Source organism: Hyla sarda, unplaced genomic scaffold (genome assembly GCF_029499605.1).
Source record: "Hyla sarda isolate aHylSar1 unplaced genomic scaffold, aHylSar1.hap1 scaffold_1065, whole genome shotgun sequence".
Lineage (NCBI taxonomy): Eukaryota > Metazoa > Chordata > Amphibia > Anura > Hylidae > Hyla > Hyla sarda.
This window is the reverse complement of record NW_026607684.1, coordinates 1-126219: the sequence shown is the minus strand read 5'-3', so window position 1 is coordinate 126219 and position 126219 is coordinate 1. Positions and strand designations below refer to the sequence as shown.

The 126219-nt window shown below is 46.5% G+C and overlaps 45 non-coding genes and 3 pseudogenes across 45 annotated transcripts; all 48 read right to left on the bottom strand.

The window, feature by feature from the left end:
* Positions 1-1615: 1615 nt before the first annotated feature.
* On the bottom strand, positions 1616-1806 carry LOC130299913 (U2 spliceosomal RNA). Its single transcript, XR_008850941.1, has one exon. It is a non-coding gene; the product is annotated as a U2 spliceosomal RNA (small nuclear RNA).
* Positions 1807-3892: 2086 nt separating this feature from the next.
* Positions 3893-4083, bottom strand: LOC130299912 (U2 spliceosomal RNA). Its single transcript, XR_008850940.1, has one exon. It is a non-coding gene; the product is annotated as a U2 spliceosomal RNA (small nuclear RNA).
* Positions 4084-6173: 2090 nt separating this feature from the next.
* On the bottom strand, positions 6174-6364 carry LOC130299911 (U2 spliceosomal RNA). Its single transcript, XR_008850939.1, has one exon. It is a non-coding gene; the product is annotated as a U2 spliceosomal RNA (small nuclear RNA).
* A 2069-nt stretch (positions 6365-8433) lies between these two features.
* Positions 8434-8619, bottom strand: LOC130299917 (U2 spliceosomal RNA). Its single transcript, XR_008850945.1, has one exon. It is a non-coding gene; the product is annotated as a U2 spliceosomal RNA (small nuclear RNA).
* Positions 8620-14010: 5391 nt separating this feature from the next.
* Positions 14011-14228, bottom strand: LOC130299922 (U2 spliceosomal RNA; annotated as a pseudogene).
* Positions 14229-16328: 2100 nt separating this feature from the next.
* Positions 16329-16519, bottom strand: LOC130299909 (U2 spliceosomal RNA). Its single transcript, XR_008850937.1, has one exon. It is a non-coding gene; the product is annotated as a U2 spliceosomal RNA (small nuclear RNA).
* A 2083-nt stretch (positions 16520-18602) lies between these two features.
* On the bottom strand, positions 18603-18793 carry LOC130299907 (U2 spliceosomal RNA). Its single transcript, XR_008850936.1, has one exon. It is a non-coding gene; the product is annotated as a U2 spliceosomal RNA (small nuclear RNA).
* Positions 18794-20887: 2094 nt separating this feature from the next.
* LOC130299906 (U2 spliceosomal RNA) lies at positions 20888-21078 on the bottom strand. Its single transcript, XR_008850935.1, has one exon. It is a non-coding gene; the product is annotated as a U2 spliceosomal RNA (small nuclear RNA).
* A 2088-nt stretch (positions 21079-23166) lies between these two features.
* Positions 23167-23357, bottom strand: LOC130299905 (U2 spliceosomal RNA). The gene has a single exon (XR_008850934.1). It is a non-coding gene; the product is annotated as a U2 spliceosomal RNA (small nuclear RNA).
* A 2083-nt stretch (positions 23358-25440) lies between these two features.
* Positions 25441-25631, bottom strand: LOC130299904 (U2 spliceosomal RNA). Its single transcript, XR_008850933.1, has one exon. It is a non-coding gene; the product is annotated as a U2 spliceosomal RNA (small nuclear RNA).
* Positions 25632-27723: 2092 nt separating this feature from the next.
* LOC130299903 (U2 spliceosomal RNA) lies at positions 27724-27914 on the bottom strand. Its single transcript, XR_008850932.1, has one exon. It is a non-coding gene; the product is annotated as a U2 spliceosomal RNA (small nuclear RNA).
* Positions 27915-30013: 2099 nt separating this feature from the next.
* LOC130299902 (U2 spliceosomal RNA) lies at positions 30014-30204 on the bottom strand. The gene has a single exon (XR_008850931.1). It is a non-coding gene; the product is annotated as a U2 spliceosomal RNA (small nuclear RNA).
* A 2096-nt stretch (positions 30205-32300) lies between these two features.
* Positions 32301-32490, bottom strand: LOC130299918 (U2 spliceosomal RNA). The gene has a single exon (XR_008850946.1). It is a non-coding gene; the product is annotated as a U2 spliceosomal RNA (small nuclear RNA).
* A 2787-nt stretch (positions 32491-35277) lies between these two features.
* Positions 35278-35495, bottom strand: LOC130299923 (U2 spliceosomal RNA; annotated as a pseudogene).
* Positions 35496-37591: 2096 nt separating this feature from the next.
* On the bottom strand, positions 37592-37782 carry LOC130299901 (U2 spliceosomal RNA). Its single transcript, XR_008850930.1, has one exon. It is a non-coding gene; the product is annotated as a U2 spliceosomal RNA (small nuclear RNA).
* Positions 37783-39865: 2083 nt separating this feature from the next.
* On the bottom strand, positions 39866-40056 carry LOC130299900 (U2 spliceosomal RNA). Its single transcript, XR_008850929.1, has one exon. It is a non-coding gene; the product is annotated as a U2 spliceosomal RNA (small nuclear RNA).
* Positions 40057-42143: 2087 nt separating this feature from the next.
* Positions 42144-42334, bottom strand: LOC130299899 (U2 spliceosomal RNA). Its single transcript, XR_008850928.1, has one exon. It is a non-coding gene; the product is annotated as a U2 spliceosomal RNA (small nuclear RNA).
* A 2088-nt stretch (positions 42335-44422) lies between these two features.
* On the bottom strand, positions 44423-44613 carry LOC130299897 (U2 spliceosomal RNA). The gene has a single exon (XR_008850926.1). It is a non-coding gene; the product is annotated as a U2 spliceosomal RNA (small nuclear RNA).
* Positions 44614-46699: 2086 nt separating this feature from the next.
* On the bottom strand, positions 46700-46890 carry LOC130299896 (U2 spliceosomal RNA). The gene has a single exon (XR_008850925.1). It is a non-coding gene; the product is annotated as a U2 spliceosomal RNA (small nuclear RNA).
* Positions 46891-48984: 2094 nt separating this feature from the next.
* On the bottom strand, positions 48985-49175 carry LOC130299895 (U2 spliceosomal RNA). The gene has a single exon (XR_008850924.1). It is a non-coding gene; the product is annotated as a U2 spliceosomal RNA (small nuclear RNA).
* Positions 49176-51282: 2107 nt separating this feature from the next.
* On the bottom strand, positions 51283-51473 carry LOC130299894 (U2 spliceosomal RNA). The gene has a single exon (XR_008850923.1). It is a non-coding gene; the product is annotated as a U2 spliceosomal RNA (small nuclear RNA).
* Positions 51474-53568: 2095 nt separating this feature from the next.
* Positions 53569-53759, bottom strand: LOC130299893 (U2 spliceosomal RNA). Its single transcript, XR_008850922.1, has one exon. It is a non-coding gene; the product is annotated as a U2 spliceosomal RNA (small nuclear RNA).
* A 2093-nt stretch (positions 53760-55852) lies between these two features.
* LOC130299916 (U2 spliceosomal RNA) lies at positions 55853-56043 on the bottom strand. Its single transcript, XR_008850944.1, has one exon. It is a non-coding gene; the product is annotated as a U2 spliceosomal RNA (small nuclear RNA).
* A 2090-nt stretch (positions 56044-58133) lies between these two features.
* On the bottom strand, positions 58134-58324 carry LOC130299891 (U2 spliceosomal RNA). Its single transcript, XR_008850921.1, has one exon. It is a non-coding gene; the product is annotated as a U2 spliceosomal RNA (small nuclear RNA).
* A 2081-nt stretch (positions 58325-60405) lies between these two features.
* Positions 60406-60596, bottom strand: LOC130299890 (U2 spliceosomal RNA). Its single transcript, XR_008850920.1, has one exon. It is a non-coding gene; the product is annotated as a U2 spliceosomal RNA (small nuclear RNA).
* Positions 60597-62688: 2092 nt separating this feature from the next.
* Positions 62689-62879, bottom strand: LOC130299889 (U2 spliceosomal RNA). Its single transcript, XR_008850919.1, has one exon. It is a non-coding gene; the product is annotated as a U2 spliceosomal RNA (small nuclear RNA).
* Positions 62880-64974: 2095 nt separating this feature from the next.
* On the bottom strand, positions 64975-65165 carry LOC130299888 (U2 spliceosomal RNA). The gene has a single exon (XR_008850918.1). It is a non-coding gene; the product is annotated as a U2 spliceosomal RNA (small nuclear RNA).
* Positions 65166-70128: 4963 nt separating this feature from the next.
* LOC130299887 (U2 spliceosomal RNA) lies at positions 70129-70319 on the bottom strand. Its single transcript, XR_008850917.1, has one exon. It is a non-coding gene; the product is annotated as a U2 spliceosomal RNA (small nuclear RNA).
* Positions 70320-72402: 2083 nt separating this feature from the next.
* On the bottom strand, positions 72403-72593 carry LOC130299885 (U2 spliceosomal RNA). The gene has a single exon (XR_008850915.1). It is a non-coding gene; the product is annotated as a U2 spliceosomal RNA (small nuclear RNA).
* A 2098-nt stretch (positions 72594-74691) lies between these two features.
* On the bottom strand, positions 74692-74882 carry LOC130299884 (U2 spliceosomal RNA). The gene has a single exon (XR_008850914.1). It is a non-coding gene; the product is annotated as a U2 spliceosomal RNA (small nuclear RNA).
* Positions 74883-76983: 2101 nt separating this feature from the next.
* On the bottom strand, positions 76984-77174 carry LOC130299914 (U2 spliceosomal RNA). The gene has a single exon (XR_008850942.1). It is a non-coding gene; the product is annotated as a U2 spliceosomal RNA (small nuclear RNA).
* A 2092-nt stretch (positions 77175-79266) lies between these two features.
* On the bottom strand, positions 79267-79454 carry LOC130299919 (U2 spliceosomal RNA). Its single transcript, XR_008850947.1, has one exon. It is a non-coding gene; the product is annotated as a U2 spliceosomal RNA (small nuclear RNA).
* A 3644-nt stretch (positions 79455-83098) lies between these two features.
* On the bottom strand, positions 83099-83286 carry LOC130299920 (U2 spliceosomal RNA). Its single transcript, XR_008850948.1, has one exon. It is a non-coding gene; the product is annotated as a U2 spliceosomal RNA (small nuclear RNA).
* Positions 83287-85984: 2698 nt separating this feature from the next.
* On the bottom strand, positions 85985-86144 carry LOC130299924 (U2 spliceosomal RNA; annotated as a pseudogene).
* Positions 86145-88241: 2097 nt separating this feature from the next.
* LOC130299883 (U2 spliceosomal RNA) lies at positions 88242-88432 on the bottom strand. The gene has a single exon (XR_008850913.1). It is a non-coding gene; the product is annotated as a U2 spliceosomal RNA (small nuclear RNA).
* A 2083-nt stretch (positions 88433-90515) lies between these two features.
* Positions 90516-90706, bottom strand: LOC130299882 (U2 spliceosomal RNA). Its single transcript, XR_008850912.1, has one exon. It is a non-coding gene; the product is annotated as a U2 spliceosomal RNA (small nuclear RNA).
* A 2102-nt stretch (positions 90707-92808) lies between these two features.
* LOC130299881 (U2 spliceosomal RNA) lies at positions 92809-92999 on the bottom strand. Its single transcript, XR_008850911.1, has one exon. It is a non-coding gene; the product is annotated as a U2 spliceosomal RNA (small nuclear RNA).
* A 2091-nt stretch (positions 93000-95090) lies between these two features.
* On the bottom strand, positions 95091-95281 carry LOC130299915 (U2 spliceosomal RNA). The gene has a single exon (XR_008850943.1). It is a non-coding gene; the product is annotated as a U2 spliceosomal RNA (small nuclear RNA).
* Positions 95282-97901: 2620 nt separating this feature from the next.
* On the bottom strand, positions 97902-98092 carry LOC130299880 (U2 spliceosomal RNA). Its single transcript, XR_008850910.1, has one exon. It is a non-coding gene; the product is annotated as a U2 spliceosomal RNA (small nuclear RNA).
* A 2104-nt stretch (positions 98093-100196) lies between these two features.
* LOC130299879 (U2 spliceosomal RNA) lies at positions 100197-100387 on the bottom strand. The gene has a single exon (XR_008850909.1). It is a non-coding gene; the product is annotated as a U2 spliceosomal RNA (small nuclear RNA).
* A 2100-nt stretch (positions 100388-102487) lies between these two features.
* Positions 102488-102678, bottom strand: LOC130299878 (U2 spliceosomal RNA). Its single transcript, XR_008850908.1, has one exon. It is a non-coding gene; the product is annotated as a U2 spliceosomal RNA (small nuclear RNA).
* A 2095-nt stretch (positions 102679-104773) lies between these two features.
* LOC130299877 (U2 spliceosomal RNA) lies at positions 104774-104964 on the bottom strand. Its single transcript, XR_008850907.1, has one exon. It is a non-coding gene; the product is annotated as a U2 spliceosomal RNA (small nuclear RNA).
* A 2061-nt stretch (positions 104965-107025) lies between these two features.
* Positions 107026-107216, bottom strand: LOC130299875 (U2 spliceosomal RNA). The gene has a single exon (XR_008850906.1). It is a non-coding gene; the product is annotated as a U2 spliceosomal RNA (small nuclear RNA).
* Positions 107217-115121: 7905 nt separating this feature from the next.
* Positions 115122-115312, bottom strand: LOC130299921 (U2 spliceosomal RNA). The gene has a single exon (XR_008850949.1). It is a non-coding gene; the product is annotated as a U2 spliceosomal RNA (small nuclear RNA).
* Positions 115313-117388: 2076 nt separating this feature from the next.
* LOC130299910 (U2 spliceosomal RNA) lies at positions 117389-117579 on the bottom strand. The gene has a single exon (XR_008850938.1). It is a non-coding gene; the product is annotated as a U2 spliceosomal RNA (small nuclear RNA).
* A 2086-nt stretch (positions 117580-119665) lies between these two features.
* LOC130299898 (U2 spliceosomal RNA) lies at positions 119666-119856 on the bottom strand. Its single transcript, XR_008850927.1, has one exon. It is a non-coding gene; the product is annotated as a U2 spliceosomal RNA (small nuclear RNA).
* A 2092-nt stretch (positions 119857-121948) lies between these two features.
* LOC130299886 (U2 spliceosomal RNA) lies at positions 121949-122139 on the bottom strand. Its single transcript, XR_008850916.1, has one exon. It is a non-coding gene; the product is annotated as a U2 spliceosomal RNA (small nuclear RNA).
* A 2094-nt stretch (positions 122140-124233) lies between these two features.
* On the bottom strand, positions 124234-124424 carry LOC130299874 (U2 spliceosomal RNA). The gene has a single exon (XR_008850905.1). It is a non-coding gene; the product is annotated as a U2 spliceosomal RNA (small nuclear RNA).
* Positions 124425-126219: the final 1795 nt, after the last annotated feature.

Genomic DNA, 126219 nt, shown 5'->3' with positions numbered 1-126219 from the left:
TCTGCTCAGGCAGAGCAGTGCTGATGCTCCTCATAAAGCTGTCGCTGCTGTGAAGGTTCTAGGTGACATCACAAATCCCTATGGTTACATACACAACAAAGCTGGGTTGTTGTTGTTTACACTCTGCAAGGCCTGTGGAAGTGAGTGACATCATAGCACTGTAGTTCTGAGGGTTCTAGATGGATGCAACAATCTCCTGTTGCTTCTATGAAGGCCATAATAGACGACATCACCAAACAGCTCCATAGTCACATACACAGCAAAGGAGAGATGTTGTTTACACCTAGTGATGTCAGTGGTATTGAGTGACATCACAGCACAGTGCTAAGGCTCCTGGGCCTGGACACAGCAGCGGCTGCAATATCTCAACGGAGAATACGTTTATATATATGTGTGTGTGTGCGCGTATATATATATATATATATATATATATATATATATATATATATATATTCTCCGCCGAAATCACTTTTAAACCCATTTCCACCTTTTTTTCCCTTCTCTTCCTCTTACTTTTTTTTCACGTTTTTTTACGTTTTTCTCCTTTTCGCCTCTTTTCTGGGCGTATTATTCTTCTTTTTCTTCTTTTTTTTCGTCTAATGCATACCCCATCAGTGCAGCAATGCTTATTCAATACCGCCAGCAGATGGAGACACTGGGGGATAATTTTCTAAGGATTTATACTGATTTTTCCTGTCTGAATTTGTCGCACAGAAAGTTGCAGGCCAAATATGTGTGACATTTCTGCGACTTTAGCTTCTAGAGCATTTTTACAACATTATACATAGGTGCTGAATACATAAAAAGCGACTGTTCAGCGACAGACAAGTCGCATCGGCTGAAAGTAGGCCAGAATGTCAGTCCATGTTGGAGCAGGTTTAGATACAGTCTAAAGTATAGATCTCAAAGTCTGTGCACAGAATTTAGCAAGGGCCTCGCACCTTCTGATGCATCAGGTAGGTGCACAATAGCATAGCCTAACCCTCTGTACTTTGGTCTATATTGATGCGGGACATAGACAGCCAGCTGATGACCAATCCATTAGTGCAATGGATGGCTGGAAGCATTTGTCTTTGCCTTTGCAATACCACAGAAGCAATGCATGGTCAATGTACAGCAATGACACACCTGTGTGAACAGCCAGGAGACCCCCCCCCCCCCATGTTATGTTACATAGTTATATAGTTAGTACGGTCGAAAAAAGACATATGTCCATCAAGTTCAACCAGGGAATTAAGGGGTAGGGGTGTGGCGCGATATTGGGGAAGGGATGAGATTTTATATTTCTTCATAAGCATTAATCTTATTTTGTCAATTAGGAACATTCAGCACCCACCCGCTATCAAGGCAGCTGCCTATCATGTAATGCCCTACCTGCACAGGTGTGCTGGCTACTCAAATGATCCAATTAAGGAGGCCATTTAGTCAGCAGCAGCAGAAGTCCTGTGCCTGGACGCTCCAACAGCAGCCAGACACAAGCAGAAGCAGAAGCAGCAGAAGCACCACCTTTTGTTTCTTGGCTGCAGCAGCAGCAAGGCCCACAGGGCTGGCTAGCTGGCTAGCCAGCAAGCAGGTATCAATGAAAGTAGGAATCTTTCTTTTTAACCCTGTAAGGGGGTGGTGCACTGTACCCGAAGATACTGCCATATCGGGTCAATGCATAGGGCGACGGAAGCAAGCTTCGAAATCGGCCCCCGTTCTCAAAAATCCATTTAATATATGGTCCCCAGATAGGGGACGTATCAGATATTAAACTGATAAGAACAGATACTACACTTGATCTTAGCCAAAAGGCCGAGAAGCGATAACCGTGAAAGGGGCGGGCCCAACAAGGTGCCCTTCATGGGCACTATCACTGCTTGCTGTCAGGGAGGCTGCCAGACAATTTTCCATGCACACTCTGGGCTGGGGGGCAGTCAACCACCAGTACACACAGCAGAACCTAAACCCATACCATTATTGCTAAGCAGCAAGACAGGGGCCCATTGCACTCCCACGGGGCCTTTTTAAATGCAATCCATAACCCGGATTTGCCAGGAACCCTTCTTACTCCTCCTACTTGCATGTGACACTGGGCTTAGGATCTGCATAGGAAACACACACACAAGCACACACCTACCTTTGTTGCCTGCAGATGCCTCCTTGGCTGTCCCCAAACGGTATCAAACCAACACCCACGGGAAGCTGTAAGCATAGAGGACATGCCTGCACCCCATTGGACTTACCTGTGTGGGTTAAACCCGGGTTATTTGACAACCTATGGCGGTGATGGTTCTGCTCAGGCAGAGCAGTGCTGATGCTCCTCATAAAGCTGTCGCTGCTGTGAAGGTTCTAGGTGACATCACAAATCCCTATGGTTACATACACAACAAAGCTGGGTTGTTGTTGTTTACACTCTGCAAGGCCTGTGGAAGTGAGTGACATCATAGCACTGTAGTTCTGAGGGTTCTAGATGGATGCAACAATCTCCTGTTGCTTCTATGAAGGCCATAATAGACGACATCACCAAACAGCTCCATAGTCACATACACAGCAAAGGAGAGATGTTGTTTACACCTAGTGATGTCAGTGGTATTGAGTGACATCACAGCACAGTGCTAAGGCTCCTGGGCCTGGACACAGCAGCGGCTGCAATATCTCAACGGAGAATACGTTTATATATATGTGTGTGTGTGCGCATATATATATATATATATATATATATATATATATATATATATATATTTCTCCGCCGAAATCACTTTTAAACCCATTTCCACCTTTTTTTCCCTTCTCTTCCTCTTACTTTTTTTTCACGTTTTTTTACGTTTTTCTCCTTTTCGCCTCTTTTCTGGGCGTATTATTCTTCTTTTTCTTCTTTTTTTTCGTCTAATGCATACCCCATCAGTGCAGCAATGCTTATTCAATACCGCCAGCAGATGGAGACACTGGGGGATAATTTTCTAAGGATTTATACTGATTTTTCCTGTCTGAATTTGTCGCACAGAAAGTTGCAGGCCAAATATGTGTGACATTTCTGCGACTTTAGCTTCTAGAGCATTTTTACAACATTATACATAGGTGCTGAATACATAAAAAGCGACTGTTCAGCGACAGACAAGTCGCATCGGCTGAAAGTAGGCCAGAATGTCAGTCCATGTTGGAGCAGGTTTAGATACAGTCTAAAGTATAGATCTCAAAGTCTGTGCACAGAATTTAGCAAGGGCCTCGCACCTTCTGATGCATCAGGTAGGTGCACAATAGCATAGCCTAACCCTCTGTACTTTGGTCTATATTGATGCGGGACATAGACAGCCAGCTGATGACCAATCCATTAGTGCAATGGATGGCTGGAAGCATTTGTCTTTGCCTTTGCAATACCACAGAAGCAATGCATGGTCAATGTACAGCAATGACACACCTGTGTGAACAGCCAGGAGACCCCCCCCCATGTTATGTTACATAGTTACATAGTTAGTACGGTCGAAAAAAGACATATGTCCATCAAGTTCAACCAGGGAATTAAGGGGTAGGGGTGTGGCGCGATATTGGGGAAGGGATGAGATTTTATATTTCTTCATAAGCATTAATCTTATTTTGTCAATTAGGAACATTCAGCACCCACCCGCTATCAAGGCAGCTGCCTATCATGTCATGCCCTACCTGCACAGGTGTGCTGGCTACTCAAATGATCCAATTAAGGAGGCCATTTAGTCAGCAGCAGCAGAAGTCCTGTGCCTGGACGCTCCAACAGCGGCCAGACACAAGCAGAAGCAGAAGCAGCAGAAGCAGCAGCAGCACCACCTTTTGTTTTTTGGCTGCAGCAGCAGCAAGGCCCACAGGGCTGGCTAGCTGGCTAGCCAGCAAGCAGGTAGCAATGAAAGTAGGAATCTTTCTTTTTAACCCTGTAAGGGGGTGGTGCACTGTACCCGAAGATACTGCCATATCGGGTCAATGCATAGGGCGACGGAAGCAAGCTTCGAAATCGGCCCCCGTTCTCAAAAATCCATTTAATATATGGTCCCCAGATAGGGGACGTATCAGATATTAAACTGATAAGAACAGATACTACACTTGATCTTAGCCAAAAGGCCGAGAAGCGATAACCGTGAAAGGGGCGGGCCCAACAAGGTGCCCTTCATGGGCACTATCACTGCTTGCTGTCAGGGAGGCTGCCAGACAATTTTCCATGCACACTCTGGGCTGGGGGGCAGTCAACCACCAGTACACACAGCAGAACCTAAACCCATACCATTATTGCTAAGCAGCAAGACAGGGGCCCATTGCACTCCCACGGGGCCTTTTTAAATGCAATCCATAACCCGGATTTGCCAGGAACCCTTCTTACTCCTCCTACTTGCATGTGACACTGGGCTTAGGATCTGCATAGGAAACACACACACAAGCACACACCTACCTTTGTTGCCTGCAGATGCCTCCTTGGCTGTCCCCAAACGGTATCAAACCAACACCCACGGGAAGCTGTAAGCATAGAGGACATGCCTGCACCCCATTGGACTTACCTGTGTGGGTTAAACCCGGGTTATTTGACAACCTATGGCGGTGATGGTTCTGCTCAGGCAGAGCAGTGCTGATGCTCCTCATAAAGCTGTCGCTGCTGTGAAGGTTCTAGGTGACATCACAAATCCCTATGGTTACATACACAACAAAGCTGGGTTGTTGTTGTTTACACTCTGCAAGGCCTGTGGAAGTGAGTGACATCATAGCACTGTAGTTCTGAGGGTTCTAGATGGATGCAACAATCTCCTGTTGCTTCTATGAAGGCCATAATAGACGACATCACCAAACAGCTCCATAGTCACATACACAGCAAAGGAGAGATGTTGTTTACACCTAGTGATGTCAGTGGTATTGAGTGACATCACAGCACAGTGCTAAGGCTCCTGGGCCTGGACACAGCAGCGGCTGCAATATCTCAACGGAGAATACGTTTATATATATGTGTGTGTGTGCGCGTATATATATATATATATATATATATATATATATATATATATATATATTTCTCCGCCGAAATCACTTTTAAACCCATTTCCACCTTTTTTTCCCTTCTCTTCCTCTTACTTTTTTTTCACGTTTTTTTTACGTTTTTCTCCTTTTCGCCTCTTTTCTGGGCGTATTATTCTTCTTTTTCTTCTTTTTTTTCGTCTAATGCATACCCCATCAGTGCAGCAATGCTTATTCAATACCGCCAGCAGATGGAGACACTGGGGGATAATTTTCTAAGGATTTATACTGATTTTTCCTGTCTGAATTTGTCGCACAGAAAGTTGCAGGCCAAATATGTGTGACATTTCTGCGACTTTAGCTTCTAGAGCATTTTTACATTATACATAGGTGCTGAATACATAAAAAGCGACTGTTCAGCGACAGACAAGTCGCATCGGCTGAAAGTAGGCCAGAATGTCAGTCCATGTTGGAGCAGGTTTAGATACAGTCTAAAGTATAGATCTCAAAGTCTGTGCACAGAATTTAGCAAGGGCCTCGCACCTTCTGATGCATCAGGTAGGTGCACAATAGCATAGCCTAACCCTCTGTACTTTGGTCTATATTGATGCGGGACATAGACAGCCAGCTGATGACCAATCCATTAGTGCAATGGATGGCTGGAAGCATTTGTCTTTGCCTTTGCAATACCACAGAAGCAATGCATGGTCAATGTACAGCAATGACACACCTGTGTGAACAGCCAGGAGACCCCCCCCCCCCCATGTTATGTTACATAGTTACATAGTTAGTACGGTCGAAAAAAGACATATGTCCATCAAGTTCAACCAGGGAATTAAGGGGTAGGGGTGTGGCGCGATATTGGGGAAGGGATGAGATTTTATATTTCTTCATAAGCATTAATCTTATTTTGTCAATTAGGAACATTCAGCACCCACCCGCTATCAAGGCAGCTGCCTATCATGTCATGCCCTACCTGCACAGGTGTGCTGGCTACTCAAATGATCCAATTAAGGAGGCCATTTAGTCAGCAGCAGCAGAAGTCCTGTGCCTGGACGCTCCAACAGCGGCCAGACACAAGCAGAAGCAGAAGCAGCAGAAGCAGCAGCAGCACCACCTTTTGTTTTTTGGCTGCAGCAGCAGCAAGGCCCACAGGGCTGGCTAGCTGGCTAGCCAGCAAGCAGGTAGCAATGAAAGTAGGAATCTTTCTTTTTAACCCTGTAAGGGGGTGGTGCACTGTACCCGAAGATACTGCCATATCGGGTCAATGCATAGGGCGACGGAAGCAAGCTTCGAAATCGGCCCCCGTTCTCAAAAATCCATTTAATATATGGTCCCCAGATAGGGGACGTATCAGATATTAAACTGATAAGAACAGATACTACACTTGATCTTAGCCAAAAGGCCGAGAAGCGATAACCGTGAAAGGGGCGGGCCCAACAAGGTGCCCTTCATGGGCACTATCACTGCTTGCTGTCAGGGAGGCTGCCAGACAATTTTCCATGCACACTCTGGGCTGGGGGGCAGTCAACCACCAGTACACACAGCAGAACCTAAACCCATACCATTATTGCTAAGCAGCAAGACAGGGGCCCATTGCACTCCCACGGGGCCTTTTTAAATGCAATCCATAACCCGGATTTGCCAGGAACCCTTCTTACTCCTCCTACTTGCATGTGACACTGGGCTTAGGATCTGCATAGGAAACACACACACAAGCACACACCTACCTTTGTTGCCTGCAGATGCCTCCTTGGCTGTCCCCAAACGGTATCAAACCAACACCCACGGGAAGCTGTAAGCATAGAGGACATGCCTGCACCCCATTGGACTTACCTGTGTGGGTTAAACCCGGGTTATTTGACAACCTATGGCGGTGATGGTTCTGCTCAGGCAGAGCAGTGCTGATGCTCCTCATAAAGCTGTCGCTGCTGTGAAGGTTCTAGGTGACATCACAAATCCCTATGGTTACATACACAACAAAGCTGGGTTGTTGTTGTTTACACTCTGCAAGGCCTGTGGAAGTGAGTGACATCATAGCACTGTAGTTCTGAGGGTTCTAGATGGATGCAACAATCTCCTGTTGCTTCTATGAAGGCCATAATAGACGACATCACCAAACAGCTCCATAGTCACATACACAGCAAAGGAGAGATGTTGTTTACACCTAGTGATGTCAGTGGTATTGAGTGACATCACAGCACAGTGCTAAGGCTCCTGGGCCTGGACACAGCAGCGGCTGCAATATCTCAACGGAGAATACGTTTATATATATGTGTGTGTGTGCGCGTATATATATATATATATATATATATATATATATTTCTCCGCCGAAATCACTTTTAAACCCATTTCCACCTTTTTTTCCCTTCTCTTCCTCTTACTTTTTTTTCACGTTTTTTTTACGTTTTTCTCCTTTTCGCCTCTTTTCTGGGCGTATTATTCTTCTTTTTCTTCTTTTTTTTCGTCTAATGCATACCCCATCAGTGCAGCAATGCTTATTCAATACCGCCAGCAGATGGAGACACTGGGGGATAATTTTCTAAGGATTTATACTGATTTTTCCTGTCTGAATTTGTCGCACAGAAAGTTGCAGGCCAAATATGTGTGACATTTCTGCGACTTTAGCTTCTAGAGCATTTTTACAACATTATACATAGGTGCTGAATACATAAAAAGCGACTGTTCAGCGACAGACAAGTCGCATCGGCTGAAAGTAGGCCAGAATGTCAGTCCATGTTGGAGCAGGTTTAGATACAGTCTAAAGTATAGATCTCAAAGTCTGTGCACAGAATTTAGCAAGGGCCTCGCACCTTCTGATGCATCAGGTAGGTGCACAATAGCATAGCCTAACCCTCTGTACTTTGGTCTATATTGATGCGGGACATAGACAGCCAGCTGATGACCAATCCATTAGTGCAATGGATGGCTGGAAGCATTTGTCTTTGCCTTTGCAATACCACAGAAGCAATGCATGGTCAATGTACAGCAATGACACACCTGTGTGAACAGCCAGGAGACCCCCCCCCATGTTATGTTACATAGTTACATAGTTAGTACGGTCGAAAAAAGACATATGTCCATCAAGTTCAACCAGGGAATTAAGGGGTAGGGGTGTGGCGCGATATTGGGGAAGGGATGAGATTTTATATTTCTTCATAAGCATTAATCTTATTTTGTCAATTAGGAACATTCAGCACCCACCCGCTATCAAGGCAGCTGCCTATCATGTCATGCCCTACCTGCACAGGTGTGCTGGCTACTCAAATGATCCAATTAAGGAGGCCATTTAGTCAGCAGCAGCAGAAGTCCTGTGCCTGGACGCTCCAACAGCGGCCAGACACAAGCAGAAGCAGAAGCAGCAGAAGCAGCACCACCTTTTGTTTTTTGGCTGCAGCAGCAGCAAGGCCCACAGGGCTGGCTAGCTGGCTAGCCAGCAAGCAGGTAGCAATGAAAGTAGGAATCTTTCTTTTTAACCCTGTAAGGGGGTGGTGCACTGTACCCGAAGATACTGCCATATCGGGTCAATGCATAGGGCGACGGAAGCAAGCTTCGAAATCGGCCCCCGTTCTCAAAAATCCATTTAATATATGGTCCCCAGATAGGGGACGTATCAGATATTAAACTGATAAGAACAGATAAGGTTTCAACAAAATTTTATTGAATAAATAAGAAACCATACAAAATTTAAAATGCAAAATAATAAAAGGTTCACAAAAGTTTTAAAATACAAATAATAAAACCAGTAATAAAAGGAGAAAAAATAAAAATGGCAGGATAAAACATTATACAAATATCATATAAAAACTGATTATACTGTTATTTCGTTCCATAGAGGCAGACACCACATGGATGCTGCCTCGCTGGCCCCCAACTGTTTCTTGTCTCTTAGGTAATAGATGTACATCTCACTCAGTGCCAGCTTTATACAGTTTTTAACATCAATAAAATCATGTTTAAAAAGTAAGATGTTCCTAACTTTCCAGATGGCATTTTTAAAACAATTAATAATCATCCAGCAGATCATCTGCTGTTTAAAATTGGGGCAGTTAAAAAGACCGTAAAAGACACATTCGTGATTAAAATCTTTTAGGCCGCAGGCCCACTTCAAAAGTGGGCCTACCTTCCTCCAAAGCTCCCGTGCAAAAGGGCAGTTCCAAAATATGTGCAGCACCGTTTCGTCCACTCCGCAGCCATCTCTCGGGCACTTGGCTCTCGCCACCAGTCCTCGCCTGTGCTGGAACTCACGAGTAGGGAGGCACTGGTGGACGATTGCCCAGGCAAGATCCCTGTGTACATTCGCCAGAAACTTCCCGTACACGTTCCGCCATACCTTTTTGGATCTTGCCTGTGTGAAATTGGACACTGCCAGGGTAACCTCACTCCGCCTGAGGACCTTTGATACCTTTCTCTGGTCCCCCAGTATGTCAGGCTCCAAATCTTGGAGACCTAGGAGCCTGACTGTCTTTTCCAACACCACATAATGTTTTGGGGGACACAGAAGCACCGGAGCGTTCAGAGGGATGCGCAACCATCTTTTAAAAACCATGCCCGCAGCGTACCTTAAAAAGCAGCTAAAAATGCCATCGGATTTAATAATTTTAAAACAGAAACAGAAATACTTTATGTAAAAGAAAGTAAAAAGGTTAGGAACATCTTTCCCGCCATTATCTTTACTTTTGTACATAAAATCACGCTTTAATTTCTCCATTTTTGAACCCCATAAAAAGGTAAAAACAATTCTAGTTACTTTTTTAATGTATAAAATAGATGGAGGAAATACCATGGCAATGTATAGCATAATAGGGAGTAAAACCATCTTTATTATTAAAATCTTCCCCTCCATGGTAAGGTTTCTAAGATTCCACATTAAAATCTTCTTCTCCATCTTAGCTATAGCTGAATCCCAGTTAGGGCTCCCATCATTGACCTGGTTAAAAACAATACCTAAAACTTTAATTTGATCCTGTTGCATTGTGACTCCTGGGGTGATGGATGAATCCCAGGAGCCAATATAAAAACAGTCACATTTATCTGTGTTTAGCTTAAAACCAGAGACCTCGCAGAAATAGCTGGTGTTCCTCAATGCCCCCCTCATGGATGGAGAGTCCGGGCACAGTATGGTGACATCATCCATGTACCCCAACACCTTTAGATGGGTCCCTCCTCCACCAGGTATCGGTACGCCTCTTACTACCCAGTCTTTTCTGAGGAGGGCCATCAGTGGTTCGATTGCGCAAATAAAAAGGAGTGGGGACAGGGGGCAGCCCTGTTTGACACCTGATAAAAGAGGAACACCGCTGGTTAAAAAGCCATTAACAGAGACTTGACTAAAACAGGATCGGTATAAAAGCATGATTCGGCTTAAAATCGTTTCAGGCACTGCCATCTTTTTAAGAACTAAAAACAGGTATTCATGGGAGACCCTATCAAAGGCTTTTTCAAAGTCTAAGGATAAAATTGCTACAGTTTGATTTCTATCCTTAAAATACCATAAAACATCTCTTAAAATATTTAGGGATTCAGCTATAGACCTTCCAGGTACCCCACAAACCTGATTTGGGTGAATTAATTTATGAATAAAAGGTTTAAAACGGACAGCTAATAACTTGGCTAAAACTTTATAATCGACATTTAAAAGTGTGATGGGGCGCCAATTTTTTAGCATATCCTTTTCACCTTTTTTAAAAAGTAATGATACAATCCCCCTCCTCCAGGAAGGGGGAAGTTCATTAACAATAAAAGTTTCTTTATACAATAAAACCATATCATCCTTTAAAATATCCCAAAAAGCTAAATAAAATTCGATGGGTAAACCATCTTCCCCAGGGGCCTTCCCACTAGAAAAACTTTTAAAAACAAATAAAAGTTCAACTAAGTTAAGATCACGGGATAAAACCTCCTGGTCTAAAACATCTAGCTTAAAATCAAGGGAATTAAGAACATGTTCTAAAAAGGATGGATTAAGATCTTTCTTATTAAAAAGAAGCTGGTAGAAGTTAAAAACTGCATCTAACATGCCTTTTGGAGTGGATTCACCCTCAAGGTTTTGGATGATATCCCTCCTATTCATCACTTTTTTAAAAAAGAAACGGGAACATTTCTCGCCCTCCTCCAGGTGCTGCACATGTGAGTTAAAAATGATTTGTTTCCCTTTCTTTTCTATGGCATGTTTTATTTCAGTTTTAAGGTTTAAAATATCATTTTCTACATCCATACCAGCTTCTTTCAATTTAAAAAGTACATTTAAACGCATGTTAAGAACATAAAACCACTGTTTTTCCATTTTTGCCTTCTTCTTACCTGCTTTGATAAAAAAAAATCTGATTTTAGATTTGGTGCCCTCCCACCAGTGCAGCATAGGCTCGTGGGGTTTTCTTTGTGATTGCCAGCACTGGTAGGTCCGCACAAACTCCTCTTTTATCTCAGGGTCCTCTAGGAGTGTGGTGTTTAATCTCCAGAGGCCCCTTTTTGCTTTTTGCTCCCCCTCTAGCTCCAGGCCCACCAAGAGGAGCTTATGATCAGAGAAGATATTCTGCTCGAGCGTGCATTTCAGGGGTTTAAAAGCTCTAGAGGAAAAAATAAAATCGATTCTGGAGCTCACTCTTCCATTGGACCATGTGGCGCCCGGGTCCTCCGGCAAGAGATCCTTCCAGCAATCTTTCAAATTAAAATCATCAATAAAATTTTTAAGCAGGTAAGAAGTGCGGTCTTTACGATTAATATCCCCACCCTGCCGGTGTTCCCCATCACGTATGCAGTTAAAATCACCTCCCACCAGCAGGGGAGAAGACCCAACACAAAACAGTGGTAAAATTTCAAATAGTTCTGCCCGATCCTGTTTATCAGGAGGGGCATACACATTTAAAACACGAATTAAAAGTCCATTAAAATATAGATGAATTAAAAGAGCTCTGCCAGGCACAATCTCAGTTACTGTATGAATAGAAAAGGACTGGCCTCGGCAGAGCAGCCCAACACCCACAGAACGACAGTCATTTGCACCGGACCATATGGATGGGCCCAGCTTCCAGTCTTCTTTTAAGTCTTTATAGTCCATTTTACTAGGGATTCCACATTCTTGTAGCAGGCAAAGGTCAAAGTCACATGTCTCTAGATAAGAAAATAAAGCAGCCCTGCGATCAGGGCTCTTTAAGGACCTCACATTGAGTGAGGCAATTTTTACAGGGATAGGCATAGTTTATGGAGAGTCAGTGCTTGGAGAATCAAAGTCAATAATAAGCTGCGTACCGTCATCCCCCGCCTGCGGGGTCATCAGCTCCTTGATGTTCTGAGGGTCGGAGCTTGAGATCGATGATGCCCCGACCCTGAGCTCGCTCTCGTCCGAACTACGGCACGCCGCTTTCCTTTGAATGTCTTCCTCTTCTTCTTCTCTTTGTCTTTTAAATGTCACACTGCTGTCCATATCCTCTGTGTTGCTCTCACTCGATGTAATCTCTGGCCCCCGGCTGATGGATCTGCGTCTTCTTTCATCATTTGACGACTGGAACTGCTGCACAGGGGCCTGTGAGGCCTCTTTTCCGGAACCTTTGCCGCTACCTTGGGAAGTTTTCATCGCTTGTTCCCCAGCAAGCGTTGCTGAGGACTGTTGCTCCAACTTCCCCATCGATCGACGATGGCCAGTTTTACCCACCGGGTCCACTGCTGGCGGGGCAGCAAACCCTGGTTTGGCGCCACTTGTCTTCTTGGCCCTGTCCTGTATAGGCGGAGTAACAGGACCGGGCTCAGACCTGGCCACCTGGCTCCCCTTCCGGCGGGCTTTCACCGGGGCCTCTTCGTCCGGAGCAGGGCGACCCTGGGCCAAGCCAGTACCTGGCTTATGCTGCAATTTTGGGTCCACCTTTGCCCCCACCGAGGCCCGTCGGCTGCCACCCGCCACAGGTGAGCCCCCTTCAGAAGTTTCGGCGGGCTCTTGAGCCAGGTAGGAAGTCGATCGACGTCTTTCAATTTCCCGGGCAGTAAACTCGATTACCCGCCCGGGCTTCGTGGAATCCCCATGGCCTCCCCCTAGCACTACCACCGGTGGGCCCCCCGATGGAGCACCAGAGGTCTTGGGCCTGGACCCATCAGTACCTGCCATCTGGGGTTTGGGCATCTTAAAAAAGGACGTCTTTTGTCCTGTCCCCTCTTTGGGTGGGCCCAGCCTTGACCCACCCATCGTAGTTTTTGCTTTATGGGGACAGGAATTAAAATCGTGATTATCCTCTCCGCAGAGGTTGCACCTTATCGTATGGCTACATCTTGAGGCTATGTGACCTTCTTGGCCACACCTATTGCAGCGAATCACACGCTCCGCGCCGCAGGTCTCCTGGGTGTGGCCAAACCTCAAGCAATTTCGGCAATACATAGGCATTTGAGGATAGAACAGGAAGCCCCGAACTCTCCCGATGGCAAAATTTGGGGGCGGATGGCAAAGACCCCCAATACCACCGGGATCCTTACGGAGCTTGACCCAGAACTTCCTCTTGCCGTTCCAGAACCGCACGGAGTTCAAGATTTTGTTTGCGAATCGCACCTCTTCGCAGTATCGCCGAAGAAAAGTGGCTATATCCTCCGTGGTCACATAAGGGCTGTGCATAGCCACCACCAACGGTATATGTTCCTCACCATAGAGGAACTGGAACGAAAGACCGTCGAGTCGATCGTCCCTCTGGTCCGCACCAGACAAGGTTGCATAGATGTTATCGCAACACGCCGTGGCCGTGAAGGTGACGGTATACAGGCCACGGCTTTCCTGGTCATTTAGACACAGGATGTCCTCCCTATTGAGGCGGAAGTAGTCAAGAAGAATCACCTCCGCAATGAAGCGGAGGTTCTTCAACTGACGATGGCTCTCCGACACCTCTATGCGGATGGTATTTCGCATCGACATTTCCCCAGAGGGGAAAGCCCAGGAGAACGGCATCTTCCACACCCAGGGACTAAGCCCCTTCCCCAATAGCAGCAGGGGCTCGGAATCCCGCTATAAAAGCGGAACCCTTACCCAAGGCAGAGGTCGGGGGTACCCTAGGTGCTTCCGAAGCTACAGGTAACGCTCAACGTACCGAAAATGCCTTCTGAGACACAAGGTCCCAGAGACAGGGGGATCGCAACCCGTTGTCCGTGGACTAAGCCCGCTCCCCAATAGCAGCAAGGGGGTGAAGTCCCTCCATAAGGAGAGACAATCCCCCAAGGCCGAGAAGCGGGGTACCACAGACACCTTCCGACCAGACCAAATGCAGATACTACACTTGATCTTAGCCAAAAGGCCGAGAAGCGATAACCGTGAAAGGGGCGGGCCCAACAAGGTGCCCTTCATGGGCACTATCACTGCTTGCTGTCAGGGAGGCTGCCAGACAATTTTCCATGCACACTCTGGGCTGGGGGGCAGTCAACCACCAGTACACACAGCAGAACCTAAACCCATACCATTATTGCTAAGCAGCAAGACAGGGGCCCATTGCACTCCCACGGGGCCTTTTTAAATGCAATCCATAACCCGGATTTGCCAGGAACCCTTCTTACTCCTCCTACTTGCATGTGACACTGGGCTTAGGATCTGCATAGGAAACACACACACAAGCACACACCTACCTTTGTTGCCTGCAGATGCCTCCTTGGCTGTCCCCAAACGGTATCAAACCAACACCCACGGGAAGCTGTAAGCATAGAGGACATGCCTGCACCCCATTGGACTTACCTGTGTGGGTTAAACCCGGGTTATTTGACAACCTATGGCGGTGATGGTTCTGCTCAGGCAGAGCAGTGCTGATGCTCCTCATAAAGCTGTCGCTGCTGTGAAGGTTCTAGGTGACATCACAAATCCCTATGGTTACATACACAACAAAGCTGGGTTGTTGTTGTTTACACTCTGCAAGGCCTGTGGAAGTGAGTGACATCATAGCACTGTAGTTCTGAGGGTTCTAGATGGATGCAACAATCTCCTGTTGCTTCTATGAAGGCCATAATAGACGACATCACCAAACAGCTCCATAGTCACATACACAGCAAAGGAGAGATGTTGTTTACACCTAGTGATGTCAGTGGTATTGAGTGACATCACAGCACAGTGCTAAGGCTCCTGGGCCTGGACACAGCAGCGGCTGCAATATCTCAACGGAGAATACGTTTATATATATGTGTGTGTGTGCGCGTATATATATATATATATATATATATATATATATATATATATATATATATATTTTTTTTTTTCCGCCGAAATCACTTTTAAACCCATTTCCACCTTTTTTTCCCTTCTCTTCCTCTTACTTTTTTTTCACGTTTTTTTACGTTTTTCTCCTTTTCGCCTCTTTTCTGGGCGTATTATTCTTCTTTTTCTTCTTTTTTTTCGTCTAATGCATACCCCATCAGTGCAGCAATGCTTATTCAATACCGCCAGCAGATGGAGACACTGGGGGATAATTTTCTAAGGATTTATACTGATTTTTCCTGTCTGAATTTGTCGCACAGAAAGTTGCAGGCCAAATATGTGTGACATTTCTGCGACTTTAGCTTCTAGAGCATTTTTACAACATTATACATAGGTGCTGAATACATAAAAAGCGACTGTTCAGCGACAGACAAGTCGCATCGGCTGAAAGTAGGCCAGAATGTCAGTCCATGTTGGAGCAGGTTTAGATACAGTCTAAAGTATAGATCTCAAAGTCTGTGCACAGAATTTAGCAAGGGCCTCGCACCTTCTGATGCATCAGGTAGGTGCACAATAGCATAGCCTAACCCTCTGTACTTTGGTCTATATTGATGCGGGACATAGACAGCCAGCTGATGACCAATCCATTAGTGCAATGGATGGCTGGAAGAATTTGTCTTTGCCTTTGCAATACCACAGAAGCAATGCATGGTCAATGTACAGCAATGACACACCTGTGTGAACAGCCAGGAGACCCCCCCCCCCATGTTATGTTACATAGTTACATAGTTAGTACGGTCGAAAAAAGACATATGTCCATCAAGTTCAACCAGGGAATTAAGGGGTAGGGGTGTGGCGCGATATTGGGGAAGGGATGAGATTTTATATTTCTTCATAAGCATTAATCTTATTTTGTCAATTAGGAACATTCAGCACCCACCCGCTATCAAGGCAGCTGCCTATCATGTCATGCCCTACCTGCACAGGTGTGCTGGCTACTCAAATGATCCAATTAAGGAGGCCATTTAGTCAGCAGCAGCAGAAGTCCTGTGCCTGGACGCTCCAACAGCGGCCAGACACAAGCAGAAGCAGAAGCAGCAGAAGCAGCAGCAGCACCACCTTTTGTTTTTTGGCTGCAGCAGCAGCAAGGCCCACAGGGCTGGCTAGCTGGCTAGCCAGCAAGCAGGTAGCAATGAAAGTAGGAATCTTTCTTTTTAACCCTGTAAGGGGGTGGTGCACTGTACCCGAAGATACTGCCATATCGGGTCAATGCATAGGGCGACGGAAGCAAGCTTCGAAATCGGCCCCCGTTCTCAAAAATCCATTTAATATATGGTCCCCAGATAGGGGACGTATCAGATATTAAACTGATAAGAACAGATACTACACTTGATCTTAGCCAAAAGGCCGAGAAGCGATAACCGTGAAAGGGGCGGGCCCAACAAGGTGCCCTTCATGGGCACTATCACTGCTTGCTGTCAGGGAGGCTGCCAGACAATTTTCCATGCACACTCTGGGCTGGGGGGCAGTCAACCACCAGTACACACAGCAGAACCTAAACCCATACCATTATTGCTAAGCAGCAAGACAGGGGCCCATTGCACTCCCACGGGGCCTTTTTAAATGCAATCCATAACCCGGATTTGCCAGGAACCCTTCTTACTCCTCCTACTTGCATGTGACACTGGGCTTAGGATCTGCATAGGAAACACACACACAAGCACACACCTACCTTTGTTGCCTGCAGATGCCTCCTTGGCTGTCCCCAAACGGTATCAAACCAACACCCACGGGAAGCTGTAAGCATAGAGGACATGCCTGCACCCCATTGGACTTACCTGTGTGGGTTAAACCCGGGTTATTTGACAACCTATGGCGGTGATGGTTCTGCTCAGGCAGAGCAGTGCTGATGCTCCTCATAAAGCTGTCGCTGCTGTGAAGGTTCTAGGTGACATCACAAATCCCTATGGTTACATACACAACAAAGCTGGGTTGTTGTTGTTTACACTCTGCAAGGCCTGTGGAAGTGAGTGACATCATAGCACTGTAGTTCTGAGGGTTCTAGATGGATGCAACAATCTCCTGTTGCTTCTATGAAGGCCATAATAGACGACATCACCAAACAGCTCCATAGTCACATACACAGCAAAGGAGAGATGTTGTTTACACCTAGTGATGTCAGTGGTATTGAGTGACATCACAGCACAGTGCTAAGGCTCCTGGGCCTGGACACAGCAGCGGCTGCAATATCTCAACGGAGAATACGTTTATATATATGTGTGTGTGTGCGCGTATATATATATATATATATATATATATATATATATATATATATATTTCTCCGCCGAAATCACTTTTAAACCCATTTCCACCTTTTTTTCCCTTCTCTTCCTCTTACTTTTTTTTCACGTTTTTTTACGTTTTTCTCCTTTTCGCCTCTTTTCTGGGCGTATTATTCTTCTTTTTCTTCTTTTTTTTCGTCTAATGCATACCCCATCAGTGCAGCAATGCTTATTCAATACCGCCAGCAGATGGAGACACTGGGGGATAATTTTCTAAGGATTTATACTGATTTTTCCTGTCTGAATTTGTCGCACAGAAAGTTGCAGGCCAAATATGTGTGACATTTCTGCGACTTTAGCTTCTAGAGCATTTTTACAACATTATACATAGGTGCTGAATACATAAAAAGCGACTGTTCAGCGACAGACAAGTCGCATCGGCTGAAAGTAGGCCAGAATGTCAGTCCATGTTGGAGCAGGTTTAGATACAGTCTAAAGTATAGATCTCAAAGTCTGTGCACAGAATTTAGCAAGGGCCTCGCACCTTCTGATGCATCAGGTAGGTGCACAATAGCATAGCCTAACCCTCTGTACTTTGGTCTATATTGATGCGGGACATAGACAGCCAGCTGATGACCAATCCATTAGTGCAATGGATGGCTGGAAGCATTTGTCTTTGCCTTTGCAATACCACAGAAGCAATGCATGGTCAATGTACAGCAATGACACACCTGTGTGAACAGCCAGGAGACCCCCCCCCCCCCCCATGTTATGTTACATAGTTATATAGTTAGTACGGTCGAAAAAAGACATATGTCCATCAAGTTCAACCAGGGAATTAAGGGGTAGGGGTGTGGCGCGATATTGGGGAAGGGATGAGATTTTATATTTCTTCATAAGCATTAATCTTATTTTGTCAATTAGGAACATTCAGCACCCACCCGCTATCAAGGCAGCTGCCTATCATGTCATGCCCTACCTGCAGAGGTGTGCTGGCTACTCAAATGATCCAATTAAGGAGGCCATTTAGTCAGCAGCAGCAGAAGTCCTGTGCCTGGACGCTAAAACAGCAGCCAGACACAAGCAGAAGCAGAAGCAGCAGAAGCACCACCTTTTGTTTCTTGGCTGCAGCAGCAGCAAGGCCCACAGGGCTGGCTAGCTGGCTAGCCAGCAAGCAGGTAGCAATGAAAGTAGGAATCTTTCTTTTTAACCCTGTAAGGGGGTGGTGCACTGTACCCGAAGATACTGCCATATCGGGTCAATGCATAGGGCGACGGAAGCAAGCTTCGAAATCGGCCCCCGTTCTCAAAAATCCATTTAATATATGGTCCCCAGATAGGGGACGTATCAGATATTAAACTGATAAGAACAGATACTACACTTGATCTTAGCCAAAAGGCCGAGAAGCGATAACCGTGAAAGGGGCGGGCCCAACAAGGTGCCCTTCATGGGCACTATCACTGCTTGCTGTCAGGGAGGCTGCCAGACAATTTTCCATGCACACTCTGGGCTGGGGGGCAGTCAACCACCAGTACACACAGCAGAACCTAAACCCATACCATTATTGCTAAGCAGCAAGACAGGGGCCCATTGCACTCCCACGGGGCCTTTTTAAATGCAATCCATAACCCGGATTTGCCAGGAACCCTTCTTACTCCTCCTACTTGCATGTGACACTGGGCTTAGGATCTGCATAGGAAACACACACACAAGCACACACCTACCTTTGTTGCCTGCAGATGCCTCCTTGGCTGTCCCCAAACGGTATCAAACCAACACCCACGGGAAGCTGTAAGCATAGAGGACATGCCTGCACCCCATTGGACTTACCTGTGTGGGTTAAACCCGGGTTATTTGACAACCTATGGCGGTGATGGTTCTGCTCAGGCAGAGCAGTGCTGATGCTCCTCATAAAGCTGTCGCTGCTGTGAAGGTTCTAGGTGACATCACAAATCCCTATGGTTACATACACAACAAAGCTGGGTTGTTGTTGTTTACACTCTGCAAGGCCTGTGGAAGTGAGTGACATCATAGCACTGTAGTTCTGAGGGTTCTAGATGGATGCAACAATCTCCTGTTGCTTCTATGAAGGCCATAATAGACGACATCACCAAACAGCTCCATAGTCACATACACAGCAAAGGAGAGATGTTGTTTACACCTAGTGATGTCAGTGGTATTGAGTGACATCACAGCACAGTGCTAAGGCTCCTGGGCCTGGACACAGCAGCGGCTGCAATATCTCAACGGAGAATACGTTTATATATATGTGTGTGTGTGCGCGTATATATATATATATATATGTATATATATATATATATATATATTTCTCCGCCGAAATCACTTTTAAACCCATTTCCACCTTTTTTTCCCTTCTCTTCCTCTTACTTTTTTTTCACGTTTTTTTACGTTTTTCTCCTTTTCGCCTCTTTTCTGGGCGTATTATTCTTCTTTTTCTTCTTTTTTTTCGTCTAATGCATACCCCATCAGTGCAGCAATGCTTATTCAATACCGCCAGCAGATGGAGACACTGGGGGATAATTTTCTAAGGATTTATACTGATTTTTCCTGTCTGAATTTGTCGCACAGAAAGTTGCAGGCCAAATATGTGTGACATTTCTGCGACTTTAGCTTCTAGAGCATTTTTACAACATTATACATAGGTGCTGAATACATAAAAAGCGACTGTTCAGCGACAGACAAGTCGCATCGGCTGAAAGTAGGCCAGAATGTCAGTCCATGTTGGAGCAGGTTTAGATACAGTCTAAAGTATAGATCTCAAAGTCTGTGCACAGAATTTAGCAAGGGCCTCGCACCTTCTGATGCATCAGGTAGGTGCACAATAGCATAGCCTAACCCTCTGTACTTTGGTCTATATTGATGCGGGACATAGACAGCCAGCTGATGACCAATCCATTAGTGCAATGGATGGCTGGAAGCATTTGTCTTTGCCTTTGCAATACCACAGAAGCAATGCATGGTCAATGTACAGCAATGACACACCTGTGTGAACAGCCAGGAGACCCCCCCCCCCCCCCCCCCATGTTATGTTACATAGTTACATAGTTAGTACGGTCGAAAAAAGACATATGTCCATCAAGTTCAACCAGGGAATTAAGGGGTAGGGGTGTGGCGCGATATTGGGGAAGGGATGAGATTTTATATTTCTTCATAAGCATTAATCTTATTTTGTCAATTAGGAACATTCAGCACCCACCCGCTATCAAGGCAGCTGCCTATCATGTCATGCCCTACCTGCACAGGTGTGCTGGCTACTCAAATGATCCAATTATGGAGGCCATTTAGTCAGCAGCAGCAGAAGTCCTGTGCCTGGACGCTCCAACAGCGGCCAGACACAAGCAGAAGCAGAAGCAGCAGAAGCAGCAGCAGCACCACCTTTTGTTTTTTGGCTGCAGCAGCAGCAAGGCCCACAGGGCTGGCTAGCTGGCTAGCCAGCAAGCAGGTAGCAATGAAAGTAGGAATCTTTCTTTTTAACCCTGTAAGGGGGTGGTGCACTGTACCCGAAGATACTGCCATATCGGGTCAATGCATAGGGCGACGGAAGCAAGCTTCGAAATCGGCCCCCGTTCTCAAAAATCCATTTAATATATGGTCCCCAGATAGGGGACGTATCAGATATTAAACTGATAAGAACAGATACTACACTTGATCTTAGCCAAAAGGCCGAGAAGCGATAACCGTGAAAGGGGCGGGCCCAACAAGGTGCCCTTCATGGGCACTATCACTGCTTGCTGTCAGGGAGGCTGCCAGACAATTTTCCATGCACACTCTGGGCTGGGGGGCAGTCAACCACCAGTACACACAGCAGAACCTAAACCCATACCATTATTGCTAAGCAGCAAGACAGGGGCCCATTGCACTCCCACGGGGCCTTTTTAAATGCAATCCATAACCCGGATTTGCCAGGAACCCTTCTTACTCCTCCTACTTGCATGTGACACTGGGCTTAGGATCTGCATAGGAAACACACACACAAGCACACACCTACCTTTGTTGCCTGCAGATGCCTCCTTGGCTGTCCCCAAACGGTATCAAACCAACACCCACGGGAAGCTGTAAGCATAGAGGACATGCCTGCACCCCATTGGACTTACCTGTGTGGGTTAAACCCGGGTTATTTGACAACCTATGGCGGTGATGGTTCTGCTCAGGCAGAGCAGTGCTGATGCTCCTCATAAAGCTGTCGCTGCTGTGAAGGTTCTAGGTGACATCACAAATCCCTATGGTTACATACACAACAAAGCTGGGTTGTTGTTGTTTACACTCTGCAAGGCCTGTGGAAGTGAGTGACATCATAGCACTGTAGTTCTGAGGGTTCTAGATGGATGCAACAATCTCCTGTTGCTTCTATGAAGGCCATAATAGACGACATCACCAAACAGCTCCATAGTCACATACACAGCAAAGGAGAGATGTTGTTTACACCTAGTGATGTCAGTGGTATTGAGTGACATCACAGCACAGTGCTAAGGCTCCTGGGCCTGGACACAGCAGCGGCTGCAATATCTCAACGGAGAATACGTTTATATATATGTGTGTGTGTGCGCGTATATATATATATATATATATATATATATATATATATATATATATTTCTCCGCCGAAATCACTTTTAAACCCATTTCCACCTTTTTTTCCCTTCTCTTCCTCTTACTTTTTTTTCACGTTTTTTTTACGTTTTTCTCCTTTTCGCCTCTTTTCTGGGCGTATTATTCTTCTTTTTCTTCTTTTTTTTCGTCTAATGCATACCCCATCAGTGCAGCAATGCTTATTCAATACCGCCAGCAGATGGAGACACTGGGGGATAATTTTCTAAGGATTTATACTGATTTTTCCTGTCTGAATTTGTCGCACAGAAAGTTGCAGGCCAAATATGTGTGACATTTCTGCGACTTTAGCTTCTAGAGCATTTTTACATTATACATAGGTGCTGAATACATAAAAAGCGACTGTTCAGCGACAGACAAGTCGCATCGGCTGAAAGTAGGCCAGAATGTCAGTCCATGTTGGAGCAGGTTTAGATACAGTCTAAAGTATAGATCTCAAAGTCTGTGCACAGAATTTAGCAAGGGCCTCGCACCTTCTGATGCATCAGGTAGGTGCACAATAGCATAGCCTAACCCTCTGTACTTTGGTCTATATTGATGCGGGACATAGACAGCCAGCTGATGACCAATCCATTAGTGCAATGGATGGCTGGAAGCATTTGTCTTTGCCTTTGCAATACCACAGAAGCAATGCATGGTCAATGTACAGCAATGACACACCTGTGTGAACAGCCAGGAGACCCCCCCCCCCCCATGTTATGTTACATAGTTACATAGTTAGTACGGTCGAAAAAAGACATATGTCCATCAAGTTCAACCAGGGAATTAAGGGGTAGGGGTGTGGCGCGATATTGGGGAAGGGATGAGATTTTATATTTCTTCATAAGCATTAATCTTATTTTGTCAATTAGGAACATTCAGCACCCACCCGCTATCAAGGCAGCTGCCTATCATGTCATGCCCTACCTGCACAGGTGTGCTGGCTACTCAAATGATCCAATTAAGGAGGCCATTTAGTCAGCAGCAGCAGAAGTCCTGTGCCTGGACGCTCCAACAGCGGCCAGACACAAGCAGAAGCAGAAGCAGCAGAAGCAGCAGCAGCACCACCTTTTGTTTTTTGGCTGCAGCAGCAGCAAGGCCCACAGGGCTGGCTAGCTGGCTAGCCAGCAAGCAGGTAGCAATGAAAGTAGGAATCTTTCTTTTTAACCCTGTAAGGGGGTGGTGCACTGTACCCGAAGATACTGCCATATCGGGTCAATGCATAGGGCGACGGAAGCAAGCTTCGAAATCGGCCCCCGTTCTCAAAAATCCATTTAATATATGGTCCCCAGATAGGGGACGTATCAGATATTAAACTGATAAGAACAGATACTACACTTGATCTTAGCCAAAAGGCCGAGAAGCGATAACCGTGAAAGGGGCGGGCCCAACAAGGTGCCCTTCATGGGCACTATCACTGCTTGCTGTCAGGGAGGCTGCCAGACAATTTTCCATGCACACTCTGGGCTGGGGGGCAGTCAACCACCAGTACACACAGCAGAACCTAAACCCATACCATTATTGCTAAGCAGCAAGACAGGGGCCCATTGCACTCCCACGGGGCCTTTTTAAATGCAATCCATAACCCGGATTTGCCAGGAACCCTTCTTACTCCTCCTACTTGCATGTGACACTGGGCTTAGGATCTGCATAGGAAACACACACACAAGCACACACCTACCTTTGTTGCCTGCAGATGCCTCCTTGGCTGTCCCCAAACGGTATCAAACCAACACCCACGGGAAGCTGTAAGCATAGAGGACATGCCTGCACCCCATTGGACTTACCTGTGTGGGTTAAACCCGGGTTATTTGACAACCTATGGCGGTGATGGTTCTTGCTCAGGCAGAGCAGTGCTGATGCTCCTCATAAAGCTGTCGCTGCTGTGAAGGTTCTAGGTGACATCACAAATCCCTATGGTTACATACACAACAAAGCTGGGTTGTTGTTGTTTACACTCTGCAAGGCCTGTGGAAGTGAGTGACATCATAGCACTGTAGTTCTGAGGGTTCTAGATGGATGCAACAATCTCCTGTTGCTTCTATGAAGGCCATAATAGACGACATCACCAAACAGCTCCATAGTCACATACACAGCAAAGGAGAGATGTTGTTTACACCTAGTGATGTCAGTGGTATTGAGTGACATCACAGCACAGTGCTAAGGCTCCTGGGCCTGGACACAGCAGCGGCTGCAATATCTCAACGGAGAATACGTTTATATATATGTGTGTGTGTGCGCGTATATATATATATATATATATATATATATATATATATATATATATATTCTCCGCCGAAATCACTTTTAAACCCATTTCCACCTTTTTTTCCCTTCTCTTCCTCTTACTTTTTTTTCACGTTTTTTTTACGTTTTTCTCCTTTTCGCCTCTTTTCTGGGCGTATTATTCTTCTTTTTCTTCTTTTTTTTCGTCTAATGCATACCCCATCAGTGCAGCAATGCTTATTCAATACCGCCAGCAGATGGAGACACTGGGGGATAATTTTCTAAGGATTTATACTGATTTTTCCTGTCTGAATTTGTCGCACAGAAAGTTGCAGGCCAAATATGTGTGACATTTCTGCGACTTTAGCTTCTAGAGCATTTTTACAACATTATACATAGGTGCTGAATACATAAAAAGCGACTGTTCAGCGACAGACAAGTCGCATCGGCTGAAAGTAGGCCAGAATGTCAGTCCATGTTGGAGCAGGTTTAGATACAGTCTAAAGTATAGATCTCAAAGTCTGTGCACAGAATTTAGCAAGGGCCTCGCACCTTCTGATGCATCAGGTAGGTGCACAATAGCATAGCCTAACCCTCTGTACTTTGGTCTATATTGATGCGGGACATAGACAGCCAGCTGATGACCAATCCATTAGTGCAATGGATGGCTGGAAGCATTTGTCTTTGCCTTTGCAATACCACAGAAGCAATGCATGGTCAATGTACAGCAATGACACACCTGTGTGAACAGCCAGGAGACCCCCCCCCATGTTATGTTACATAGTTACATAGTTAGTACGGTCGAAAAAAGACATATGTCCATCAAGTTCAACCAGGGAATTAAGGGGTAGGGGTGTGGCGCGATATTGGGGAAGGGATGAGATTTTATATTTCTTCATAAGCATTAATCTTATTTTGTCAATTAGGAACATTCAGCACCCACCCGCTATCAAGGCAGCTGCCTATCATGTCATGCCCTACCTGCACAGGTGTGCTGGCTACTCAAATGATCCAATTAAGGAGGCCATTTAGTCAGCAGCAGCAGAAGTCCTGTGCCTGGACGCTCCAACAGCGGCCAGACACAAGCAGAAGCAGAAGCAGCAGAAGCAGCACCACCTTTTGTTTTTTGGCTGCAGCAGCAGCAAGGCCCACAGGGCTGGCTAGCTGGCTAGCCAGCAAGCAGGTAGCAATGAAAGTAGGAATCTTTCTTTTTAACCCTGTAAGGGGGTGGTGCACTGTACCCGAAGATACTGCCATATCGGGTCAATGCATAGGGCGACGGAAGCAAGCTTCGAAATCGGCCCCCGTTCTCAAAAATCCATTTAATATATGGTCCCCAGATAGGGGACGTATCAGATATTAAACTGATAAGAACAGATACTACACTTGATCTTAGCCAAAAGGCCGAGAAGCGATAACCGTGAAAGGGGCGGGCCCAACAAGGTGCCCTTCATGGGCACTATCACTGCTTGCTGTCAGGGAGGCTGCCAGACAATTTTCCATGCACACTCTGGGCTGGGGGGCAGTCAACCACCAGTACACACAGCAGAACCTAAACCCATACCATTATTGCTAAGCAGCAAGACAGGGGCCCATTGCACTCCCACGGGGCCTTTTTAAATGCAATCCATAACCCGGATTTGCCAGGAACCCTTCTTACTCCTCCTACTTGCATGTGACACTGGGCTTAGGATCTGCATAGGAAACACACACACAAGCACACACCTACCTTTGTTGCCTGCAGATGCCTCCTTGGCTGTCCCCAAACGGTATCAAACCAACACCCACGGGAAGCTGTAAGCATAGAGGACATGCCTGCACCCCATTGGACTTACCTGTGTGGGTTAAACCCGGGTTATTTGACAACCTATGGCGGTGATGGTTCTGCTCAGGCAGAGCAGTGCTGATGCTCCTCATAAAGCTGTCGCTGCTGTGAAGGTTCTAGGTGACATCACAAATCCCTATGGTTACATACACAACAAAGCTGGGTTGTTGTTGTTTACACTCTGCAAGGCCTGTGGAAGTGAGTGACATCATAGCACTGTAGTTCTGAGGGTTCTAGATGGATGCAACAATCTCCTGTTGCTTCTATGAAGGCCATAATAGACGACATCACCAAACAGCTCCATAGTCACATACACAGCAAAGGAGAGATGTTGTTTACACCTAGTGATGTCAGTGGTATTGAGTGACATCACAGCACAGTGCTAAGGCTCCTGGGCCTGGACACAGCAGCGGCTGCAATATCTCAACGGAGAATACGTTTATATATATGTGTGTGTGTGTGCGCGTATATATATATATATATATATATATATATATATATATATATATATATTTCTCCGCCGAAATCACTTTTAAACCCATTTCCACCTTTTTTTCCCTTCTCTTCCTCTTACTTTTTTTTCACGTTTTTTTACGTTTTTCTCCTTTTCGCCTCTTTTCTGGGCGTATTATTCTTCTTTTTCTTCTTTTTTTTCGTCTAATGCATACCCCATCAGTGCAGCAATGCTTATTCAATACCGCCAGCAGATGGAGACACTGGGGGATAATTTTCTAAGGATTTATACTGATTTTTCCTGTCTGAATTTGTCGCACAGAAAGTTGCAGGCCAAATATGTGTGACATTTCTGCGACTTTAGCTTCTAGAGCATTTTTACAACATTATACATAGGTGCTGAATACATAAAAAGCGACTGTTCAGCGACAGACAAGTCGCATCGGCTGAAAGTAGGCCAGAATGTCAGTCCATGTTGGAGCAGGTTTAGATACAGTCTAAAGTATAGATCTCAAAGTCTGTGCACAGAATTTAGCAAGGGCCTCGCACCTTCTGATGCATCAGGTAGGTGCACAATAGCATAGCCTAACCCTCTGTACTTTGGTCTATATTGATGCGGGACATAGACAGCCAGCTGATGACCAATCCATTAGTGCAATGGATGGCTGGAAGAATTTGTCTTTGCCTTTGCAATACCACAGAAGCAATGCATGGTCAATGTACAGCAATGACACACCTGTGTGAACAGCCAGGAGACCCCCCCCCCCATGTTATGTTACATAGTTACATAGTTAGTACGGTCGAAAAAAGACATATGTCCATCAAGTTCAACCAGGGAATTAAGGGGTAGGGGTGTGGCGCGATATTGGGGAAGGGATGAGATTTTATATTTCTTCATAAGCATTAATCTTATTTTGTCAATTAGGAACATTCAGCACCCACCCGCTATCAAGGCAGCTGCCTATCATGTCATGCCCTACCTGCACAGGTGTGCTGGCTACTCAAATGATCCAATTAAGGAGGCCATTTAGTCAGCAGCAGCAGAAGTCCTGTGCCTGGACGCTCCAACAGCGGCCAGACACAAGCAGAAGCAGAAGCAGCAGAAGCAGCAGCAGCACCACCTTTTGTTTTTTGGCTGCAGCAGCAGCAAGGCCCACAGGGCTGGCTAGCTGGCTAGCCAGCAAGCAGGTAGCAATGAAAGTAGGAATCTTTCTTTTTAACCCTGTAAGGGGGTGGTGCACTGTACCCGAAGATACTGCCATATCGGGTCAATGCATAGGGCGACGGAAGCAAGCTTCGAAATCGGCCCCCGTTCTCAAAAATCCATTTAATATATGGTCCCCAGATAGGGGACGTATCAGATATTAAACTGATAAGAACAGATACTACACTTGATCTTAGCCAAAAGGCCGAGAAGCGATAACCGTGAAAGGGGCGGGCCCAACAAGGTGCCCTTCATGGGCACTATCACTGCTTGCTGTCAGGGAGGCTGCCAGACAATTTTCCATGCACACTCTGGGCTGGGGGGCAGTCAACCACCAGTACACACAGCAGAACCTAAACCCATACCATTATTGCTAAGCAGCAAGACAGGGGCCCATTGCACTCCCACGGGGCCTTTTTAAATGCAATCCATAACCCGGATTTGCCAGGAACCCTTCTTACTCCTCCTACTTGCATGTGACACTGGGCTTAGGATCTGCATAGGAAACACACACACAAGCACACACCTACCTTTGTTGCCTGCAGATGCCTCCTTGGCTGTCCCCAAACGGTATCAAACCAACACCCACGGGAAGCTGTAAGCATAGAGGACATGCCTGCACCCCATTGGACTTACCTGTGTGGGTTAAACCCGGGTTATTTGACAACCTATGGCGGTGATGGTTCTGCTCAGGCAGAGCAGTGCTGATGCTCCTCATAAAGCTGTCGCTGCTGTGAAGGTTCTAGGTGACATCACAAATCCCTATGGTTACATACACAACAAAGCTGGGTTGTTGTTGTTTACACTCTGCAAGGCCTGTGGAAGTGAGTGACATCATAGCACTGTAGTTCTGAGGGTTCTAGATGGATGCAACAATCTCCTGTTGCTTCTATGAAGGCCATAATAGACGACATCACCAAACAGCTCCATAGTCACATACACAGCAAAGGAGAGATGTTGTTTACACCTAGTGATGTCAGTGGTATTGAGTGACATCACAGCACAGTGCTAAGGCTCCTGGGCCTGGACACAGCAGCGGCTGCAATATCTCAACGGAGAATACGTTTATATATATGTGTGTGTGTGCGCGTATATATATATATATATATGTATATATATATATATATATATATATATATATATATATATATTTCTCCGCCGAAATCACTTTTAAACCCATTTCCACCTTTTTTTCCCTTCTCTTCCTCTTACTTTTTTTTCACGTTTTTTTACGTTTTTCTCCTTTTCGCCTCTTTTCTGGGCGTATTATTCTTCTTTTTCTTCTTTTTTTTCGTCTAATGCATACCCCATCAGTGCAGCAATGCTTATTCAATACCGCCAGCAGATGGAGACACTGGGGGATAATTTTCTAAGGATTTATACTGATTTTTCCTGTCTGAATTTGTCGCACAGAAAGTTGCAGGCCAAATATGTGTGACATTTCTGCGACTTTAGCTTCTAGAGCATTTTTACAACATTATACATAGGTGCTGAATACATAAAAAGCGACTGTTCAGCGACAGACAAGTCGCATCGGCTGAAAGTAGGCCAGAATGTCAGTCCATGTTGGAGCAGGTTTAGATACAGTCTAAAGTATAGATCTCAAAGTCTGTGCACAGAATTTAGCAAGGGCCTCGCACCTTCTGATGCATCAGGTAGGTGCACAATAGCATAGCCTAACCCTCTGTACTTTGGTCTATATTGATGCGGGACATAGACAGCCAGCTGATGACCAATCCATTAGTGCAATGGATGGCTGGAAGCATTTGTCTTTGCCTTTGCAATACCACAGAAGCAATGCATGGTCAATGTACAGCAATGACACACCTGTGTGAACAGCCAGGAGACCCCCCCCCCCCCCCATGTTATGTTACATAGTTATATAGTTAGTACGGTCGAAAAAAGACATATGTCCATCAAGTTCAACCAGGGAATTAAGGGGTAGGGGTGTGGCGCGATATTGGGGAAGGGATGAGATTTTATATTTCTTCATAAGCATTAATCTTATTTTGTCAATTAGGAACATTCAGCACCCACCCGCTATCAAGGCAGCTGCCTATCATGTCATGCCCTACCTGCACAGGTGTGCTGGCTACTCAAATGATCCAATTAAGGAGGCCATTTAGTCAGCAGCAGCAGAAGTCCTGTGCCTGGACGATCCAACAGCAGCCAGACACAAGCAGAAGCAGAAGCAGCAGAAGCACCACCTTTTGTTTCTTGGCTGCAGCAGCAGCAAGGCCCACAGGGCTGGCTAGCTGGCTAGCCAGCAAGCAGGTAGCAATGAAAGTAGGAATCTTTCTTTTTAACCCTGTAAGGGGGTGGTGCACTGTACCCGAAGATACTGCCATATCGGGTCAATGCATAGGGCGACGGAAGCAAGCTTCGAAATCGGCCCCCGTTCTCAAAAATCCATTTAATATATGGTCCCCAGATAGGGGACGTATCAGATATTAAACTGATAAGAACAGATACTACACTTGATCTTAGCCAAAAGGCCGAGAAGCGATAACCGTGAAAGGGGCGGGCCCAACAAGGTGCCCTTCATGGGCACTATCACTGCTTGCTGTCAGGGAGGCTGCCAGACAATTTTCCATGCACACTCTGGGCTGGGGGGCAGTCAACCACCAGTACACACAGCAGAACCTAAACCCATACCATTATTGCTAAGCAGCAAGACAGGGGCCCATTGCACTCCCACGGGGCCTTTTTAAATGCAATCCATAACCCGGATTTGCCAGGAACCCTTCTTACTCCTCCTACTTGCATGTGACACTGGGCTTAGGATCTGCATAGGAAACACACACACAAGCACACACCTACCTTTGTTGCCTGCAGATGCCTCCTTGGCTGTCCCCAAACGGTATCAAACCAACACCCACGGGAAGCTGTAAGCATAGAGGACATGCCTGCACCCCATTGGACTTACCTGTGTGGGTTAAACCCGGGTTATTTGACAACCTATGGCGGTGATGGTTCTGCTCAGGCAGAGCAGTGCTGATGCTCCTCATAAAGCTGTCGCTGCTGTGAAGGTTCTAGGTGACATCACAAATCCCTATGGTTACATACACAACAAAGCTGGGTTGTTGTTGTTTACACTCTGCAAGGCCTGTGGAAGTGAGTGACATCATAGCACTGTAGTTCTGAGGGTTCTAGATGGATGCAACAATCTCCTGTTGCTTCTATGAAGGCCATAATAGACGACATCACCAAACAGCTCCATAGTCACATACACAGCAAAGGAGAGATGTTGTTTACACCTAGTGATGTCAGTGGCATTGAGTGACATCACAGCACAGTGCTAAGGCTCCTGGGCCTGGACACAGCAGCGGCTGCAATATCTCAACGGAGAATACGTTTATATATATGTGTGTGTGTGCGCGTATATATATATATATATATATATATATATATATATATATATTTCTCCGCCGAAATCACTTTTAAACCCATTTCCACCTTTTTTTCCCTTCTCTTCCTCTTACTTTTTTTTCAAGTTTTTTTACGTTTTTCTCCTTTTCGCCTCTTTTCTGGGCGTATTATTCTTCTTTTTCTTCTTTTTTTTCGTCTAATGCATACCCCATCAGTGCAGCAATGCTTATTCAATACCGCCAGCAGATGGAGACACTGGGGGATAATTTTCTAAGGATTTATACTGATTTTTCCTGTCTGAATTTGTCGCACAGAAAGTTGCAGGCCAAATATGTGTGACATTTCTGCGACTTTAGCTTCTAGAGCATTTTTACAACATTATACATAGGTGCTGAATACATAAAAAGCGACTGTTCAGCGACAGACAAGTCGCATCGGCTGAAAGTAGGCCAGAATGTCAGTCCATGTTGGAGCAGGTTTAGATACAGTCTAAAGTATAGATCTCAAAGTCTGTGCACAGAATTTAGCAAGGGCCTCGCACCTTCTGATGCATCAGGTAGGTGCACAATAGCATAGCCTAACCCTCTGTACTTTGGTCTATATTGATGCGGGACATAGACAGCCAGCTGATGACCAATCCATTAGTGCAATGGATGGCTGGAAGCATTTGTCTTTGCCTTTGCAATACCACAGAAGCAATGCATGGTCAATGTACAGCAATGACACACCTGTGTGAACAGCCAGGAGACCCCCCCCCCCCCCCCCCCCCCCATGTTATGTTACATAGTTACATAGTTAGTACGGTCGAAAAAAGACATATGTCCATCAAGTTCAACCAGGGAATTAAGGGGTAGGGGTGTGGCGCGATATTGGGGAAGGGATGAGATTTTATATTTCTTCATAAGCATTAATCTTATTTTGTCAATTAGGAACATTCAGCACCCACCCGCTATCAAGGCAGCTGCCTATCATGTCATGCCCTACCTGCACAGGTGTGCTGGCTACTCAAATGATCCAATTAAGGAGGCCATTTAGTCAGCAGCAGCAGAAGTCCTGTGCCTGGACGCTCCAACAGCGGCCAGACACAAGCAGAAGCAGAAGCAGCAGAAGCAGCAGCAGCACCACCTTTTGTTTTTTGGCTGCAGCAGCAGCAAGGCCCACAGGGCTGGCTAGCTGGCTAGCCAGCAAGCAGGTAGCAATGAAAGTAGGAATCTTTCTTTTTAACCCTGTAAGGGGGTGGTGCACTGTACCCGAAGATACTGCCATATCGGGTCAATGCATAGGGCGACGGAAGCAAGCTTCGAAATCGGCCCCCGTTCTCAAAAATCCATTTAATATATGGTCCCCAGATAGGGGACGTATCAGATATTAAACTGATAAGAACAGATTTAAAAAGTACATTTAAACGCATGTTAAGAACATAAAACCACTGTTTTTCCATTTTTGCCTTCTTCTTACCTGCTTTGATAAAAAAAAATCTGATTTTAGATTTGGTGCCCTCCACCAGTGCAGCATAGGCTCGTGGGGTTTTCTTTGTGATTGCCAGCATTGGTAGGTCCGCACAAACTCCTCTTTTATCTCAGGGTCCTCTAGGAGTGTGGTGTTTAATCTCCAGAGGCCCCTTTTTGCTTTTTGCTCCCCCTCTAGCTCCAGGCCCACCAAGAGGAGCTTATGATCAGAGAAGATATTTTGCTCGAGCGTGCATTTCAGGGGTTTAAAAGCTCTAGAGGAAAAAATAAAATCGATTCTGGAGCTCACTCTTCCATTGGACCATGTGGCGCCCGGGTCCTCCGGCAAGAGATCCTTCCAGCAATCTTTCAAATTAAAATCATCAATAAAATTTTTAAGCAGGTAAGAAGTGCGGTCTTTACGATTAATATCCCCACCCTGCGGTGTTCCCCATCACGTATGCAGTTAAAATCACCTCCCACCAGCAGGGGGGAAGACCCAACACAAAACAGTGGTAAAATTTCAAATAGTTCTGCCCGCTCCTGTTTATCAGGAGGGGCATACACATTTAAAACACAAATTAAAAGTCCATTAAAATATAGATGAATTAAAAGAGCTCTGCCAGGCACAATCTCAGTTACTGTATGAATAGAAAAGGACTGGCCTCGGCAGAGCAGCCCAACACCCACAGAACGACAGTCATTTGCACCGGACCATATGGATGGGCCCAGCTTCCAGTCTTCTTTTAAGTCTTTATAGTCCATTTTACTAGAGATTCCACATTCTTGTAGCAGGCAAAGGTCAAAGTCACATGTCTCTAGATAAGAAAATAAAGCAGCCCTGCGATCAGGGCTCTTTAAGGACCTCACATTGAGTGAGGCAATTTTTACAGGGATAGGCATAGTTTATGGAGAGTCCGTGCTTGGAGAATCAAAGTCAATAATAAGCTGCGTACCGTCATCCCCCGCCTGCGGGGTCATCAGCTCCTTGATGTTCTGAGGGTCGGAGCTTGAGATCGATGATGCCCCGACCCTGAGCTCGCTCTCGTCCGAACTACGGCACGCCGCTTTCCTTTGAATGTCTTCCTCTTCTTCTTCTCTTTGTCTTTTAAATGTCACACTGCTGTCCATATCCTCTGTGTTGCTCTCACTCGATGTAATCTCTGGCCCCCGGCTGATGGATCTGCGTCTTCTTTCATCTTTTGACGACTGGAACTGCTGCACAGGGGCCTGTGAGGCCTCTTTTCCGGAACCTTTGCCGCTACCTTGGGAAGTTTTCATCGCTTGTTCCCCAGCAAGCGTTGCTGAGGACTGTTGCTCCAACTTCCCCATCGATCGACGATGGCCAGTTTTACCCACCGGGTCCACTGCTGGCGGGGCAGCAAACCCTGGTTTGGCGCCACTTGTCTTCTTGGCCCTGTCCTGTATAGGCGGAGTAACAGGACCGGGCTCAGACCTGGCCACCTGGCTCCCCTTCCGGCGGGCTTTCACCGGGGCCTCTTCGTCCGGAGCAGGGCGACCCTGGGCCAAGCCAGTACCTGGCTTATGTTGCAATTTTGGGTCCACCTCTGCCCCCACCGAGGCCCGTCGGCTGCCACCCGCCACAGGTGAGCCCCCTTCAGAAGTTTTGGCGGGCTCTTGAGCCAGGTAGGAAGTCGATCGACGTCTTTCAATTTCCCGGGCAGTAAACTCGATCACCCGCCCGGGCTTCGTGGAATCCCCATGGCCTCCCCCTAGCACTACCACCGGTGGGCCCCCCGATGGAGCACCAGAGGTCTTGGGCCTGGACCCATCAGTACCTGCCATCTGGGGTTTGGGCATCTTAAAAAAGGACGTCTTTTGTCCTGTCCCCTCTTTGGGTGGGCCCAGCCTTGACCCACCCATCGTAGTTTTTGCTTTATGGGGACAGGAATTAAAATCGTGATTTTCCTCTCCGCAGAGGTTGCACCTTATCGTATGGCTACATCTTGAGGCTATGTGACCTTCTTGGCCACACCTATTGCAGCGAATCACACGCTCCGCAGGTCTCCTGGGTGTGGCCAAACCTCAAGCAATTTCGGCAATACATAGGCATTTGAGGATAGAACAGGAAGCCCCGAACTCTCCCGATGGCAAAATTTGGGGGCGGATGGCAAAGACCCCCAATACCACCGGGATCCTTACGGAGCTTGACCCAGAACTTCCTCTTGCCGTTCCAGAACCGCACGGAGTTCAAGATTTTGTTTGCGAATCGCACCTCTTCGCAGTATCGTCAAAGAAAAGTGGCTATATCCTCCGTGGTCACATGAGGGCTGTGCATAGCCACCACCAACGGTATATGTTCCTCACCATAGAGGAACTGGAACGAAAGACCGTCGAGTCGATCGTCCCTCTGGTCCGCACCAGACAAGGTTGCATAGATGTTATCGCAACACGCCGTGGCCGTGAAGGTGACGGTATACAGGCCACGGCTTTCCTGGTCATTTAGACACAGGATGTCCTCCCTATTGAGGCGGAAGTAGTCAAGAAGAATCACCTCCGCAATGAAGCGGAGGTTCTTCAACTGACGATGGCTCTCCGACACCTCTATGCGGATGGTATTTCGCATCGACATTTCCCCAGAGGGGAAAGCCCAGGAGAACGGCATCTTCCACACCCAGGGACTAAGCCCCTTCCCCAATAGCAGCAGGGGCTCGGAATCCCGCTATAAAAGCGGAACCCTTACCCAAGGCAGAGGTCGGGGGTACCCTAGGTGCTTCCGAAGCTACAGGTAACGCTCAACGTACCGAAAATGCCTTCTGAGACACAAGGTCCCAGAGACAGGGGGATCGCAATCCGTTGTCTGTGGACTAAGCCCGCTCCCCAATAGCAGCAAGGGGGTGAAGTCCCTCCGTAAGGAGAGACAATCCCCCAAGGCCGAGAAGCGGGGTACCACAGACACCTTCCGACCAGACCAAATGCAGATACTACACTTGATCTTAGCCAAAAGGCCGAGAAGCGATAACCGTGAAAGGGGCGGGCCCAACAAGGTGCCCTTCATGGGCACTATCACTGCTTGCTGTCAGGGAGGCTGCCAGACAATTTTCCATGCACACTCTGGGCTGGGGGGCAGTCAACCACCAGTACACACAGCAGAACCTAAACCCATACCATTATTGCTAAGCAGCAAGACAGGGGCCCATTGCACTCCCACGGGGCCTTTTTAAATGCAATCCATAACCCGGATTTGCCAGGAACCCTTCTTACTCCTCCTACTTGCATGTGACACTGGGCTTAGGATCTGCATAGGAAACACACACACAAGCACACACCTACCTTTGTTGCCTGCAGATGCCTCCTTGGCTGTCCCCAAACGGTATCAAACCAACACCCACGGGAAGCTGTAAGCATAGAGGACATGCCTGCACCCCATTGGACTTACCTGTGTGGGTTAAACCCGGGTTATTTGACAACCTATGGCGGTGATGGTTCTGCTCAGGCAGAGCAGTGCTGATGCTCCTCATAAAGCTGTCGCTGCTGTGAAGGTTCTAGGTGACATCACAAATCCCTATGGTTACATACACAACAAAGCTGGGTTGTTGTTGTTTACACTCTGCAAGGCCTGTGGAAGTGAGTGACATCATAGCACTGTAGTTCTGAGGGTTCTAGATGGATGCAACAATCTCCTGTTGCTTCTATGAAGGCCATAATAGACGACATCACCAAACAGCTCCATAGTCACATACACAGCAAAGGAGAGATGTTGTTTACACCTAGTGATGTCAGTGGTATTGAGTGACATCACAGCACAGTGCTAAGGCTCCTGGGCCTGGACACAGCAGCGGCTGCAATATCTCAACGGAGAATACATTTATATATATGTGTGTGTGTGCGCGTATATATATATATATATATATATATATATATATATATATATATATTTCTCCGCCGAAATCACTTTTAAACCCATTTCCACCTTTTTTTCCCTTCTCTTCCTCTTACTTTTTTTTCACGTTTTTTTACGTTTTTCTCCTTTTCGCCTCTTTTCTGGGCGTATTATTCTTCTTTTTCTTCTTTTTTTTCGTCTAATGCATACCCCATCAGTGCAGCAATGCTTATTCAATACCGCCAGCAGATGGAGACACTGGGGGATAATTTTCTAAGGATTTATACTGATTTTTCCTGTCTGAATTTGTCGCACAGAAAGTTGCAGGCCAAATATGTGTGACATTTCTGCGACTTTAGCTTCTAGAGCATTTTTACAACATTATACATAGGTGCTGAATACATAAAAAGCGACTGTTCAGCGACAGACAAGTCGCATCGGCTGAAAGTAGGCCAGAATGTCAGTCCATGTTGGAGCAGGTTTAGATACAGTCTAAAGTATAGATCTCAAAGTCTGTGCACAGAATTTAGCAAGGGCCTCGCACCTTCTGATGCATCAGGTAGGTGCACAATAGCATAGCCTAACCCTCTGTACTTTGGTCTATATTGATGCGGGACATAGACAGCCAGCTGATGACCAATCCATTAGTGCAATGGATGGCTGGAAGCATTTGTCTTTGCCTTTGCAATACCACAGAAGCAATGCATGGTCAATGTACAGCAATGACACACCTGTGTGAACAACCAGGAGACCCCCCCCCCCCCATGTTATGTTACATAGTTACATAGTTAGTACGGTCGAAAAAAGACATATGTCCATCAAGTTCAACCAGGGAATTAAGGGGTAGGGGTGTGGCGCGATATTGGGGAAGGGATGAGATTTTATATTTCTTCATAAGCATTAATCTTATTTTGTCAATTAGGAACATTCAGCACCCACCCGCTATCAAGGCAGCTGCCTATCATGTCATGCCCTACCTGCACAGGTGTGCTGGCTACTCAAATGATCCAATTAAGGAGGCCATTTAGTCAGCAGCAGCAGAAGTCCTGTGCCTGGACGCTCCAACAGCGGCCAGACACAAGCAGAAGCAGAAGCAGCAGAAGCAGCAGCAGCAGCAGCACCACCTTTTGTTTTTTGGCTGCAGCAGCAGCAAGGCCCACAGGGCTGGCTAGCTGGCTAGCCAGCAAGCAGGTAGCAATGAAAGTAGGAATCTTTCTTTTTAACCCTGTAAGGGGGTGGTGCACTGTACCCGAAGATACTGCCATATCGGGTCAATGCATAGGGCGACGGAAGCAAGCTTCGAAATCGGCCCCCGTTCTCAAAAATCCATTTAATATATGGTCCCCAGATAGGGGACGTATCAGATATTAAACTGATAAGAACAGATACTACACTTGATCTTAGCCAAAAGGCCGAGAAGCGATAACCGTGAAAGGGGCGGGCCCAACAAGGTGCCCTTCATGGGCACTATCACTGCTTGCTGTCAGGGAGGCTGCCAGACAATTTTCCATTCACACTCTGGGCTGGGGGGCAGTCAACCACCAGTACACACAGCAGAACCTAAACCCATACCATTATTGCTAAGCAGCAAGACAGGGGCCCATTGCACTCCCACGGGGCCTTTTTAAATGCAATCCATAACCCGGATTTGCCAGGAACCCTTCTTACTCCTCCTACTTGCATGTGACACTGGGCTTAGGATCTGCATAGGAAACACACACACAAGCACACACCTACCTTTGTTGCCTGCAGATGCCTCCTTGGCTGTCCCCAAACGGTATCAAACCAACACCCACGGGAAGCTGTAAGCATAGAGGACATGCCTGCACCCCATTGGACTTACCTGTGTGGGTTAAACCCGGGATATTTGACAACCTATGGCGGTGATGGTTCTGCTCAGGCAGAGCAGTGCTGATGCTCCTCATAAAGCTGTCGCTGCTGTGAAGGTTCTAGGTGACATCACAAATCCCTATGGTTACATACACAACAAAGCTGGGTTGTTGTTGTTTACACTCTGCAAGGCCTGTGGAAGTGAGTGACATCATAGCACTGTAGTTCTGAGGGTTCTAGATGGATGCAACAATCTCCTGTTGCTTCTATGAAGGCCATAATAGACGACATCACCAAACAGCTCCATAGTCACATACACAGCAAAGGAGAGATGTTGTTTACACCTAGTGATGTCAGTGGTATTGAGTGACATCACAGCACAGTGCTAAGGCTCCTGGGCCTGGACACAGCAGCGGCTGCAATATCTCAACGGAGAATACGTTTATATATATGTGTGTGTGTGCGCGTATATATATATATATATATATATATATATATATATATATATATATTTCTCCGCCAAAATCACTTTTAAACCCATTTCCACCTTTTTTTCCCTTCTCTTCCTCTTACTTTTTTTTCACGTTTTTTTACGTTTTTCTCCTTTTCGCCTCTTTTCTGGGCGTATTATTCTTCTTTTTCTTCTTTTTTTTCGTCTAATGCATACCCCATCAGTGCAGCAATGCTTATTCAATACCGCCAGCAGATGGAGACACTGGGGAATAATTTTCTAAGGATTTATACTGATTTTTCCTGTCTGAATTTGTCGCACAGAAAGTTGCAGGCCAAATATGTGTGACATTTCTGCGACTTTAGCTTCTAGAGCATTTTTACATTATACATAGGTGCTGAATACATAAAAAGCGACTGTTCAGCGACAGACAAGTCGCATCGGCTGAAAGTAGGCCAGAATGTCAGTCCATGTTGGAGCAGGTTTAGATACAGTCTAAAGTATAGATCTCAAAGTCTGTGCACAGAATTTAGCAAGGGCCTCGCACCTTCTGATGCATCAGGTAGGTGCACAATAGCATAGCCTAACCCTCTGTACTTTGGTCTATATTGATGCGGGACATAGACAGCCAGCTGATGACCAATCCATTAGTGCAATGGATGGCTGGAAGCATTTGTCTTTGCCTTTGCAATACCACAGAAGCAATGCATCGTCAATGTACAGCAATGACACACCTGTGTGAACAGCCAGGAGACCCCCCCCCCCCCCCATGTTATGTTACATAGTTACATAGTTAGTACGGTCGAAAAAAGACATATGTCCATCAAGTTCAACCAGGGAATTAAGGGGTAGGGGTGTGGCGCGATATTGGGGAAGGGATGAGATTTTATATTTCTTCATAAGCATTAATCTTATTTTGTCAATTAGGAACATTCAGCACCCACCCGCTATCAAGGCAGCTGCCTATCATGTCATGCCCTACCTGCACAGGTGTGCTGGCTACTCAAATGATCCAATTAAGGAGGCCATTTAGTCAGCAGCAGCAGAAGTCCTGTGCCTGGACGCTCCAACAGCGGCCAGACACAAGCAGAAGCAGCAGAAGCAGCAGCAGCACCACCTTTTGTTTTTTGGCTGCAGCAGCAGCAAGGCCCACAGGGCTGGCTAGCTGGCTAGCCAGCAAGCAGGTAGCAATGAAAGTAGGAATCTTTCTTTTTAACCCTGTAAGGGGGTGGTGCACTGTACCCGAAGATACTGCCATATCGGGTCAATGCATAGGGCGACGGAAGCAAGCTTCGAAATCGGCCCCCGTTCTCAAAAATCCATTTAATATATGGTCCCCAGATAGGGGACGTATCAGATATTAAACTGATAAGAACAGATACTACACTTGATCTTAGCCAAAAGGCCGAGAAGCGATAACCGTGAAAGGGGCGGGCCCAACAAGGTGCCCTTCATGGGCACTATCACTGCTTGCTGTCAGGGAGGCTGCCAGACAATTTTCCATGCACACTCTGGGCTGGGGGGCAGTCAACCACCAGTACACACAGCAGAACCTAAACCCATACCATTATTGCTAAGCAGCAAGACAGGGGCCCATTGCACTCCCACGGGGCCTTTTTAAATGCAATCCATAACCCGGATTTGCCAGGAACCCTTCTTACTCCTCCTACTTGCATGTGACACTGGGCTTAGGATCTGCATAGGAAACACACACACAAGCACACACCTACCTTTGTTGCCTGCAGATGCCTCCTTGGCTGTCCCCAAACGGTATCAAACCAACACCCACGGGAAGCTGTAAGCATAGAGGACATGCCTGTACCCCATTGGACTTACCTGTGTGGGTTAAACCCGGGTTATTTGACAACCTATGGCGGTGATGGTTCTGCTCAGGCAGAGCAGTGCTGATGCTCCTCATAAAGCTGTCGCTGCTGTGAAGGTTCTTGGTGACATCACAAATCCCTATGGTTACATACACAACAAAGCTGGGTTGTTGTTGTTTACACTCTGCAAGGCCTGTGGAAGTGAGTGACATCATAGCACTGTAGTTCTGAGGGTTCTAGATGGATGCAACAATCTCCTGTTGCTTCTATGAAGGCCATAATAGACGACATCACCAAACAGCTCCATAGTCACATACACAGCAAAGGAGAGATGTTGTTTACACCTAGTGATGTCAGTGGTATTGAGTGACATCACAGCACAGTGCTAAGGCTCCTGGGCCTGGACACAGCAGCGGCTGCAATATCTCAACGGAGAATACATTTATATATATGTGTGTGTGTGCGCGTATATATATATATATATATATATATATATATATATATATATATATTTCTCCGCCGAAATCACTTTTAAACCCATTTCCACCTTTTTTTCCCTTCTCTTCCTCTTACTTTTTTTTCACGTTTTTTTACGTTTTTCTCCTTTTCGCCTCTTTTCTGGGCGTATTATTCTTCTTTTTCTTCTTTTTTTTCGTCTAATGCATACCCCATCAGTGCAGCAATGCTTATTCAATACCGCCAGCAGATGGAGACACTGGGGGATAATTTTCTAAGGATTTATACTGATTTTTCCTGTCTGAATTTGTCGCACAGAAAGTTGCAGGCCAAATATGTGTGACATTTCTGCGACTTTAGCTTCTAGAGCATTTTTACAACATTATACATAGGTGCTGAATACATAAAAAGCGACTGTTCAGCGACAGACAAGTCGCATCGGCTGAAAGTAGGCCAGAATGTCAGTCCATGTTGGAGCAGGTTTAGATACAGTCTAAAGTATAGATCTCAAAGTCTGTGCACAGAATTTAGCAAGGGCCTCGCACCTTCTGATGCATCAGGTAGGTGCACAATAGCATAGCCTAACCCTCTGTACTTTGGTCTATATTGATGCGGGACATAGACAGCCAGCTGATGACCAATCCATTAGTGCAATGGATGGCTGGAAGCATTTGTCTTTGCCTTTGCAATACCACAGAAGCAATGCATGGTCAATGTACAGCAATGACACACCTGTGTGAACAGCCAGGAGACCCCCCCCCCCCCCCCATGTTATGTTACATAGTTACATAGTTAGTACGGTCGAAAAAAGACATATGTCCATCAAGTTCAACCAGGGAATTAAGGGGTAGGGGTGTGGCGCGATATTGGGGAAGGGATGAGATTTTATATTTCTTCATAAGCATTAATCTTATTTTGTCAATTAGGAACATTCAGCACCCACCCGCTATCAAGGCAGCTGCCTATCATGTCATGCCCTACCTGCACAGGTGTGCTGGCTACTCAAATGATCCAATTAAGGAGGCCATTTAGTCAGCAGCAGCAGAAGTCCTGTGCCTGGACGCTCCAACAGCGGCCAGACACAAGCAGAAGCAGCAGAAGCAGCAGCAGCACCACCTTTTGTTTTTTGGCTGCAGCAGCAGCAAGGCCCACAGGGCTGGCTAGCTGGCTAGCCAGCAAGCAGGTAGCAATGAAAGTAGGAATCTTTCTTTTTAACCCTGTAAGGGGGTGGTGCACTGTACCCGAAGATACTGCCATATCGGGTCAATGCATAGGGCGACGGAAGCAAGCTTCGAAATCGGCCCCCGTTCTCAAAAATCCATTTAATATATGGTCCCCAGATAGGGGACGTATCAGATATTAAACTGATAAGAACAGATACTACACTTGATCTTAGCCAAAAGGCCGAGAAGCGATAACCGTGAAAGGGGCGGGCCCAACAAGGTGCCCTTCATGGGCACTATCACTGCTTGCTGTCAGGGAGGCTGCCAGACAATTTTCCATGCACACTCTGGGCTGGGGGGCAGTCAACCACCAGTACACACAGCAGAACCTAAACCCATACCATTATTGCTAAGCAGCAAGACAGGGGCCCATTGCACTCCCACGGGGCCTTTTTAAATGCAATCCATAACCCGGATTTGCCAGGAACCCTTCTTACTCCTCCTACTTGCATGTGACACTGGGCTTAGGATCTGCATAGGAAACACACACACAAGCACACACCTACCTTTGTTGCCTGCAGATGCCTCCTTGGCTGTCCCCAAACGGTATCAAACCAACACCCACGGGAAGCTGTAAGCATAGAGGACATGCCTGCACCCCATTGGACTTACCTGTGTGGGTTAAACCCGGGTTATTTGACAACCTATGGCGGTGATGGTTCTGCTCAGGCAGAGCAGTGCTGATGCTCCTCATAAAGCTGTCGCTGCTGTGAAGGTTCTAGGTGACATCACAAATCCCTATGGTTACATACACAACAAAGCTGGGTTGTTGTTGTTTACACTCTGCAAGGCCTGTGGAAGTGAGTGACATCATAGCACTGTAGTTCTGAGGGTTCTAGATGGATGCAACAATCTCCTGTTGCTTCTATGAAGGCCATAATAGACGACATCACCAAACAGCTCCATAGTCACATACACAGCAAAGGAGAGATGTTGTTTACACCTAGTGATGTCAGTGGTATTGAGTGACATCACAGCACAGTGCTAAGGCTCCTGGGCCTGGACACAGCAGCGGCTGCAATATCTCAACGGAGAATACGTTTATATATATGTGTGTGTGTGCGCGTATATATATATATATATATATATATATATATATATATATATATATTTCTCCGCCGAAATCACTTTTAAACCCATTTCCACCTTTTTTTCCCTTCTCTTCCTCTTACTTTTTTTTCACGTTTTTTTACGTTTTTCTCCTTTTCGCCTCTTTTCTGGGCGTATTATTCTTCTTTTTCTTCTTTTTTTTCGTCTAATGCATACCCCATCAGTGCAGCAATGCTTATTCAATACCGCCAGCAGATGGAGACACTGGGGGATAATTTTCTAAGGATTTATACTGATTTTTCCTGTCTGAATTTGTCGCACAGAAAGTTGCAGGCCAAATATGTGTGACATTTCTGCGACTTTAGCTTCTAGAGCATTTTTACAACATTATACATAGGTGCTGAATACATAAAAAGCGACTGTTCAGCGACAGACAAGTCGCATCGGCTGAAAGTAGGCCAGAATGTCAGTCCATGTTGGAGCAGGTTTAGATACAGTCTAAAGTATAGATCTCAAAGTCTGTGCACAGAATTTAGCAAGGGCCTCGCACCTTCTGATGCATCAGGTAGGTGCACAATAGCATAGCCTAACCCTCTGTACTTTGGTCTATATTGATGCGGGACATAGACAGCCAGCTGATGACCAATCCATTAGTGCAATGGATGGCTGGAAGCATTTGTCTTTGCCTTTGCAATACCACAGAAGCAATGCATGGTCAATGTACAGCAATGACACACCTGTGTGAACAGCCAGGAGACCCCCCCCCCCCCCCCCATGTTATGTTACATAGTTACATAGTTAGTACGGTCGAAAAAAGACATATGTCCATCAAGTTCAACCAGGGAATTAAGGGGTAGGGGTGTGGCGCGATATTGGGGAAGGGATGAGATTTTATATTTCTTCATAAGCATTAATCTTATTTTGTCAATTAGGAACATTCAGCACCCACCCGCTATCAAGGCAGCTGCCTATCATGTCATGCCCTACCTGCACAGGTGTGCTGGCTACTCAAATGATCCAATTAAGGAGGCCATTTAGTCAGCAGCAGCAGAAGTCCTGTGCCTGGACGCTCCAACAGCGGCCAGACACAAGCAGAAGCAGCAGAAGCAGCAGCAGCACCACCTTTTGTTTTTTGGCTGCAGCAGCAGCAAGGCCCACAGGGCTGGCTAGCTGGCTAGCCAGCAAGCAGGTAGCAATGAAAGTAGGAATCTTTCTTTTTAACCCTGTAAGGGGGTGGTGCACTGTACCCGAAGATACTGCCATATCGGGTCAATGCATAGGGCGACGGAAGCAAGCTTCGAAATCGGCCCCCGTTCTCAAAAATCCATTTAATATATGGTCCCCAGATAGGGGACGTATCAGATATTAAACTGATAAGAACAGATACTACACTTGATCTTAGCCAAAAGGCCGAGAAGCGATAACCGTGAAAGGGGCGGGCCCAACAAGGTGCCCTTCATGGGCACTATCACTGCTTGCTGTCAGGGAGGCTGCCAGACAATTTTCCATGCACACTCTGGGCTGGGGGGCAGTCAACCACCAGTACACACAGCAGAACCTAAACCCATACCATTATTGCTAAGCAGCAAGACAGGGGCCCATTGCACTCCCACGGGGCCTTTTTAAATGCAATCCATAACCCGGATTTGCCAGGAACCCTTCTTACTCCTCCTACTTGCATGTGACACTGGGCTTAGGATCTGCATAGGAAACACACACACAAGCACACACCTACCTTTGTTGCCTGCAGATGCCTCCTTGGCTGTCCCCAAACGGTATCAAACCAACACCCACGGGAAGCTGTAAGCATAGAGGACATGCCTGCACCCCATTGGACTTACCTGTGTGGGTTAAACCCGGGTTATTTGACAACCTATGGCGGTGATGGTTCTGCTCAGGCAGAGCAGTGCTGATGCTCCTCATAAAGCTGTCGCTGCTGTGAAGGTTCTAGGTGACATCACAAATCCCTATGGTTACATACACAACAAAGCTGGGTTGTTGTTGTTTACACTCTGCAAGGCCTGTGGAAGTGAGTGACATCATAGCACTGTAGTTCTGAGGGTTCTAGATGGATGCAACAATCTCCTGTTGCTTCTATGAAGGCCATAATAGACGACATCACCAAACAGCTCCATAGTCACATACACAGCAAAGGAGAGATGTTGTTTACACCTAGTGATGTCAGTGGTATTGAGTGACATCACAGCACAGTGCTAAGGCTCCTGGGCCTGGACACAGCAGCGGCTGCAATATCTCAACGGAGAATACGTTTATATATATGTGTGTGTGTGCGCGTATATATATATATATATATATATATATATATATTTCTCCGCCGAAATCACTTTTAAACCCATTTCCACCTTTTTTTCCCTTCTCTTCCTCTTACTTTTTTTTCACGTTTTTTTTACGTTTTTCTCCTTTTCGCCTCTTTTCTGGGCGTATTATTCTTCTTTTTCTTCTTTTTTTTCGTCTAATGCATACCCCATCAGTGCAGCAATGCTTATTCAATACCGCCAGCAGATGGAGACACTGGGGGATAATTTTCTAAGGATTTATACTGATTTTTCCTGTCTGAATTTGTCGCACAGAAAGTTGCAGGCCAAATATGTGTGACATTTCTGCGACTTTAGCTTCTAGAGCATTTTTACAACATTATACATAGGTGCTGAATACATAAAAAGCGACTGTTCAGCGACAGACAAGTCGCATCGGCTGAAAGTAGGCCAGAATGTCAGTCCATGTTGGAGCAGGTTTAGATACAGTCTAAAGTATAGATCTCAAAGTCTGTGCACAGAATTTAGCAAGGGCCTCGCACCTTCTGATGCATCAGGTAGGTGCACAATAGCATAGCCTAACCCTCTGTACTTTGGTCTATATTGATGCGGGACATAGACAGCCAGCTGATGACCAATCCATTAGTGCAATGGATGGCTGGAAGCATTTGTCTTTGCCTTTGCAATACCACAGAAGCAATGCATGGTCAATGTACAGCAATGACACACCTGTGTGAACAGCCAGGAGACCCCCCCCCCCCCCCCCATGTTATGTTACATAGTTACATAGTTAGTACGGTCGAAAAAAGACATATGTCCATCAAGTTCAACCAGGGAATTAAGGGGTAGGGGTGTGGCGCGATATTGGGGAAGGGATGAGATTTTATATTTCTTCATAAGCATTAATCTTATTTTGTCAATTAGGAACATTCAGCACCCACCCGCTATCAAGGCAGCTGCCTATCATGTCATGCCCTACCTGCACAGGTGTGCTGGCTACTCAAATGATCCAATTAAGGAGGCCATTTAGTCAGCAGCAGCAGAAGTCCTGTGCCTGGACGCTCCAACAGCGGCCAGACACAAGCAGAAGCAGAAGCAGCAGAAGCAGCAGCAGCACCACCTTTTGTTTTTTGGCTGCAGCAGCAGCAGCAAGGCCCACAGGGCTGGCTAGCTGGCTAGCCAGCAAGCAGGTAGCAATGAAAGTAGGAATCTTTCTTTTTAACCCTGTAAGGGGGTGGTGCACTGTACCCGAAGATACTGCCATATCGGGTCAATGCATAGGGCGACGGAAGCAAGCTTCGAAATCGGCCCCCGTTCTCAAAAATCCATTTAATATATGGTCCCCAGATAGGGGACGTATCAGATATTAAACTGATAAGAACAGATACTACACTTGATCTTAGCCAAAAGGCCGAGAAGCGATAACCGTGAAAGGGGCGGGCCCAACAAGGTGCCCTTCATGGGCACTATCACTGCTTGCTGTCAGGGAGGCTGCCAGACAATTTTCCATGCACACTCTGGGCTGGGGGGCAGTCGGGGGGCAGTCAACCACCAGTACACACAGCAGAACCTAAACCCATACCATTATTGCTAAGCAGCAAGACAGGGGCCCATTGCACTCCCACGGGGCCTTTTTAAATGCAATCCATAACCCGGATTTGCCAGGAACCCTTCTTACTCCTCCTACTTGCATGTGACACTGGGCTTAGGATCTGCATAGGAAACACACACACAAGCACACACCTACCTTTGTTGCCTGCAGATGCCTCCTTGGCTGTCCCCAAACGGTATCAAACCAACACCCACGGGAAGCTGTAAGCATAGAGGACATGCCTGCACCCCATTGGACTTACCTGTGTGGGTTAAACCCGGGTTATTTGACAACCTATGGCGGTGATGGTTCTGCTCAGGCAGAGCAGTGCTGATGCTCCTCATAAAGCTGTCGCTGCTGTGAAGGTTCTAGGTGACATCACAAATCCCTATGGTTACATACACAACAAAGCTGGGTTGTTGTTGTTTACACTCTGCAAGGCCTGTGGAAGTGAGTGACATCATAGCACTGTAGTTCTGAGGGTTCTAGATGGATGCAACAATCTCCTGTTGCTTCTATGAAGGCCATAATAGACGACATCACCAAACAGCTCCATAGTCACATACACAGCAAAGGAGAGATGTTGTTTACACCTAGAGTGATGTCAGTGGTATTGAGTGACATCACAGCACAGTGCTAAGGCTCCTGGGCCTGGACACAGCAGCGGCTGCAATATCTCAACGGAGAATACGTTTATATATATGTGTGTGTGTGCGCGTATATATATATATATATATATATATATATATATATTTCTCCGCCGAAATCACTTTTAAACCCATTTCCACCTTTTTTTCCCTTCTCTTCCTCTTACTTTTTTTTCACGTTTTTTTACGTTTTTCTCCTTTTCGCCTCTTTTCTGGGCGTATTATTCTTCTTTTTCTTCTTTTTTTTCGTCTAATGCATACCCCATCAGTGCAGCAATGCTTATTCAATACCGCCAGCAGATGGAGACACTGGGGGATAATTTTCTAAGGATTTATACTGATTTTTCCTGTCTGAATTTGTCGCACAGAAAGTTGCAGGCCAAATATGTGTGACATTTCTGCGACTTTAGCTTCTAGAGCATTTTTACAACATTATACATAGGTGCTGAATACATAAAAAGCGACTGTTCAGCGACAGACAAGTCGCATCGGCTGAAAGTAGGCCAGAATGTCAGTCCATGTTGGAGCAGGTTTAGATACAGTCTAAAGTATAGATCTCAAAGTCTGTGCACAGAATTTAGCAAGGGCCTCGCACCTTCTGATGCATCAGGTAGGTGCACAATAGCATAGCCTAACCCTCTGTACTTTGGTCTATATTGATGCGGGACATAGACAGCCAGCTGATGACCAATCCATTAGTGCAATGGATGGCTGGAAGCATTTGTCTTTGCCTTTGCAATACCACAGAAGCAATGCATGGTCAATGTACAGCAATGACACACCTGTGTGAACAGCCAGGAGACCCCCCCCCCCCCCATGTTATGTTACATAGTTACATAGTTAGTACGGTCGAAAAAAGACATATGTCCATCAAGTTCAACCAGGGAATTAAGGGGTAGGGGTGTGGCGCGATATTGGGGAAGGGATGAGATTTTATATTTCTTCATAAGCATTAATCTTATTTTGTCAATTAGGAACATTCAGCACCCACCCGCTATCAAGGCAGCTGCCTATCATGTCATGCCCTACCTGCACAGGTGTGCTGGCTACTCAAATGATCCAATTAAGGAGGCCATTTAGTCAGCAGCAGCAGAAGTCCTGTGCCTGGACGCTCCAACAGCGGCCAGACACAAGCAGAAGCAGAAGCAGCAGAAGCAGCAGCAGCAGCACCTTTTGTTTTTTGGCTGCAGCAGCAGCAAGGCCCACAGGGCTGGCTAGCTGGCTAGCCAGCAAGCAGGTAGCAATGAAAGTAGGAATCTTTCTTTTTAACCCTGTAAGGGGGTGGTGCACTGTACCCGAAGATACTGCCATATCGGGTCAATGCATAGGGCGACGGAAGCAAGCTTCGAAATCGGCCCCCGTTCTCAAAAATCCATTTAATATATGGTCCCCAGATAGGGGACGTATCAGATATTAAACTGATAAGAACAGATACTACACTTGATCTTAGCCAAAAGGCCGAGAAGCGATAACCGTGAAAGGGGCGGGCCCAACAAGGTGCCCTTCATGGGCACTATCACTGCTTGCTGTCAGGGAGGCTGCCAGACAATTTTCCATGCACACTCTGGGCTGGGGGGCAGTCAACCACCAGTACACACAGCAGAACCTAAACCCATACCATTATTGCTAAGCAGCAAGACAGGGGCCCATTGCACTCCCACGGGGCCTTTTTAAATGCAATCCATAACCCGGATTTGCCAGGAACCCTTCTTACTCCTCCTACTTGCATGTGACACTGGGCTTAGGATCTGCATAGGAAACACACACACAAGCACACACCTACCTTTGTTGCCTGCAGATGCCTCCTTGGCTGTCCCCAAACGGTATCAAACCAACACCCACAGGAAGCTGTAAGCATAGAGGACATGCCTGCACCCCATTGGACTTACCTGTGTGGGTTAAACCCGGGTTATTTGACAACCTATGGCGGTGATGGTTCTGCTCAGGCAGAGCAGTGCTGATGCTCCTCATAAAGCTGTCGCTGCTGTGAAGGTTCTAGGTGACATCACAAATCCCTATGGTTACATACACAACAAAGCTGGGTTGTTGTTGTTTACACTCTGCAAGGCCTGTGGAAGTGAGTGACATCATAGCACTGTAGTTCTGAGGGTTCTAGATGGATGCAACAATCTCCTGTTGCTTCTATGAAGGCCATAATAGACGACATCACCAAACAGCTCCATAGTCACATACACAGCAAAGGAGAGATGTTGTTTACACCTAGTGATGTCAGTGGTATTGAGTGACATCACAGCACAGTGCTAAGGCTCCTGGGCCTGGACACAGCAGCGGCTGCAATATCTCAACGGAGAATACGTTTATATATATGTGTGTGTGTGCGCGTATATATATATATATATATATATATATATATATATATATATATATATATTTCTCCGCCGAAATCACTTTTAAACCCATTTCCACCTTTTTTTTCCCTTCTCTTCCTCTTACTTTTTTTTCACGTTTTTTTACGTTTTTCTCCTTTTCGCCTCTTTTCTGGGCGTATTATTCTTCTTTTTCTTCTTTTTTTTCGTCTAATGCATACCCCATCAGTGCAGCAATGCTTATTCAATACCGCCAGCAGATGGAGACACTGGGGGATAATTTTCTAAGGATTTATACTGATTTTTCCTGTCTGAATTTGTCGCACAGAAAGTTGCAGGCCAAATATGTGTGACATTTCTGCGACTTTAGCTTCTAGAGCATTTTTACAACATTATACATAGGTGCTGAATACATAAAAAGCGACTGTTCAGCGACAGACAAGTCGCATCGGCTGAAAGTAGGCCAGAATGTCAGTCCATGTTGGAGCAGGTTTAGATACAGTCTAAAGTATAGATCTCAAAGTCTGTGCACAGAATTTAGCAAGGGCCTCGCACCTTCTGATGCATCAGGTAGGTGCACAATAGCATAGCCTAACCCTCTGTACTTTGGTCTATATTGATGCGGGACATAGACAGCCAGCTGATGACCAATCCATTAGTGCAATGGATGGCTGGAAGCATTTGTCTTTGCCTTTGCAATACCACAGAAGCAATGCATGGTCAATGTACAGCAATGACACACCTGTGTGAACAGCCAGGAGACCCCCCCCCCCCCCCCATGTTATGTTACATAGTTACATAGTTAGTACGGTCGAAAAAAGACATATGTCCATCAAGTTCAACCAGGGAATTAAGGGGTAGGGGTGTGGCGCGATATTGGGGAAGGGATGAGATTTTATATTTCTTCATAAGCATTAATCTTATTTTGTCAATTAGGAACATTCAGCACCCACCCGCTATCAAGGCAGCTGCCTATCATGTCATGCCCTACCTGCACAGGTGTGCTGGCTACTCAAATGATCCAATTAAGGAGGCCATTTAGTCAGCAGCAGCAGAAGTCCTGTGCCTGGACGCTCCAACAGCGGCCAGACACAAGCAGAAGCAGAAGCAGCAGAAGCAGCAGAAGCAGCAGCAGCACCACCTTTTGTTTTTTGGCTGCAGCAGCAGCAAGGCCCACAGGGCTGGCTAGCTGGCTAGCCAGCAAGCAGGTAGCAATGAAAGTAGGAATCTTTCTTTTTAACCCTGTAAGGGGGTGGTGCACTGTACCCGAAGATACTGCCATATCGGGTCAATGCATAGGGCGACGGAAGCAAGCTTCGAAATCGGCCCCCGTTCTCAAAAATCCATTTAATATATGGTCCCCAGATAGGGGACGTATCAGATATTAAACTGATAAGAACAGATACTACACTTGATCTTAGCCAAAAGGCCGAGAAGCGATAACCGTGAAAGGGGCGGGCCCAACAAGGTGCCCTTCATGGGCACTATCACTGCTTGCTGTCAGGGAGGCTGCCAGACAATTTTCCATGCACACTCTGGGCTGGGGGGCAGTCAACCACCAGTACACACAGCAGAACCTAAACCCATACCATTATTGCTAAGCAGCAAGACAGGGGCCCATTGCACTCCCACGGGGCCTTTTTAAATGCAATCCATAACCCGGATTTGCCAGGAACCCTTCTTACTCCTCCTACTTGCATGTGACACTGGGCTTAGGATCTGCATAGGAAACACACACACAAGCACACACCTACCTTTGTTGCCTGCAGATGCCTCCTTGGCTGTCCCCAAACGGTATCAAACCAACACCCACGGGAAGCTGTAAGCATAGAGGACATGCCTGCACCCCATTGGACTTACCTGTGTGGGTTAAACCCGGGTTATTTGACAACCTATGGCGGTGATGGTTCTGCTCAGGCAGAGCAGTGCTGATGCTCCTCATAAAGCTGTCGCTGCTGTGAAGGTTCTAGGTGACATCACAAATCCCTATGGTTACATACACAACAAAGCTGGGTTGTTGTTGTTTACACTCTGCAAGGCCTGTGGAAGTGAGTGACATCATAGCACTGTAGTTCTGAGGGTTCTAGATGGATGCAACAAGCTCCTGTTGCTTCTATGAAGGCCATAATAGACGACATCACCAAACAGCTCCATAGTCACATACACAGCAAAGGAGAGATGTTGTTTACACCTAGTGATGTCAGTGGTATTGAGTGACATCACAGCACAGTGCTAAGGCTCCTGGGCCTGGACACAGCAGCGGCTGCAATATCTCAACGGAGAATACGTTTATATATATATGTGTGTGTGTGCGCGTATATATATATATATATATATATATATATATATATATATATATTTCTCCGCCGAAATCACTTTTAAACCCATTTCCACCTTTTTTTCCCTTCTCTTCCTCTTACTTTTTTTTCACGTTTTTTTACGTTTTTCTCCTTTTCGCCTCTTTTCTGGGCGTATTATTCTTCTTTTTCTTCTTTTTTTTTGTCTAATGCATACCCCATCAGTGCAGCAATGCTTATTCAATACCGCCAGCAGATGGAGACACTGGGGGATAATTTTCTAAGGATTTATACTGATTTTTCCTGTCTGAATTTGTCGCACAGAAAGTTGCAGGCCAAATATGTGTGACATTTCTGCGACTTTAGCTTCTAGAGCATTTTTACAACATTATACATAGGTGCTGAATACATAAAAAGCGACTGTTCAGCGACAGACAAGTCGCATCGGCTGAAAGTAGGCCAGAATGTCAGTCCATGTTGGAGCAGGTTTAGATACAGTCTAAAGTATAGATCTCAAAGTCTGTGCACAGAATTTAGCAAGGGCCTCGCACCTTCTGATGCATCAGGTAGGTGCACAATAGCATAGCCTAACCCTCTGTACTTTGGTCTATATTGATGCGGGACATAGACAGCCAGCTGATGACCAATCCATTAGTGCAATGGATGGCTGGAAGCATTTGTCTTTGCCTTTGCAATACCACAGAAGCAATGCATGGTCAATGTACAGCAATGACACACCTGTGTGAACAGCCAGGAGACCCCCCCCCCCCCCCCCCATGTTATGTTACATAGTTACATAGTTAGTACGGTCGAAAAAAGACATATGTCCATCAAGTTCAACCAGGGAATTAAGGGGTAGGGGTGTGGCGCGATATTGGGGAAGGGATGAGATTTTATATTTCTTCATAAGCATTAATCTTATTTTGTCAATTAGGAACATTCAGCACCCACCCGCTATCAAGGCAGCTGCCTATCATGTCATGCCCTACCTGCACAGGTGTGCTGGCTACTCAAATGATCCAATTAAGGAGGCCATTTAGTCAGCAGCAGCAGAAGTCCTGTGCCTGGACGCTCCAACAGCGGCCAGACACAAGCAGAAGCAGAAGCAGCAGAAGCAGCAGCAGCACCACCTTTTGTTTTTTGGCTGCAGCAGCAGCAAGGCCCACAGGGCTGGCTAGCTGGCTAGCCAGCAAGCAGGTATCAATGAAAGTAGGAATCTTTCTTTTTAACCCTGTAAGGGGGTGGTGCACTGTACCCGAAGATACTGCCATATCGGGTCAATGCATAGGGCGACGGAAGCAAGCTTCGAAATCGGCCCCCGTTCTCAAAAATCCATTTAATATATGGTCCCCAGATAGGGGACGTATCAGATATTAAACTGATAAGAACAGATACTACACTTGATCTTAGCCAAAAGGCCGAGAAGCGATAACCGTGAAAGGGGCGGGCCCAACAAGGTGCCCTTCATGGGCACTATCACTGCTTGCTGTCAGGGAGGCTGCCAGACAATTTTCCATGCACACTCTGGGCTGGGGGGCAGTCAACCACCAGTACACACAGCAGAACCTAAACCCATACCATTATTGCTAAGCAGCAAGACAGGGGCCCATTGCACTCCCACGGGGCCTTTTTAAATGCAATCCATAACCCGGATTTGCCAGGAACCCTTCTTACTCCTCCTACTTGCATGTGACACTGGGCTTAGGATCTGCATAGGAAACACACACACAAGCACACACCTACCTTTGTTGCCTGCAGATGCCTCCTTGGCTGTCCCCAAACGGTATCAAACCAACACCCACGGGAAGCTGTAAGCATAGAGGACATGCCTGCACCCCATTGGACTTACCTGTGTGGGTTAAACCCGGGTTATTTGACAACCTATGGCGGTGATGGTTCTGCTCAGGCAGAGCAGTGCTGATGCTCCTCATAAAGCTGTCGCTGCTGTGAAGGTTCTAGGTGACATCACAAATCCCTATGGTTACATACACAACAAAGCTGGGTTGTTGTTGTTTACACTCTGCAAGGCCTGTGGAAGTGAGTGACATCATAGCACTGTAGTTCTGAGGGTTCTAGATGGATGCAACAATCTCCTGTTGCTTCTATGAAGGCCATAATAGACGACATCACCAAACAGCTCCATAGTCACATACACAGCAAAGGAGAGATGTTGTTTACACCTAGTGATGTCAGTGGTATTGAGTGACATCACAGCACAGTGCTAAGGCTCCTGGGCCTGGACACAGCAGCGGCTGCAATATCTCAACGGAGAATACGTTTATATATATGTGTGTGTGTGCGCGTATATATATATATATATATATATATATATATATATATATATATTTCTCCGCCGAAATCACTTTTAAACCCATTTCCACCTTTTTTTCCCTTCTCTTCCTCTTACTTTTTTTTCAAGTTTTTTTACGTTTTTCTCCTTTTCGCCTCTTTTCTGGGCGTATTATTCTTCTTTTTCTTCTTTTTTTTCGTCTAATGCATACCCCATCAGTGCAGCAATGCTTATTCAATACCGCCAGCAGATGGAGACACTGGGGGATAATTTTCTAAGGATTTATACTGATTTTTCCTGTCTGAATTTGTCGCACAGAAAGTTGCAGGCCAAATATGTGTGACATTTCTGCGACTTTAGCTTCTAGAGCATTTTTACAACATTATACATAGGTGCTGAATACATAAAAAGCGACTGTTCAGCGACAGACAAGTCGCATCGGCTGAAAGTAGGCCAGAATGTCAGTCCATGTTGGAGCAGGTTTAGATACAGTCTAAAGTATAGATCTCAAAGTCTGTGCACAGAATTTAGCAAGGGCCTCGCACCTTCTGATGCATCAGGTAGGTGCACAATAGCATAGCCTAACCCTCTGTACTTTGGTCTATATTGATGCGGGACATAGACAGCCAGCTGATGACCAATCCATTAGTGCAATGGATGGCTGGAAGCATTTGTCTTTGCCTTTGCAATACCACAGAAGCAATGCATGGTCAATGTACAGCAATGACACACCTGTGTGAACAGCCAGGAGACCCCCCCCCCCCCCCCCCATGTTATGTTACATAGTTACATAGTTAGTACGGTCGAAAAAAGACATATGTCCATCAAGTTCAACCAGGGAATTAAGGGGTAGGGGTGTGGCGCGATATTGGGGAAGGGATGAGATTTTATATTTCTTCATAAGCATTAATCTTATTTTGTCAATTAGGAACATTCAGCACCCACCCGCTATCAAGGCAGCTGCCTATCATGTCATGCCCTACCTGCACAGGTGTGCTGGCTACTCAAATGATCCAATTAAGGAGGCCATTTAGTCAGCAGCAGCAGAAGTCCTGTGCCTGGACGCTCCAACAGCGGCCAGACACAAGCAGAAGCAGAAGCAGCAGAAGCAGCAGCAGCACCACCTTTTGTTTTTTGGCTGCAGCAGCAGCAAGGCCCACAGGGCTGGCTAGCTGGCTAGCCAGCAAGCAGGTAGCAATGAAAGTAGGAATCTTTCTTTTTAACCCTGTAAGGGGGTGGTGCACTGTACCCGAAGATACTGCCATATCGGGTCAATGCATAGGGCGACGGAAGCAAGCTTAGAAATCGGCCCCCGTTCTCAAAAATCCATTTAATATATGGTCCCCAGATAGGGGACGTATCAGATATTAAACTGATAAGAACAGATACTACACTTGATCTTAGCCAAAAGGCCGAGAAGCGATAACCGTGAAAGGGGCGGGCCCAACAAGGTGCCCTTCATGGGCACTATCACTGCTTGCTGTCAGGGAGGCTGCCAGACAATTTTCCATGCACACTCTGGGCTGGGGGGCAGTCAACCACCAGTACACACAGCAGAACCTAAACCCATACCATTATTGCTAAGCAGCAAGACAGGGGCCCATTGCACTCCCACGGGGCCTTTTTAAATGCAATCCATAACCCGGATTTGCCAGGAACCCTTCTTACTCCTCCTACTTGCATGTGACACTGGGCTTAGGATCTGCATAGGAAACACACACACAAGCACACACCTACCTTTGTTGCCTGCAGATGCCTCCTTGGCTGTCCCCAAACGGTATCAAACCAACACCCACGGGAAGCTGTAAGCATAGAGGACATGCCTGCACCCCATTGGACTTACCTGTGTGGGTTAAACCCGGGTTATTTGACAACCTATGGCGGTGATGGTTCTGCTCAGGCAGAGCAGTGCTGATGCTCCTCATAAAGCTGTCGCTGCTGTGAAGGTTCTAGGTGACATCACAAATCCCTATGGTTACATACACAACAAAGCTGGGTTGTTGTTGTTTACACTCTGCAAGGCCTGTGGAAGTGAGTGACATCATAGCACTGTAGTTCTGAGGGTTCTAGATGGATGCAACAATCTCCTGTTGCTTCTATGAAGGCCATAATAGACGACATCACCAAACAGCTCCATAGTCACATACACAGCAAAGGAGAGATGTTGTTTACACCTAGTGATGTCAGTGGTATTGAGTGACATCACAGCACAGTGCTAAGGCTCCTGGGCCTGGACACAGCAGCGGCTGCAATATCTCAACGGAGAATACGTTTATATATATGTGTGTGTGTGCGCGTATATATATATATATATATATATATATATATATATATATATTTCTCCGCCGAAATCACTTTTAAACCCATTTCCACCTTTTTTTCCCTTCTCTTCCTCTTACTTTTTTTTCACGTTTTTTTACGTTTTTCTCCTTTTCGCCTCTTTTCTGGGCGTATTATTCTTCTTTTTCTTCTTTTTTTTCGTCTAATGCATACCCCATCAGTGCAGCAATGCTTATTCAATACCGCCAGCAGATGGAGACACTGGGGGATAATTTTCTAAGGATTTATACTGATTTTTCCTGTCTGAATTTGTCGCACAGAAAGTTGCAGGCCAAATATGTGTGACATTTCTGCGACTTTAGCTTCTAGAGCATTTTTACAACATTATACATAGGTGCTGAATACATAAAAAGCGACTGTTCAGCGACAGACAAGTCGCATCGGCTGAAAGTAGGCCAGAATGTCAGTCCATGTTGGAGCAGGTTTAGATACAGTCTAAAGTATAGATCTCAAAGTCTGTGCACAGAATTTAGCAAGGGCCTCGCACCTTCTGATGCATCAGGTAGGTGCACAATAGCATAGCCTAACCCTCTGTACTTTGGTCTATATTGATGCGGGACATAGACAGCCAGCTGATGACCAATCCATTAGTGCAATGGATGGCTGGAAGCATTTGTCTTTGCCTTTGCAATACCACAGAAGCAATGCATGGTCAATGTACAGCAATGACACACCTATGTGAACAGCCAGGAGACCCCCCCCCCCCCCCCCATGTTATGTTACATAGTTACATAGTTAGTACGGTCGAAAAAAGACATATGTCCATCAAGTTCAACCAGGGAATTAAGGGGTAGGGGTGTGGCGCGATATTGGGGAAGGGATGAGATTTTATATTTCTTCATAAGCATTAATCTTATTTTGTCAATTAGGAACATTCAGCACCCACCCGCTATCAAGGCAGCTGCCTATCATGTCATGCCCTACCTGCACAGGTGTGCTGGCTACTCAAATGATCCAATTAAGGAGGCCATTTAGTCAGCAGCAGCAGAAGTCCTGTGCCTGGACGCTCCAACAGCGGCCAGACACAAGCAGAAGCAGAAGCAGCAGAAGCAGCAGCAGCACCACCTTTTGTTTTTTGGCTGCAGCAGCAGCAAGGCCCACAGGGCTGGCTAGCTGGCTAGCCAGCAAGCAGGTAGCAATGAAAGTAGGAATCTTTCTTTTTAACCCTGTAAGGGGGTGGTGCACTGTACCCGAAGATACTGCCATATCGGGTCAATGCATAGGGCGACGGAAGCAAGCTTCGAAATCGGCCCCCGTTCTCAAAAATCCATTTAATATATGGTCCCCAGATAGGGGACGTATCAGATATTAAACTGATAAGAACAGATACTACACTTGATCTTAGCCAAAAGGCCGAGAAGCGATAACCGTGAAAGGGGCGGGCCCAACAAGGTGCCCTTCATGGGCACTATCACTGCTTGCTGTCAGGGAGGCTGCCAGACAATTTTCCATGCACACTCTGGGCTGGGGGGCAGTCAACCACCAGTACACACAGCAGAACCTAAACCCATACCATTATTGCTAAGCAGCAAGACAGGGGCCCATTGCACTCCCACGGGGCCTTTTTAAATGCAATCCATAACCCGGATTTGCCAGGAACCCTTCTTACTCCTCCTACTTGCATGTGACACTGGGCTTAGGATCTGCATAGGAAACACACACACAAGCACACACCTACCTTTGTTGCCTGCAGATGCCTCCTTGGCTGTCCCCAAACGGTATCAAACCAACACCCACGGGAAGCTGTAAGCATAGAGGACATGCCTGCACCCCATTGGACTTACCTGTGTGGGTTAAACCCGGGTTATTTGACAACCTATGGCGGTGATGGTTCTGCTCAGGCAGAGCAGTGCTGATGCTCCTCATAAAGCTGTCGCTGCTGTGAAGGTTCTAGGTGACATCACAAATCCCTATGGTTACATACACAACAAAGCTGGGTTGTTGTTGTTTACACTCTGCAAGGCCTGTGGAAGTGAGTGACATCATAGCACTGTAGTTCTGAGGGTTCTAGATGGATGCAACAATCTCCTGTTGCTTCTATGAAGGCCATAATAGACGACATCACCAAACAGCTCCATAGTCACATACACAGCAAAGGAGAGATGTTGTTTACACCTAGTGATGTCAGTGGTATTGAGTGACATCACAGCACAGTGCTAAGGCTCCTGGGCCTGGACACAGCAGCGGCTGCAATATCTCAACGGAGAATACGTTTATATATATGTGTGTGTGTGCGCGTATATATATATATATATATATATATATATATATATATATATATATATATTTCTCCGCCGAAATCACTTTTAAACCCATTTCCACCTTTTTTTCCCTTCTCTTCCTCTTACTTTTTTTTCACGTTTTTTTACGTTTTTCTCCTTTTCGCCTCTTTTCTGGGCGTATTATTCTTCTTTTTCTTCTTTTTTTTCGTCTAATGCATACCCCATCAGTGCAGCAATGCTTATTCAATACCGCCAGCAGATGGAGACACTGGGGGATAATTTTCTAAGGATTTATACTGATTTTTCCTGTCTGAATTTGTCGCACAGAAAGTTGCAGGCCAAATATGTGTGACATTTCTGCGACTTTAGCTTCTAGAGCATTTTTACAACATTATACATAGGTGCTGAATACATAAAAAGCGACTGTTCAGCGACAGACAAGTCGCATCGGCTGAAAGTAGGCCAGAATGTCAGTCCATGTTGGAGCAGGTTTAGATACAGTCTAAAGTATAGATCTCAAAGTCTGTGCACAGAATTTAGCAAGGGCCTCGCACCTTCTGATGCATCAGGTAGGTGCACAATAGCATAGCCTAACCCTCTGTACTTTGGTCTATATTGATGCGGGACATAGACAGCCAGCTGATGACCAATCCATTAGTGCAATGTATGGCTGGAAGCATTTGTCTTTGCCTTTGCAATACCACAGAAGCAATGCATGGTCAATGTACAGCAATGACACACCTGTGTGAACAGCCAGGAGACCCCCCCCCCCCCATGTTATGTTACATAGTTACATAGTTAGTACGGTCGAAAAAAGACATATGTCCATCAAGTTCAACCAGGGAATTAAGGGGTAGGGGTGTGGCGCGATATTGGGGAAGGGATGAGATTTTATATTTCTTCATAAGCATTAATCTTATTTTGTCAATTAGGAACATTCAGCACCCACCCGCTATCAAGGCAGCTGCCTATCATGTCATGCCCTACCTGCACAGGTGTGCTGGCTACTCAAATGATCCAATTAAGGAGGCCATTTAGTCAGCAGCAGCAGAAGTCCTGTGCCTGGACGCTCCAACAGCGGCCAGACACAAGCAGAAGCAGAAGCAGCAGCAGCACCACCTTTTGTTTTTTGGCTGCAGCAGCAGCAAGGCCCACAGGGCTGGCTAGCTGGCTAGCAAGCAGGTAGCAATGAAAGTAGGAATCTTTCTTTTTAACCCTGTAAGGGGGTGGTGCACTGTACCCGAAGATACTGCCATATCGGGTCAATGCATAGGGCGACGGAAGCAAGCTTCGAAATCGGCCCCCGTTCTCAAAAATCCATTTAATATATGGTCCCCAGATAGGGGACGTATCAGATATTAAACTGATAAGAACAGATACTACACTTGATCTTAGCCAAAAGGCCGAGAAGCGATAACCGTGAAAGGGGCGGGCCCAACAAGGTGCCCTTCATGGGCACTATCACTGCTTGCTGTCAGGGAGGCTGCCAGACAATTTTCCATGCACACTCTGGGCTGGGGGGCAGTCAACCACCAGTACACACAGCAGAACCTAAACCCATACCATTATTGCTAAGCAGCAAGACAGGGGCCCATTGCACTCCCACGGGGCCTTTTTAAATGCAATCCATAACCCGGATTTGCCAGGAACCCTTCTTACTCCTCCTACTTGCATGTGACACTGGGCTTAGGATCTGCATAGGAAACACACACACAAGCACACACCTACCTTTGTTGCCTGCAGATGCCTCCTTGGCTGTCCCCAAACGGTATCAAACCAACACCCACGGGAAGCTGTAAGCATAGAGGACATGCCTGCACCCCATTGGACTTACCTGTGTGGGTTAAACCCGGGTTATTTGACAACCTATGGCGGTGATGGTTCTGCTCAGGCAGAGCAGTGCTGATGCTCCTCATAAAGCTGTCGCTGCTGTGAAGGTTCTAGGTGACATCACAAATCCCTATGGTTACATACACAACAAAGCTGGGTTGTTGTTGTTTACACTCTGCAAGGCCTGTGGAAGTGAGTGACATCATAGCACTGTAGTTCTGAGGGTTCTAGATGGATGCAACAATCTCCTGTTGCTTCTATGAAGGCCATAATAGACGACATCACCAAACAGCTCCATAGTCACATACACAGCAAAGGAGAGATGTTGTTTACACCTAGTGATGTCAGTGGTATTGAGTGACATCACAGCACAGTGCTAAGGCTCCTGGGCCTGGACACAGCAGCGGCTGCAATATCTCAACGGAGAATACGTTTATATATATGTGTGTGTGTGCGCGTATATATATATATATATATATATATATATATATATATATATTTCTCCGCCGAAATCACTTTTAAACCCATTTCCACCTTTTTTTCCCTTCTCTTCCTCTTACTTTTTTTTCACGTTTTTTTACGTTTTTCTCCTTTTCGCCTCTTTTCTGGGCGTATTATTCTTCTTTTTCTTCTTTTTTTTCGTCTAATGCATACCCCATCAGTGCAGCAATGCTTATTCAATACCGCCAGCAGATGGAGACACTGGGGGATAATTTTCTAAGGATTTATACTGATTTTTCCTGTCTGAATTTGTCGCACAGAAAGTTGCAGGCCAAATATGTGTGACATTTCTGCGACTTTAGCTTCTAGAGCATTTTTACAACATTATACATAGGTGCTGAATACATAAAAAGCGACTGTTCAGCGACAGACAAGTCGCATCGGCTGAAAGTAGGCCAGAATGTCAGTCCATGTTGGAGCAGGTTTAGATACAGTCTAAAGTATAGATCTCAAAGTCTGTGCACAGAATTTAGCAAGGGCCTCGCACCTTCTGATGCATCAGGTAGGTGCACAATAGCATAGCCTAACCCTCTGTACTTTGGTCTATATTGATGCGGGACATAGACAGCCAGCTGATGACCAATCCATTAGTGCAATGGATGGCTGGAAGCATTTGTCTTTGCCTTTGCAATACCACAGAAGCAATGCATGGTCAATGTACAGCAATGACACACCTGTGTGAACAGCCAGGAGACCCCCCCCCCCCCCCCCCCATGTTATGTTACATAGTTACATAGTTAGTACGGTCGAAAAAAGACATATGTCCATCAAGTTCAACCAGGGAATTAAGGGGTAGGGGTGTGGCGCGATATTGGGGAAGGGATGAGATTTTATATTTCTTCATAAGCATTAATCTTATTTTGTCAATTAGGAACATTCAGCACCCACCCGCTATCAAGGCAGCTGCCTATCATGTCATGCCCTACCTGCACAGGTGTGCTGGCTACTCAAATGATCCAATTAAGGAGGCCATTTAGTCAGCAGCAGCAGAAGTCCTGTGCCTGGACGCTCCAACAGCGGCCAGACACAAGCAGAAGCAGAAGCAGCAGAAGCAGCAGCAGCACCACCTTTTGTTTTTTGGCTGCAGCAGCAGCAAGGCCCACAGGGCTGGCTAGCTGGCTAGCCAGCAAGCAGGTAGCAATGAAAGTAGGAATCTTTCTTTTTAACCCTGTAAGGGGGTGGTGCACTGTACCCGAAGATACTGCCATATCGGGTCAATGCATAGGGCGACGGAAGCAAGCTTCGAAATCGGCCCCCGTTCTCAAAAATCCATTTAATATATGGTCCCCAGATAGGGGACGTATCAGATATTAAACTGATAAGAACAGATACTACACTTGATCTTAGCCAAAAGGCCGAGAAGCGATAACCGTGAAAGGGGCGGGCCCAACAAGGTGCCCTTCATGGGCACTATCACTGCTTGCTGTCAGGGAGGCTGCCAGACAATTTTCCATGCACACTCTGGGCTGGGGGGCAGTCAACCACCAGTACACACAGCAGAACCTAAACCCATACCATTATTGCTAAGCAGCAAGACAGGGGCCCATTGCACTCCCACGGGGCCTTTTTAAATGCAATCCATAACCCGGATTTGCCAGGAACCCTTCTTACTCCTCCTACTTGCATGTGACACTGGGCTTAGGATCTGCATAGGAAACACACACACAAGCACACACCTACCTTTGTTGCCTGCAGATGCCTCCTTGGCTGTCCCCAAACGGTATCAAACCAACACCCACGGGAAGCTGTAAGCATAGAGGACATGCCTGCACCCCATTGGACTTACCTGTGTGGGTTAAACCCGGGTTATTTGACAACCTATGGCGGTGATGGTTCTGCTCAGGCAGAGCAGTGCTGATGCTCCTCATAAAGCTGTCGCTGCTGTGAAGGTTCTAGGTGACATCACAAATCCCTATGGTTACATACACAACAAAGCTGGGTTGTTGTTGTTTACACTCTGCAAGGCCTGTGGAAGTGAGTGACATCATAGCACTGTAGTTCTGAGGGTTCTAGATGGATGCAACAATCTCCTGTTGCTTCTATGAAGGCCATAATAGACGACATCACCAAACAGCTCCATAGTCACATACACAGCAAAGGAGAGATGTTGTTTACACCTAGTGATGTCAGTGGTATTGAGTGACATCACAGCACAGTGCTAAGGCTCCTGGGCCTGGACACAGCAGCGGCTGCAATATCTCAACGGAGAATACGTTTATATATATGTGTGTGTGTGCGCGTATATATATATATATATATATATATATATATATATATATATATATTTCTCCGCCGAAATCACTTTTAAACCCATTTCCACCTTTTTTTCCCTTCTCTTCCTCTTACTTTTTTTTCACGTTTTTTTACGTTTTTCTCCTTTTCGCCTCTTTTCTGGGCGTATTATTCTTCTTTTTCTTCTTTTTTTTCGTCTAATGCATACCCCATCAGTGCAGCAATGCTTATTCAATACCGCCAGCAGATGGAGACACTGGGGGATAATTTTCTAAGGATTTATACTGATTTTTCCTGTCTGAATTTGTCGCACAGAAAGTTGCAGGCCAAATATGTGTGACATTTCTGCGACTTTAGCTTCTAGAGCATTTTTACAACATTATACATAGGTGCTGAATACATAAAAAGCGACTGTTCAGCGACAGACAAGTCGCATCGGCTGAAAGTAGGCCAGAATGTCAGTCCATGTTGGAGCAGGTTTAGATACAGTCTAAAGTATAGATCTCAAAGTCTGTGCACAGAATTTAGCAAGGGCCTCGCACCTTCTGATGCATCAGGTAGGTGCACAATAGCATAGCCTAACCCTCTGTACTTTGGTCTATATTGATGCGGGACATAGACAGCCAGCTGATGACCAATCCATTAGTGCAATGGATGGCTGGAAGCATTTGTCTTTGCCTTTGCAATACCACAGAAGCAATGCATGGTCAATGTACAGCAATGACACACCTGTGTGAACAGCCAGGAGACCCCCCCCCCCCCCCCCCATGTTATGTTACATAGTTACATAGTTAGTACGGTCGAAAAAAGACATATGTCCATCAAGTTCAACCAGGGAATTAAGGGGTAGGGGTGTGGCGCGATATTGGGGAAGGGATGAGATTTTATATTTCTTCATAAGCATTAATCTTATTTTGTCAATTAGGAACATTCAGCACCCACTCGCTATCAAGGCAGCTGCCTATCATGTCATGCCCTACCTGCACAGGTGTGCTGGCTACTCAAATGATCCAATTAAGGAGGCCATTTAGTCAGCAGCAGCAGAAGTCCTGTGCCTGGACGCTCCAACAGCGGCCAGACACAAGCAGAAGCAGAAGCAGCAGAGGTAGCAGCAGCACCACCTTTTGTTTTTTGGCTGCAGCAGCAGCAAGGCCCACAGGGCTGGCTAGCTGGCTAGCCAGCAAGCAGGTAGCAATGAAAGTAGGAATCTTTCTTTTTAACCCTGTAAGGGGGTGGTGCACTGTACCCGAAGATACTGCCATATCGGGTCAATGCATAGGGCGACGGAAGCAAGCTTCGAAATCGGCCCCCGTTCTCAAAAATCCATTTAATATATGGTCCCCAGATAGGGGACGTATCAGATATTAAACTGATAAGAACAGATACTACACTTGATCTTAGCCAAAAGGCCGAGAAGCGATAACCGTGAAAGGGGCGGGCCCAACAAGGTGCCCTTCATGGGCACTATCACTGCTTGCTGTCAGGGAGGCTGCCAGACAATTTTCCATGCACACTCTGGGCTGGGGGGCAGTCAACCACCAGTACACACAGCAGAACCTAAACCCATACCATTATTGCTAAGCAGCAAGACAGGGGCCCATTGCACTCCCACGGGGCCTTTTTAAATGCAATCCATAACCCGGATTTGCCAGGAACCCTTCTTACTCCTCCTACTTGCATGTGACACTGGGCTTAGGATCTGCATAGGAAATGTTACGCCGAGCGCTCCGGGTCCCCGTTCCTCCCCGGAGCGCTCGCCTCATCCTCGTTGCTGCAGCGCCCCGGTCAGATCCACTGACCGGGTGCGCTGCGGTCCCGCCTCCAGCCGGGATGCGATTGGCGATGCGGGTAGCGCCCGCTCGCGATGCGCACCCCGGCTCCCCTACCTGACTCGCTCTCCGTCTGTTCTGTCCCGGCGTGCGCGGCCCCGCTCCCTAGGGCGCGCGCGCGCCGGGTCTCTGCGATTTAAAGGGCCACTGCGCCGCTGATTGGCGCAGTGGTTCCAATTAGTGTGTTCACCTGTGCACTTCCCTATATCACCTCACTTCCCCTGCACTCCCTGGCCGGATCTTGTTGCCTTAGTGCCTAGTGAAAGCGTTCCCTTGTCTGTTCCTAGCCCGTGTTCCTGACCTCCTGCCGTTGCCCCTGACTACGATCCTTGCTGCCTGCCTCGACCTTCTGCTACGTCCGACCTTGCTTCTGCCTACTCCCTTGTACCTCGCCTATCTTCAGCATCTTCAGCAGTCAGAGAGGTGAGCCGTTGCTAGTGGATACGACCTGGTCACTACCGCCGCAGCAAGACCATCCCGCTTTGCGGCGGGCTCTGGTGAAAACCTGTAGTGGCTTAGAACCGGTCCACTAGCGCGGTCCTCGCCAATCCCTCTCTGGCACAGAGGATCCACCTCCTGCCAGCCGGCATCGTGACAGTAGATCCGGCCATGGATCCCGCTGAAGATCCTACACTGGTCGCCCAGCTAGCCCTAAAGATCGCCCAACGAGATCAACAGCTGGCATACTTGACCTCCGAGGCACTGCGTATTCAGTCACAGATACAGCAGCTGCAGATACAGTCACAGCTACAGCTGCAACTACCATCTCCTCCGCCGGCTCCTGCAACTCCTCCGCAGCAACCGGCCGTTCCTAACCCCTGCTTGTCCCTGCCGGACAAATTTGGCGTAAAGATCGCCCAACGAGATCAACAGCTGGCATACTTGATCTCCGAGACACAGCGTCTTCAGTCACAGTTACAGCAGCTGCTGCCGCAGATACAGCAACTTCAGTCACAGCAGCTGCTGCCGCAGATACAGCAACTTCAGTCACAGCTACAGCTGCAACAACCATCTCCTCCGCCGGCTCCTGCAACTCCTCCGCAGCAACCGGCCGTTCCTAACCCCTGCTTGTCCCTGCCGGACAAGTTTGATGGGGACCGCAATGATTCTGCCACAGCCACAGTCCAGTCCTTCTTCGCTGAGGTCCGTGGTGTCTTCGAGGAGCCTGCCCGAGCTTCTTCTGCCGAGATTGCCCTGCTGAACCTGGAACAGGGTGTTTCTTCCATTGGCGAGTACGCCATTCAGTTCCGTACTCTTGCTTACGAGTTGTCCTGGAATAGTGAGGTTCTCTGCGCGACCTTTAAAAAAGGCCTATCCAGCAACATTAAAGATGTTCTGGCCGCACGAGAGACTCCTGCTGACCTACATGAACTCATTCATCTTGCCACTCGCATTGACATGCGTTCTTCCGGATGGCGTCTGGAGCTCCGCCTGGATATGGACTTTGTTCGCACGAAGCGTTTTTTCTCCCCGGCTCCTCTCTCCTCTGGTCCTCTGCAATCCGTTCCTGTGCTTCCCGCCGCGGAGGCTATGCAAGTTGACCGGTCTCGCTTGACACCTCAAGAGAGGACACGACGCCGCATGGAGAATCTTTGCCTGTACTATGCCGGTACCGAACACTTCCTGAAGGATTGTCCTATCCGTCCTCCCCGCCTGGAAAGACGTACGCTGACTCCGCACAAAGGTGACACAGTTCTTGATGTCAACTCTGCTTCTCCACGCCTTACTGTGCCTGTGCGGATATCTGCCTCTACCTTCTCCTTCTCTACTATGGTCTCCTTGGATTCCGGATCTGCAGGAAAAATTTTTTTGGCCTCTCTTATCAACAGGTTCTACGTCCCTGTGACCAGTCTCGCCAGACCCCTCTACATCTGTTGTATTAACAATAAAAGATTGGACTATCTCATGCGTTTCCGCACAGAACCCCTCCTAATGTGCATCGGACCTCATCACGGAAAAATGTATTTTTTTTTCCTCAGGTTCTTTGGCCCCAAGAAGAGGGGGAGACCCAAGGGGGGGGGTACTGTTACGCCGAGCGCTCCGGGTCCCCGTTCCTCCCCGGAGCGCTCGCCTCATCCTCGTTGCTGCTGCGCCCCGGTCAGATCCACTGACCGGGTGCGCTGCGGTCCCGCCTCCAGCCGGGATGCGATTGGCGATGCGGGTAGCGCCCGCTCGCGATGCGCACCCCGGCTCCCCTACCTGACTCGCTCTCCGTCTGTTCTGTCCCGGCGCGCGCGGCCCCGCTCCCTAGGGCGCGCGCGCGCCGGGTCTCTGCGATTTAAAGGGCCACTGCGCCGCTGATTGGCGCAGTGGTTCCAATTAGTGTGTTCACCTGTGCACTTCCCTATATCACCTCACTTCCCCTGCACTCCCTGGCCGGATCTTGTTGCCTTAGTGCCTAGTGAAAGCGTTCCCTTGTCTGTTCCTAGCCCGTGTTCCTGACCTCCTGCCGTTGCCCCTGACTACGATCCTTGCTGCCTGCCTCGACCTTCTGCTACGTCCGACCTTGCTTCTGCCTACTCCCTTGTACCTCGCCTATCTTCAGCATCTTCAGCAGTCAGAGAGGTGAGCCGTTGCTAGTGGATACGACCTGGTCACTACCGCCGCAGCAAGACCATCCCGCTTTGCGGCGGGCTCTGGTGAAAACCTGTAGTGGCTTAGAACCGGTCCACTAGCGCGGTCCTCGCCAATCCCTCTCTGACACAGAGGATCCACCTCCTGCCAGCCGGCATCGTGACAGGAAACACACACACAAGCACACACCTACCTTTGTTGCCTGCAGATGCCTCCTTGGCTGTCCCCAAACGGTATCAAACCAACACCCACGGGAAGCTGTAAGCATAGAGGACATGCCTGCACCCCATTGGACTTACCTGTGTGGGTTAAACCCGGGTTATTTGACAACCTATGGCGGTGATGGTTCTGCTCAGGCAGAGCAGTGCTGATGCTCCTCATAAAGCTGTCGCTGCTGTGAAGGTTCTAGGTGACATCACAAATCCCTATGGTTACATACACAACAAAGCTGGGTTGTTGTTGTTTACACTCTGCAAGGCCTGTGGAAGTGAGTGACATCATAGCACTGTAGTTCTGAGGGTTCTAGATGGATGCAACAATCTCCTGTTGCTTCTATGAAGGCCATAATAGACGACATCACCAAACAGCTCCATAGTCACATACACAGCAAAGGAGAGATGTTGTTTACACCTAGTGATGTCAGTGGTATTGAGTGACATCACAGCACAGTGCTAAGGCTCCTGGGCCTGGACACAGCAGCGGCTGCAATATCTCAACGGAGAATACGTTTATATATATGTGTGTGTGTGCGCGTATATATATATATATATATATATATATATATATATATATATATATATATTTCTCCGCCGAAATCACTTTTAAACCCATTTCCACCTTTTTTTCCCTTCTCTTCCTCTTACTTTTTTTTCACGTTTTTTTACGTTTTTCTCCTTTTCGCCTCTTTTCTGGGCGTATTATTCTTCTTTTTCTTCTTTTTTTTCGTCTAATGCATACCCCATCAGTGCAGCAATGCTTATTCAATACCGCCAGCAGATGGAGACACTGGGGGATAATTTTCTAAGGATTTATACTGATTTTTCCTGTCTGAATTTGTCGCACAGAAAGTTGCAGGCCAAATATGTGTGACATTTCTGCGACTTTAGCTTCTAGAGCATTTTTACAACATTATACATAGGTGCTGAATACATAAAAAGCGACTGTTCAGCGACAGACAAGTCGCATCGGCTGAAAGTAGGCCAGAATGTCAGTCCATGTTGGAGCAGGTTTAGATACAGTCTAAAGTATAGATCTCAAAGTCTGTGCACAGAATTTAGCAAGGGCCTCGCACCTTCTGATGCATCAGGTAGGTGCACAATAGCATAGCCTAACCCTCTGTACTTTGGTCTATATTGATGCGGGACATAGACAGCCAGCTGATGACCAATCCATTAGTGCAATGGATGGCTGGAAGCATTTGTCTTTGCCTTTGCAATACCACAGAAGCAATGCATGGTCAATGTACAGCAATGACACACCTGTGTGAACAGCCAGGAGACCCCCCCCCCCCCCCCCCCCATGTTATGTTACATAGTTACATAGTTAGTACGGTCGAAAAAAGACATATGTCCATCAAGTTCAACCAGGGAATTAAGGGGTAGGGGTGTGGCGCGATATTGGGGAAGGGATGAGATTTTATATTTCTTCATAAGCATTAATCTTATTTTGTCAATTAGGAACATTCAGCACCCACCCGCTATCAAGGCAGCTGCCTATCATGTCATGCCCTACCTGCACAGGTGTGCTGGCTACTCAAATGATCCAATTAAGGAGGCCATTTAGTCAGCAGCAGCAGAAGTCCTGTGCCTGGACGCTCCAACAGCGGCCAGACACAAGCAGAAGCAGAAGCAGCAGAGGTAGCAGCAGCACCACCTTTTGTTTTTTGGCTGCAGCAGCAGCAAGGCCCACAGGGCTGGCTAGCTGGCTAGCCAGCAAGCAGGTAGCAATGAAAGTAGGAATCTTTCTTTTTAACCCTGTAAGGGGGTGGTGCACTGTACCCGAAGATACTGCCATATCGGGTCAATGCATAGGGCGACGGAAGCAAGCTTCGAAATCGGCCCCCGTTCTCAAAAATCCATTTAATATATGGTCCCCAGATAGGGGACGTATCAGATATTAAACTGATAAGAACAGATACTACACTTGATCTTAGCCAAAAGGCCGAGAAGCGATAACCGTGAAAGGGGCGGGCCCAACAAGGTGCCCTTCATGGGCACTATCACTGCTTGCTGTCAGGGAGGCTGCCAGACAATTTTCCATGCACACTCTGGGCTGGGGGGCAGTCAACCACCAGTACACACAGCAGAACCTAAACCCATACCATTATTGCTAAGCAGCAAGACAGGGGCCCATTGCACTCCCACGGGGCCTTTTTAAATGCAATCCATAACCCGGATTTGCCAGGAACCCTTCTTACTCCTCCTACTTGCATGTGACACTGGGCTTAGGATCTGCATAGGAAACACACACACAAGCACACACCTACCTTTGTTGCCTGCAGATGCCTCCTTGGCTGTCCCCAAACGGTATCAAACCAACACCCACGGGAAGCTGTAAGCATAGAGGACATGCCTGCACCCCATTGGACTTACCTGTGTGGGTTAAACCCGGGTTATTTGACAACCTATGGCGGTGATGGTTCTGCTCAGGCAGAGCAGTGCTGATGCTCCTCATAAAGCTGTCGCTGCTGTGAAGGTTCTAGGTGACATCACAAATCCCTATGGTTACATACACAACAAAGCTGGGTTGTTGTTGTTTACACTCTGCAAGGCCTGTGGAAGTGAGTGACATCATAGCACTGTAGTTCTGAGGGTTCTAGATGGATGCAACAATCTCCTGTTGCTTCTATGAAGGCCATAATAGACGACATCACCAAACAGCTCCATAGTCACATACACAGCAAAGGAGAGATGTTGTTTACACCTAGTGATGTCAGTGGTATTGAGTGACATCACAGCACAGTGCTAAGGCTCCTGGGCCTGGACACAGCAGCGGCTGCAATATCTCAACGGAGAATACGTTTATATATATGTGTGTGTGTGCGCGTATATATATATATATATATATATATATATATATATATTTCTCCGCCGAAATCACTTTTAAACCCATTTCCACCTTTTTTTCCCTTCTCTTCCTCTTACTTTTTTTTCACGTTTTTTTACGTTTTTCTCCTTTTCGCCTCTTTTCTGGGCGTATTATTCTTCTTTTTCTTCTTTTTTTCCGTCTAATGCATACCCCATCAGTGCAGCAATGCTTATTCAATACCGCCAGCAGATGGAGACACTGGGGGATAATTTTCTAAGGATTTATACTGATTTTTCCTGTCTGAATTTGTCGCACAGAAAGTTGCAGGCCAAATATGTGTGACATTTCTGCGACTTTAGCTTCTAGAGCATTTTTACAACATTATACATAGGTGCTGAATACATAAAAAGCGACTGTTCAGCGACAGACAAGTCGCATCGGCTGAAAGTAGGCCAGAATGTCAGTCCATGTTGGAGCAGGTTTAGATACAGTCTAAAGTATAGATCTCAAAGTCTGTGCACAGAATTTAGCAAGGGCCTCGCACCTTCTGATGCATCAGGTAGGTGCACAATAGCATAGCCTAACCCTCTGTACTTTGGTCTATATTGATGCGGGACATAGACAGCCAGCTGATGACCAATCCATTAGTGCAATGGATGGCTGGAAGCATTTGTCTTTGCCTTTGCAATACCACAGAAGCAATGCATGGTCAATGTACAGCAATGACACACCTGTGTGAACAGCCAGGAGACCCCCCCCCCCCCCATGTTATGTTACATAGTTACATAGTTAGTACGGTCGAAAAAAGACATATGTCCATCAAGTTCAACCAGGGAATTAAGGGGTAGGGGTGTGGCGCGATATTGGGGAAGGGATGAGATTTTATATTTCTTCATAAGCATTAATCTTATTTTGTCAATTAGGAACATTCAGCACCCACCCGCTATCAAGGCAGCTGCCTATCATGTCATGCCCTACCTGCACAGGTGTGCTGGCTACTCAAATGATCCAATTAAGGAGGCCATTTAGTCAGCAGCAGCAGAAGTCCTGTGCCTGGACGCTCCAACAGCGGCCAGACACAAGCAGAAGCAGAAGCAGCAGAAGCAGCAGCAGCACCACCTTTTGTTTTTTGGCTGCAGCAGCAGCAAGGCCCACAGGGCTGGCTAGCTGGCTAGCCAGCAAGCAGGTAGCAATGAAAGTAGGAATCTTTCTTTTTAACCCTGTAAGGGGGTGGTGCACTGTACCCGAAGATACTGCCATATCGGGTCAATGCATAGGGCGACGGAAGCAAGCTTCGAAATCGGCCCCCGTTCTCAAAAATCCATTTAATATATGGTCCCCAGATAGGGGACGTATCAGATATTAAACTGATAAGAACAGATACTACACTTGATCTTAGCCAAAAGGCCGAGAAGCGATAACCGTGAAAGGGGCTGGCCCAACAAGGTGCCCTTCATGGGCACTATCACTGCTTGCTGTCAGGGAGGCTGCCAGACAATTTTCCATGCACACTCTGGGCTGGGGGGCAGTCAACCACCAGTACACACAGCAGAACCTAAACCCATACCATTATTGCTAAGCAGCAAGACAGGGGCCCATTGCACTCCCACGGGGGCCTTTTTAAATGCAATCCATAACCCGGATTTGCCAGGAACCCTTCTTACTCCTCCTACTTGCATGTGACACTGGGCTTAGGATCTGCATAGGAAACACACACACAAGCACACACCTACCTTTGTTGCCTGCAGATGCCTCCTTGGCTGTCCCCAAACGGTATCAAACCAACACCCACGGGAAGCTGTAAGCATAGAGGACATGCCTGCACCCCATTGGACTTACCTGTGTGGGTTAAACCCGGGTTATTTGACAACCTATGGCGGTGATGGTTCTGCTCAGGCAGAGCAGTGCTGATGCTCCTCATAAAGCTGTCGCTGCTGTGAAGGTTCTAGGTGACATCACAAATCCCTATGGTTACATACACAACAAAGCTGGGTTGTTGTTGTTTACACTCTGCAAGGCCTGTGGAAGTGAGTGACATCATAGCACTGTAGTTCTGAGGGTTCTAGATGGATGCAACAATCTCCTGTTGCTTCTATGAAGGCCATAATAGACGACATCACCAAACAGCTCCATAGTCACATACACAGCAAAGGAGAGATGTTGTTTACACCTAGTGATGTCAGTGGTATTGAGTGACATCACAGCACAGTGCTAAGGCTCCTGGGCCTGGACACAGCAGCGGCTGCAATATCTCAACGGAGAAAACGTTTATATATATGTGTGTGTGTGCGCGTATATATATATATATATATATATATATATATATATATATATATATATATATTTCTCCGCCGAAATCACTTTTAAACCCATTTCCACCTTTTTTTCCCTTCTCTTCCTCTTACTTTTTTTTCACGTTTTTTTACGTTTTTCTCCTTTTCGCCTCTTTTCTGGGCGTATTATTCTTCTTTTTCTTCTTTTTTTTCGTCTAATGCATACCCCATCAGTGCAGCAATGCTTATTCAATACCGCCAGCAGATGGAGACACTGGGGGATAATTTTCTAAGGATTTATACTGATTTTTCCTGTCTGAATTTGTCGCACAGAAAGTTGCAGGCCAAATATGTGTGACATTTCTGCGACTTTAGCTTCTAGAGCATTTTTACAACATTATACATAGGTGCTGAATACATAAAAAGCGACTGTTCAGCGACAGACAAGTCGCATCGGCTGAAAGTAGGCCAGAATGTCAGTCCATGTTGGAGCAGGTTTAGATACAGTCTAAAGTATAGATCTCAAAGTCTGTGCACAGAATTTAGCAAGGGCCTCGCACCTTCTGATGCATCAGGTAGGTGCACAATAGCATAGCCTAACCCTCTGTACTTTGGTCTATATTGATGCGGGACATAGACAGCCAGCTGATGACCAATCCATTAGTGCAATGGATGGCTGGAAGCATTTGTCTTTGCCTTTGCAATACCACAGAAGCAATGCATGGTCAATGTACAGCAATGACACACCTGTGTGAACAGCCAGGAGACCCCCCCCCCCCCCATGTTATGTTACATAGTTACATAGTTAGTACGGTCGAAAAAAGACATATGTCCATCAAGTTCAACCAGGGAATTAAGGGGTAGGGGTGTGGCGCGATATTGGGGAAGGGATGAGATTTTATATTTCTTCATAAGCATTAATCTTATTTTGTCAATTAGGAACATTCAGCACCCACCCGCTATCAAGGCAGCTGCCTATCATGTCATGCCCTACCTGCACAGGTGTGCTGGCTACTCAAATGATCCAATTAAGGAGGCCATTTAGTCAGCAGCAGCAGAAGTCCTGTGCCTGGACGCTCCAACAGCGGCCAGACACAAGCAGAAGCAGAAGCAGCAGAAGCAGCAGCAGCACCACCTTTTGTTTTTTGGCTGCAGCAGCAGCAAGGCCCACAGGGCTGGCTAGCTGGCTAGCCAGCAAGCAGGTAGCAATGAAAGTAGGAATCTTTCTTTTTAACCCTGTAAGGGGGTGGTGCACTGTACCCGAAGATACTGCCATATCGGGTCAATGCATAGGGCGACGGAAGCAAGCTTCGAAATCGGCCCCCGTTCTCAAAAATCCATTTAATATATGGTCCCCAGATAGGGGACGTATCAGATATTAAACTGATAAGAACAGATACTACACTTGATCTTAGCCAAAAGGCCGAGAAGCGATAACCGTGAAAGGGGCGGGCCCAACAAGGTGCCCTTCATGGGCACTATCACTGCTTGCTGTCAGGGAGGCTGCCAGACAATTTTCCATGCACACTCTGGGCTGGGGGGCAGTCAACCACCAGTACACACAGCAGAACCTAAACCCATACCATTATTGCTAAGCAGCAAGACAGGGGCCCATTGCACCCCCACGGGGCCTTTTTAAATGCAATCCATAACCCGGATTTGCCAGGAACCCTTCTTACTCCTCCTACTTGCATGTGACACTGGGCTTAGGATCTGCATAGGAAACACACACACAAGCACACACCTACCTTTGTTGCCTGCAGATGCCTCCTTGGCTGTCCCCAAACGGTATCAAACCAACACCCACGGGAAGCTGTAAGCATAGAGGACATGCCTGCACCCCATTGGACTTACCTGTGTGGGTTAAACCCGGGTTATTTGACAACCTATGGCGGTGATGGTTCTGCTCAGGCAGAGCAGTGCTGATGCTCCTCATAAAGCTGTCGCTGCTGTGAAGGTTCTAGGTGACATCACAAATCCCTATGGTTACATACACAACAAAGCTGGGTTGTTGTTGTTTACACTCTGCAAGGCCTGTGGAAGTGAGTGACATCATAGCACTGTAGTTCTGAGGGTTCTAGATGGATGCAACAATCTCCTGTTGCTTCTATGAAGGCCATAATAGACGACATCACCAAACAGCTCCATAGTCACATACACAGCAAAGGAGAGATGTTGTTTACACCTAGTGATGTCAGTGGTATTGAGTGACATCACAGCACAGTGCTAAGGCTCCTGGGCCTGGACACAGCAGCGGCTGCAATATCTCAACGGAGAATACGTTTATATATATGTGTGTGTGTGCGCGTATATATATATATATATATATATATATATATATATATATATATATATATATTTCTCCGCCGAAATCACTTTTAAACCCATTTCCACCTTTTTTTCCCTTCTCTTCCTCTTACTTTTTTTTCAAGTTTTTTTACGTTTTTCTCCTTTTCGCCTCTTTTCTGGGCGTATTATTCTTCTTTTTCTTCTTTTTTTTCGTCTAATGCATACCCCATCAGTGCAGCAATGCTTATTCAATACCGCCAGCAGATGGAGACACTGGGGGATAATTTTCTAAGGATTTATACTGATTTTTCCTGTCTGAATTTGTCGCACAGAAAGTTGCAGGCCAAATATGTGTGACATTTCTGCGACTTTAGCTTCTAGAGCATTTTTACAACATTATACATAGGTGCTGAATACATAAAAAGCGACTGTTCAGCGACAGACAAGTCGCATCGGCTGAAAGTAGGCCAGAATGTCAGTCCATGTTGGAGCAGGTTTAGATACAGTCTAAAGTATAGATCTCAAAGTCTGTGCACAGAATTTAGCAAGGGCCTCGCACCTTCTGATGCATCAGGTAGGTGCACAATAGCATAGCCTAACCCTCTGTACTTTGGTCTATATTGATGCGGGACATAGACAGCCAGCTGATGACCAATCCATTAGTGCAATGGATGGCTGGAAGCATTTGTCTTTGCCTTTGCAATACCACAGAAGCAATGCATGGTCAATGTACAGCAATGACACACCTGTGTGAACAGCCAGGAGACCCCCCCCCCCCCCCCCCATGTTATGTTACATAGTTACATAGTTAGTACGGTCGAAAAAAGACATATGTCCATCAAGTTCAACCAGGGAATTAAGGGGTAGGGGTGTGGCGCGATATTGGGGAAGGGATGAGATTTTATATTTCTTCATAAGCATTAATCTTATTTTGTCAATTAGGAACATTCAGCACCCACCCGCTATCAAGGCAGCTGCCTATCATGTCATGCCCTACCTGCACAGGTGTGCTGGCTACTCAAATGATCCAATTAAGGAGGCCATTTAGTCAGCAGCAGCAGAAGTCCTGTGCCTGGACGCTCCAACAGCGGCCAGACACAAGCAGAAGCAGAAGCAGCAGAAGCAGCAGCAGCACCACCTTTTGTTTTTTGGCTGCAGCAGCAGCAAGGCCCACAGGGCTGGCTAGCTGGCTAGCCAGCAAGCAGGTAGCAATGAAAGTAGGAATCTTTCTTTTTAACCCTGTAAGGGGGTGGTGCACTGTACCCGAAGATACTGCCATATCGGGTCAATGCATAGGGCGACGGAAGCAAGCTTCGAAATCGGCCCCCATTCTCAAAAATCCATTTAATATATGGTCCCCAGATAGGGGACGTATCAGATATTAAACTGATAAGAACAGATACTACACTTGATCTTAGCCAAAAAGCCGAGAAGCGATAACCGTGAAAGGGGCGGGCCCAACAAGGTGCCCTTCATGGGCACTATCACTGCTTGCTGTCAGGGAGGCTGCCAGACAATTTTCCATGCACACTCTGGGCTGGGGGGCAGTCAACCACCAGTACACACAGCAGAACCTAAACCCATACCATTATTGCTAAGCAGCAAGACAGGGGCCCATTGCACTCCCACGGGGCCTTTTTAAATGCAATCCATAACCCGGATTTGCCAGGAACCCTTCTTACTCCTCCTACTTGCATGTGACACTGGGCTTAGGATCTGCATAGGAAACACACACACAAGCACACACCTACCTTTGTTGCCTGCAGATGCCTCCTTGGCTGTCCCCAAACGGTATCAAACCAACACCCACGGGAAGCTGTAAGCATAGAGGACATGCCTGCACCCCATTGGACTTACCTGTGTGGGTTAAACCCGGGTTATTTGACAACCTATGGCGGTGATGGTTCTGCTCAGGCAGAGCAGTGCTGATGCTCCTCATAAAGCTGTCGCTGCTGTGAAGGTTCTAGGTGACATCACAAATCCCTATGGTTACATACACAACAAAGCTGGGTTGTTGTTGTTTACACTCTGCAAGGCCTGTGGAAGTGAGTGACATCATAGCACTGTAGTTCTGAGGGTTCTAGATGGATGCAACAATCTCCTGTTGCTTCTATGAAGGCCATAATAGACGACATCACCAAACAGCTCCATAGTCACATACACAGCAAAGGAGAGATGTTGTTTACACCTAGTGATGTCAGTGGTATTGAGTGACATCACAGCACAGTGCTAAGGCTCCTGGGCCTGGACACAGCAGCGGCTGCAATATCTCAACGGAGAATACGTTTATATATATGTGTGTGTGTGCGCGTATATATATATATATATATATATATATATATATATATATATATATATTTCTCCGCCGAAATCACTTTTAAACCCATTTCCACCTTTTTTTCCCTTCTCTTCCTCTTACTTTTTTTTCACGTTTTTTTACGTTTTTCTCCTTTTCGCCTCTTTTCTGGGCGTATTATTCTTCTTTTTCTTCTTTTTTTTCGTCTAATGCATACCCCATCAGTGCAGCAATGCTTATTCAATACCGCCAGCAGATGGAGACACTGGGGGATAATTTTCTAAGGATTTATACTGATTTTTCCTGTCTGAATTTGTCGCACAGAAAGTTGCAGGCCAAATATGTGTGACATTTCTGCGACTTTAGCTTCTAGAGCATTTTTACAACATTATACATAGGTGCTGAATACATAAAAAGCGACTGTTCAGCGACAGACAAGTCGCATCGGCTGAAAGTAGGCCAGAATGTCAGTCCATGTTGGAGCAGGTTTAGATACAGTCTAAAGTATAGATCTCAAAGTCTGTGCACAGAATTTAGCAAGGGCCTCGCACCTTCTGATGCATCAGGTAGGTGCACAATAGCATAGCCTAACCCTCTGTACTTTGGTCTATATTGATGCGGGACATAGACAGCCAGCTGATGACCAATCCATTAGTGCAATGGATGGCTGGAAGCATTTGTCTTTGCCTTTGCAATACCACAGAAGCAATGCATGGTCAATGTACAGCAATGACACACCTGTGTGAACAGCCAGGAGACCCCCCCCCCCCCATGTTATGTTACATAGTTACATAGTTAGTACGGTCGAAAAAAGACATATGTCCATCAAGTTCAACCAGGGAATTAAGGGGTAGGGGTGTGGCGCGATATTGGGGAAGGGATGAGATTTTATATTTCTTCATAAGCATTAATCTTATTTTGTCAATTAGGAACATTCAGCACCCACCCGCTATCAAGGCAGCTGCCTATCATGTCATGCCCTACCTGCACAGGTGTGCTGGCTACTCAAATGATCCAATTAAGGAGGCCATTTAGTCAGCAGCAGCAGAAGTCCTGTGCCTGGACGCTCCAACAGCGGCCAGACACAAGCAGAAGCAGAAGCAGCAGAAGCAGCAGCAGCACCACCTTTTGTTTTTTGGCTGCAGCAGCAGCAAGGCCCACAGGGCTGGCTAGCTGGCTAGCCAGCAAGCAGGTAGCAATGAAAGTAGGAATCTTTCTTTTTAACCCTGTAAGGGGGTGGTGCACTGTACCCGAAGATACTGCCATATCGGGTCAATGCATAGGGCGACGGAAGCAAGCTTCGAAATCGGCCCCCGTTCTCAAAAATCCATTTAATATATGGTCCCCAGATAGGGGACGTATCAGATATTAAACTGATAAGAACAGATTTTTTTTTTTTTAAGTTAACCCTCAGAACTCCATCAGAGCTCTAAGTTCTTATTTGAGCTTGATTTTTTTGTTCATCATCAGGAAAACCCGTTTTTCTTTATTTCTTTATCTTTTTTAACAATAAAAGAAACCATATTTAAAACATAAAAAAATATTTAACCAAAACTAACCATGCAATATTTCACCAAAGAGGATTACCAAAAGGTCATTCCTCTTCTCCATGCAAAAACCATCAAGAACTCTAGGAAACCACAAGTTATTGCACCTCTCTGCATCTCACTTTTAGCTGGAACCGCCAGCCACGCCGGAACTTTGTATGTTTCCACAAATCTATCCACATCTGCGTGAAACGAACGATAAACTTTATCCCTTGCTTCATTGATTTTGTATCCCAATCTTTCTTTTAGACTACCCAAATCCTTGTCAAAGGCCTTTTTCTCTTTATTTGTCACACTCTCGAAAACAACATCAAGAGAGCCTCCATACCTTACCGGTATAAATTCATCTTCTTCATTTTCTTTCCTTTTCTTCTCCTCCACCACTTTTCTAGTTGGAGCTTCTTCCCCTTCCGGTTCTTCACTCACCTCAATTTCCTCCTCTCTATTTCTTTTCATACCCTCCTTCTTCTTCTTCTTCCTCTTAGGACACGTGCCTACCAGATGCCCCTCATCACCACATAGGTGACATTTTTTCTTTTCTTTACATGCTTCTGGTTCATGGCCTTCTCCTTGACATTTATAGCACCACAAGATGTCGCAGAAATCTTTCCTATGCCCGTACTTCTTACACTTTCGACAAAAGTCGTCCATGCCAGAAAAGAACAGGTCCCCATTAACTGTGCCAATCTTAAAACGACCAGGCGGATACATTAGCCTTCCATCAGGTGCTTTCTGAAACTTTACTTGAAATTTCCACTTCGTCGTCCAAAGACCGAATTGATTATATATCTTGCCTTTTGGCTTCACCTCCTCACAGAATCTGGAAAGGAACAAAACAATCTCCTCTTCTGGGATATACGGACTGTACATCCTTACAGTTAGAAGTCTTTCCTGCGTCGGAAAATGGGGAGTAATCTCTACCCCTCCCAACACAGGGTGCGACTTCCACAGCAATGCTTTATTGCAGAACATACCACAGTCCTCCTCCGAAACCAGAACCACGTCATAGATACCACTTCTTGGAAATTCCAGCATGGATAATATCTGTTCCTTCTTCAGCTCAAAGAGCTTGAACAAAATCTCTTCAACTACGAAAAATAAGCCTCTCTCCTTCTTCTCAGGGTCCAAAAGAGTAACACGAACTCCATTTCGTAGTCTGGCGTAGCTAGGTACACCTACAGCAGGATCTTCTGTCTTGCCAGCCTCCTCCATCGCAGAACAAAACACCTCCCCTACTGCAAGCAGGTAGGTGGTGATCGCTCCTCGTTGCCCAGGGACTAAGCCGCTACCCTGATGTCAGCAAGGGGGTTTAGTCCCACCAAAAGATGGAACGATCCCCCAGGGAAAAGGAGCGGGTACCCCGGGCACCTTCCAGCCAGATCAAGTAAGCAAATACTACACTTGATCTTAGCCAAAAGGTCGAGAAGCGATAACCGTTAAAGGGGCGGGCCCAACAAGGTGCCCTTCATGGGCACTATCACTGCTTGCTGTCAGGGAGGCTGCCAGACAATTTTCCATGCACACTCTGGGCTGGGGGGCAGTCAACCACCAGTACACACAGCAGAACCTAAACCCATACCATTATTGCTAAGCAGCAAGACAGGGGCCCATTGCACTCCCACGGGGCCTTTTTAAATGCAATCCATAACCCGGATTTGCCAGGAACCCTTCTTACTCCTCCTACTTGCATGTGACACTGGGCTTAGGATCTGCATAGGAAACACACACACAAGCACACACCTACCTTTGTTGCCTGCAGATGCCTCCTTGGCTGTCCCCAAACGGTATCAAACCAACACCCACGGGAAGCTGTAAGCATAGAGGACATGCCTGCACCCCATTGGACTTACCTGTGTGGGTTAAACCCGGGTTATTTGACAACCTATGGCGGTGATGGTTCTGCTCAGGCAGAGCAGTGCTGATGCTCCTCATAAAGCTGTCGCTGCTGTGAAGGTTCTAGGTGACATCACAAATCCCTATGGTTACATACACAACAAAGCTGGGTTGTTGTTGTTTACACTCTGCAAGGCCTGTGGAAGTGAGTGACATCATAGCACTGTAGTTCTGAGGGTTCTAGATGGATGCAACAATCTCCTGTTGCTTCTATGAAGGCCATAATAGACGACATCACCAAACAGCTCCATAGTCACATACACAGCAAAGGAGAGATGTTGTTTACACCTAGTGATGTCAGTGGTATTGAGTGACATCACAGCACAGTGCTAAGGCTCCTGGGCCTGGACACAGCAGCGGCTGCAATATCTCAACGGAGAATACGTTTATATATATGTGTGTGTGTGCGCGTATATATATATATATATATATATATATATATATATATATATATTTCTCCGCCGAAATCACTTTTAAACCCATTTCCACCTTTTTTTCCCTTCTCTTCCTCTTACTTTTTTTTCACGTTTTTTTACGTTTTTCTGCTTTTCGCCTCTTTTCTGGGCGTATTATTCTTCTTTTTCTTCTTTTTTTTCGTCTAATGCATACCCCATCAGTGCAGCAATGCTTATTCAATACCGCCAGCAGATGGAGACACTGGGGGATAATTTTCTAAGGATTTATACTGATTTTTCCTGTCTGAATTTGTCGCACAGAAAGTTGCAGGCCAAATATGTGTGACATTTCTGCGACTTTAGCTTCTAGAGCATTTTTACAACATTATACATAGGTGCTGAATACATAAAAAGCGACTGTTCAGCGACAGACAAGTCGCATCGGCTGAAAGTAGGCCAGAATGTCAGTCCATGTTGGAGCAGGTTTAGATACAGTCTAAAGTATAGATCTCAAAGTCTGTGCACAGAATTTAGCAAGGGCCTCGCACCTTCTGATGCATCAGGTAGGTGCACAATAGCATAGCCTAACCCTCTGTACTTTGGTCTATATTGATGCGGGACATAGACAGCCAGCTGATGACCAATCCATTAGTGCAATGGATGGCTGGAAGCATTTGTCTTTGCCTTTGCAATACCACAGAAGCAATGCATGGTCAATGTACAGCAATGACACACCTGTGTGAACAGCCAGGAGACCCCCCCCCCCCCATGTTATGTTACATAGTTACATAGTTAGTACGGTCGAAAAAAGACATATGTCCATCAAGTTCAACCAGGGAATTAAGGGGTAGGGGTGTGGCGCGATATTGGGGAAGGGATGAGATTTTATATTTCTTCATAAGCATTAATCTTATTTTGTCAATTAGGAACATTCAGCACCCACCCGCTATCAAGGCAGCTGCCTATCATGTCATGCCCTACCTGCACAGGTGTGCTGGCTACTCAAATGATCCAATTAAGGAGGCCATTTAGTCAGCAGCAGCAGAAGTCCTGTGCCTGGACGCTCCAACAGCGGCCAGACACAAGCAGAAGCAGAAGCAGCAGAAGCAGCAGCAGCACCACCTTTTGTTTTTTGGCTGCAGCAGCAGCAAGGCCCACAGGGCTGGCTAGCTGGCTAGCCAGCAAGCAGGTAGCAATGAAAGTAGGAATCTTTCTTTTTAACCCTGTAAGGGGGTGGTGCACTGTACCCGAAGATACTGCCATATCGGGTCAATGCATAGGGCGACGGAAGCAAGCTTCGAAATCGGCCCCCGTTCTCAAAAATCCATTTAATATATGGTCCCCAGATAGGGGACGTATCAGATATTAAACTGATAAGAACAGATTTTTTTTTAAGTTTCCCTCAGAACTAAATCATAGTTCTAAGATCTCATATGAACTAGATTTTTGTGCTCATCATCAGGTAACTTTTTTTTTTTTTTTTTTTTATTCATTTCCAGAATAAAACAAATTAAAACAACAAAACAACTAACAACAATAACTCAAATAAACCTTAATCCAAAATGAAACCCTTTCTCCATGCGAAAACTGCCAAATAATCAATTAAACCGAATTGAAGAGCTCCACTCTTCAAAGCTTCTTTGACAGGGACTGCCAACCATGGTGACACTTGGTAGGTCGCCATGAAGCGCCTTACATCAGGCTTCATGGACTGCATTATTTTTCCCCTCACAGTTTCAAGCCGGGTATTCACTTTTATTTTAAATTTTACTAGGTCTTGAACAAATATTTCTTTTTCTTCCTTTGGGGCTTGGTCTAGCACCTCACCCAAATATCCAGAAAAATACTCACTGAGAATTATTTTCTTTAATTCCTCTGTTGGCTCCCCTTCAGAAGCCTCACTTACGCTTTCTTCTTCCATTTCTTTTCTTGTGTCCAACTTTTCTTTGCTCTTGCCAGAAACTTTTTTGGCCTCTGGAACTATATTCTCTTCTTTTGTCTTCCTCTTCAATTTCACCCCAACTTCCATAGCCTCAGATTTTTCCGGGCAGTCTTTAACCCCTTAAGGACCGGAGGTTTTTCCGTTTTTGCATTTTCGTTTTTTGCTCCTTGCCTTTAAAAAATCATAACTCTTTCAAATTTACACCTAAAAATCCATATGATGGCTTATTTTTTGCGCCACCAATTCTACTTTGTAATGACGTCAGTCATTTTGCCCAAAAATCTATGGTGAAGCGGGAAAAAAAATCATTGTGCGACAAAATTGAAAAAAAAAACGCTGTTTTGTAACTTTTGGGGGCTTCCGTTTCTACGTAGTACATTTTTCGGTAAAAATGACACCTGATATGTATTCTGTAGGTCCATACGATTAAAATGATACCCTACTTATATAGGTTTGATTTTGTCGGACTTCTGGAAAAAATCATAACTACATGCAGGAAAATTAATACGTTTAAAATTGTCATCTTCTGACCCCTATAACTTTTTTATTTTTCCGTGTATGGGGCGGTATGAGGGCTCATTTTTTGCGCCGTGATCTGAAGTTTTTAACGGTACCATTTTTGCATTGATAGGACTTATTGATCGCTTTTTATTCATTTTTTCATGATATAAAAAGTAACCAAAAATGCACTATTTTGGACTTTGGAATTTTTTTGCGCGCACGCCATTGACCGTGCGGTTTAATTAACGATATATTTTTATAATTCGGACATTTCCGCACGCGGCGATACCATTTATGTTTATTTTTATTTTTATTTACACTGTGTTTTTTCTTTTATGGGAAAAGGGGGGTGATTCAAACTTTTAATAGGGAAGGGGTTAAATGATGTTTATTCACTTTTTTTTTGCACTTTTTTTTTGCAGTGTTATAGGTCCCATAGGGACCTATAACACTGCACACACTGATCTTTTACATTGATCACTGGTTTCTCATAAGAAACCAGTGATCGATGATTCTGCCGCATGACTGCTCATGCCTGGATCTCAGGCACTGAGCAGTCATTCGGCGATCGGACAGCGAGGAGGCAGGTAGGGGCCCTCCCGCTGTCCTGTCAGCTGTTCGGGATGCCGCGATTTCACCGCGGCTATCCCGAACAGCCCACTGAGCTAGCCGGGATGCTTTCGGTTTCACTTTAGACGCGGCGTTCAACTTTGAACGCCGCGTCTAAAGGGTTAATAGCGCGCGGCACAGCGATCAATGCCGCGCGCTATTAGCCACGGGTCCCGGCCGTTGTTAGAGGCCGGGCCCGACCCGCTATGACGCGGGGCCACGCCGTGGCCCCGCGTTATAGATCGGGAGTGGACACATGACGTTCCAGTACGTCATGTGTCCTTAAGGGGTTAAAGAAATGCCCAGTCTTTTTACGGGCCCTGCAGGTCTTACTTTGGCCACACTCAGAAAAGACATGACCTTCCTTTAGACATTTGGTACATATTATCTTTCCACAACTTTCATGCCCGTATTGTTTGCAGTTTTTGCAGAAAGTTCCCATCTCTGGGAAAAATAAATCCCCTGTGTCCTTCCCTATTTTAAACCGAGCTGGTGGGAGCAACAATCTTCCGGGCGCCCCCGCATCCTCTTTCAGTCTGCACAAGAACTTCCATTTTCCTGTCCAAAGCTGGTGTTGGTTAAGGACTTTACCTCTTTCCTCTACTTCCACACAAAATTCCTGCAAAAAGAGCTTGATGTCACTTTCTTTCGCGTATGGCGAGTACATCTTAACTGTGAACAGCTTGGTATTGTCCACAAAGTGCTCAACCAATTTTATGCCTTCCATCTTTGGATGATTCCGGGTTTTCTCCAAGGTTTCCAAAAATTTTCTGTAGAAAGACTTGCTGTTGAAAGTAACATCATAGACCCCCTTTCGAGGGTAATCCATGACTGTCAAGATCTCCATTCTTGGCACTTGGAACAGACCAAACAAGATCTCCACGATTAAGAAGTCCAGATTCTTTTCTCCTCTGGCTTGCTCCTCCACGATAAATCGAACAGCATTTTGGACCCGAGCATATTCAGGTATATCCGCCATGTCTGTTCAGCTGCCGAGATCTTCTTCCGTCCTCTGTTTGCAACCAGGCGACCCAGTGGCTGCCTGGTGATCACTTCTCGTTTCCTGGGGAGTAAGCCGTAACCCCAAAAGCAGCAAGGGGGTGAAGCTCCACCAAATGGGTAGAGCGATCCCCCAAGGCCAAGGCACGGGTACCCCAGGAACCTTCCAGCCAGACCAAGTGAGCAGATACTACACTAGATCTTAGCCAAAAGGCCGAGAAGCGATAACCGTGAAAGGGGCGGACCCAACAAGATGCCCTTCATGGGCACTATCACTGCTTGCTGTCAGGGAGGCTGCCAGACAATTTTCCATGCACACTCTGGGCTGGGGGGCAGTCAACCACCAGTACACACAGCAGAACCTAAACCCATACCATTATTGCTAAGCAGCAAGACAGGGGCCCATTGCACTCCCACGGGGCCTTTTTAAATGCAATCCATAACCCGGATTTGCCAGGAACCCTTCTTACTCCTCCTACTTGCATGTGACACTGGGCTTAGGATCTGCATAGGAAACACACACACAAGCACACACCTACCTTTGTTGCCTGCAGATGCCTCCTTGGCTGTCCCCAAACGGTATCAAACCAACACCCACGGGAAGCTGTAAGCATAGAGGACATGCCTGCACCCCATTGGACTTACCTGTGTGGGTTAAACCCGGGTTATTTGACAACCTATGGCGGTGATGGTTCTGCTCAGGCAGAGCAGTGCTGATGCTCCTCATAAAGCTGTCGCTGCTGTGAAGGTTCTAGGTGACATCACAAATCCCTATGGTTACATACACAACAAAGCTGGGTTGTTGTTGTTTACACTCTGCAAGGCCTGTGGAAGTGAGTGACATCATAGCACTGTAGTTCTGAGGGTTCTAGATGGATGCAACAATCTCCTGTTGCTTCTATGAAGGCCATAATAGACGACATCACCAAACAGCTCCATAGTCACATACACAGCAAAGGAGAGATGTTGTTTACACCTAGTGATGTCAGTGGTATTGAGTGACATCACAGCACAGTGCTAAGGCTCCTGGGCCTGGACACAGCAGCGGCTGCAATATCTCAACGGAGAATACGTTTATATATATGTGTGTGTGTGCGCGTATATATATATATATATATATATATATATATATATATATATATATATATTTCTCCGCCGAAATCACTTTTAAACCCATTTCCACCTTTTTTTCCCTTCTCTTCCTCTTACTTTTTTTTCACGTTTTTTTATGTTTTTCTCCTTTTCGCCTCTTTTCTGGGCGTATTATTCTTCTTTTTCTTCTTTTTTTTCGTCTAATGCATACCCCATCAGTGCAGCAATGCTTATTCAATACCGCCAGCAGATGGAGACACTGGGGGATAATTTTCTAAGGATTTATACTGATTTTTCCTGTCTGAATTTGTCGCACAGAAAGTTGCAGGCCAAATATGTGTGACATTTCTGCGACTTTAGCTTCTAGAGCATTTTTACAACATTATACATAGGTGCTGAATACATAAAAAGCGACTGTTCAGCGACAGACAAGTCGCATCGGCTGAAAGTAGGCCAGAATGTCAGTCCATGTTGGAGCAGGTTTAGATACAGTCTAAAGTATAGATCTCAAAGTCTGTGCACAGAATTTAGCAAGGGCCTCGCACCTTCTGATGCATCAGGTAGGTGCACAATAGCATAGCCTAACCCTCTGTACTTTGGTCTATATTGATGCGGGACATAGACAGCCAGCTGATGACCAATCCATTAGTGCAATGGATGGCTGGAAGCATTTGTCTTTGCCTTTGCAATACCACAGAAGCAATGCATGGTCAATGTACAGCAATGACACACCTGTGTGAACAGCCAGGAGACCCCCCCCCCCCCCCCATGTTATGTTACATAGTTACATAGTTAGTACGGTCGAAAAAAGACATATGTCCATCAAGTTCAACCAGGGAATTAAGGGGTAGGGGTGTGGCGCGATATTGGGGAAGGGATGAGATTTTATATTTCTTCATAAGCATTAATCTTATTTTGTCAATTAGGAACATTCAGCACCCACCCGCTATCAAGGCAGCTGCCTATCATGTCATGCCCTACCTGCACAGGTGTGCTGGCTACTCAAATGATCCAATTAAGGAGGCCATTTAGTCAGCAGCAGCAGAAGTCCTGTGCCTGGACGCTCCAACAGCGGCCAGACACAAGCAGAAGCAGAAGCAGCAGAAGCAGCAGCAGCACCACCTTTTGTTTTTTGGCTGCAGCAGCAGCAAGGCCCACAGGGCTGGCTAGCTGGCTAGCCAGCAAGCAGGTAGCAATGAAAGTAGGAATCTTTCTTTTTAACCCTGTAAGGGGGTGGTGCACTGTACCCGAAGATACTGCCATATCGGGTCAATGCATAGGGCGACGGAAGCAAGCTTCGAAATCGGCCCCCGTTCTCAAAAATCCATTTAATATATGGTCCCCAGATAGGGGACGTATCAGATATTAAACTGATAAGAACAGATACTACACTTGATCTTAGCCAAAAGGCCGAGAAGCGATAACCGTGAAAGGGGCGGGCCCAACAAGGTGCCCTTCATGGGCACTATCACTGCTTGCTGTCAGGGAGGCTGCCAGACAATTTTCCATGCACACTCTGGGCTGGGGGGCAGTCAACCACCAGTACACACAGCAGAACCTAAACCCATACCATTATTGCTAAGCAGCAAGACAGGGGCCCATTGCACTCCCACGGGGCCTTTTTAAATGCAATCCATAACCCGGATTTGCCAGGAACCCTTCTTACTCCTCCTACTTGCATGTGACACTGGGCTTAGGATCTGCATAGGAAACACACACACAAGCACACACCTACCTTTGTTGCCTGCAGATGCCTCCTTGGCTGTCCCCAAACGGTATCAAACCAACACCCACGGGAAGCTGTAAGCATAGAGGACATGCCTGCACCCCATTGGACTTACCTGTGTGGGTTAAACCCGGGTTATTTGACAACCTATGGCGGTGATGGTTCTGCTCAGGCAGAGCAGTGCTGATGCTCCTCATAAAGCTGTCGCTGCTGTGAAGGTTCTAGGTGACATCACAAATCCCTATGGTTACATACACAACAAAGCTGGGTTGTTGTTGTTTACACTCTGCAAGGCCTGTGGAAGTGAGTGACATCATAGCACTGTAGTTCTGAGGGTTCTAGATGGATGCAACAATCTCCTGTTGCTTCTATGAAGGCCATAATAGACGACATCACCAAACAGCTCCATAGTCACATACACAGCAAAGGAGAGATGTTGTTTACACCTAGTGATGTCAGTGGTATTGAGTGACATCACAGCACAGTGCTAAGGCTCCTGGGCCTGGACACAGCAGCGGCTGCAATATCTCAACGGAGAATACGTTTATATATATGTGTGTGTGTGCGCGTATATATATATATATATATATATATATATATATATATTTCTCCGCCGAAATCACTTTTAAACCCATTTCCACCTTTTTTTCCCTTCTCTTCCTCTTACTTTTTTTTCACGTTTTTTTACGTTTTTCTCCTTTTCGCCTCTTTTCTGGGCGTATTATTCTTCTTTTTCTTCTTTTTTTTCGTCTAATGCATACCCCATCAGTGCAGCAATGCTTATTCAATACCGCCAGCAGATGGAGACACTGGGGGATAATTTTCTAAGGATTTATACTGATTTTTCCTGTCTGAATTTGTCGCACAGAAAGTTGCAGGCCAAATATGTGTGACATTTCTGCGACTTTAGCTTCTAGAGCATTTTTACAACATTATACATAGGTGCTGAATACATAAAAAGCGACTGTTCAGCGACAGACAAGTCGCATCGGCTGAAAGTAGGCCAGAATGTCAGTCCATGTTGGAGCAGGTTTAGATACAGTCTAAAGTATAGATCTCAAAGTCTGTGCACAGAATTTAGCAAGGGCCTCGCACCTTCTGATGCATCAGGTAGGTGCACAATAGCATAGCCTAACCCTCTGTACTTTGGTCTATATTGATGCGGGACATAGACAGCCAGCTGATGACCAATCCATTAGTGCAATGGATGGCTGGAAGCATTTGTCTTTGCCTTTGCAATACCACAGAAGCAATGCATGGTCAATGTACAGCAATGACACACCTGTGTGAACAGCCAGGAGACCCCCCCCCCCCCCATGTTATGTTACATAGTTACATAGTTAGTACGGTCGAAAAAAGACATATGTCCATCAAGTTCAACCAGGGAATTAAGGGGTAGGGGTGTGGCGCGATATTGGGGAAGGGATGAGATTTTATATTTCTTCATAAGCATTAATCTTATTTTGTCAATTAGGAACATTCAGCACCCACCCGCTATCAAGGCAGCTGCCTATCATGTCATGCCCTACCTGCACAGGTGTGCTGGCTACTCAAATGATCCAATTAAGGAGGCCATTTAGTCAGCAGCAGCAGAAGTCCTGTGCCTGGACGCTCCAACAGCGGCCAGACACAAGCAGAAGCAGAAGCAGCAGAAGCAGCAGCAGCACCACCTTTTGTTTTTTGGCTGCAGCAGCAGCAAGGCCCACAGGGCTGGCTAGCTGTCTAGCCAGCAAGCAGGTAGCAATGAAAGTAGGAATCTTTCTTTTTAACCCTGTAAGGGGGTGGTGCACTGTACCCGAAGATACTGCCATATCGGGTCAATGCATAGGGCGACGGAAGCAAGCTTCGAAATCGGCCCCCGTTCTCAAAAATCCATTTAATATATGGTCCCCAGATAGGGGACGTATCAGATATTAAACTGATAAGAACAGATACTACACTTGATCTTAGCCAAAAGGCCGAGAAGCGATAACCGTGAAAGGGGCGGGCCCAACAAGGTGCCCTTCATGGGCACTATCACTGCTTGCTGTCAGGGAGGCTGCCAGACAATTTTCCATGCACACTCTGGGCTGGGGGGCAGTCAACCACCAGTACACACAGCAGAACCTAAACCCATACCATTATTGCTAAGCAGCAAGACAGGGGCCCATTGCACTCCCACGGGGCCTTTTTAAATGCAATCCATAACCCGGATTTGCCAGGAACCCTTCTTACTCCTCCTACTTGCATGTGACACTGGGCTTAGGATCTGCATAGGAAACACACACACAAGCACACACCTACCTTTGTTGCCTGCAGATGCCTCCTTGGCTGTCCCCAAACGGTATCAAACCAACACCCACGGGAAGCTATAAGCATAGATGACATGCCTGCACCCCATTGGACTTACCTGTGTGGGTTAAACCCGGGTTATTTGACAACCTATGGCGGTGATGGTTCTGCTCAGGCAGAGCAGTGCTGATGCTCCTCATAAAGCTGTCGCTGCTGTGAAGGTTCTAGGTGACATCACAAATCCCTATGGTTACATACACAACAAAGCTGGGTTGTTGTTGTTTACACTCTGCAAGGCCTGTGGAAGTGAGTGACATCATAGCACTGTAGTTCTGAGGGTTCTAGATGGATGCAACAATCTCCTGTTGCTTCTATGAAGGCCATAATAGACGACATCACCAAACAGCTCCATAGTCACATACACAGCAAAGGAGAGATGTTGTTTACACCTAGTGATGTCAGTGGTATTGAGTGACATCACAGCACAGTGCTAAGGCTCCTGGGCCTGGACACAGCAGCGGCTGCAATATCTCAACGGAGAATACGTTTATATATATGTGTGTGTGTGCGCGTATATATATATATATATATATATATATATATATATATATATATATTTCTCCGCCGAAATCACTTTTAAACCCATTTCCACCTTTTTTTCCCTTCTCTTCCTCTTACTTTTTTTTTAAATTTTTTTACGTTTTTCTCCTTTTCGCCTCTTTTCTGGGCGTATTATTCTTCTTTTTCTTATTTTTTTTCGTCTAATGCATACCCCATCAGTGCAGCAATGCTTATTCAATACCGCCAGCAGATGGAGACACTGGGGGATAATTTTCTAAGGATTTATACTGATTTTTCCTGTCTGAATTTGTCGCACAGAAAGTTGCAGGCCAAATATGTGTGACATTTCTGCGACTTTAGCTTCTAGAGCATTTTTACAACATTATACATAGGTGCTGAATACATAAAAAGCGACTGTTCAGCGACAGACAAGTCGCATCGGCTGAAAGTAGGCCAGAATGTCAGTCCATGTTGGAGCAGGTTTAGATACAGTCTAAAGTATAGATCTCAAAGTCTGTGCACAGAATTTAGCAAGGGCCTCGCACCTTCTGATGCATCAGGTAGGTGCACAATAGCATAGCCTAACCCTCTGTACTTTGGTCTATATTGATGCGGGACATAGACAGCCAGCTGATGACCAATCCATTAGTGCAATGGATGGCTGGAAGCATTTGTCTTTGCCTTTGCAATACCACAGAAGCAATGCATGGTCAATGTACAGCAATGACACACCTGTGTGAACAGCCAGGAGACCCCCCCCCCCCCCCCATGTTATGTTACATAGTTACATAGTTAGTATGGTCGAAAAAAGACATATGTCCATCAAGTTCAACCAGGGAATTAAGGGGTAGGGGTGTGGCGCGATATTGGGGAAGGGATGAGATTTTATATTTCTTCATAAGCATTAATCTTATTTTGTCAATTAGGAACATTCAGCACCCACCCGCTATCAAGGCAGCTGCCTATCATGTCATGCCCTACCTGCACAGGTGTGCTGGCTACTCAAATGATCCAATTAAGGAGGCCATTTAGTCAGCAGCAGCAGAAGTCCTGTGCCTGGACGCTCCAACAGCGGCCAGACACAAGCAGAAGCAGAAGCAGCAGAAGCAGCAGAAGCAGCAGCAGCACCACCTTTTGTTTTTTGGCTGCAGCAGCAGCAAGGCCCACAGGGCTGGCTAGCTGGCTAGCCAGCAAGCAGGTAGCAATGAAAGTAGGAATCTTTCTTTTTAACCCTGTAAGGGGGTGGTGCACTGTACCCGAAGATACTGCCATATCGGGTCAATGCATAGGGCGACGGAAGCAAGCTTCGAAATCGGCCCCCGTTCTCAAAAATCCATTTAATATATGGTCCCCAGATAGGGGACGTATCAGATATTAAACTGATAAGAACAGATACTACACTTGATCTTAGCCAAAAGGCCGAGAAGCGATAACCGTGAAAGGGGCGGGCCCAACAAGGTGCCCTTCATGGGCACTATCACTGCTTGCTGTCAGGGAGGCTGCCAGACAATTTTCCATGCACACTCTGGGCTGGGGGGCAGTCAACCACCAGTACACACAGCAGAACCTAAACCCATACCATTATTGCTAAGCAGCAAGACAGGGGCCCATTGCACTCCCACGGGGCCTTTTTAAATGCAATCCATAACCCGGATTTGCCAGGAACCCTTCTTACTCCTCCTACTTGCATGTGACACTGGGCTTAGGATCTGCATAGGAAACACACACACAAGCACACACCTACCTTTGTTGCCTGCAGATGCCTCCTTGGCTGTCCCCAAACGGTATCAAACCAACACCCACGGGAAGCTGTAAGCATAGAGGACATGCCTGCACCCCATTGGACTTACCTGTGTGGGTTAAACCCGGGTTATTTGACAACCTATGGCGGTGATGGTTCTGCTCAGGCAGAGCAGTGCTGATGCTCCTCATAAAGCTGTCGCTGCTGTGAAGGTTCTAGGTGACATCACAAATCCCTATGGTTACATACACAACAAAGCTGGGTTGTTGTTGTTTACACTCTGCAAGGCCTGTGGAAGTGAGTGACATCATAGCACTGTAGTTCTGAGGGTTCTAGATGGATGCAACAATCTCCTGTTGCTTCTATGAAGGCCATAATAGACGACATCACCAAACAGCTCCATAGTCACATACACAGCAAAGGAGAGATGTTGTTTACACCTAGTGATGTCAGTGGTATTGAGTGACATCACAGCACAGTGCTAAGGCTCCTGGGCCTGGACACAGCAGCGGCTGCAATATCTCAACGGAGAATACGTTTATATATATGTGTGTGTGTGCGCGTATATATATATATATATATATATATATATATATATATATATATATATATATATATTTCTCCGCCGAAATCACTTTTAAACCCATTTCCACCTTTTTTTCCCTTCTCTTCCTCTTACTTTTTTTTCACGTTTTTTTACGTTTTTCTCCTTTTCGCCTCTTTTCTGGGCGTATTATTCTTCTTTTTCTTCTTTTTTTTCGTCTAATGCATACCCCATCAGTGCAGCAATGCTTATTCAATACCGCCAGCAGATGGAGACACTGGGGGATAATTTTCTAAGGATTTATACTGATTTTTCCTGTCTGAATTTGTCGCACAGAAAGTTGCAGGCCAAATATGTGTGACATTTCTGCGACTTTAGCTTCTAGAGCATTTTTACAACATTATACATAGGTGCTGAATACATAAAAAGCGACTGTTCAGCGACAGACAAGTCGCATCGGCTGAAAGTAGGCCAGAATGTCAGTCCATGTTGGAGCAGGTTTAGATACAGTCTAAAGTATAGATCTCAAAGTCTGTGCACAGAATTTAGCAATGGCCTCGCACCTTCTGATGCATCAGGTAGGTGCACAATAGCATAGCCTAACCCTCTGTACTTTGGTCTATATTGATGCGGGACATAGACAGCCAGCTGATGACCAATCCATTAGTGCAATGGATGGCTGGAAGCATTTGTCTTTGCCTTTGCAATACCACAGAAGCAATGCATGGTCAATGTACAGCAATGACACACCTGTGTGAACAGCCAGGAGACCCCCCCCCCCCCATGTTATGTTACATAGTTACATAGTTAGTACGGTCGAAAAAAGACATATGTCCATCAAGTTCAACCAGGGAATTAAGGGGTAGGGGTGTGGCGCGATATTGGGGAAGGGATGAGATTTTATATTTCTTCATAAGCATTAATCTTATTTTGTCAATTAGGAACATTCAGCACCCACCCGCTATCAAGGCAGCTGCCTATCATGTCATGCCCTACCTGCACAGGTGTGCTGGCTACTCAAATGATCCAATTAAGGAGGCCATTTAGTCAGCAGCAGCAGAAGTCCTGTGCCTGGACGCTCCAACAGCGGCCAGACACAAGCAGAAGCAGAAGCAGCAGAAGCAGCACCTTTTGTTTTTTGGCTGCAGCAGCAGCAAGGCCCACAGGGCTGGCTAGCTGGCTAGCCAGCAAGCAGGTAGCAATGAAAGTAGGAATCTTTCTTTTTAACCCTGTAAGGGGGTGGTGCACTGTACCCAAAGATACTGCCATATCGGGTCAATGCATAGGGCGACGGAAGCAAGCTTCGAAATCGGCCCCCGTTCTCAAAAATCCATTTAATATATGGTCCCCAGATAGGGGACGTATCAGATATTAAACTGATAAGAACAGATACTACACTTGATCTTAGCCAAAAGGCCGAGAAGCGATAACCGTGAAAGGGGCGGGCCCAACAAGGTGCCCTTCATGGGCACTATCACTGCTTGCTGTCAGGGAGGCTGCCAGACAATTTTCCATGCACACTCTGGGCTGGGGGGCAGTCAACCACCAGTACACACAGCAGAACCTAAACCCATACCATTATTGCTAAGCAGCAAGACAGGGGCCCATTGCACTCCCACGGGGCCTTTTTAAATGCAATCCATAACCCGGATTTGCCAGGAACCCTTCTTACTCCTCCTACTTGCATGTGACACTGGGCTTAGGATCTGCATAGGAAACACACACACAAGCACACACCTACCTTTGTTGCCTGCAGATGCCTCCTTGGCTGTCCCCAAACGGTATCAAACCAACACCCACGGGAAGCTGTAAGCATAGAGGACATGCCTGCACCCCATTGGACTTACCTGTGTGGGTTAAACCCGGGTTATTTGACAACCTATGGCGGTGATGGTTCTGCTCAGGCAGAGCAGTGCTGATGCTCCTCATAAAGCTGTCGCTGCTGTGAAGGTTCTAGGTGACATCACAAATCCCTATGGTTACATACACAACAAAGCTGGGTTGTTGTTGTTTACACTCTGCAAGGCCTGTGGAAGTGAGTGACATCATAGCACTGTAGTTCTGAGGGTTCTAGATGGATGCAACAATCTCCTGTTGCTTCTATGAAGGCCATAATAGACGACATCACCAAACAGCTCCATAGTCACATACACAGCAAAGGAGAGATGTTGTTTACACCTAGTGATGTCAGTGGTATTGAGTGACATCACAGCACAGTGCTAAGGCTCCTGGGCCTGGACACAGCAGCGGCTGCAATATCTCAACGGAGAATACGTTTATATATATGTGTGTGTGTGCGCGTATATATATATATATATATATATATATATATATATATATATATATATATTTCTCCGCCGAAATCACTTTTAAACCCATTTCCACCTTTTTTTCCCTTCTCTTCCTCTTACTTTTTTTTCACGTTTTTTTACGTTTTTCTCCTTTTCGCCTCTTTTCTGGGCGTATTATTCTTCTTTTTCTTCTTTTTTTTCGTCTAATGCATACCCCATCAGTGCAGCAATGCTTATTCAATACCGCCAGCAGATGGAGACACTGGGGGATAATTTTCTAAGGATTTATACTGATTTTTCCTGTCTGAATTTGTCGCACAGAAAGTTGCAGGCCAAATATGTGTGACATTTCTGCGACTTTAGCTTCTAGAGCATTTTTACAACATTATACATAGGTGCTGAATACATAAAAAGCGACTGTTCAGCGACAGACAAGTCGCATCGGCTGAAAGTAGGCCAGAATGTCAGTCCATGTTGGAGCAGGTTTAGATACAGTCTAAAGTATAGATCTCAAAGTCTGTGCACAGAATTTAGCAAGGGCCTCGCACCTTCTGATGCATCAGGTAGGTGCACAATAGCATAGCCTAACCCTCTGTACTTTGGTCTATATTGATGCGGGACATAGACAGTAGTGTTGCTCGCGAATATTCGCAATTCGAATATTATTCGCGAATATCGCATATTCGCTAATTCGCGAATTTCGCGAATATAGCGCTATATATTCGTAATTACGAATATTCGTTTTTTTTTTTTTTTTTTTTTTTTTTTTTTTTTCTTCACAGTACACATCACAGTGATCATCCCTCTCTGCTTCCAGCTTATGTGGTGTAAAGAAGGCTGTAATACTACTGTGTAAGACTGACGTACGGAAATTCGCATATACGAAAATTAGCGCATGCTAATTTTCGCATATGTGAATTTTCGCATATGCGAATGTTCGCATATGCGAATTTTCGCATACCTTAATTTTGTATATGCAACTTTTCGCATATGTTCATTTTCGCATACGCGAATATTCGCATATGCGAAAATAAAACGAGGGTATAACGAATATGCGAATATTCGCGAATATATGACGAATATTCGTCCATATATTCGCGAATATTCGCGAATTCGAATACGGCCTATGCCGCTCAACACTAATAGACAGCCAGCTGATGACCAATCCATTAGTGCAATGGATGGCTGGAAGCATTTGTCTTTGCCTTTGCAATACCACAGAAGCAATGCATGGTCAATGTACAGCAATGACACACCTGTGTGAACAGCCAGGAGACCCCCCCCCCCCCCCCCCATGTTATGTTACATAGTTACATAGTTAGTACGGTCGAAAAAAGACATATGTCCATCAAGTTCAAGCAGGGAATTAAGGGGTAGGGGTGTGGCGCGATATTGGGGAAGGGATGAGATTTTATATTTCTTCATAAGCATTAATCTTATTTTGTCAATTAGGAACATTCAGCACCCACCCGCTATCAAGGCAGCTGCCTATCATGTCATGCCCTACCTGCACAGGTGTGCTGGCTACTCAAATGATCCAATTAAGGAGGCCATTTAGTCAGCAGCAGCAGAAGTCCTGTGCCTGGACGCTCCAACAGCGGCCAGACACAAGCAGAAGCAGAAGCAGCAGAAGCAGCAGCAGCACCACCTTTTGTTTTTTGGCTGCAGCAGCAGCAAGGCCCACCGGGCTGGCTAGCTGGCTAGCCAGCAAGCAGGTAGCAATGAAAGTAGGAATCTTTCTTTTTAACCCTGTAAGGGGGTGGTGCACTGTACCCGAAGATACTGCCATATCGGGTCAATGCATAGGGCGACGGAAGCAAGCTTCGAAATCGGCCCCCGTTCTCAAAAATCCATTTAATATATGGTCCCCAGATAGGGGACGTATCAGATATTAAACTGATAAGAACAGATACTACACTTGATCTTAGCCAAAAGGCCGAGAAGCGATAACCGTGAAAGGGGCGGGCCCAACAAGGTGCCCTTCATGGGCACTATCACTGCTTGCTGTCAGGGAGGCTGCCAGACAATTTTCCATGCACACTCTGGGCTGGGGGGCAGTCAACCACCAGTACACACAGCAGAACCTAAACCCATACCATTATTGCTAAGCAGCAAGACAGGGGCCCATTGCACTCCCACGGGGCCTTTTTAAATGCAATCCATAACCCGGATTTGCCAGGAACCCTTCTTACTCCTCCTACTTGCATGTGACACTGGGCTTAGGATCTGCATAGGAAACACACACACAAGCACACACCTACCTTTGTTGCCTGCAGATGCCTCCTTGGCTGTCCCCAAACGGTATCAAACCAACACCCACGGGAAGCTGTAAGCATAGAGGACATGCCTGCACCCCATTGGACTTACCTGTGTGGGTGAAACCCGGGTTATTTGACAACCTATGGCGGTGATGGTTCTGCTCAGGCAGAGCAGTGCTGATGCTCCTCATAAAGCTGTCGCTGCTGTGAAGGTTCTAGGTGACATCACAAATCCCTATGGTTACATACACAACAAAGCTGGGTTGTTGTTGTTTACACTCTGCAAGGCCTGTGGAAGTGAGTGACATCATAGCACTGTAGTTCTGAGGGTTCTAGATGGATGCAACAATCTCCTGTTGCTTCTATGAAGGCCATAATAGACGACATCACCAAACAGCTCCATAGTCACATACACAGCAAAGGAGAGATGTTGTTTACACCTAGTGATGTCAGTGGTATTGAGTGACATCACAGCACAGTGCTAAGGCTCCTGGGCCTGGACACAGCAGCGGCTGCAATATCTCAACGGAGAATACGTTTATATATATGTGTGTGTGTGCGCGTATATATATATATATATATATATATATATATATATATATATATATATATATATATTTCTCCGCCGAAATCACTTTTAAACCCATTTCCACCTTTTTTTCCCTTCTCTTCCTCTTACTTTTTTTTCACGTTTTTTTACGTTTTTCTCCTTTTCGCCTCTTTTCTGGGCGTATTATTCTTCTTTTTCTTCTTTTTTTTCGTCTAATGCATACCCCATCAGTGCAGCAATGCTTATTCAATACCGCCAGCAGATGGAGACACTGGGGGATAATTTTCTAAGGATTTATACTGATTTTTCCTGTCTGAATTTGTCGCACAGAAAGTTGCAGGCCAAATATGTGTGACATTTCTGCGACTTTAGCTTCTAGAGCATTTTTACAACATTATACATAGGTGCTGAATACATAAAAAGCGACTGTTCAGCGACAGACAAGTCGCATCGGCTGAAAGTAGGCCAGAATGTCAGTCCATGTTGGAGCAGGTTTAGATACAGTCTAAAGTATAGATCTCAAAGTCTGTGCACAGAATTTAGCAAGGGCCTCGCACCTTCTGATGCATCAGGTAGGTGCACAATAGCATAGCCTAACCCTCTGTACTTTGGTCTATATTGATGCGGGACATAGACAGCCAGCTGATGACCAATCCATTAGTGCAATGGATGGCTGGAAGCATTTGTCTTTGCCTTTGCAATACCACAGAAGCAATGCATGGTCAATGTACAGCAATGACACACCTGTGTGAACAGCCAGGAGACCCCCCCCCCCCCCCCCATGTTATGTTACATAGTTACATAGTTAGTACGGTCGAAAAAAGACATATGTCCATCAAGTTCAACCAGGGAATTAAGGGGTAGGGGTGTGGCGCGATATTGGGGAAGGGATGAGATTTTATATTTCTTCATAAGCATTAATCTTATTTTGTCAATTAGGAACATTCAGCACCCACCCGCTATCAAGGCAGCTGCCTATCATGTCATGCCCTACCTGCACAGGTGTGCTGGCTACTCAAATGATCCAATTAAGGAGGCCATTTAGTCAGCAGCAGCAGAAGTCCTGTGCCTGGACGCTCCAACAGCGGCCAGACACAAGCAGAAGCAGAAGCAGCAGAAGCAGCAGCAGCACCACCTTTTGTTTTTTGGCTGCAGCAGCAGCAAGGCCCACAGGGCTGGCTAGCTGGCTAGCCAGCAAGCAGGTAGCAATGAAAGTAGGAATCTTTCTTTTTAACCCTGTAAGGGGGTGGTGCACTGTACCCGAAGATACTGCCATATCGGGTCAATGCATAGGGCGACGGAAGCAAGCTTCGAAATCGGCCCCCGTTCTCAAAAATCCATTTAATATATGGTCCCCAGATAGGGGACGTATCAGATATTAAACTGATAAGAACAGATACTACACTTGATCTTAGCCAAAAGGCCGAGAAGCGATAACCGTGAAAGGGGCGGGCCCAACAAGGTGCCCTTCATGGGCACTATCACTGCTTGCTGTCAGGGAGGCTGCCAGACAATTTTCCATGCACACTCTGGGCTGGGGGGCAGTCAACCACCAGTACACACAGCAGAACCTAAACCCATACCATTATTGCTAAGCAGCAAGACAGGGGCCCATTGCACTCCCACGGGGCCTTTTTAAATGCAATCCATAACCCGGATTTGCCAGGAACCCTTCTTACTCCTCCTACTTGCATGTGACACTGGGCTTAGGATCTGCATAGGAAACACACACACAAGCACACACCTACCTTTGTTGCCTGCAGATGCCTCCTTGGCTGTCCCCAAACGGTATCAAACCAACACCCACGGAAAGCTGTAAGCATAGAGGACATGCCTGCACCCCATTGGACTTACCTGTGTGGGTTAAACCCGGGTTATTTGACAACCTATGGCGGTGATGGTTCTGCTCAGGCAGAGCAGTGCTGATGCTCCTCATAAAGCTGTCGCTGCTGTGAAGGTTCTAGGTGACATCACAAATCCCTATGGTTACATACACAACAAAGCTGGGTTGTTGTTGTTTACACTCTGCAAGGCCTGTGGAAGTGAGTGACATCATAGCACTGTAGTTCTGAGGGTTCTAGATGGATGCAACAATCTCCTGTTGCTTCTATGAAGGCCATAATAGACGACATCACCAAACAGCTCCATAGTCACATACACAGCAAAGGAGAGATGTTGTTTACACCTAGTGATGTCAGTGGTATTGAGTGACATCACAGCACAGTGCTAAGGCTCCTGGGCCTGGACACAGCAGCGGCTGCAATATCTCAACGGAGAATACGTTTATATATATGTGTGTGTGTGCGCGTATATATATATATATATATATATATATATATATATATATATATATATATATTTCTCCGCCGAAATCACTTTTAAACCCATTTCCACCTTTTTTTCCCTTCTCTTCCTCTTACTTTTTTTTCACGTTTTTTTACGTTTTTCTCCTTTTCGCCTCTTTTCTGGGCGTATTATTCTTCTTTTTCTTCTTTTTTTTAGTCTAATGCATACCCCATCAGTGCAGCAATGCTTATTCAATACCGCCAGCAGATGGAGACACTGGGGGATAATTTTCTAAGGATTTATACTGATTTTTCCTGTCTGAATTTGTCGCACAGAAAGTTGCAGGCCAAATATGTGTGACATTTCTGCGACTTTAGCTTCTAGAGCATTTTTACAACATTATACATAGGTGCTGAATACATAAAAAGCGACTGTTCAGCGACAGACAAGTCGCATCGGCTGAAAGTAGGCCAGAATGTCAGTCCATGTTGGAGCAGGTTTAGATACAGTCTAAAGTATAGATCTCAAAGTCTGTACACAGAATTTAGCAAGGGCCTCGCACCTTCTGATGCATCAGGTAGGTGCACAATAGCATAGCCTAACCCTCTGTACTTTGGTCTATATTGATGCGGGACATAGACAGCCAGCTGATGACCAATCCATTAGTGCAATGGATTGCTGGAAGCATTTGTCTTTGCCTTTGCAATACCACAGAAGCAATGCATGGTCAATGTACAGCAATGACACACCTGTGTGAACAGCCAGGAGACCCCCCCCCCCCCCCCCATGTTATGTTACATAGTTACATAGTTAGTACGGTCGAAAAAAGACATATGTCCATCAAGTTCAACCAGGGAATTAAGGGGTAGGGGTGTGGCGCGATATTGGGGAAGGGATGAGATTTTATATTTCTTCATAAGCATTAATCTTATTTTGTCAATTAGGAACATTCAGCACCCACCCGCTATCAAGGCAGCTGCCTATCATGTCATGCCCTACCTGCACAGGTGTGCTGGCTACTCAAATGATCCAATTAAGGAGGCCATTTAGTCAGCAGCAGCAGAAGTCCTGTGCCTGGACGCTCCAACAGCGGCCAGACACAAGCAGAAGCAGAAGCAGCAGAAGCAGCAGCAGCACCACCTTTTGTTTTTTGGCTGCAGCAGCAGCAAGGCCCACAGGGCTGGCTAGCTGGCTAGCCAGCAAGCAGGTAGCAATGAAAGTAGGAATCTTTCTTTTTAACCCTGTAAGGGGGTGGTGCACTGTACCCGAAGATACTGCCATATCGGGTCAATGCATAGGGCGACGGAAGCAAGCTTCGAAATCGGCCCCCGTTCTCAAAAATCCATTTAATATATGGTCCCCAGATAGGGGACGTATCAGATATTAAACTGATAAGAACAGATACTACACTTGATCTTAGCCAAAAGGCCGAGAAGCGATAACCGTGAAAGGGGCGGGCCCAACAAGGTGCCCTTCATGGGCACTATCACTGCTTGCTGTCAGGGAGGCTGCCAGACAATTTTCCATGCACACTCTGGGCTGGGGGGCAGTCAACCACCAGTACACACAGCAGAACCTAAACCCATACCATTATTGCTAAGCAGCAAGACAGGGGCCCATTGCACTCCCACGGGGCCTTTTTAAATGCAATCCATAACCCGGATTTGCCAGGAACCCTTCTTACTCCTCCTACTTGCATGTGACACTGGGCTTAGGATCTGCATAGGAAACACACACACAAGCACACACCTACCTTTGTTGCCTGCAGATGCCTCCTTGGCTGTCCCCAAACGGTATCAAACCAACACCCACGGGAAGCTGTAAGCATAGAGGACATGCCTGCACCCCATTGGACTTACCTGTGTGGGTTAAACCCGGGTTATTTGACAACCTATGGCGGTGATGGTTCTGCTCAGGCAGAGCAGTGCTGATGCTCCTCATAAAGCTGTCGCTGCTGTGAAGGTTCTAGGTGACATCACAAATCCCTATGGTTACATACACAACAAAGCTGGGTTGTTGTTGTTTACACTCTGCAAGGCCTGTGGAAGTGAGTGACATCATAGCACTGTAGTTCTGAGGGTTCTAGATGGATGCAACAATCTCCTGTTGCTTCTATGAAGGCCATAATAGACGACATCACCAAACAGCTCCATAGTCACATACACAGCAAAGGAGAGATGTTGTTTACACCTAGTGATGTCAGTGGTATTGAGTGACATCACAGCACAGTGCTAAGGCTCCTGGGCCTGGACACAGCAGCGGCTGCAATATCTCAACGGAGAATACGTTTATATATATGTGTGTGTGTGCGCGTATATATATATATATATATATATATATATATATATATATATATATTTCTCCGCCGAAATCACTTTTAAACCCATTTCCACCTTTTTTTCCCTTCTCTTCCTCTTACTTTTTTTTCACGTTTTTTTACGTTTTTCTCCTTTTCGCCTCTTTTCTGGGCGTATTATTCTTCTTTTTCTTCTTTTTTTTCGTCTAATGCATACCCCATCAGTGCAGCAATGCTTATTCAATACCGCCAGCAGATGGAGACACTGGGGCATAATTTTCTAAGGATTTATACTGATTTTTCCTGTCTGAATTTGTCGCACAGAAAGTTGCAGGCCAAATATGTGTGACATTTCTGCGACTTTAGCTTCTAGAGCATTTTTACAACATTATACATAGGTGCTGAATACATAAAAAGCGACTGTTCAGCGACAGACAAGTCGCATCGGCTGAAAGTAGGCCAGAATGTCAGTCCATGTTGGAGCAGGTTTAGATACAGTCTAAAGTATAGATCTCAAAGTCTGTGCACAGAATTTAGCAAGGGCCTCGCACCTTCTGATGCATCAGGTAGGTGCACAATAGCATAGCCTAACCCTCTGTACTTTGGTCTATATTGATGCGGGACATAGACAGCCAGCTGATGACCAATCCATTAGTGCAATGGATGGCTGGAAGCATTTGTCTTTGCCTTTGCAATACCACAGAAGCAATGCATGGTCAATGTACAGCAATGACACACCTGTGTGAACAGCCAGGAGACCCCCCCCCCCCCCCCCCATGTTATGTTACATAGTTACATAGTTAGTACGGTCGAAAAAAGACATATGTCCATCAAGTTCAACCAGGGAATTAAGGGGTAGGGGTGTGGCGCGATATTGGGGAAGGGATGAGATTTTATATTTCTTCATAAGCATTAATCTTATTTTGTCAATTAGGAACATTCAGCACCCACCCGCTATCAAGGCAGCTGCCTATCATGTCATGCCCTACCTGCACAGGTGTGCTGGCTACTCAAATGATCCAATTAAGGAGGCCATTTAGTCAGCAGCAGCAGAAGTCCTGTGCCTGGACGCTCCAACAGCGGCCAGACACAAGCAGAAGCAGAAGCAGCAGAAGCAGCAGCAGCACCACCTTTTGTTTTTTGGCTGCAGCAGCAGCAAGGCCCACAGGGCTGGCTAGCTGGCTAGCCAGCAAGCAGGTAGCAATGAAAGTAGGAATCTTTCTTTTTAACCCTGTAAGGGGGTGGTGCACTGTACCCGAAGATACTGCCATATCGGGTCAATGCATAGGGCGACGGAAGCAAGCTTCGAAATCGGCCCCCGTTCTCAAAAATCCATTTAATATATGGTCCCCAGATAGGGGACGTATCAGATATTAAACTGATAAGAACAGATACTACACTTGATCTTAGCCAAAAGGCCGAGAAGCGATAACCGTGAAAGGGGCGGGCCCAACAAGGTGCCCTTCATGGGCACTATCACTGCTTGCTGTCAGGGAGGCTGCCAGACAATTTTCCATGCACACTCTGGGCTGGGGGGCAGTCAACCACCAGTACACACAGCAGAACCTAAACCCATACCATTATTGCTAAGCAGCAAGACAGGGGCCCATTGCACTCCCACGGGGCCTTTTTAAATGCAATCCATAACCCGGATTTGCCAGGAACCCTTCTTACTCCTCCTACTTGCATGTGACACTGGGCTTAGGATCTGCATAGGAAACACACACACAAGCACACACCTACCTTTGTTGCCTGCAGATGCCTCCTTGGCTGTCCCCAAACGGTATCAAACCAACACCCACGGGAAGCTGTAAGCATAGAGGACATGCCTGCACCCCATTGGACTTACCTGTGTGGGTTAAACCCGGGTTATTTGACAACCTATGGCGGTGATGGTTCTGCTCAGGCAGAGCAGTGCTGATGCTCCTCATAAAGCTGTCGCTGCTGTGAAGGTTCTAGGTGACATCACAAATCCCTATGGTTACATACACAACAAAGCTGGGTTGTTGTTGTTTACACTCTGCAAGGCCTGTGGAAGTGAGTGACATCATAGCACTGTAGTTCTGAGGGTTCTAGATGGATGCAACAATCTCCTGTTGCTTCTATGAAGGCCATAATAGACGACATCACCAAACAGCTCCATAGTCACATACACAGCAAAGGAGAGATGTTGTTTACACCTAGTGATGTCAGTGGTATTGAGTGACATCACAGCACAGTGCTAAGGCTCCTGGGCCTGGACACAGCAGCGGCTGCAATATCTCAACGGAGAATACGTTTATATATATGTGTGTGTGTGCGCGTATATATATATATATATATATATATATATATATATATATATATTTCTCCGCCGAAATCACTTTTAAACCCATTTCCACCTTTTTTTCCCTTCTCTTCCTCTTACTTTTTTTTCACGTTTTTTTACGTTTTTCTCCTTTTCGCCTCTTTTCTGGGCGTATTATTCTTCTTTTTCTTCTTTTTTTTCGTCTAATGCATACCCCATCAGTGCAGCAATGCTTATTCAATACCGCCAGCAGATGGAGACACTGGGGGATAATTTTCTAAGGATTTATACTGATTTTTCCTGTCTGAATTTGTCGCACAGAAAGTTGCAGGCCAAATATGTGTGACATTTCTGCGACTTTAGCTTCTAGAGCATTTTTACAACATTATACATAGGTGCTGAATACATAAAAAGCGACTGTTCAGCGACAGACAAGTCGCATCGGCTGAAAGTAGGCCAGAATGTCAGTCCATGTTGGAGCAGGTTTAGATACAGTCTAAAGTATAGATCTCAAAGTCTGTGCACAGAATTTAGCAAGGGCCTCGCACCTTCTGATGCATCAGGTAGGTGCACAATAGCATAGCCTAACCCTCTGTACTTTGGTCTATATTGATGCGGGACATAGACAGCCAGCTGATGACCAATCCATTAGTGCAATGGATGGCTGGAAGCATTTGTCTTTGCCTTTGCAATACCACAGAAGCAATGCATGGTCAATGTACAGCAATGACCCCCCCCATGTTATGTTACATAGTTACATAGTTAGTACGGTCGAAAAAAGACATATGTCCATCAAGTTCAACCAGGGAATTAAGGGGTAGGGGTGTGGCGCGATATTGGGGAAGGGATGAGATTTTATATTTCTTCATAAGCATTAATCTTATTTTGTCAATTAGGAACATTCAGCACCCACCCGCTATCAAGGCAGCTGCCTATCATGTCATGCCCTACCTGCACAGGTGTGCTGGCTACTCAAATGATCCAATTAAGGAGGCCATTTAGTCAGCAGCAGCAGAAGTCCTGTGCCTGGACGCTCCAACAGCGGCCAGACACAAGCAGAAGCAGAAGCAGCAGAAGCAGCAGCAGCAGCACCACCTTTTGTTTTTTGGCTGCAGCAGCAGCAAGGCCCACAGGGCTGGCTAGCTGGCTAGCCAGCAAGCAGGTAGCAATGAAAGTAGGAATCTTTCTTTTTAACCCTGTAAGGGGGTGGTGCACTGTACCCGAAGATACTGCCATATCGGGTCAATGCATAGGGCGACGGAAGCAAGCTTCGAAATCGGCCCCCGTTCTCAAAAATCCATTTAATATATGGTCCCCAGATAGGGGACGTATCAGATATTAAACTGATAAGAACAGATACTACACTTGATCTTAGCCAAAAGGCCGAGAAGCGATAACCGTGAAAGGGGCGGGCCCAACAAGGTGCCCTTCATGGGCACTATCACTGCTTGCTGTCAGGGAGGCTGCCAGACAATTTTCCATGCACACTCTGGGCTGGGGGGCAGTCAACCACCAGTACACACAGCAGAACCTAAACCCATACCATTATTGCTAAGCAGCAAGACAGGGGCCCATTGCACTCCCACGGGGCCTTTTTAAATGCAATCCATAACCCGGATTTGCCAGGAACCCTTCTTACTCCTCCTACTTGCATGTGACACTGGGCTTAGGATCTGCATAGGAAACACACACACAAGCACACACCTACCTTTGTTGCCTGCAGATGCCTCCTTGGCTGTCCCCAAACGGTATCAAACCAACACCCACGGGAAGCTGTAAGCATAGAGGACATGCCTGCACCCCATTGGACTTACCTGTGTGGGTTAAACCCGGGTTATTTGACAACCTATGGCGGTGATGGTTCTGCTCAGGCAGAGCAGTGCTGATGCTCCTCATAAAGCTGTCGCTGCTGTGAAGGTTCTAGGTGACATCACAAATCCCTATGGTTACATACACAACAAAGCTGGGTTGTTGTTGTTTACACTCTGCAAGGCCTGTGGAAGTGAGTGACATCATAGCACTGTAGTTCTGAGGGTTCTAGATGGATGCAACAATCTCCTGTTGCTTCTATGAAGGCCATAATAGACAACATCACCAAACAGCTCCATAGTCACATACACAGCAAAGGAGAGATGTTGTTTACACCTAGTGATGTCAGTGGTATTGAGTGACATCACAGCACAGTGCTAAGGCTCCTGGGCCTGGACACAGCAGCGGCTGCAATATCTCAACGGAGAATACGTTTATATTTGTGGTCAGGACGTTGAACCGTGCATGGGCTTACCTGTTATCTCCTGCCAAGGCCACCTGCAAGAAACTAGATTTACCAAGACCTAAACCCAAAACTCTGCTTGTAACATAGAACAGCGGTTGAGGTGTGCCTGAAAACCGCGTCGAGGGTCAGCCTATAGAGGGCATTCCCTTATGTATGGTGATGAAGAAAAGGGTGAGGAGGGTGGGTTTCGCCAACCCAGCATACGCCCAGAGGGAGGGGCCGATGGATGTTAAATAGCCAAAGCCCCTCCCACAAATTCAGCCTGATAGGCTTCCCACTTGTGGTCAGGACTTTGAACCGTGCATGGGCTTACCTGTTATCTCCTTCCAAGGCCACCTGCAAGAAACTAGATTTACCAAGACCTAAAATCAAAACTCTGCTTGTAACATAGAACAGCGGTTGAGGTGTGCCTGAAAACCGCGTCGAGGGTCAGCCTATAGAGGGCAAAAATACACCACCAGTTAGGGTAATTAAGTATCATTTATTTATAGTGCCAAAAATTGAAATGCCTCTGCCATTTCCCTTGAGGGATCTGGGACATAAGTGGTATATGCATCAGACCGCCACCTCCCCAACTTCTGGATGACATGTACAGGCACTTTGTGCCTGGAGGCCGCCGATGCTGCTCCTATGCGGAATGAGTGACCTGAGAACTCTCTGGGGTTGTGTCCTAAATTACCAAGCAGCGTGCGGACATGTGATGTGAAAAGAGAAGTGGTAAGAGCACCTCCACCGAAAGGCAACAGTGGCGACTCCGGAGGCTTATCATGGAGGAACTCAACCAGTTGTGCCAACACTGCCACCGGGCACCAGTTATTGCCTGAAGGAAAATACTTAACCACCGCCCCCCACCTACAAGTTTTTGTGACAGACAGTGAAACTTCGAACCAAGAACCCTGCCACCTTAAATGAGCCTTCTGTGGATGTGTCGCTCCCCGCCTGACACATGAAAATTCACCCGGCCGGAGGAAGCCATAGAAGGCTAGATAAATGGCAGATTTGATTATCAGACTGCGCTCGAAGCCAAACGGGTTATTGGCTAATGCGTCAGACATGGCTCGGAACAGCTCGCCGCTGATCGGTTTCCTGAGAGTTGGCGTTGAGGCGCTACGAGCCACCACCCCTCTGAGCGCAGCCTTGACAGCCTGAGATGATAAGATAGATAGCCTGTCTGGGTGGGATAAAGAAATGAAATGCTGAATGCCCGAAAGGTAAGATTTGATAGTGCTATGAGACAGGTGCAGAGAAGAGTGGCAGAAACCGATGAAAGATAGAATGATAGTGGTGTCGTAAGAAAAGGGGATGCTATGCTGCGACAGATATGCCCTGAAGGTGTCGTGTGCCGCATGATAGGCCTTCCTGGTATTGGGGGCTAAGGCGTCCGACATTAACTCCCGGGCCACCTGTGTGTAATGGTTCAGTCCAAGATTAATTGTGCCAGGCAAGGGGGTTGTGTTCCTACTGCGTCTGCTTGCGGAGCCACCTGTGAAAAGAGATGGAAATTAGCCCTGGACAGAGCATCTGCGGCCGTGTTGTCTACCCCCGGTATGTGTCTGGCTACAAAATTGAAGTTGTATTGTAAGGATACCCAGACTAGTCTGCGCATGAATGACATGACAGTAGCATGCCCGGAACTGCCCTTGTTGACTATGGCAACTGTCGCCTGATTGTCACACTGAAACTCCACCGTCTGCCCTGACCATTTGTCGCCCCATGTCACTGCAGCTGCTACGATGGGGAAAACCTCAAAGAGTGCCGAGGTGCTGCTGAAGCCTGCCAGAGCCATTACCTGCTTGGACCATTGGCCCGCCATCCACCTGCTGCCCCACACTGCACCATAACCGATGGAAGATGACGCGTCGGTGCAGATCTTGGGGGACAACTCGGAGGCTGGCGGGACAAACATGGCCGTCCCATTCCATTGTGCCATGAACCTATCCCACATGTTCAGGTCAGCCAGGGCTTGGCAATCTAACCAAACCCTACTGTGTTGATGAGGGACACCATGCAGCAAAGACAATATTCTGGATACAAACGCTCTACCCTGCGGGATTGCTCGCATAGCAAATGCCAGCATTCCCAGCAAGCTCTGCAACTCGCCCTTGGACGTGACCTGGGAGACCGTGTACTTATGAATAGTGTCTCTGATACGGTTGAGTTTGTCAGTGGGCAAGCTGACTTGCATTGCGACTGAATCTAGGATTACTCCCAGAAAGGTGAGACACTTAGTTGGACCGACCGTTTTCTTGGGAGACACTGGCACCCCAATATCAGTGAACAGTTTTAGCAATCTGACCAACTGGTCCGGCTCTTCCCTCGGGCGACTGAGCAGAAGAAAGTCATCCAAGTAATGGATGACCTGGCTGCATCCAGAGACATTAACCAGCAGCCAGTGCAATGCCTGGGCCAGTTGGTCAAACAGCCACGGGCTGCTCTTGCATCCGAACGTCAACTTGGAAGCAAAGTAATATGCCCCTTGCCATTTGAGCCCAAACCATTGCCACTGGTCCCTGTGCAATGGCAGCAACTTGAAGGCGTCAGTGATATCCGCCTTCGCCATCCAAGTCCCTGGGCCGAGCGCCAAGATGACCTGAATAGCCTGGTCTATGGAAGAATAATGCATGCTAAACTCCTCGGATGGAATGAGAGAGTTGATACTGGGAATACGTGACCCATGAGGAGCCGACAAGTCAAATATCAGTCTCTTTTTCCCATTGAACTTGCCTGTTACCACCCCTACCGGACTGACCCTCCAAGACCTGAATGGAGAAACTAACAAGGGGCCAATCATATAACCTTTCATCAGCTCAGCATTTATTAATTCAGTGACAACAGCGGGATCGTTTACGGCAGACAACAGATTGTCGCATTCAAATGTGGCCTGCGGCAGTGTGACCATGCCGGCGTGGAAGCCTCTATCAAAACTATTAATCAACCATTGGACCCAATCTGGGTCCGGGTGATCCGCGAGCAGAGCGGCCAGGACTGGGGTACGTACCCCGCCTAGTCATGCTGGCCCTTTCTGCCTACATGCAGAGCCCGGATGTGCCCTGAAGCAGTAGAAGCAGACGTGTAATAACCTGCAATTGCTGAAGTTGCACGAAGACATGTTATAGTTGTTACAAATTTGTGAGCCTCCGAGGTAGTGTACTGGACGGCCCAACTTATCCACGGCAGGTGCGGACCTGCTGAAACTGTCCGTGGAAGTGGACGGTCTGATAGTGCCCTGCTCGCCCTGTTGAGCCAGCCCTACACACCACGCCGTAGTATGCGTGATTGATTGACAGGCGGCACATGCGGGGAATTTGAGATTTGCGAAGTGGCTGCAGAACATCTGTGAATCTTCGATGCTCCAGTCTGTGAGATACCCATCTTGGCTGAAGGCCGCCGCTGCCATGGCTGAGAAACTTCTATGATAATCGTAGAAATGGGTACCACCGTATTTGTAAGCGTATTCCGTAACCCTCAGCAAATACAGGTCGAGCTCCTCTCTGCGCTCCGGCCTGGCTGAGCATATCACCTCCCTGTATTTGCTGAAGGCAATCACAAACTCGTGGATATTTAGCTTCCGTTTCAGCCTGGTGTCCTTACTCTTAAGGACAACAGATAAGTCAGCGCATGCTACCGTTCTAGTGTCCTCAACGTCAAAGGCAGATAGCAACAGGGCCGCCAAATTGATGTCCTTCCCTTCCAGTATGTCTTTTCTCAGGGCCGCTGGGACAAAATGGACTGGTGACACCCTTGGTGGCCCAGAGCGCCTACCTGGGTTGCCTACCGGAACAGGGGCAGACATCTGTGTAGGCGTTGGCGCCTGCAATGCTGCTGGAGCTGGAGGCCCCTGAATGCCCCTTCTCTCCAGAGAATCCAGCCTGCCCAACATGGAAGTCATCATTGCATGCAGTTCAGAGAGGGTGGACTGGCTCGAGGTCCCCTCCTGACTGTCGCCAGCCCCCTGATCCGCCATGAGGAGTTTGTACAACTCTGCTTTTCGGGCGGTTGCTGGAAATGGAATTGCTCTCTTGCGCAACTCCTCCATCAATTTGGGGATCGTCCAAGCCCTATAAGCTGCAGAGGAGGGCGTCCCTCGCACGGAGCTTCTAGCTGGTGTATCAGGGATGGACATCGGGTCCTCTATGTCTGACACGTGAGACATGACCTGTCCGGGCCGTAACGGGTGCCGGGGAAACAAAACGGTAATCGTGAGTCACCAGATATGAGAAACGTGTACCCCCCTCGCTGAGTACTGACTGACCTTACCACCACTGTAACACAACAGTAAGACGTCTGAACGAACAGCAAATCGACTGTAACCCTGCAAACAACCGAATACATACTTAATGTTAGCTTACAGCTGCAGACTGCCCGTGAAATGTGGCCGAACCCAAGAGTGCTGACCGTAGTGCCAGTGCGACCCCAGAGTGCCACCTGAATAGTTTGAAACGAGGCCTGACCGTGTGTCTGACCGAGAATGTGTGCATGACGCGTATAGTCATGAATTATTAAACCGTGAACACATCCTGACTGCGAGTCAAGATTACAGTGTGCACCGTTTCTAACTAACTAGCGATGGCTCTGAAGACGTGTCAGCAACCACCGCAGGCGAGTGGTCACCCTTGAAGAAGAGTCAAGATCGCAGTGACCACTACCCATGTAAACGAAATGCTCTGTATGCGTGACAGTAACCATGATGCCTTGAACCCTATCTGACGTGTCGAGTCAGATATACAGTGATTCAGGGCCTATGTGTAACAGCGGTAGTGCGTAACATTAACTAATGTAACAGGAGTATTTAAGCATTTGACTGAAATGACGTGAACTAGCGTCTGCTAGCGAAAGTGATGACCACCGTGAAACGTGAATGAATAACATGAACAACCGCCGTACGGTTGGTACTGACCGTAGCCGAATTTGCAATGACCAGGAACGTAACGACCACCTAACTGGATACAGCCCACCTAAACTGCAAGAGAAACTAACAGTGTACTAACCATATGGTTTACGCGCCACCTACTACCTCTGACCCCATACATGCTGACCCCCCCTTACCCCCCCCCCTATGCCTGAAACTACCCCAACCCCACGCTTCTGACCCGTTACCCCGATATGCATGACCACCCCCCCCCCCCCTAAACCGAGCCACAGTGATATGAATTATCGTATTATAAACTTTACAAGCTGCCCCTTGTCTGCGATAGTGCATGTGTCAGGAACCGTGGCCTGACACCGGTGCACCATGAGCCAGCCCCTATTACTGTATGGTACCAATACTCTCTGTAAGCCTAACATTTCCTCACACACACACACATTTTTTTTTTTTTTTTTTTTCAGCGCCACCTGCTGGCCATCCGTGGAGCTATACCGTCGGCTCACTGGCATGCTGTGACTCCGCCCGTTCAGAGCCCCGTGTTGCACGTGAGACGCCGGCACAGGGAGACCCACGTGGGTCGCGTCTCCCCGCGCTTGCCATGCCGCCAGCTGCCGCTGGACCCAGAGACCGTGTACGCTGCGGCCAGCCCGGGCATGCGCTGCACCGACGGACCGCCGCCTACATAACACGCTGGGTGCCGGAGCCTGCCCGCCAAACGAGGGGAGCAATAGCAACAGACCAGGGCCCCAGTAAAGAAACCTGCCGGTCACCCGGCACTTACCTGCACCACCACACACCTGACCCAGCGTACGCAACGAAAGAACCCCCGCAATTTCGCCAACCCAGCATACGCCCAGAGGGAGGGGCCGATGGATGTTAAATAGCCAAAGCCCCTCCCACAAATTCAGCCTGATAGGCTTCCCACATATGTGTGTGTGTGCGCGTATATATATATATATATATATATATATATATATATATATATATTTCTCCGCCGAAATCACTTTTAAACCCATTTCCACCTTTTTTTCCCTTCTCTTCCTCTTACTTTTTTTTCACGTTTTTTTACGTTTTTCTCCTTTTCGCCTCTTTTCTGGGCGTATTATTCTTCTTTTTCTTCTTTTTTTTTGTCTAATGCATACCCCATCAGTGCAGCAATGCTTATTCAATACCGCCAGCAGATGGAGACACTGGGGGATAATTTTCTAAGGATTTATACTGATTTTTCCTGTCTGAATTTGTCGCACAGAAAGTTGCAGGCCAAATATGTGTGACATTTCTGCGACTTTAGCTTCTAGAGCATTTTTACAACATTATACATAGGTGCTGAATACATAAAAAGCGACTGTTCAGCGACAGACAAGTCGCATCGGCTGAAAGTAGGCCAGAATGTCAGTCCATGTTGGAGCAGGTTTAGATACAGTCTAAAGTATAGATCTCAAAGTCTGTGCACAGAATTTAGCAAGGGCCTCGCACCTTCTGATGCATCAGGTAGGTGCACAATAGCATAGCCTAACCCTCTGTACTTTGGTCTATATTGATGCGGGACATAGACAGCCAGCTGATGACCAATCCATTAGTGCAATGGATGGCTGGAAGCATTTGTCTTTGCCTTTGCAATACCACAGAAGCAATGCATGGTCAATGTACAGCAATGACACACCTGTGTGAACAGCCAGGAGACCCCCCCCCCCCATGTTATGTTACATAGTTACATAGTTAGTACGGTCGAAAAAAGACATATGTCCATCAAGTTCAACCAGGGAATTAAGGGGTAGGGGTGTGGCGCGATATTGGGGAAGGGATGAGATTTTATATTTCTTCATAAGCATTAATCTTATTTTGTCAATTAGGAACATTCAGCACCGACCCGCTATCAAGGCAGCTGCCTATCATGTCATGCCCTACCTGCACAGGTGTGCTGGCTACTCAAATGATCCAATTAAGGAGGCCATTTAGTCAGCAGCAGCAGAAGTCCTGTGCCTGGACGCTCCAACAGCGGCCAGACACAAGCAGAAGCAGAAGCAGCAGAAGCAGCAGCAGCACCACCTTTTGTTTTTTGGCTGCAGCAGCAGCAAGGCCCACAGGGCTGGCTAGCTGGCTAGCCAGCAAGCAGGTAGCAATGAAAGTAGGAATCTTTCTTTTTAACCCTGTAAGGGGGTGGTGCACTGTACCCGAAGATACTGCCATATCGGGTCAATGCATAGGGCGACGGAAGCAAGCTTCGAAATCGGCCCCCGTTCTCAAAAATCCATTTAATATATGGTCCCCAGATAGGGGACGTATCAGATATTAAACTGATAAGAACAGATACTACACTTGATCTTAGCCAAAAGGCCGAGAAGCGATAACCGTGAAAGGGGCGGGCCCAACAAGGTGCCCTTCATGGGCACTATCACTGCTTGCTGTCAGGGAGGCTGCCAGACAATTTTCCATGCACACTCTGGGCTGGGGGGCAGTCAACCACCAGTACACACAGCAGAACCTAAACCCATACCATTATTGCTAAGCAGCAAGACAGGGGCCCATTGCACTCCCACGGGGCCTTTTTAAATGCAATCCATAACCCGGATTTGCCAGGAACCCTTCTTACTCCTCCTACTTGCATGTGACACTGGGCTTAGGATCTGCATAGGAAACACACACACAAGCACACACCTACCTTTGTTGCCTGCAGATGCCTCCTTGGCTGTCCCCAAACGGTATCAAACCAACACCCACGGGAAGCTGTAAGCATAGAGGACATGCCTGCACCCCATTGGACTTACCTGTGTGGGTTAAACCCGGGTTATTTGACAACCTATGGCGGTGATGGTTCTGCTCAGGCAGAGCAGTGCTGATGCTCCTCATAAAGCTGTCGCTGCTGTGAAGGTTCTAGGTGACATCACAAATCCCTATGGTTACATACACAACAAAGCTGGGTTGTTGTTGTTTACACTCTGCAAGGCCTGTGGAAGTGAGTGACATCATAGCACTGTAGTTCTGAGGGTTCTAGATGGATGCAACAATCTCCTGTTGCTTCTATGAAGGCCATAATAGACGACATCACCAAACAGCTCCATAGTCACATACACAGCAAAGGAGAGATGTTGTTTACACCTAGTGATGTCAGTGGTATTGAGTGACATCACAGCACAGTGCTAAGGCTCCTGGGCCTGGACACAGCAGCGGCTGCAATATCTCAACGGAGAATACGTTTATATATATGTGTGTGTGTGCGCGTATATATATATATATATATATATATATATATATTTCTCCGCCGAAATCACTTTTAAACCCATTTCCACCTTTTTTTCCCTTCTCTTCCTCTTACTTTTTTTTCACGTTTTTTTACGTTTTTCTCCTTTTCGCCTCTTTTCTGGGCGTATTATTCTTCTTTTTCTTCTTTTTTTTCGTCTAATGCATACCCCATCAGTGCAGCAATGCTTATTCAATACCGCCAGCAGATGGAGACACTGGGGGATAATTTTCTAAGGATTTATACTGATTTTTCCTGTCTGAATTTGTCGCACAGAAAGTTGCAGGCCAAATATGTGTGACATTTCTGCGACTTTAGCTTCTAGAGCATTTTTACAACATTATACATAGGTGCTGAATACATAAAAAGCGACTGTTCAGCGACAGACAAGTCGCATCGGCTGAAAGTAGGCCAGAATGTCAGTCCATGTTGGAGCAGGTTTAGATACAGTCTAAAGTATAGATCTCAAAGTCTGTGCACAGAATTTAGCAAGGGCCTCGCACCTTCTGATGCATCAGGTAGGTGCACAATAGCATAGCCTAACCCTCTGTACTTTGGTCTATATTGATGCGGGACATAGACAGCCAGCTGATGACCAATCCATTAGTGCAATGGATGGCTGGAAGCATTTGTCTTTGCCTTTGCAATACCACAGAAGCAATGCATGGTCAATGTACAGCAATGACACACCTGTGTGAACAGCCAGGAGACCCCCCCCCCCATGTTATGTTACATAGTTACATAGTTAGTACGGTCGAAAAAAGACATATGTCCATCAAGTTCAACCAGGGAATTAAGGGGTAGGGGTGTGGCGCGATATTGGGGAAGGGATGAGATTTTATATTTCTTCATAAGCATTAATCTTATTTTGTCAATTAGGAACATTCAGCACCCACCCGCTATCAAGGCAGCTGCCTATCATGTCATGCCCTACCTGCACAGGTGTGCTGGCTACTCAAATGATCCAATTAAGGAGGCCATTTAGTCAGCAGCAGCAGAAGTCCTGTGCCTGGACGCTCCAACAGCGGCCAGACACAAGCAGAAGCAGAAGCAGCAGAAGCAGCAGCAGCACCACCTTTTGTTTTTTGGCTGCAGCAGCAGCAAGGCCCACAGGGCTGGCTAGCTGGCTAGCCAGCAAGCAGGTAGCAATGAAAGTAGGAATCTTTCTTTTTAACCCTGTAAGGGGGTGGTGCACTGTACCCGAAGATACTGCCATATCGGGTCAATGCATAGGGCGACGGAAGCAAGCTTCGAAATCGGCCCCCGTTCTCAAAAATCCATTTAATATATGGTCCCCAGATAGGGGACGTATCAGATATTAAACTGATAAGAACAGATACTACACTTGATCTTAGCCAAAAGGCCGAGAAGCGATAACCGTGAAAGGGGCGGGCCCAACAAGGTGCCCTTCATGGGCACTATCACTGCTTGCTGTCAGGGAGGCTGCCAGACAATTTTCCATGCACACTCTGGGCTGGGGGGCAGTCAACCACCAGTACACACAGCAGAACCTAAACCCATACCATTATTGCTAAGCAGCAAGACAGGGGCCCATTGCACTCCCACGGGGCCTTTTTAAATGCAATCCATAACCCGGATTTGCCAGGAACCCTTCTTACTCCTCCTACTTGCATGTGACACTGGGCTTAGGATCTGCATAGGAAACACACACACAAGCACACACCTACCTTTGTTGCCTGCAGATGCCTCCTTGGCTGTCCCCAAACGGTATCAAACCAACACCCACGGGAAGCTGTAAGCATAGAGGACATGCCTGCACCCCATTGGACTTACCTGTGTGGGTTAAACCCGGGTTATTTGACAACCTATGGCGGTGATGGTTCTGCTCAGGCAGAGCAGTGCTGATGCTCCTCATAAAGCTGTCGCTGCTGTGAAGGTTCTAGGTGACATCACAAATCCCTATGGTTACATACACAACAAAGCTGGGTTGTTGTTGTTTACACTCTGCAAGGCCTGTGGAAGTGAGTGACATCATAGCACTGTAGTTCTGAGGGTTCTAGATGGATGCAACAATCTCCTGTTGCTTCTATGAAGGCCATAATAGACGACATCACCAAACAGCTCCATAGTCACATACACAGCAAAGGAGAGATGTTGTTTACACCTAGTGATGTCAGTGGTATTGAGTGACATCACAGCACAGTGCTAAGGCTCCTGGGCCTGGACACAGCAGCGGCTGCAATATCTCAACGGAGAATACGTTTATATATATGTGTGTGTGTGCGCGTATATATATATATATATATATATATATATATATATATTTCTCCGCCGAAATCACTTTTAAACCCATTTCCACCTTTTTTTCCCTTCTCTTCCTCTTACTTTTTTTTCACGTTTTTTTACGTTTTTCTCCTTTTCGCCTCTTTTCTGGGCGTATTATTCTTCTTTTTCTTCTTTTTTTTCGTCTAATGCATACCCCATCAGTGCAGCAATGCTTATTCAATACCGCCAGCAGATGGAGACACTGGGGGATAATTTTCTAAGGATTTATACTGATTTTTCCTGTCTGAATTTGTCGCACAGAAAGTTGCAGGCCAAATATGTGTGACATTTCTGCGACTTTAGCTTCTAGAGCATTTTTACAACATTATACATAGGTGCTGAATACATAAAAAGCGACTGTTCAGCGACAGACAAGTCGCATCGGCTGAAAGTAGGCCAGAATGTCAGTCCATGTTGGAGCAGGTTTAGATACAGTCTAAAGTATAGATCTCAAAGTCTGTGCACAGAATTTAGCAAGGGCCTCGCACCTTCTGATGCATCAGGTAGGTGCACAATAGCATAGCCTAACCCTCTGTACTTTGGTCTATATTGATGCGGGACATAGACAGCCAGCTGATGACCAATCCATTAGTGCAATGGATGGCTGGAAGCATTTGTCTTTGCCTTTGCAATACCACAGAAGCAATGCATGGTCAATGTACAGCAATGACACACCTGTGTGAACAGCCAGGAGACCCCCCCCCCCCCCCCCATGTTATGTTACATAGTTACATAGTTAGTACGGTCGAAAAAAGACATATGTCCATCAAGTTCAACCAGGGAATTAAGGGGTAGGGGTGTGGCGCGATATTGGGGAAGGGATGAGATTTTATATTTCTTCATAAGCATTAATCTTATTTTGTCAATTAGGAACATTCAGCACCCACCCGCTATCAAGGCAGCTGCCTATCATGTCATGCCCTACCTGCACAGGTGTGCTGGCTACTCAAATGATCCAATTAAGGAGGCCATTTAGTCAGCAGCAGCAGAAGTCCTGTGCCTGGACGCTCCAACAGCGGCCAGACACAAGCAGAAGCAGAAGCAGCAGAAGCAGCAGCAGCACCACCTTTTGTTTTTTGGCTGCAGCAGCAGCAAGGCCCACAGGGCTGGCTAGCTGGCTAGCCAGCAAGCAGGTAGCAATGAAAGTAGGAATCTTTCTTTTTAACCCTGTAAGGGGGTGGTGCACTGTACCCGAAGATACTGCCATATCGGGTCAATGCATAGGGCGACGGAAGCAAGCTTCGAAATCGGCCCCCGTTCTCAAAAATCCATTTAATATATGGTCCCCAGATAGGGGACGTATCAGATATTAAACTGATAAGAACAGATACTACACTTGATCTTAGCCAAAAGGCCGAGAAGCGATAACCGTGAAAGGGGCGGGCCCAACAAGGTGCCCTTCATGGGCACTATCACTGCTTGCTGTCAGGGAGGCTGCCAGACAATTTTCCATGCACACTCTGGGCTGGGGGGCAGTCAACCACCAGTACACACAGCAGAACCTAAACCCATACCATTATTGCTAAGCAGAAAGACAGGGGCCCATTGCACTCCCACGGGGCCTTTTTAAATGCAATCCATAACCCGGATTTGCCAGGAACCCTTCTTACTCCTCCTACTTGCATGTGACACTGGGCTTAGGATCTGCATAGGAAACACACACACAAGCACACACCTACCTTTGTTGCCTGCAGATGCCTCCTTGGCTGTCCCCAAACGGTATCAAACCAACACCCACGGGAAGCTGTAAGCATAGAGGACATGCCTGCACCCCATTGGACTTACCTGTGTGGGTTAAACCCGGGTTATTTGACAACCTATGGCGGTGATGGTTCTGCTCAGGCAGAGCAGTGCTGATGCTCCTCATAAAGCTGTCGCTGCTGTGAAGGTTCTAGGTGACATCACAAATCCCTATGGTTACATACACAACAAAGCTGGGTTGTTGTTGTTTACACTCTGCAAGGCCTGTGGAAGTGAGTGACATCATAGCACTGTAGTTCTGAGGGTTCTAGATGGATGCAACAATCTCCTGTTGCTTCTATGAAGGCCATAATAGACGACATCACCAAACAGCTCCATAGTCACATACACAGCAAAGGAGAGATGTTGTTTACACCTAGTGATGTCAGTGGTATTGAGTGACATCACAGCACAGTGCTAAGGCTCCTGGGCCTGGACACAGCAGCGGCTGCAATATCTCAACGGAGAATACGTTTATATATATGTGTGTGTGTGCGCGTATATATATATATATATATATATATATATATATATATATATATATTTCTCCGCCGAAATCACTTTTAAACCCATTTCCACCTTTTTTTCCCTTCTCTTCCTCTTACTTTTTTTTTCACGTTTTTTTACGTTTTTCTCCTTTTCGCCTCTTTTCTGGGCGTATTATTCTTCTTTTTCTTCTTTTTTTTCGTCTAATGCATACCCCATCAGTGCAGCAATGCTTATTCAATACCGCCAGCAGATGGAGACACTGGGGGATAATTTTCTAAGGATTTATACTGATTTTTCCTGTCTGAACTTGTCGCACAGAAAGTTGCAGGCCAAATATGTGTGACATTTCTGCGACTTTAGCTTCTAGAGCATTTTTACAACATTATACATAGGTGCTGAATACATAAAAAGCGACTGTTCAGCGACAGACAAGTCGCATCGGCTGAAAGTAGGCCAGAATGTCAGTCCATGTTGGAGCAGGTTTAGATACAGTCTAAAGTATAGATCTCAAAGTCTGTGCACAGAATTTAGCAAGGGCCTCGCACCTTCTGATGCATCAGGTAGGTGCACAATAGCATAGCCTAACCCTCTGTACTTTGGTCTATATTGATGCGGGACATAGACAGCCAGCTGATGACCAATCCATTAGTGCAATGGATGGCTGGAAGCATTTGTCTTTGCCTTTGCAATACCACAGAAGCAATGCATGGTCAATGTACAGCAATGACACACCTGTGTGAACAGCCAGGAGACCCCCCCCCCCCCCATGTTATGTTACATAGTTACATAGTTAGTACGGTCGAAAAAAGACATATGTCCATCAAGTTCAACCAGGGAATTAAGGGGTAGGGGTGTGGCGCGATATTGGGGAAGGGATGAGATTTTATATTTCTTCATAAGCATTAATCTTATTTTGTCAATTAGGAACATTCAGCACCCACCCGCTATCAAGGCAGCTGCCTATCATGTCATGCCCTACCTGCACAGGTGTGCTGGCTACTCAAATGATCCAATTAAGGAGGCCATTTAGTCAGCAGCAGCAGAAGTCCTGTGCCTGGACGCTCCAACAGCGGCCAGACACAAGCAGAAGCAGAAGCAGCAGAAGCAGCAGCAGCACCACCTTTTGTTTTTTGGCTGCAGCAGCAGCAAGGCCCACAGGGCTGGCTAGCTGGCTAGCCAGCAAGCAGGTAGCAATGAAAGTAGGAATCTTTCTTTTTAACCCTGTAAGGGGGTGGTGCACTGTACCCGAAGATACTGCCATATCGGGTCAATGCATAGGGCGACGGAAGCAAGCTTCGAAATCGGCCCCCGTTCTCAAAAATCCATTTAATATATGGTCCCCAGATAGGGGACGTATCAGATATTAAACTGATAAGAACAGATACTACACTTGATCTTAGCCAAAAGGCCGAGAAGCGATAACCGTGAAAGGGGCGGGCCCAACAAGGTGCCCTTCATGGGCACTATCACTGCTTGCTGTCAGGGAGGCTGCCAGACAATTTTCCATGCACACTCTGGGCTGGGGGGCAGTCAACCACCAGTACACACAGCAGAACCTAAACCCATACCATTATTGCTAAGCAGCAAGACAGGGGCCCATTGCACTCCCACGGGGCCTTTTTAAATGCAATCCATAACCCGGATTTGCCAGGAACCCTTCTTACTCCTCCTACTTGCATGTGACACTGGGCTTAGGATCTGCATAGGAAACACACACACAAGCACACACCTACCTTTGTTGCCTGCAGATGCCTCCTTGGCTGTCCCCAAACGGTATCAAACCAACACCCACGGGAAGCTGTAAGCATAGAGGACATGCCTGCACCCCATTGGACTTACCTGTGTGGGTTAAACCCGGGTTATTTGACAACCTATGGCGGTGATGGTTCTGCTCAGGCAGAGCAGTGCTGATGCTCCTCATAAAGCTGTCGCTGCTGTGAAGGTTCTAGGTGACATCACAAATCCCTATGGTTACATACACAACAAAGCTGGGTTGTTGTTGTTTACACTCTGCAAGGCCTGTGGAAGTGAGTGACATCATAGCACTGTAGTTCTGAGGGTTCTAGATGGATGCAACAATCTCCTGTTGCTTCTATGAAGGCCATAATAGACGACATCACCAAACAGCTCCATAGTCACATACACAGCAAAGGAGAGATGTTGTTTACACCTAGTGATGTCAGTGGTATTGAGTGACATCACAGCACAGTGCTAAGGCTCCTGGGCCTGGACACAGCAGCGGCTGCAATATCTCAACGGAGAATACGTTTATATATATGTGTGTGTGTGCGCGTATATATATATATATATATATATATATATATATATATATATATATATTTCTCTGCCGAAATCACTTTTAAACCCATTTCCACCTTTTTTTCCCTTCTCTTCCTCTTACTTTTTTTTCACGTTTTTTTACGTTTTTCTCCTTTTCGCCTCTTTTCTGGGCGTATTATTCTTCTTTTTCTTCTTTTTTTTCGTCTAATGCATACCCCATCAGTGCAGCAATGCTTATTCAATACCGCCAGCAGATGGAGACACTGGGGGATAATTTTCTAAGGATTTATACTGATTTTTCCTGTCTGAATTTGTCGCACAGAAAGTTGCAGGCCAAATATGTGTGACATTTCTGCGACTTTAGCTTCTAGAGCATTTTTACAACATTATACATAGGTGCTGAATACATAAAAAGCGACTGTTCAGCGACAGACAAGTCGCATCGGCTGAAAGTAGGCCAGAATGTCAGTCCATGTTGGAGCAGGTTTAGATACAGTCTAAAGTATAGATCTCAAAGTCTGTGCACAGAATTTAGCAAGGGCCTCGCACCTTCTGATGCATCAGGTAGGTGCACAATAGCATAGCCTAACCCTCTGTACTTTGGTCTATATTGATGCGGGACATAGACAGCCAGCTGATGACCAATCCATTAGTGCAATGGATGGCTGGAAGCATTTGTCTTTGCCTTTGCAATACCACAGAAGCAATGCATGGTCAATGTACAGCAATGACACACCTGTGTGAACAGCCAGGAGACCCCCCCCCCCCCCCATGTTATGTTACATAGTTACATAGTTAGTACGGTCGAAAAAAGACATATGTCCATCAAGTTCAACCAGGGAATTAAGGGGTAGGGGTGTGGCGCGATATTGAGGAAGGGATGAGATTTTATATTTCTTCATAAGCATTAATCTTATTTTGTCAATTAGGAACATTCAGCACCCACCCGCTATCAAGGCAGCTGCCTATCATGTCATGCCCTACCTGCACAGGTGTGCTGGCTACTCAAATGATCCAATTAAGGAGGCCATTTAGTCAGCAGCAGCAGAAGTCCTGTGCCTGGACGCTCCAACAGCGGCCAGACACAAGCAGAAGCAGAAGCAGCAGAAGCAGCAGCAGCACCACCTTTTGTTTTTTGGCTGCAGCAGCAGCAAGGCCCACAGGGCTGGCTAGCTGGCTAGCCAGCAAGCAGGTAGCAATGAAAGTAGGAATCTTTCTTTTTAACCCTGTAAGGGGGTGGTGCACTGTACCCGAAGATACTGCCATATCGGGTCAATGCATAGGGCGACGGAAGCAAGCTTCGAAATCGGCCCCCGTTCTCAAAAATCCATTTAATATATGGTCCCCAGATAGGGGACGTATCAGATATTAAACTGATAAGAACAGATACTACACTTGATCTTAGCCAAAAGGCCGAGAAGCGATAACCGTGAAAGGGGCGGGCCCAACAAGGTGCCCTTCATGGGCACTATCACTGCTTGCTGTCAGGGAGGCTGCCAGACAATTTTCCATGCACACTCTGGGCTGGGGGGCAGTCAACCACCAGTACACACAGCAGAACCTAAACCCATACCATTATTGCTAAGCAGCAAGACAGGGGCCCATTGCACTCCCACGGGGCCTTTTTAAATGCAATCCATAACCCGGATTTGCCAGGAACCCTTCTTACTCCTCCTACTTGCATGTGACACTGGGCTTAGGATCTGCATAGGAAACACACACACAAGCACACACCTACCTTTGTTGCCTGCAGATGCCTCCTTGGCTGTCCCCAAACGGTATCAAACCAACACCCACGGGAAGCTGTAAGCATAGAGGACATGCCTGCACCCCATTGGACTTACCTGTGTGGGTTAAACCCGGGTTATTTGACAACCTATGGCGGTGATGGTTCTGCTCAGGCAGAGCAGTGCTGATGCTCCTCATAAAGCTGTCGCTGCTGTGAAGGTTCTAGGTGACATCACAAATCCCTATGGTTACATACACAACAAAGCTGGGTTGTTGTTGTTTACACTCTGCAAGGCCTGTGGAAGTGAGTGACATCATAGCACTGTAGTTCTGAGGGTTCTAGATGGATGCAACAATCTCCTGTTGCTTCTATGAAGGCCATAATAGACGACATCACCAAACAGCTCCATAGTCACATACACAGCAAAGGAGAGATGTTGTTTACACCTAGTGATGTCAGTGGTATTGAGTGACATCACAGCACAGTGCTAAGGCTCCTGGGCCTGGACACAGCAGCGGCTGCAATATCTCAACGGAGAATACGTTTATATATATGTGTGTGTGTGCGCGTATATATATATATATATATATATATATATATATATATTTCTCCGCCGAAATCACTTTTAAACCCATTTCCACCTTTTTTTCCCTTCTCTTCCTCTTACTTTTTTTTTCACGTTTTTTTACGTTTTTCTCCTTTTCGCCTCTTTTCTGGGCGTATTATTCTTCTTTTTCTTCTTTTTTTTCGTCTAATGCATACCCCATCAGTGCAGCAATGCTTATTCAATACCGCCAGCAGATGGAGACACTGGGGGATAATTTTCTAAGGATTTATACTGATTTTTCCTGTCTGAATTTGTCGCACAGAAAGTTGCAGGCCAAATATGTGTGACTTTTCTGCGACTTTAGCTTCTAGAGCATTTTTACAACATTATACATAGGTGCTGAATACATAAAAAGCGACTGTTCAGCGACAGACAAGTCGCATCGGCTGAAAGTAGGCCAGAATGTCAGTCCATGTTGGAGCAGGTTTAGATACAGTCTAAAGTATAGATCTCAAAGTCTGTGCACAGAATTTAGCAAGGGCCTCGCACCTTCTGATGCATCAGGTAGGTGCACAATAGCATAGCCTAACCCTCTGTACTTTGGTCTATATTGATGCGGGACATAGACAGCCAGCTGATGACCAATCCATTAGTGCAATGGATGGCTGGAAGCATTTGTCTTTGCCTTTGCAATACCACAGAAGCAATGCATGGTCAATGTACAGCAATGACACACCTGTGTGAACAGCCAGGAGACCCCCCCCCCCCCATGTTATGTTACATAGTTACATAGTTAGTACGGTCGAAAAAAGACATATGTCCATCAAGTTCAACCAGGGAATTAAGGGGTAGGGGTGTGGCGCGATATTGGGGAAGGGATGAGATTTTATATTTCTTCATAAGCATTAATCTTATTTTGTCAATTAGGAAGATTCAGCACCCAC